Below are 144,179 nucleotides of genomic sequence, written 5' to 3' on the forward strand. Positions count from 1 at the left end.
TCTCCCCCTTCGGCAATAAATACCACTCCACCACCAATGGTAAAAGGATTCCAACTTCACGTATTAATACTCTCTAGTATTTAAATTATATACATTTTCTTAGTTACCTATACTGATTCTAATGCTGGAGAGTGGTTACGAGAATACCCCCTATTCTCCTTCTCATAACGAGCTCACGGTGTATTGTTTTGCAGGTTGCTCCGCTCAAATGAACCGGATTGTATTTCACCCCCATGGGAAAGACGAACTTTAACCTAAGGGCCATTTATCTGGGCCGAGGATTGGACTAGTGTTTCTTCAGTTGACTTAACGAGTTTCTTAAATAAGTTATTTAATTTCTTAAACATATTATCTATCTTTGATTAAAGTTATTACAAGGTTTATTTGTAGAAAGGTCAAACGCGACAGGATCTGCATATATTGAAAGTTTAAAACGGGCTAGACGTATTAGAGTACATAAAGAAGCATAGATACATAACACGCGACGTGGCATCTAAGATCTTGTTTAATTAATAATTAGAGTATCAAGAAATGAATAAAAAATAATAATTTATAAAGATTTAATTAATTAACCTGGATTAGTTTGACTTAAATCATTTATGCCATGCGTAATGGATGTTCTATTGATGACTAAAGTTCCTACATTATTTTCGGGGCATTAAAGGATTTATAAGGGCATGTGCATTATTACAATAAACCTAATATGTGTATTGAAGTGTAATAACTGAGAGAGAATTAAGGGGCATTATCCATTATGTATATTCTTTTTAGAGAAAATTATGCTTTGTCTCTATGCTTTATGGCCAGCAGACGTTTGCAGGTCCAAGTTTGAATTTTCGCGTATTGCTTCCTTGTCGTTTATGGGCGGGCTCACTTTGACCCTAGTTGTCAATACCATTCAAAAAAGTACTGAAATGACCAGTTACCCTCTAAGCCTTTAATTCAATTTAAAAATATCTTCCAAAATATTGGAGAGACTGCAATTCAAACCCGAGACCTCCGGTTTAACAATCCATAACACCTACCATGTGAACTAAATTGATGTTTGGTATAGCTATATAATATGAAATATATATTCCACTTTCATCACTTCATCCTCCCCAATTTCATTTAGGGTTTCTTGAGGCTCAAATCCAAACCATTGTCATCATCTTCAACTAATCCCAGACCCCCACCCTCACATTGTTTTTCCATCCCAAACACCCTCGCCGCAGGCGACAACCTCCGGCCTCATCAATTCAATAACACGGTTTATTTCTAATTAATAGCACGACGACAACCCTTACTCATCAACTCCAAACCATCGTCGTCGTCGTCATCTTCAGTTCATAATAATAATAAAACTCTAAATCAAAGTAAAAGATCTCTTCACCATTATCATCCTCGTCTTTTCGGCGCCACCACCGGCTTATAAACTCTAACCCACAATAGTCTTTCCGGCGCCACCTGAGGTTTCTCCCATCGCCGTCGGAAGCACGGAATTGAAATTTTGTTACTAACCGTACGTTGGCGCCATCGTGGGAGCACGACCCGAGCACCTCACATCGTCACTGTTGTGACATTCGTCAACTTTCCGTGTTTGAAACCCGATCCATATTATATTTCGAATCGTTATTCAACCAATAAATCGATACATGTTATGTTATATTATGTGGTTTCATGTTTATTCATGGTAAACCCATTCAATTATGTGTTATAATCAGTTTATTCGAGTATATTCACTATTTTTGAGTTTTTAACAAGTCTAGGGACTGAAACTGCAAAATTTCAAACTTCCTGACACTTAAACACGGGGCCGTGCTTCCCTTCCACGCCCCCGTAGTCACCTTTCTTGAATAAGAAAAAAATGATGACCTGACACCTCAAAACACAGGGTCGTGCTTCTCTTAACACACCCACGTGTCCAGCTGTCACTATAAGACAAAAATGATGACCTGACATCTCAAAACACGGGGCTGTGCTTCCCTTAAGACACCCCCGTGTCCAGCTGCCATTAATAAGATAAAAATGATGACCTGGCACCTCAAAACACGAGGCCGTGCTTCCTTTAATACGCCCCCATGTCCAGCTATCATTAATAAGACAAAATCTGGTCCCGACACTGAAACACAGGGTCGTGCTTCTCTTAACACGCCCCCATGTCTAGCTGTCATAGATAAGACAAAAATTTGGTCCTGACACTGAAGCACGGGCTGTGTTTCATGAAACACAGGGATGTGTCTGACCACAAGCTCAACCTATAAATAGAGGAACTTGTTTTATTTCTTAGACGCAAATTCCACTAAAACACACACACTTCACTTATAATCAAGTATTTTGAAGTTGATTAGAAGGCTTGGAAGGTCTCTACTCAATTAGGAAGAAGAATTATCATCTTTGTGGTTAGATTATCCTAATTCCATCTTGTTCTTCACCTTCTTCTTCATCTAAGATTCATAACTAATTAGGGATTTCTAAAATTGATAATCAAATTGATACTTTGCTATTCAATATTAATCAATAACCAAATTTTGTTGGGTCTTTAAGATGCATATAACTATCTATCATCTAAACATACTTTAATTTCTTATTTTAATATATAAGTAGTTATGAATATAATGAACTTCATAGAATTTTCATTATTAACCATAAAAAAATTGTATACATAGTTTTGTTATTTTGGATTGGTTCTTTAAAATGTCACAATAATTGTATATTCATATTCTTAAGAATATGGTAAACATAAGTAATTATCTTCATAAAAGAAATAAACATGCTTTTAACAAAGTCTTAGAAATCTCTTAGCATTTTATTAATTATCACATATTTAAAGTATAGTTATGAATTGTTGAAAATAACTATTTTTGGATAAAAACATAGTTTAATACTTTTATACATACATGCATACATACACACACATATATATATGCGTATCTTATTCATATTTTTATATAAGCATCTTATGACATAATTTATTTTATATTTTATCATATTTGTCTCATTTATACCTTTAACCATAAAACGAAGCCCCTAAAACGCTCATGAACTTAGAAACTAAAATTTGTCTGTTTTTGTTCGAATATTCATACTTGTGTTATTCAATACATTAGGATAAACTATTGCGGTTTTTCCGTGTCACTCATCCAACTCGCTTTTAGTCTTTATCGTTTTCGCACCCATATCCATGTGAGTAATCATACTCCTTTTTACTTTTAAACATTTTGGGGTGTATTATGTACCGTATTAAACATTCATGGTTTTGTTATTCGTTCAATCATGCAATTCAATCTATGTTATGTGTTTATTCATGCTATGTGTGGTGATGCGTTGTGTTGTGTTGTGTTGTGTGGGTATTCAATCAATCAAGTGTGAATCATTAGCTTAACCAAGCCATCGGTAACGATGATAGATCTATCTGGGTGACGTCCGTCTGAATTTGACCGGTTTTGGAATTCGGACGATCAGAATCGACATAGCATGACCTTCAGGTTATGGACACAAGTCAAAAAGGTTTGATCACACAAGTTATTCAATCAAATGTGTTATTCAATCATACGTGCTTAGATATACATTTAACGTGTGGAATTGCGATTTCAATATATGGTTGCTCACTAACTATTCATATAGTTGACGTCTTATTTTATACATGATGCAGGTTTACAAGTTTGATGTTTGCATTGAAGTTCAAAATTTAGTACCGCTATGGGCCTAGGCCAATAAAATAATAAACAGTGTTATCGTTATGCTATGTTATTGCATCAAACACTACTTGTAATGTGTGACATGTTTTAATGTGATAAATAAATATTATAACTTTAATTAGTGGCATGTGCTATGAACCATCACCGTTCACGCCCTGACGTATATTCCACTGTCGGTTGAGGCATGACAATGGTCTCCTCCACCAACCATTATTTTCCGACGAGCTCAACACGATTGTAAGTATCCTTACTTTTTTCCGGCAAGCTCAACATAAACCATTTTGCCACTAACTGTATTAAGATGATGATTATTGTATTGTTATTATTATCATTTATTTATTTATTGTTGTTGTTGTTGTTGTTGTTGTTGTTAAGAGAAGATTAACAAAATGCCCTTGCTGTCTATCTGTCAACAGGCGGTCAACGAACGGCTGGGTGCAGACTGAGCCCGCCCATAAACGACAGGAAGCAATACGTGAAAATTCGGACTTGGCCTACAAACATCTCCCCCCCAATAAAGCACAATGAGGCAAACAGTCATTTTCTCTAATTTTTATTAAAAGAAGGTGATGATGATTTGTTAGAAAATGCTCTTTTAGAGTCATTGACCATTACTCATAACCTTAGAAGCGAGTTGGGTGAGGGCTATGTGTTAGTAATCCTTAGCTCAAGTGGTTAAGATGAGTAACCCAAATACTTCAATTTAAAAAATGTGATGTCTGAGTTCAAGTCTCGTTTTTTATTGAAAAAAACATATGGGTTTTAGCAATGGCGGAGTCAGGATTTTTTTCTATGGGTTCGGAATTTTTTTATGCTTAATTTTTTTCTGGTGTCAAAGTTTTCGGGCCCAAATGGATCGGGTCGGATTGATTCGATCATTCGGTTAGATAAATAAAATGCAATATCACTATCATAACAAAAATATATTATTAGCATTCAATAAAATACAAAGTCGTTAAATAAAAAGATATTGCATATTATAATTGTTTCTTATATGTTTTCATGTTTTGAAAAATATCTTCAATCGCGACTTAGAAAAAGAACTCATTCTCAATATAACAAATACAAGTATCATTCATATAATCGTCATCCAAATGATTACGCAAATCCGACTTCATATGCTTCATTGAAGAAAAACATTTCTCAACCGATAGACCAACGGGTATTGGTTGTTGGCGATGGTTGAAACCTTGAAACGAACGGCGAAGGCGATGAATCAATGGTCATCTGGTCGATAGAAAGAAGTTGATCGGTTGCTGAGTCGATAACCGGTGTTTTTATTTGCCTATTTATTATTTTTTATTTAGGTATTATGCTTAATTATATCAATTGGGTTGGGCTTATTGATCAATTCTATGAGTCTTTTGGGCTTTTTATTAATCTATATATGGGGTAATAGGGTATTACTGGCCCATATATAATGTGTGTTAATAATTTTTATTGTTTTTTAAAAGATTTTTATATTTTACAAAAAGAATATCTGTTACTAAAAAAATATAATTGAACTTTTTATAATTAATGTGTTCGAATATAGTTTTTTAAAACGATACTAGGTTCGCTCACTGAAAAAGAATGGGTTCGCTCGTTAATTCAAACTATAGGTTATATATAAAACCGAAAAAGAACCGGGTTCCGCCTGATAGTGTGGCTCCGCCACTGGGTTTTAGGTTGGACGAGAGGGTTTTCTTACATATGGTGGGTTTCCTTCTAAAGACAGTCTCCATTACTCTGAAAATAAAGGAGACAGTGACTCGTCAATAATTAAGTTAGCCTTAGAGCATGTTTGGGATTGAGTTTGAAAAATGCTTATTAGTTTAATGGCTTTTTGAAAAAGCTATTTTAAAAAGCCAAAATTTGAATCTTTTGAAAAACTGTTTTTTAACTTTTTTAAAAAAAGTTTTGTGATTGTCAAACATATTTTAATTTATTGACGGTTTAAAAACACAAATTAAACAATAATCATTTTTCAAAGTTAATTTCAAACATTCTCATAAAAAAGGAAAAAAAAAAGGTTAAGAGGGCATGTGAACAAGTAACAATAAGGCTGAGGGGTGTGGGGGGCGCGAGAGGGGGCGTGAGTGGGGGCGCCATCCAATAATATTGTGACGTGTGGCAGAGAGAGAAACTTGATAAGATGGGTATTGGTAGTGGTGATAGCGCCCCGGGGCATGGTGTGGAGGGGCGCGAGAGGGGGCGCGAGCGGTTTATTTTTTTATTTTTTTATAAATGTATTAAAAAAACGTATTATTAAAAAAACAAGTAATTATTTAAACAAACACACATTAATTAAAAAAACACATTAATATATAAAAAAAATTAAAGTACTAAAAAATTAAAAAAACACATTAATTAAAAAAAATTAAAAAAACACATTAACATTATTCTTATTCTTCGGCTTCGTCTTCTTCGATCAACCTCTTCCGGATACGTTCCTTTTGTTTTTCCATCAGCATTTGGTCGACCGGATTTAGGTGGCTGAAGTCTCTTGCAAGGAAGTCCAAATCTCTCATTCTTTTTTTTTCCTTTTTGTCAACAGAGACCACCTCCAGGGTTTTGTTGAATTTATTGAGGGATTCAACAAGATCGTTGATGTTTACGGCTTCCCCCTCAGCCGGTTTTTTCCCCCTGGCGTCCCTTCCCAATGGCCGCCTCCTCGGCGGTGAAGACGTTTCCTCCCCCGCAACGTTTAGGTCGAATCCAACCCGGCAATCCGACCCGTCCGTTGTGCTGTACGCTCCAGACGAACTAGTTTTAGTCCGTTTCGGCCCTACTTCCGCATCAAGGTCCGGCGCCACCAGCTCAACCCACTTGGCACACCTTCTCAACCTCTCCCACAACTTTACACCGTCCCACGTCTTCACCGCCCCATACCTCCGCAGGCACTCCTGCTTCCACTCTTCGACAGTGAAATTATAGACCGCCAAATCGTCACTGCCACTTGGTCTCATACGACCGGCGTTCCTGTTGAACAGATTAGTAAACAAGCCGACAAATTTTCTAATTTCGGTCCACCGACCCGAAATCATATCGGGATTCCGCTCTGTACTCCCAACGAGCGAATAGAACGTCTCCCTAACCTTTGTCCAAAAGACCTTGCTCTTTTGGTAGTCGGCTGCAAAATTATGTAAATAAATTTGTAAGCCATTTAACTTTTTTATTTAACTTTTTATTTACAATCATTTTTAAAAACGTTAAAACAATTACCGCAACGCCGATCCTCAGAAATGGCTATCCAAGCCCGACACAGGGCTTCCTTCTCATCCGATGACCACGGAGTGATTTTCCGTTTCGCCCTTCCGGTCGAAGCCGAACCCGACCCGTCCGTTGCAAGTTGTTTTTTCCGGTGGACGCGTCTTCTTTGTCCCGCAGCTTCACCTTCTGGTTCCGGTTCTTGTGTCTCCGGAACTACAAAGTTAGGAGACGGTTGCATGTTGGATGGTTGAAAGCCGGATGATTGTTGCGACCCCGAATAAAACATCGGTTGTTCCGGTGCCGACCATAAATCGTCGTAAGGGTAATCTGAATCTAGGTTTGGGTACCAATTTCCAGACATGTTTTTAAAAAAAGGTTTCGAAGATAGGGTGATTTTGGGTTTTGGGTGTGGTGTGTGATATTCGTTTTGGTTGTAGTATGTGAGAATGGTTGTGTTTGATATGTATTGTGATATATGTATTGTGATATATATAGATGATTTTGTTAAAAAAAAAAAAATATTTTTATTCATTATTAAAGCCTTCCAACGGCTCTTTCCCATTTCCCACAGCCACTCACGCGCGCGAGCCTCCTGGCGCCTGCCTCGTTTTCCGCTCTCGCGCCCCTCTCGCGCCCCTCTCGCGCCCCGGTGGTGTGGCTCTCGCGCCCCGGGGCGCTATCGAAGTCCCTCACGCGCCCTGACTAGCGCTCCGCACCCCTCAGCCTAATCATCGAATTTAGTTTGAAAGCAAAACAGCTTCCGGGATTCAATACTAGGATGACCCATGTGGTCCCACCGTCATCACGGTTTTCTACCATTATTCCTTTCCTACGTGGAACCTGGCTTCTCTGCCACCTCATTACTCACCTTCCACGTCAACCCCATTAATTGATTATCATCACGTGTCCTAGACGGACCTCATTACATCCCAACTACACAAGCAAATCATTGGCACGAATTCTCCGTTACTTAACGGAACAAACTTTTGCCTATTTTTTAACGGCGTTGCAGACATATCAAGAAACGTGTAATTTGCAAACTTTTATAAAGCATTAATCACTTAACTACTGATTTCCGGTATTTTAATTATTATATTTTATCCAAGAAAAACACCAAGGATATACGAATATACATTCTTTTAATAGGTTATGGGTTGTAGGGGTGTTCTTCGAGTTCGTTTTTTGGGTTTTGGGTTTTCTGAGTTTCAAAGTTTTAAATCTTGACCCGAAACACAACCTAAATCTCTCATCTGGGCCGTCTCGTGAGTAAGCTAAATAAGGCAATGGCTTTAGGCTTCCACTTTTGGAGGGAATCCATTTTAAATCAGAGTTATGTATTATGAAATTTTGATAGTAGAGTTATTTTAGAATTAGTAACTCACTTATGGGCCACAAGCTGAAGAGGACGTTGAGCCGGCCCTGTCTCTCACAGGTTTTTCGGGTTCGGGTAATTCAGGTTGGATTAATCGGGTTTCGGATATCCTAGAAAACAAAAAAATTATATATATACGAAAACAAAAAAATTTAAAAACCACAATGCTAAAATTAAAGCAACAAATTCTCCTTTACTTATAACACAAATAATCAAATAACAAACCAAAATAAGTTGTTAAAACAATTCAAAGAAAAGTAAAACTAATTAGAACCATAATCGTATTCAATCGGACGTGATTTGGTTGTTCGATTTCGGTTGCTATTAGTATTTAACGGAAAACATAAATTAATAATAAACAATCGATCCATAATAGTTAGAATGACAACAGTCGATTAAACCCGAAACTTATAAATCAGAAAACTCGAGAACCAACCCGAATTACTTCTGTAGGGGTATGGTACTAAACCCGGCTTACGACCTTAATTTATTATGTTTGGCTTATTTTATTATATGGACTAATACAATATTATTGGGGTGAGGGGGTTTTGTGGAGGTAACCCTAACTGGGCTAGGCCCATTAGGGTACCATGATGGTGGCCATGAGGCTCCCTATATAAGGAGGTCTCCACCTCCTTATGAAGGGTGGTTGTTGTTCTCAATAAGAGCCACCACCATAACCATTTTTGTGTCTGTAAACAAGAGATCCTTGAGATTTCTTAGCAGTCACCTCCACACCCCCAAAAGCCATTGCAGATCTCAAGCTACTGGAGAAGAAGATTAAGTTGTGGTTCGTTTATCTCGAACACCGAGGAACATCGTCTTGGATCAGGTCAGATTCATTTCATGTTTCTTCATTGGCGCCATCCGTGGGACGGCAACGAACCACGTCTTGATTTTCGTTTCGGTTCTCAGATCTATCCGTGGGACCACATCGAAAACGAGCCGCATCTTCGACTCTCCTTTTTTGACTTCTAAATCTGCTTTTTGGAAGAACGAGAGGGTGAAATAAATCTGAAAACCTTTTCAGATCTGATAATTTTTCAGAAAAAGCTACCAGATTCGGACAATAACGCTCCGGATCTGTGACGGTTTTAATTAGATCTGACCGTGACGACCAGATCTACTTTATTTCGGTGGCCAAAAATTCTCACGGTGCAAGATTTGCATTTTTTCCGGCAATACAGCCAAGATCCGGCGCAGAAATCTTCATATACGAGTTCATAATGCAAAAAATGAGCTTTTAGATCTGCTACCTTACAAAAAAAAAGAGGATGGTGCTGGCCAGCTTCAATTGTCTTATCATCCAGGGATGTCCTGTACAAATCACATCAGAACAGTGCTGGCCAGATAGACTCCGCCTCCTTCTATTCAGCTCCGTCGGGGCTGTCTCCGCCATCAAGGCGCCATACATGTGCGCCGCCGCGGATCTGCACCGCGCGGCCATCCATGAGCCCTGGCCTGAATCAACACCGCGCGTCATTGCGGACCATATAAGCGCTCTGGCTTTCCAACACCACCACTGTGACGTCCATTCCGCGCCCATAAGCAACAATGCGCCATCATGCATGCGCACAGTCGAACACCCCGATACAATATATGAGCGCCACCGCAGATCGTCGCCGCGTCACCATGCATGCGCGTCACCACGGAAGAACAACGCAACACGCATGTCTGCTACCGCGACACAACACTCCGCCACCATGCATGCGCCACCGCGGCACAATACATCGCCACCACGTATGCGCCACCGCGGTTCAATACATCGCCGCTATGCATGCGCACAGCCGCGGATCAACATTCCACCACCTGTGGAAGATCCCGCGCACATGGAACGCAGCACAACTCAGAAAATGTCTCATGTAAAAGTTGTCAAGTTCGTAATCAAGGCTTTTTAAGCCATTATGAATAATGATACGCTCTATTTTTCTTAACATGCGTTCTATTACCTTTTGCATACATGTTTCACACTTCCCTTTATTAATTTTGAGCAATATGACAACATTGTATTGACATCAAACTAAAAATAAAACGAAGTAAAACATACATGCGCGAGCTTCAAGCTCAGACGCGTTAACGAGTTTTAACTCTAAAACGTTAGGGCCTTAGACCAATAATATGAGCCTCAGCTCAAATTACTCATAGCATCCATCCTACATATTGAATGCGCGCTTAACTCCCGCCATGCATGCGCGCTCAACTCCCGCCATGCATGCGCTCAACTCCCCGCCATAGCGGGTTGCATGCGCGCTCCCGGCGATTACTCCCCGCCACAGCGGGTTGCATGCGCGCTCCCGGCGATTACTCTCCGCCACAGCGGGTTGCATTCGCGCTCCCGGCGATTACTCTCCGCCACAGCGGGTTGCATGCGCGCTCCCGGCGATTACTCTCTGCCAAAGTTCCCGCAAGGCACAATCAAAGCCTCAAGGGTCAACTTCTGCTTCCGCAAGCAAAGTTCCCGCAAGGCACAATCAAAGCCTCAAGGGTCAACTTCTGCTTCCGCAAGCAAAGTTCCCGCGTGGCGTTATCAAAGCCTTAAGGGTCAACTTTAGCTTCCGCAATCAACTTCTGCTTCCGCAAGCAAAGTTCCCGCAAGGCACAATCAAAGCCTCAAGGGTCAACTTCTGCTTCTGCAAGCAAAGTTCCCGCGTGGCGTTATCAAAGCCTTAAGGGTCAACTTTAGCTTCCGCAATCAACTTCTGCTTCCGCAAGCAATGTTCCCGCGAAACAAAGGCACAATCAAAGCCTCAAGGGTCAACTTTAGCTTCCGCAATCAACATCAACCTCCACGCCGTTCGCGAAACAAACAAGCCGCATGCGTGCTCCGGCGATTCAACTCCGCCATAGCATGCCGCACGCGCTAAATAATAATTGGCGGATCACATTTTGAACTCCCGCGGATCAATGAATAACTAGCGGGCAACTTAAATGTTGGAAGGGACCAACCTCACATACCGCGGGTCACTAACGCGCAACCGCGGATCAAATCTGACCTCCGTGGGTCATGGCGAGAAACTCCAGCAGCTTAAGTACAACCTCTGCGGGTCACAAGAGCTTCCGCGGGTCAAGCCGGCTTTTGCGGATCACATGTACGCTCTGAGCAAAGAAATAGCCGGTCAGGTACGGCTCCCGCAGGCCAAGTTAAAGCTCCGACACGATCACCGCGGCTAACATACGCGCCAAACTTAAAGGTTGGGAATCCTCATAAACCCATAAGGCCACGCGCCAAATTTAAAGGTTGGGAATCCTCATAAACCTATACGGCCATCGGCCGCGCGCCAAACTTAAAGGTTGCGAATCCTCATAAACCCATACGGCTTCGCGCCGAATACAAGACCGAACGCGGCTCCGCTCCGCTCAATACGCCATCATGATTAAACCTCTTATAACCCGAAGCAAAGTATACATATGCAAAAAGGTACATTTGGGAAGCACCGGGTCCAAAAAACCGTACAAGCACTCCTAATAAGTCCAGAACTCCAACTAACCGCTTGCACGCCCAGGAGCAGCACTGAACTAGGGGGACTAGTGGAGGTAGGATCCTAAATACCCGGTGGGTCCAGTTACCAATTTTCTTATCATCCAAGAATTTCATTGAAAAACCTATCACCGGAAAAAACAAAAACATGGCGGGCAATTAGAGTCCACGCCGCCTCCTGCTCCGGCAAGCAAGCCGCAAGTTGTGATGATCACCGTGGCACAACTCTCCGCCACCGCGCATGCGCTCGCCGTGGTTCAATACAATGCTAACATTCATGCGCACCACGACAAGTGAACCTCGCCACCGGTTAATGTCATTGCGCCACCACGCGTACACGCCACCGCGGATAACCATCTGGCCGCCATGGTGCATGCCACCATGCATGAGTTCCACCGCTATGAAGCAGCAGCGCGCCATCACGCATGCGCGCTGGCGCCGAGCACCGCACCACCGCGATCCAACCTCGCCACCGTGCATGCGCATCGCTAAACAACACACCGCCATCATACTTGCGGATCAACACTACGCAATCACGTCACAAAAGAACACCGCCACATGCGTGGGCGCCGTCGCGGAACAACACCGCGTCATTATGGATGGGCGCCTCCAAAAATTTGGTTTCTTGCATCCGCATCACTGTTCAAGCGGGAAGACATGAAGGCCGCCATCACGAAGACCACCATGCTTGTTATTTGTATTCCGTTCACGGCGTGTCAACCGCTTTCTCATGCGCGCAGGCGGACAAAAACAGGCACGGCGGATTAACACCCGCCACCGCGGATCAACATTCTGCCACCGCAGTCGCAGATCAACCCTTCCGCCACTCTACATGCGCACCGCCATGATGCTTGCGCGCAGTCGCGTATCACATTCCAAACGGCTACGCGCCACACTTAAAGGTTGGGAATCCTTATAAACCCATATGGCCACGCGCCAAACATAAAGGTCGGGAGCCTAATAATATCCCACATGGCCACACGCCAAACATAAAGGTCGGGAGCCTAATAATATCCCAAACGGCCACGCGCCAACGTAGGTTGGGCACACCTCATAATTTGCCCGAGGATGGGAACCTTGTAATACATCCACTTTTAGTTGATATGTTTTTGCAGATTCGGCTACGAGTCGCAAAAGCACCTATGACATTATTATTATTATCTGGCCGTTTGTGCCTCCATTATTATTTTGAAGACAAGCCGGGATAGTCATCCTGCGTAGAAGAGGCCCTTGTGGGCCAGTCATTATTATCATATTATAGCTCATAAGCCGCAACTCGCGCATGCTTCATTTTTTTTATATATAGCTCGTAAGTCGCCTCGCGCGCAAGCTTCATTATTTTTATAGCTCTTAAGTCGCCTCGCGCGCAAGCTTCATTATTTTTATAGCTCGTAAGCTTCCTCGCGCGCAAGTTGCATTACATTATTATCGAGATGCGCACTCTATCTTTTATCAGGCCCCGCACCACTATTGTTATGATGCGTGCTATATCTTATTCATGCCAGTGCACCATTATTATCATAAGGATCATAACATGTCACCATCATGGAGAAAACCTCACAAAACTCAAAGACAATAAAGACAAGGCCGAAGAAAGGGGAAAAAACCACCTCATATCTTAACACACCTTATGAAGTCCAGCGCTCCACCTAAACGCTTGCACGCCTAGGAGCAACACTGGACTTGGGGGGCTTGTAGGGGTATGGTACTAAACCCGGCTTACGACCTTAATTTATTATGTTTGGCTTATTTTATTATATGGACTAATACAATATTATTGGGCTGAGGGGGTTTTGTGGAGGTAACCCTAATTGGGCTAGGCCCATTAGGGTACCATGATGGTGGCCATGAGGCTCCCTATATAAGGAGGTCTCCACCTCCTTATGAAGGGTGGTTGTTGTTCTCAATAAGAGCCACCACCATAACCATTTTTGTGTCTGTAAACAAGAGATCCTCGAGATTTCTTAGCAGTCACCTTCACACCCCCAAAAGCCATTGCAGATCTCAAGCTACCGGAGAAGAAGATGAAGTTGTGGTTCGTTTATCTCGAACACCGAGGAACATCGTCTTGGATCAGGTCAGATTCATTTCATGTTTCTTCAACTTCGGTTCGGGTTCGGGTCATTTGGGTCGGGTTAGGTTAGGTTCGGGTACGGGTTTTTTCAGATTGGATTTCGGGAAAAAGTGACAGCCCCTAATGGGCTGAGTGTATATAAATTTCTTATAATTGATATTATGTTATATAAAATGATTATTGATTAGTGATGGTAATTCATACTAACAATTCAACCGCCGACGCTCATGAATTTTAAACAATATCCCCATTGACCGAGAACAATCTCATGATAACGGATGAGTCGCTCGTCTGCCCCAATAACGTGACATTTACTTGGATGGTATTTTTATTTTTTTTACAACTGGATTCCCATGTTATGACTTATTAGCTGGTAGCAATAACTATTGAGCCTTAAACTTCATTTTCATTGTCAAGCTAAATCCCACTCTATCAGACAAGTAATATCATCTAGCAATGAAGACGTGGCATAGTAATTAACACTTACAAATTGACCGTTGACACTCATAAATTTCAAACTATAACCCATTGACCGTTGACACTTACAAACTTCATTTTCATTGTCAAGCTAAATCCCACTCTATCAGACAAGTAATATCATCTAGTAATGAAGACGTGGCATAGTAATTAACACTTACAATGGTTGGTTTATTTATTTTTTTGACAAATTGGATTTCAAATTAAGACTCATTGGCCAATAGTAATACATATAATTTGACTACTAGCACATAAACTTCATTTTCAATGTCAAGCGCAATCCCGTTCTAAGAAGTAAGTAACTTTGTATAAAAGACGTGACATCTACTTGGAAACAACATAAGCCAACTAGAAGAACTAGCAAAGCACTGGTATATTCTATTTCAAGTTTTTTTTTTCTCTTCGTCTAGCTCCATGCTAGATAACTTCATCTGTAACACTAAAGAACAAAGACTTAAAATAAATATACCAATGTTAAGGTCGAGGTAGGATTAAACAGAAAATGTGTTTTTTGTAAAAATGGTAGGAACCAGTTAAAAAATGCCACATGGAAATTAATAAATAAATAAGAAAGAGCATTATAGTACTTTTCCAAAAAAAAACTGCTTTGTCATATATATATATATATATATATATATATATATATTGTCTCATATATTCATGGAATCATGGAGAAGTCCACGGTTACAAATAAATCAGAATATCACATGCGTTAATCATAAAGTTGTGTATGTTTAATTCTTCATCTTGAAAACTAATTGCGTGTTGCTAATGTTTACCGCATGTAGTGGTAAAACATATTTGTGTTGGTTTTTCAATGTTCTATTAATAATGTGCTATTTAAATAACAACATAATATATGGCAGCTAAGAGTAAGATTTGATCTTCATGGTTTACAATTATCAATAACAACACACTAACAACACGAACAATAATATGCGTACAATAACAACACAAGAACAACTTCACAGAAAGTATGAGTGTTGTTTTAGTTATATATATTCTTGTTGCAAAGATTTAATCAAGATACTTAGAAAATTGAATGTTGAGAAGATTTAACCAGTTTTAGGAAAGATTTAATATTAATTTGGAATTTAATCCTCATTGGCTTTTAGAAACCGTCAGATTGAGGGGTGCGACTTTTTTGGAATTTAAATGGGGATCCTTTAATAAGCCCAAAAAATGGACCGAATTGCCCTTAATTATCATTAAGAAATCAATCAGTTTTAAAATTAATAGCAAAGTAGATCCTGACCATCAATATTGATTATGTATGGTCAGGATCTATTCTCATAATTCTTACACAAAACTTGTTTTCTACCAAATCCAACCCCTATTAAGTTCTACCAAGAAGAAACAGCATTACAACATAATACAACATATTGTTGGTTTACTAATTGTCATAGTTGGATTACGAGGAAACAATTAATAAAATTGTGTGCAACCGTACTAGGTCGTACCTTTCAGTAGATATTGAGGCCTAACTTTTAAGAACCTAATAAGCTTTTACATAATCATTAATATATATATATATATATATATATACATTAAACTTCAAATACTAGGATTCCAATGACATCTTTTTGAATAATGTTTGAAACCATCTCAATACCCGTGTATGTTTCTTTTAGATGAGTTTAACCATGACCCTAAAAATACCATCAATAAAAAAGCCCACAATTATAAAAAGACCTCATTAAATCAGGTTTTGAACTTGAAACTAGATCCTATATATTAGAAGCGTTAGCTATTTCAATGACATCTTCCATGAATGAATCTAATTAATATTTAGTGTTTTTTTGTTGTTTTTCCTTCTATACATATTAATGTTTTCTTTATTTGTGTCTTATACACTTTGCAAATGCCTAGGTTTCCGAGACGTTTATGATGGAAACACCAATGTTAGATTGACATCTAATGAAGAGTTAAGTTATGGTTGCTTTGATGAAAATTGTAGTGCAAAAATCCATTTTGGATTTAATACGTGTCAATTTCAGGCTTATAAATTTAAAAAGGTTTTATATCGGTGAATTTACTACATTATAATAATTTATTAAAATCATATATATATTTGACCTAATAAGTTAATTGTGTTATTGGATCCTAATTCCCATTTTGCACATAATGGCACATATGCCATCGATTTCAACTAGTCTACGTGTTTGATTACTTTTACAGTTATACTCTTTCAATAGTGGAACTTTTATGTATACAACGGTTCATCCATTACTTTTTGGACCATTTCATGATCTGTGCGTGTTATCCTTGTGTAGGAACTAGAGTAATTTTCTTTTTTATACGTTCTAATTTTATCATATGTCCCTGAAGGGACGGTTCACCCATTAGTTACCACAAATAACAACTCTTACCAATTTTTCACAAGTATTGTGTCAATTACTAAATTACTTATTCGAGTATGCACATATCAAATATAAGATGCATTTCTTCAAATTGCAAAGGAATGTGACTTAACAACTTAGAATCATTTTCAAAATCTTTAGAATGAAATAAGGCATTTATAAAATCTTGTTTTGATATGGATATGTTTTATAACTTTTTACGTACTTACCTTTTCCAATCTAAGTAAATGCACCTCTAAGTCATAATTCTCCATTTCCTTCATGAATATACAAAGAAATCGCATGTCTCAAAAATCAAGATTTCGTACCATGTTGAATACACTAATCCATATGTAAAATCTTGATTTTTTTTTCAAATCGGATTTGGTGATTTGTATCCAGCACACCACTGACAATGGGATTTAGTTCACCAAATATCCAAATCAATCTTTAATTGTCTGGATGCCGATTGGGGATGACTGATACTCACCGTTCCATATCTGGTTAACCTGAAACTAATTTCTTGGTGACAATCTAATTTTGTAGACATCAAAAGGGCAATACACCATCTCTCGGTCTAGTGCTGAAACAGAGTTTAGAGGCGTAGCGAAGTCGTGGTTGTGGCAAGTTAGTTACAAAGTTTGCTTATGGAGTTACATGTCCTTGATTGTAAAGCCACACTTGTCTATTGTAACAGCGTATCAACCGCTTACCTACCTGAGAGTCCTGTGCAGCAACAACAAACAAAGCATGTCAAAATTGATATATGCTTTGTTTGCGAAAAGGTCCAAATCTGATACATTCAGGTTCTGCATGTACCAACAACGCTTCAATATGCTGATATCCTCGCAAAGGAGCTTTCTCGATGGTTGTTCGAAGACTTACGATCCAATTTGAGTGTATTTTGTACTCTCGCTTGAACTGAGGGGCCTATTAGAATATATATTAGGCGCATATTCAGTTTGTATTTATATATACTGTAGTCCCTATATATTTATGGATGGATCGGTCTAATGAGAAATCGGTATTCTTAACCATACACACCTTTTCTTGTATCGTTTCTTCACATTCATGAACAATATCTTGCCATATTATCAAATTAAATATTTATTTAGAAGACCCACTTGGAGCAAAATAACAAGAATGAGGTGCACATCATTATGGACCACTTAAAAAAACACTTTCATTTGATGATAGCAATCCTTTTGAGAGTTTTATCTTCACAAATTTCTGCTCCTCTCTACTTTGTTACTCATTTCTCTCTTAAGAACACAAAACATTAAACTTCTATTTTCTTTTCTGTTTTAACATCATCCATAGTTCCATACATCCCCTCTTTTTATCTCATGTAGTAAGATTGGCATTATGACCTATTTGAACCCTCAATTTGCATTCTTTTCATATGTACACAACATCGCATATTTCTTCTCAACCTAACATTATTTAAATAAGATTCAACTTGAAATTTCACATAACATTAGTTACATGCAAAATTTTAAATAATTTACTTTATTTATAAATCCTATATAAGTTTCAATAGCTACAGTTCGTAATTTAGGTTGCTACAATAACCTTAAAGGAAAAACTATACTAAAATGCATCAAACATACATGCTTTTCAATTACCTTACGATATATCAAACTTTCAAAGTTTACATATTGATGTATCCAAACTTGTTAAAACATGTTATCATGTAATTATACTTTTGGTTGTAAGCATTTTATATTCATTTTGTTGTTTTTGTTGATGCTGTTGTTAAAAGCACCCATATCTCCTTTGAATTGTTGTCTCCCACCACTTCGGTGATCACCATTGACCAGTCAGACCATCATCGTTGTCTACTCATCACTCACCCAAACTCATGCTTCCACTCTCTTATTTAAGCATCACTGGCGATGTATGTTAACCTAATTGGGCATAACACAAATTTCAAAATCTATATTGAGTCAGAAACAAATCTAAAAGTTTAAATCGAAGTGGTGTTGGGAAAATTGCACACAAAAACAAATACTTTTAGAAATCAGAGGGTCGTGAGAGCACTTTCAGATCAAAACAATTTGTTGTTTCCAAATGTTTTGACTGGATAAAATTCAGGTCGAGAGCAAGAATCGAGTATGGATTATTGAGAGAGCTTTATGAACGTGATAATCGTATGATCAATTAACGATATTAGGGTTAGGGTCTGTAACCGCTATAATAGTTATTAACAGTTTTAAGCATTTGGATTTCAAATACAATAAAACAAGCTCCTCATTTGTGACATTGAAATACATACAAAAATTAAAAAAAATTCAAATACAATAAAACACGCCCCTTGGACCTCGTTATCAGGAGTGCTGCCCCCAGACCCTTGCCGCCCCCTTGGAACCCCCGCCCCTAAGCACAAATATGATAATAAATTATAATAAGATCAAATACGTGTACACCTCGCATCCGACTTGTTTAGATCATATTACAAATAACTTGATGAACAAGTTAATCCCCAATAACACTAAAATCACTAATAAGTGGATACTAATCGAAAATCAAGCCTATAACCTAGATACAATTAATGTATGTATATGGATATAATAAACTTAAGGATAAAAAGACTAACCCATCCATGTTCCTATAGCCGATACGTATTCAAGGAGCGTGCCTAGTTCTCGATTAAACTCACGAAAATCACATACTCTCTAAAAAAGCTCAATTAGACGTATTATAGTAATAATATCCATAAAAAAGGAACACGATATTTGTTTCCACTTACCAAAGAGGGAGTCGACAAGAGAAGAATCGACAAAAGATAGAAATGTCGGCCAGTCGAGAGAGAGAGAGAGAGAGAGAGAGAGAGCGCAAATGGTTGAGCATGGTGACGGTGATAGCAAGACTGAGTATAAATAAGAGTCATGAAAGCGAGGACGGTCTATCTAGAATTGGAAACAAATTAGGGAATTATGGCATATGAATTTCGGATCTTCAACACATTTAATAATTTGTATATAAAAACTAAAGGGGTCATGTTTGGGTTAAGGGTGAGAAATTTAGGGTTACCCTAATTTATAAAGTCAAGGATTTCTCATTCAAACCCGGGTTGGATAACAAATTCCTAACCCGGGTCCTTAAGCGCCTCTAAGTTATGTTTAGTTCCGAGGAAAATTCATCCTCCCGAAGGTCCACTGGTGATAAAACCCAGACGATCTCATGATCGGATTGGAGATCATAAAATCCTAGTCTTTCTTCATTGAGCTACCCATGTTCCCACAAAGTGTTGTAAGTGGGGATTAAACTTGGGCCTCTATTGACAAACTCATGCCTTTTGGCACTACGACATAATGAAAAGAAATATTACAATATTAATAAAAGAAAATGTTAAAACTTATATGTCAAGCTTACATTTATTCTATTTCCTAATCTCTCATCTTATTCATTCTAGCTATTCATGTGTCATGGGTCAAAACTATTTTGTCAAGTGGGTTATAACATAGTGTGGATTTTATACATTCTCTCATCTCATTCATTCTAGCTATCCATGGGTATGGGTCAAAACTATTTTGCCAAGTGGGTTATAGCATAATGTGGATTTTATACATTATTGAATTAAGTGTGATTTTCATATCTTGAGGTTTAACCAACTACGCAACTTTAGTACATTTTTTTTTAATTTCTTGCAAATCAACATCTGACGTTTCCGTTAAAATTATGTTACTTAAGTACTTTTCGTTAACCCGTTTGTTTTTTTCATTAAATCTATATTTTAATTTATAAGTATTTTGATAATCACAATTGAAATAATGGATCTTATTTTATCATTTGACAAACCCCGTATAATACACGGGTTCAAAAGCCAGTGACAACATATAATAGATGTTGATTCTAAAACCATTCTCCTAAATAAAATATAATTTAGTTAAACAAATTAATACGTAAACCTAAAAAACCAAAGCTAAAAGATTTCACCTCTTTAGCATAAGCATGAGCTTTTATGTTTTTCCTTTTTAACAACCAAAAAGCTAAAAGATACATATGCCCATAGGAAACAGAAACACCAGCACACAGGCAAACACCTCTCCTCCATTGAGTAAATAAAACAAAAACTAAAAAGAGAGAGGTAATCTTGTTAACTTATCATCCTAATTTGATTAATATGAATGATTAACGTACATTAATGACTGGTGAGAAGTTGGCCGAGAGGATAAGGCCTCTCTCATGACCTCACCTCACCATCTTTCTCTCTCTGCATCCGGTTTTCCTTCCCGTGCATAATCTGTATATAAATTTACCCATTTTCGACACTCAAACACCCATCCGATGTCTGTTGCTTTCCAGCACAATAATCATCATAATACTAATACTAATCGGATCCAGTTGCCACACAGGATGTGGGTCTCTAACTTGCCGGACACCAGCAGGTTCACCGGCGGTTACCCTTGGACCACCACTCTTCCCGCCGTCGAAGAAGAGGATGACACCACTTCTTCCTCCATCGGTAACAACAGTGACTCCGGTGATAACGACACCGAGGTTCAGAGCAAAGATAACAATAATAATATTAATGGAATGCTTAACGGATTAAGTGATCTGGAGCAAGTTCTGCCTATCAAGTATATATATATATATATATATATATATAACTGTTAATTATTTAATTAATTATTTAACATCTTTATAATTTATAATTGAACCTTATTGTTTATTTGCCTTCTGTTTTGATTAAAAAAAATGAAAAATGAGGTTGCTAGTGAAAAAAAAAATTGAATTAGAGTTTATTTAGGTGTTTTAATTGCAATACTTAATTTTCAGAAGGGGTATATCAACGTTTTATGCTGGAAAATCGAAGTCGTATGGAAGCCTGGATGAAGCGGTGTCGATTGAGTCGATTCAAGACATTGTTAAGCCGGAAGACGCTTACAGCCGAAAGCGCAAGAACATGATTGCTCATCATGCTTTGATGGGATTCGAAAACGGAGTGTCGAAAAGGCTTGCTAGAAACAACCAAAGCGCGTCAATGGCGGGTCGCGTGCTTCCACCTTTGCCTCGAAGCAGTCGAAATGTACATGCTAATGAGTTGTCGGATTCGTCTGGCGGGATGTGTGTGAGCTTGAGGTCGTTTTCTCTCTCGGATTTGCAGCGTGCTTCTAGTTTTAATGGGGTGATTGACAATGGAAGCAAGATGGATGGGAATTAGGACAAGTTAATTGTGGTTCGGTTATATTAAGATAGGATATGGGACTAAAACATAGGTGTTTATGGTGTTAGATTTTGTTTATGTTTTATGAGATATCATAAGAGGGTGTCAACCGGTTGTAGTTCTTCTACCTTGTATCCGGTTGCCTATAAAAGTGTTATATATAAGATGAGGCCTTTTTTATTCTTTTTTCAGATCATGTCTATGAATACAGTATCTTTCCAAGCAATCTATATGATAATACATGTATCTAAGGCGCAATATGAGATCTTAATGTATATGCAAGGTGTTACTCTATTTACAACCAAGTAAGCTTTATATATAACCCAAAGTGTATCGATTTTACATTTAAGTCTTCTATCTAATATCTTCTATCTAATATATCGTTTATAATTCGTTCTGCCTGTTGGTTATCCGGTCTAGTTTGTTCGCCAAGGGTAACACACGACACCAAAATGTGTATCAACAATAACTGATGAATTACAATGATTCAAGCTTAATTTCTATACATTTTGACAGTAAATTTTAAGATTTAACCGAAGATGCTCACTTAATTAAAGAAATCAACAGCTGTAGAGAAGAAAAGCAAGAACAGTTATAGAAAATATCAGAAATCACATGTCAATTTGCATATAAAAAATCAGTGAAGATTTACCAATTACGGCCACTTGGCCAGCCATTCATTGACTAAAGTTGCACCAATGTGTTCTTAAGCTGCACCCTGAATCCATATAGATTTAGTGCATCATAGGAGTTTTGATAGACGATAAAAAGCGATAAACGTCTGTCTGCGTTTGAGTTAACTAACCTTGAAAAATTAATGCTGGACCGCTGGGAGTACTAAAAACGGACAGCAGAAGGTGTTTCTTTCTCATCATTCTAATTTAGAGATCGGTTTGCACCCAGGATACTTCCACAAATTGTTTAAACCTATAGCCACCACTGCATGCTCGGGTAAAGGTTGAAGATCAGCTGTTTGTAACCACAGCCAATTTGTGTGCAATCCCATACATTAATATGAGAGCATCAGATGCATATTCGCTTTGGATGCAGCCATATGTAGTAAAAAAGATGGATGTAATGTGATAAAAAGCGATGCTCAGAAGGAAAAGACGAAGAAAATCGCAATCTAAATCTTCTGATCATTGAAAGAGGGGGGGGGGGGGGGGTAATGAAGTTCGTTAAAACGAAACGAACAATAAAGGACATCGGGTTCTATTTATAGTATCCTGCCATTTAATGCGGATGCCGACGGCTTCTCCTGCTCCACCGATATGAAAAACTGAATCAACCACCGGCTGACGCGTGTAGCCACCGTACTCAATGGGACCCTAAAGCAACCGTCATCTGACACGTGCATCCACGGTGCTCGATGAGACACTAAAGCCACTAAAAGTCGCAGACTCGCATGAATGCCACATGTTGTCACACCATGGGTACGGTACCGACAATCAATTATCTATAATACCAAAATCGTAATGCCACAACCAAAACTAAAAATGAACAAATCAACCACAATACAAAATCCATTCTTAATCAACTAATGAATACCAAAATATACAAAGTCAGATGGTGGCACGTTTGATGGTGGCTGTTACTAGTTATTGATTGGAATAAGAAGATAAGATAACTAGGGTTTGATTAGAATTGTTATCTTAAGTACTTAATATTTTGGTTATCAATGGTTTTGAATAGCTTGAAGCTTTGAGGATATCACAATAAAAACACGGTTAGGGTTACGAGTTTTGGAAATCCCAATAAAAACCCCCTACATATTCCAAACGGGTACCGAGTACCCGTAATACCCGTACCTGAAAGTACCCGTACCTAAAATCTATATATCTGGGTACCCGTACCGAATAGACGGGTACGGGTATTGATACGAGTACTGAACGGGTACGGGTATTCAGGAAAAGAAATCTCATCCCTACTGCCAGGGTGGAATCCCAAAGGATATTTTGAAGAAAAAAAAAAGATACTAACACACAACAAAAAATATTAGAGTCCACCGTCTTATTAGGCAAACTTGATACAATGCTAGACTTGGGGAGTTGAAGGGATATGGTCCCAAGTGCTATGAATCTATGACACACGAATCGGCCCAGCACAAAAATCTGGATCTAGACTTGAACCACCATGCACTTGTCCACACGACATGGTGAGTAGGTCACATGATTAGTTAATGACCATTTACTGTAAACTTGACGATTATTGCCACGCTTTGATAATTACTTCTCATAATCTAAAATCACATAATGACCACTTGCTCCACGATCGTGGACGATCACCCTGTGGTGGCCTAGATCACACTATAACTACCCGGCAATCATGAGAGGATGGAGTTATGCTTCCTTACACTTGTTGAAACTGAAAGATCAATGAAAAACAATGGGTCCTATTTGTAGTATCCTGGCATATAATGCAAACGTGAAAGGTTTCTCATGCTTCGCGAACGTGAAAAACTATACTCCATGGGACACAAAAGCAACAAATGTGATATTCGTTGTTTTTCAAACCCGACAACTCGACCTATTTTAAAATTTGATATTTTTTGGATTTTCATTTATTAATAAAATGATGAATTATTGAGTATGTATGTTCATTATGATGTTTATGCTTATAATGATGTTTTATTATTTATGATGTTACAAAATTAATCTTAAGTTCCATTTTATTTATTTTGAACCAAGACTCTTTTGTTTCTTGCTATAACCTTCCTTCATCAACAAATTGGTCAAATGCTATTAAATTTCCTTCATCTAAGCCCCAAATGGCCTTATGATTAGCTTTGCAATGAACTCTCTCTAGTCTTGTTATTAACGATTCTCTCTTACTAGTGTAATTTTGCTAAAGTCTTAGTTTGACTTTTAAAATCGACTGTTCAAGAACTCTTTCTTTTTTGTTCGTGTATCAATCCTCGGGTAATTATTATTTTCTGTTTTGTTAACACATTTTGATCGTAATCATGATGTCAAAACAATTGACATTCATGGTGACGTATCATTCTTCGTTAATCGGCTCGTTTAAGTTCGGTTTATAAAAGCATGTTTAAAAATCACTTTTGCAAACTGATAAACAAGACAACTTTTCTACCATGCCATTTAATTTTTTTATTCAAAACATGTTAGACACAAACCCGACTCAAAACCGAGTTCGTGTCCGACCAAAAACGAACCGTTCATTAAACTTGTTTTCTTAAATAATAATCGGTTTGGAAATTAACCGAACTCATTAAAATTAGCAAATAAATATTATAACCTATATTTTTTCCTACAACTAAAATAAATTGACTAAAATCAAGTAACTAGCCTTTTCTTTTAACTTATAAAAACAAAATAAAAATATACATTTTAAACAAACTTTTCGTCTAAAGAATTATTAACCGAACATGTCGGCCACATTTTTTCTTATTATTCCTCAACCTCATTTTTGATCCTAGCTATTTATTTACGTAGGGTTGCTAGTTGAACCGAACTTTGTCGGTTCACTCGCTTAAAGCCATCCTCGCTTATTTACCCATTTCTCGTTTACTTAACATGTGAGTTTCTCACAGCCCCCCCCCCCCTACACACACACACTTTTTTTTACTCTTTTAAATATTTTGGGTCTAACATATATATCCTAGCAAAAACTAATTATTTTTAGCCTCATTGCCTCAAAATTTGCATCATGGACTTGTGTGTTATTACTTGCTTGAATCAACTATGGCTAATTGGTTGCTTTTTGTTATTATTTGTTGTTACCTCATAACTGTGGTAGACTCAATAAGTATGATCATACGTTCTCCATCGATATTTTTATATATTTCATTACTTGCTTGTTTAATATGCAAGTTCTTGGAATCGTAATATTTTGCCTCATACTATATTATATCAACTTGTGAGAAATTCACCAATTATTTTTAGTTGACATTTATTATTTTATATATGTGCTACATGTATGAATGTTTGATGAGATTATCAAAACCAAAGACATTAAATTGCCTTTAGGTCACTTTAACAAAATGATGTAATAGTTAGTTTGTTTTGTTATGATGTCATTTCTGTTTCGAACTTCTGTACTTGAGATTTAATATGATAATGATAATAATGCCACTTTAAAAGTTGTCACATGTGCTTTGAGCAATCTATACGTTAGACCCCGACGTAAATTCTGTCGTCGGTCAAGATGTGACAGATTGGTATCAGAGCCGTGGCTATTATGATATATGGTTAGACGTAACGACCTAGCATAACTATAGTTTAATTTTATTTATGGTCCCAAAATGCATGCTTTATGTGTGATGCCCTACTTGTTCAAGCACATATTATTTTATATTATTATTGTTATATTTTGCCTAATGTACAAAAACATCACACATAAGTCCAAGGCTTATGCTTAAAACTGTATTTTGTTTTTATTTCAAAAATTTTCACACCTCATATTCGATTTTTGATTTTCCCCTCCTTAAAGATGATTTTATGTGGCGGGTATGTAGTAACTGAAAGGGGGACATACTTGTTTTCTAAACCCTTTTCACCAAGGTTTTTCAAAACTTAAGGATAAGCAATGCGCATAAATCCCAATCAGCTACCTGGTTGCTTACCTAGAGGGTTTACAAAGGGTGTGAAACATATTAGGCCAAAACATATTCCACTAAACGGCATACGAACCACCACTTTAAGCCATCAGCGTGACCATCTTCCATTTGTGAATGGAAAATGTATGCACACCCGCTTGCTTACAAGTCATGGTGATTCATCGAACGCATGACTCCGAACATCAATGTTTTCAATGTGTTTTAACTGGAAATCCGACAAGTCATGGTTGTGACATTCGTCAATTTCGAGTCTTGTTTGTATTCGTTTTTGTATTTGTTTATTATGTAAACCGACCCGATTTGTAAACCGAAGCTTATGTTATAATCAAAATGATGGATTTATGTTACAATATTGTTTCACACTTGTTGGGTCTTGAAAACATCCTATTTTTATTTTTATTTATTTATTTATTTATTAATTTTTTGTTTTGTGTTTTTGTCTTGATCCATTTTGCATGAAAACTCTTGTGTCTCACACCCATATTTGACCACCAACATTACCCTATATATACATCACCTTTCCTCTTCATTTTCCCTTGCTACAACTCCAAAAAAAAAAAAACTCTCTTAAATATCAAAGATTCAAGGTTATCTTCTTAAGTGTTCTTGAAGGATTTTGGTCTTTCATCTTAATTAGTTTATGTAGCCTTATTAATACTTGTTTATGGTTGTGCAACATATATATAATATACACCCCTTGTTTACCTTTGGTAGTTACTTCTCCGATTCCGGTCGGTGAGGTTTCGGACCCCATAAGGCAAGGCTTCATGGAGGACTTCGTGTCCTTGATATATATACATCTATATAACTTGTTCATACATATTAATCTTGCTTATTTTAGTTTGTTGGTCATGTTTACAAGTTCCATGGTTATGGGTTTTTAAGAGTCTATGCTTCGGTTTAACCGTAAATAGCTCTAAACCGTAAACCGAACTTTGTTACTAGTTTTGTTTGTTTAAACATACTTAGTGTTAGATCTAAGTTTCTAAAATCATTTTTACAAATTTTATGGTTATGGGTTTGTAGAATCTTACCTCGGTCTTAACCCGAAACACGATCCGAACCGAAAACCGAACTTTTGTTTAAAGACTTTATTGTTAACTTTTGGTATTTTTTTTATTTGTACATTAATATACAAGTTATTTAGTGTTTGGACATGTGAAAACCATCTATGAACTTGTTGTAAGATGGAAACCGAACCAAACCGATTCTTGCTCGCTTAAGACACACAAGTGTGTTTTTTTTAGCCATCAAGACTTGTATATTTCTTTAAAAATAGTTACAAATTGATTTTTAAATATTTTCTTAAGTACTTGGAAATGTTGGATCCAACTTGATCTCATAACAAAGTTTGGACCGACAAAACCGAACACTCGCTTAACGTGCGTTGTTAGTTCTAAAACAATGGAACTACATACTTGGTTAAGTCTTATTAAATTTTATTGAGTTATCTCATAACATTCGATATTTTGGAAAGTTGACTTTGGGTTTGACCAATTATCAAGACCCGAACCGACAACCCGAACACTCGATAAAAAAAACCCCCGTTTTAGTATCTTTATTCCAAAGGGATTTGCATTCTTGCATTTTACCCACCTTATTACTTAACATAGGTTGAGTAAATATTAAGGTTAGATACTTTAACCCGGTTTCGAGCAAACTTACATTTTTAAAGGGTTATTATTATAAATTCTTAAATAGTTACATTTTAAACCTTGAACTTTAATTATTTACATTTCTCAACATTTATTTTGTTTAAAGACCTTCAAGACAACCTTTCTAAATTCAAGACTTCTTTTCTTTTTAGGCATTGTGCGTTAAACTCGTCGTTCCAACAAATCTCCAAATTATCATCTTTCAAGTTTACTACTTGAAGGTGAGTACTTCATACCCCATTTTCCATCTTTTATTTTGGGGGTGACATTTCATACTTATTCAACAAAATGCTTTATATTTGAATCTTAAACCACAAACGTAATTGTATATTTTACCTAAATAATTGCTCGATTTGGTGTTCTATGCTTATATGCCTATGTGTTTATCGCTTTTGGTTGGTGGAACTATAAAATCCTAGACTATTTGGCATCCTCTTATAGCAAGGTGTCGTTAACGTAATGCAATTAACGATAACTATAAAATCCTAGACTATTTGGCATCCCCTTATAGATAGGTGTCGCTAATGTGTTTAGCGATATCTATTTATCCAAATTACCACTTTTATTTATCGTTTCGTATGCAAGTTTTGTGGCTATCTTTATTATATACTAATATGATTAAACTTATGAATTGCTCACCAACCTTTGTGTTGACAAACTTTATTTTATGAAATGTTGTAGGTTTGCATCTTGGTTGATTTATGATTGTGAAGAAAACGACATCAAAGACCTTAGGATATTAGTAAAAATGAACAATATCAATTTGCCATATTTTGTGATATCTTGTTTATGGTTATTTTATGGATAATTGTTATGTGACATTTTCGATGTTGTGAAATGAAATGAGTTTATTAAATACTGTCACTTTAATTAGTGTCATGTGCTTATGGACAATCGTTACACCTCGGTATGTTCCGCCGCCTTTGGTCGGGGTGTGACAATGGTGATACACGAATACTCAGTTTCCTGGTCAATTTCATTATTTGTTTTGGATTTATGTTAGGATATGAAAAACCATGGTGATTCATGGATACTTCAATGAACTTAATGTTATATATTCGTGGCGATTCATGAATATTCGATTTCAACCCCAATTCTCATGTTGCTTTTTTATTTTATGGAAATTGAAATTCATGGTGCGTCTTGAATATTCGATTTCAACATCAATTTTATGCTGTATTTTTTGTTATTGAAATCGAAGCTCATGGTGGTACGTGAATATTCGATATCAATCTTAATTTTTATGTTTTATTTTCTTTTATTGAAATTGAAATTAATGGTGATATGTGAGTATTCGATTTCAACCTCAGTTTTTATGTTGTATTTAGTTTTATTGAAATCGAAATTCATGGTGATAGTGAATATTCGATTTCAACATTAATTTTTATGTTGTATTTTGATTTATTGAAATCAAAATTCACAGTGATAAGTGAATATTCGATTTCAACATCAATTTTTATGTTGTATTTTCTTTTATTGAATCGGTATTCATGGTTGAATATTCGATTTCAACCTTAATTTTTATTTGCTTTTTGTTTTAAATCGAAATTCATGGTGATACGTGAATATTCGATTTCAACATCAAATTTTATGTTGTATTTTGCTTTATTGATATACGAAAACTCAAGTTATTTTATCAATTTACCTCGTGCTAATTTACAAATTTATCTCATGTTCTTTTACCTCGTGTTATTTTATCCATTTACGTCATATTATTTTACAAATTTACCTCATGTTGTTTTACCTCATGCAATTTTATAAATTTACCTCAACAATTTATCCTGTGTTATTTTATACATTTACCCTATGTCGTTTTGCCTTATGGTACTTGATTAATTTACCCCATGCTATTTTATACATTTACCCCATGATGTTTTACCTTATTGTCGTTCAGTCTTGTAGCAAGTACCTCTTGCGATGAGTTTCTAAATAATATCACATGTTGAACACAATGTGAAAATAATTTGATGCACGCTTGAAATTACTTACTTGTACTTGTAATGTTTCAAAAGAGCTTAAAAATTTTAGTAGAATGATGAAAGTTAATGTGGTTTGTGGAAAAACAATCCAGCTAGCAAGGGACTATTTCCCTTTGTTAAAACAAATTTAGAGAAAAGTATATAGAGGTGATCACTCTCATAACAAACATTCAGTATTAGTTGCTTTTAATTCTAAAGTTCGTAACAATAGAAGAAAGTCTAGAAGAATCCAAATCTAAAATGTACTAAATGTAAGAAAGTTGTAATGATGATGGAGGAAGTCACGATGTTTCTTTACCTTTCACTTTTGAACATATTTCTAAATTCTAAGCTTTTGTTTTCAGTTAGAGATAGTCCTACACTCCTATCAGAGAACCAGCGTTGTCCAATATGAGAAGTAATGTTGTGATATGATATTTAATGTGTCTAACTAGACATGTAAATTTTATTGAAAAGTCATACAGATGTGAGTTTAAAACCTTGTTTTCACCAAGAGAGACCACACACAATAACCATGTGTACTTATACGAATGTAATATAGGATAACTCTGAATACTAAATCGTTGACAATAAGTAGCAAATTATGAAGTTTTGAAAGTAATTAAATTGAGCTAAGAAGACAACCAAACATAAGGATAAATTAACAACTCCGAACAATATCAATTAGAGAAAGATTGCACATAGGTGTCCAATCCACTTAAATTAACAATGACAGCTTGCATGATCTTGAAACTCGACTAGACTCTTATTAAGGGCATTTAATCCTATGATTCTTCGAAAAGCAAGAACGATAGACACGCAAAAACACCCAATGAAACACAAGCGATGAACTTATATTGAAATGCTACAGTTGAACAGAACTCCAGTCAAGATTATGTAATCCCATAATTTTGGAAGGCTAGCATTATAGACACTTGCTAGCAATTCTTAAATCATATAAAGCAAATACTAGAATGACAATCCTTCTGCTTAAAAACACCAAACCATGAGAATTTGAATCACACAAAATACGCTAGTGAACCTTAATTGAAATAAACAATGATATGGGAAATTCCTAGTATAAAAAATGTATTTCTCAAACTTACATAGAAAATACATATATTACTTATATGCTATAGCTCAAATCAATTTCACAATTCTAAGGATGTGTTCTGGCTCGCAAACATGGATGCTAATGTTGGCAATTTCGAATGATCTTCCTTGAAGTGCAAGACAAGTAACTTGGCGAGCAAGGCACAAGTTATTTATAGAATATATATGGATCCTAATACTTCCTAATACATATCGGTTTAGGTTGTTAGGTTTATTTAATTGTTTATTAAATTACCTATTGTTTAGGAATCCTAGTTAGACTCAAACGTGTCTAGGTTTGGTCTATATAAACTCTGTAGGATTTCATTATTGTAATTGAGTTTTGAGTGAGTTTCTCAATAAAGGTGTTTGGGTGATTAGCCAAATACGTGTTCCGTTCCTCGTTACCAGGTACCAATCCTCTTTAATTGGTATCAGAGCATAAGAAGAGGGCCTGTGTTCATCGGACCTGCAATCTTTGAACTGTGTCGAATCCATTTATCAATCCATCTACTGTCATCTCAATCCAGCTGTGTCCAAGGGCTGGAGCAGCAACCTGTGTTCAGAAATTGGAGGAGCCTACAATTAAAGGGGTACCTGTGTAACCGATTGGAACCTGTGAACCAGAGGATTATCTAATCGGAGCGAAGGAGACCTGCAACTTGTAGCCTCACGAACAAGGAAGCTACCGATCAAGAAACCGAAACTGCCGACTAAGCCGCCACCTGAAGAACCTGCGCCGACGTGAGTGTTAGTCACGGACGCCGCCATTGTTCTACGCCGTGTCACAGCTTGTCATCGGATTCTACTAATTGAAGAAGAAAGTTTCTGTTTTTGCTTGGAGGAAGAGACGAAACAAAGTGGGTTTGTTTTTTCTTGGACTTGCTGTTCTCAAAAGGCTCACGTGGAGTTACAGTTATTCACACTTTTGAATTATTTTGGGTTTAACTTCAAATCTTGATCAAGAAACCGTGATCAATAATCGGTTAAATCGAACTCAGTTTCTTAGCAAAGAACAGTGTGTGACATTCGTCATTTTTCAAATCCGAAATCCGCACCATTTTAAAATTTCAATAAAATCCAGATCCGTTTTTATTAATAAAGTGTGATTTGTTTATTTTATGTATGATGTTAAAATTCATTATTACAATCCAATTAATTACAAGTTTCATTTCATAGCTTTATATCTTATATCTTTATACATTTTATATCTTTATTTCTCTTAATCTATCATAAGTTCCATATTACAAACTTTAATCATGTTTCTTTTTTTTGTTATTTATTCAAGCAATGCATTCAATCCAATTCATGGCCCAATTTATTAGTTTTATGTTTTGATTAACATTTTTATGATCACATTAATCTCCTTTAATCAAAATTCTTATGTTACAAGTCTAAATTTATGGTTATTATTCAACATTTTTAAGACATTTTAACACAATTAAATTTTTTGACCAATTAATCAAATTGAAACACCCTTGACTCTTTTTTTTCCTATAAATTAAGCTCATTTCTCTTCCTTCACTTTGTCACATCCACAATTACTAAATTTCCTTCTTCTTGAGCTCTCTTTGGTGTTTTGCATAACTTTAACTTATAAAGTCAAACCGATCAAGTTCAAGACTTTTTCTTATTATCTTTTATGTCCTTTCCTCGGGTATGTTTTTGTTATTTTATGCATGTTTCCATCATTTAGAAACTTAATGCTATGTTAAACTTAACTTAACATTAGTATTAGTTCATAAAAAAAACAAACTTGATTCGTTTACGTATTTATTTGGTTCGGTTTAATTATTTTATATATCCAACATCTAAAAACTAATTCTTTTCATCACATCAACTAAAAATAATATATGTTTAACAAGTTGGAAAATAATGTGACTAACCATTATTATGACCCAAATTTGTATAAATAATTTAAAATGAACTAACTTATATATTTTCGCCAAAAAGTCTAAAAATGGACAATTATAAAGGTAACATGTATGTTTTTCTTTCAAAGGCTTAAACACTAAACCGACAACCGAATTTATCTAAGTCTTATGTTTAGTTTTATTACCTTGAATCCTATTTTGAACCTAGAAATATTTTCTAGGGCCGCTCGTCGAACTGAACTCATCCGGTTCAGCTCGCTTAAACGCATAGTTCGCTTTTACTCGCTTAACTTAACAAGTGAGTTTTTCATAACCCATTTTTAACGCTTTTAATATTTTTGGGGTGTAGCATGTCACAAGTTTTATTTCGTTAGTTATGCGCTTGTTTACAAACCGATTCACATTTATCGTACATGTTGATATTATTCTTGCATATTGTTTGTGATTATACGTGAATTATGTGCAACGTGTTTACTGTTTTTATAGTGGAAGTTACACAAACGCAAACGCATACACATAGTGGGAGGGTCCGACGGGACGTACCTGCGCCGCCTAACGTTACGACTTCGGCTGTTTATGTAAGGTGGTTCTCATTTCCCCGACTTCTACGGCTTCGGCTAAATGAATGGGAGGATGACACTATTTGATTTCATTTACGTTATGTTTGAATATTTATTGCATGACAATCGCTGAATCGCGCATTTTATATATATTTATATACGCAAAAACTTATGAAAACTCACCAAGATGTGTTATTGACAGAATATATTATTTTAAACGTGCTGCAGGTTGATACGATGAAGTGCCAGAACAAGAAAACTAGTTATACCTTAGGATTATTTCAATGAATAATATTTGTTTCTTTTTTTGTAATGTTGTTTGTCTCATTATCAAACTATTTGTGTACATGCGAAATTATGGAATAAAATAAATATATTGTCACTATTAATAGTGTTACGAGCTTATGAGTGATCTGTACGTTGCACCCGGGCGTATTCCGCTTAAAGCCGGGGTGTTACACAGTGGGCTGGAATTTGAGTTATCCACTCCGGTGACCTACAAACGAACCCAGCGAAGGTCAACTATGAGTGATCAAGAACCAAAAGAAACGAGTACGAACTCGACATCGTTTCAATGCCCGATGTTAACATCCACGAATTACACAATATGGGCAATGCGTATGAAGGTAATTGAAGAGGTATGCACCCGCCTTAACATCGAGCGGGGCGGGTCAACCCACAAGATATAGACAATAGGCTTGAAATCAGGATGTCATGAAGACACAAAGCCAAAACCTATGCGCGTGGCGCATATCACATATGCTCACGCATATCACATATGCTCACGCATCACATATGCTCACGCGTATCACATATGCTCACGCATCATATATGCTCACGCATATCACATCTGCGCGTGGCGCATCTGCGTGTGGCGCATATCACATATGCTCACGCATCATATATGCTCACGCATATCACATCTGCGCGTGGCGCATCTGCGCGTGGCGCATATCACATATGCTCACGCATATTACATATGCTTGCGCATATCGCATCTGCGCATGAAACATCTGCGCGTGAGAATAAAGAGAAGACCTCGCGCATCCCCAGGATAGGCGCATATCATACATGCACATAATCAACCACGTCCTTATCCAAATCAGGATAAGGACAACCATGATTGTGCTCATCAGACAACCTTCCAGAAGGTATCCTTTTAAGGAATAAAGAATATGCTGATGTTGACAGCTGCCAATGAAGGGTGGACAACTCAGCAAAACCCATGTGCTACCACGTGATTGCACATGGGTCAGGTGAAATACCTTGGTCAGAGAATAATCAATAAAAAAGCACCAGGTGTCCTAAGGACACGTGGCGCGAAGCAATAGGAGGAGGCCAAAAAGGCCCTAATTGGGTCTGAGCCCAATCATTGGAAACCCTAACACTATAAATACCACACCACCTCCACAAGGGGAGGTAAGCAAGAAAATACATTCTAAATCCTTACTCACTTTCAGATTATTATTATCTTCTCCTACAATATCTTATTCTCACACCGGAGGGTTACCCCAAAGAGGACCCCTCTGTCCCTTTCTGAGGGGTAAGTTCACGGTGCTGCTCGTTTTGTAGGTGGAAGAATTCATACTCCGGAAAACCATCGGTGATATAGCACACTCATACCCGAGGAAAGTTGATCGTCTACTAGTAAGTCGATCCACGTTTCTTCATTGGCGCCATCACCTGTTACAACGGTAACAAAACCACTATCTCATCAGTTCTCTCTGAAAATCTTCACCATGGTTTCCGGTGTTCGAAACAGCGATCAAGTTCTGGAGGATAATGAGCTTGAGGATGTTAATGAGGGGCATCGGTTTCTGAGGGCGCCGCGTGATACTGCGCGCACCACCAGTAACCATCCCTTCATCACAACACCTCATAGCCAGACTGAAACTCCTCCAGACGATCTCACGTTCCAAAATCTGACTGGTGCAAAACAAAAAGGACCAATGGGTCCGGAAGTTGAAACCAATGACCCTAAAGAATGGCTCATAAACGAACAACGGCGTTTAATGGACAAATACAATGAGCTGGTCAAACACAAAAAGTTAGCCGACTTAACACAAAGGCTCGCATTTGATAAACAAACCATTCAGGGAACAACAAAAAGGGCGCGCGCGCCGGAAGATGGTCACTCTGTTCACACCGAACACGCTGATTTTATTGATGAGGAAGAAGTGCACAGCATGAGGAAGACGCGAGATACTCATGCAGGAGGTTCACAGCTTCGCGCGCACATGAACATAGCGCCTGGAGCCAAAGTTGATATGGATCTATACACACCGTACAACCCACAAGCGAAAGGGCAAGTGTACGTAAGCACACCATATAGGCCAGCCATCTTGGTGAAGCATTCAAAATTCACTGAGCGCATTGCGAAGGCTCCCATTCAACACAAAACCAAGATGCCATGTGGTCTAGGCAAGTACGATGGTACAACAGATCCAGATGATTTCTTACAAGGTTTTTACAACACTGGAAGCCTAGAAAGCTGGACGATGCCAACATGGTGTCACATGTTTGCTCGCTGCCTCACGGGCGCAGCGCGTGTCTGGTTCGAAAGCTTGCCGACAGGACAAATCGATGGGTTCGAAGAGCTATTGGAGAAGTTCCAGGCTCACTTTGTACAGCAGCGCAGACACACGCGCGACCCCGATGACATCATGCACTGCGTGCGCAGGAATGATGAAACCATTGAAGACTACATAACTCGTTTCAATCAGGAATCTCTCGCAATTGGAGGTATCACTGAACAACTCTTGCGCGTAGCCTTTATACAAGGTGCGCGCAGTGATCAACTCCGCAGAGCTCTCGTGAGCAGAGATGGCATGCCAACCACTTGGGCTAAGCTTATGGAAGCATCGCGAGTCTTCGCGCGAAATGAAAAACAAATTGCCCAAGACAGAGCAAGAGATAAAGGGCATCAAACAGAAGCACCACGCAACAATGAAAGGAGGCGCAAAAAAAACTCCGTATGGTCCAGGTTGCAACAAACCAGTTATTCTCCCGCAGAAAAGCAAGCACAACAAAGTTCACCCCAGCCCCAAAAAGACATTCGTAATCGCGGAGAAGGTGACAAGAGGGAAGGCGGCAGAGAGCCTAACAGACCTCTGCCAAGAATATGGACTCCCTCACCAAAACGCCTTCGCAAGTGTTAAGCACAGAGAATGTCCAGTTTAAAAGCCCCAAGCCATTACTCCATAAGGGACCACCAAACAGTGGCAAGTATTGTGAGTTTAACAAGTCCACGGGGCACAACACCGATGCATGCCACCATTTGAAGGATGCGATTGAAAGAGATGTGAAATCAGGCAAGTTGGCTCACCTGGTGAAAAACCCAAGACCAGAGAATGAACAACCAGATGGAGCCTCAGGGTGTAAAAAATTCAAAAGAATCTGTGTAGCCGAAGGAGGAAAGCAAGGGCAAAGATCGAGGAAGAGAAGCGCGCAAGTCCAAGGGGATTGGCGCGAGCAACAAGTAATCTTCCCAAGAATCAGAGGAGGCCCGTCTATCAGCAGTCCTCTAGTCATCGGCAGTGAATCAGGCATCATGTATGAGCAATGCTTCAGGAAGTTGGATCCAGCAGACCAAGCAAGGCTCGAAATTGTGAATGCACCAATCTCGGGTGTCTCAAACGAAATCATTCACCCCCTAGGTCAGATACAATTCTAACTAACTATGGGGGATGAGAAACACAAGCGAGCTGAAATTGTCAACTTCTTGGTCTTGCCCACCACTTCATGCCATAATATGATCTTGGGTAGAGGAACGATTGCCCAATTCAACGCCATACCGTCACCAGCGCACGGCGCGTTGGGGTTCCCAACACCAACAGGAGTAACATTTGTATACCGAGATCATTTGTGCGCAGTAACAAGTATACCGCGAGAAGGGAGAATGAAGATTCCAATGGCAAACAACGCGCCAGAGGAATGGATTCTCAACCCAAAATTCCCAGAATAAACAATCACAATTGGAGCTACGATATCAGATGACACAAGGGTGAGAATGAAAAGATTGCTCACAACGTATATATCGGTCTTCGCGTGGCAACATTCTGATATGACTGGGGTTCCGCGAGACCTGGCGCAGCATTCTCTCAACACATTCAAGTCTGTAGAGCCAATTGCTCAAAAGAAAAGAGTCATGGGGGATGAGAAGGCTAAGGCCATGAATGAGCAAGTAGAAGATCTACTGCGCGCAAATATCATCCGCCCAATACGATACCAAACATGGGTATCCAATCCTGTGATGGTAAAGAAGAGCAATGGGTCATGGAGAATGTGCATTGATTTCAAGGACCTCAACAAAGCGTGTCCAAAATATTGTTACCCTCTCCCAAACATTGACGCGAAGGTGGACTCTGTAGCGCCATTTAAGCTCAAATGTTTCCTGGATGCCTATAAGAACTATCACCAAATTCAAATGGCACCACAAGATGAGGACAAGACAGCATTCAGAACTGACAAGGGTGTTTTCTGTTACACAAAAATGCCCTTTGGTTTGAAGAATGCAGGAGCCATTTACCAAAGACTCATGGATGCGGTTTTCAACGAGCAAATTGGAAGAAACTTAGAAGTCTACGTGGATGATTTGGTGATTAAAAGCAGGGAGGAAAAACAAATGCTCAAAGACATCGAAGAAACCCTTTGGCGCCTAAAGGAAGTAAACATGAAGCTCAACCCGAGCAAATGCACATTCGGCGTAGAAGAAGGGAAATTTCTCGGTGTAATGGTCACCAAGGATGGTTTCAAGGTGAACCCAGAGAAGGTGGAGGCTATCCTTGACATGCCCTCACCATCCACCATGAAGGAAGTTCAAAAGTTGAATGGCAGATTGGTATCAATTAACAGGTTCCTAGCAAACCATGCAAGCAAATCTACCCCATTCGTTAACACATTGAGAAATTGCTTAAAGAAAAGCCAATTCAAGTGGACGCCTGAGGCCGAGCAAGCTTTCAGTGAGATAAAAGAATGTCTGATATGCTCACGAGCAAGTGGCGCATATCACATGAAGCTCAACCCGAGCAAGTGGCGCATATCACATATGCTCACGCATATTACATATGCTTGCGCATATCGCATCTGCGCATGAAACATCTGCGCGTGAGAATAAAGAGAAGACCTCGCGCATCCCTAGGATAGGCGCATATCATACATGCACATCATCAACGTCCTTATCCAAATCAGGATAAGGACAACCATGATTGTGCTCATCAGACAACCTTCCAGAAGGTATCCTTTTAAGGAATAAAGAATATGCTGATGTTGATAACTGCCAATGAAGGGTGGACAACTCAGCAAAACCCATGTGCTACCACGTGATTGCACATGGGTCAGGTGATATACCTTGGTCAGAGAATAATCAATGAAAAAGCACCAGGTGTCCTAAGGACACGTGGCGCGAAGCAATAGGAGGAGGCCAAAAAGGCCCTAATTGGGTCTGAGCCCAATCATTGGAAACCCTAACACTATAAATACCACACCACCTCCACAAGGGGAGGTAAGCAAGAAAATACATTCTAAATCCTTACTCACTTTCAGATTATTATTATCTTCTCATACAATATCTTATTCTCACACCGGAGGGTTACCCCAAAGAGGACCCCTCTGTCCCTTTCTGAGGGGTAAGTTCACGGTGCTGCTCGTTTTGTAGGTGGAAGAATTCATACTCCGGAAAACCATCGGTGATATAGCACACTCATACCCGAGGAAAGTTGATCGTCTACTAGTAAGTCGATCCACGTTTCTTCAGTAATGTTTAAAATTCATGGAGTATGGGATGCAGTCGAAAAGGGTACCACCGATTCGAAGTTAGACAATATTGCAACCGCGGTTTTGTTTCAATCAATACCCGAAGATCAAATCTTACAAATCGGTGATTTGAATACGGCTAAGGAGATGTAGGAAGCAATCAAGTCCCGAAATCTCGGAGCCGATTGGGTAAGGGAAGCGAGACTTCAAAAGTCGATTGAAGATTTCGATGTTATGAGAATGAAAGACTCGGACACAATTGACAACTATGCCGCCAAGCTAACGGGAATAAAGACAAAAGCAGCCTCGCTTGGTGAACCGATTGAAGAAAAACGCCTGTCAAGAAGTTTTTTACTAGTTTGCTAAGACAGTTCATCCACATTATTGCTTCACTCGAACAAGTAAGATCTCAAAACTGTTGGTTTTGAAGATGTTGTGGGTCGGTTGAAGACGTATGAAGAAATAACCCGAGACGAGGATGAACCCGACAATCAAAGTAAGTTGATGTTTCATAATTCCGAGCCCTATACTAATCGAAACAATGGTGAATCTAGCAGGGGTCGAGGTCGAGGATCCAATGCATCCCGGGGATGCGAGCGTGGTCGCGAAACCGGAAGACGAGAGCCATTAAAAGCCCGGGTTGATCAGAATCATGGCGATCAAAACAAAAGGGGAAAACGAGACCTTTCAAAAATTAAATGTTACCGGTGTGAGGAGTTCGGGCACTTTGTTTCTAAGTGCCCGGAACAGTTCAAAAAAGAAGCAAATATGGAGACAACAAACGAGGATGAACTGGAAGTAGACGGTACGTTTTTTATGATGAATTGCATACAAGAGACCGTCTACCTCAATGAAGGAAAAGTTTTGCCAAACAAACTCAAAGTCGATTCAAGTGATAAAGACGTTTGGTACCTCGACAATGCCACGAGTAATCGCATGACCGGAAACCGAGATTATTTTTCTGAACTCAATGATCGCATAACCGGAAGAGTCAAGTGTGGAGATGGATAATGTGTCGTGATTAAAGGAAAATGATCCATTCTATTCGAAGGCAAGACCGGTGAACAAAAACTCCTAACCGACATCTACCATATCCCAGGCTTGCAAAATAATATTATTAGTCTCGGGCAAGCAACCGAATCCGGGTGTGATGTTCGGACGAAGGATGATTATTTAACGATGCATGACAACACCCTCCATTGTTAATGAAAGTAACGAGAAACAAGAGCCGACTTTACAAGATAAAATTGAAAGTAGGAAGTCCAGTTTGCCTACAATCAAAAGTAAACGAAGATGTGGTCGAGGGGTGAAACCGAGTTTTTACGGAGATGACCCGAAGCATCTTGAAGGCAATGAAAGTTCTGAATTATTTATGGGGCGAGGCGGTTCGATACGAGACGTATTTGTTCAACCGCTCTCCTACACGAACTTTGGTAGGAAAAACCCCATACGAGATGTTCAAGAAAATGAAACCGAACCTCGAACATCTTCGCGTATTTGGGTGTGTTGCTTATGCTAAAATTGAAGCTAACCACTTTGGAAAAATTAGATGATCGATTGAGGCATCTCGTTCACCTTGGAACCGAGCCGGGTAGCAAGGCGTACAGGTTATACGACCCACAAAACCGAAAAATTATCGTGAGTTGAGGCGTTAATTTTAATGAAAAAATGGGGTCTAACGGGAACGAGGATAAAACAACTGATATGGTGAGTGATGAAGAACTGGGTATGTTCGTTGTCATGTGGGGCAGTATAGTTGATACTGGAACTGGGCCGATCAGCTCAACCCAGCCGAATCAGGATCTGAAATTTCTAACAGCAGCGGTAGTGACCAATCAGCAGCAGACAGCGACCATTATGGCCTAAACAACAGCAACATCGACGCTTTTGTCGCAAAAAGCAATAACAGCAGCAATGGATCAGTCGCTAAAAGTAACCGCAGCAACGAAACTGTCGCTAACAGCAGCAGCACCGTCACAAACAGCAGGAATGTAGCCATGAACGATGCTATGCAATCCCGGTTAGACGGTTCAGTTGCCCTTCGGTCGTACACGTAAAATTTGGTGATTACGAGTTAAAGTCCAATGAAGAACTCGAAGAACCACTATCGAATGATGAGTCGGGTAGTTTTAATGAAGCGAAACTGAAACCCAAGTGGATGAAAGCGATGCGGGTTGAGATCGTTTCAATCGAGAAAAATGAAACGTGGAATTTAAAGATGTTACCAAAAGGCGTTAAACCAATCGATTTAAAGTTGGTATTTAAAGTGAAAAGGAATGCCAACGAATCGATGAATAAACACAAGGCGTGGCTTGTGGTGAAAGGATACGTGCAGCATTCCGGGATTGACTATGACAAAGAGTGCGCCCCGGTAGCACGAGTCGAGAAGATATTGTTTTCAGTTGCTCTCGTGCGGATTAATTTTAAGGAGACACGACTTGTGAGATTTGCTAAAGATGGAGGACCCACCAAGTACGATTCTGAAATTGGGGGGGGGGGTGAATGTTGGCAATTTCGAATGATCTTCCTTGAAGTGCAAGACAAGTAACTTGGTGAGTAAGGCACAAGTTATTTATAGAATATATATGGATCATAATACTTCCTAATACATGTCGGTTTAGGTTGTTAGGTTTATTTAATTGTTTAGTAAATTACCTATTGTTTAGGAATCCTAGTTAGACTCAAACGTGTCTAGGTTTGGTCTATATAAACCGTGTAGGGTTTCATTATTGTAATTGAGTTTTGAGTGAGTTTCTCAATAAAGGTGTTTGGATGATTAGCCAAATACGTGTTCCGTTCATCATTACCGGGTACCAATCCTCTTTAGCTAAGGCCGGCCACATCGACGTCTTGGGCGCGACACACTGCCACGCAAGGGTGCAAAAGGGGGTGAAGGGGTGGAATAGTGAAGACATTAGCACGAAAAGCTATGCAATTTATTTTATTGATAATTGATATATAAAAGTTCATTTATCTTAATTTTATTCACCACTACATTTCACCCCACCACACCACATGTTTTTAAGTATAAAATAAGCCTCCTAATTTAGAATCAATTTCAAATGAGTGTACTTACCTTGATCCATACTTGGCTGCTTACTAACTGAGTCGGGAAGGCTCATAATAACATTAACAACCGAATCGATTTCAAACGAATGACAAGCATTTTAAATAACCCTATCAATAACCGATTTATTCCTTGAAAAACTATTATTTTACATTAAATTACTGACATGTATTTGCTTTATTTTAACTCAACGTAAAAAGTTAAAAGATCACATTTTTTAACATCTATTTACACTATTTGACCGGTATACGTATGTTGCTACTTTCTTTTTATATATATTTCCTTATGATGTGTGATAGTTTGTCAGGTACATTTGAGTAGTGGGACACTTGGCTGCTTGGTATTGGATCTTTGAAAACCATCGGATTTTTTCAACTTTTTTCAAACCTATCGGCGCCGATAGATTTCGCTGGACTATTTATGGAATGTGAAATTTTCATGGATTATTTTGATAATCTCTCTCCTCTTTTGGACTATTTTCAGAATTTTCCCTAAATTTCAAGCATTAACCATTACTTTACTCACATCTTCCTCACTCCTTTTGTTCATTTGAAACAACTGAGAATATGATTACAGTGAGGAACCAACACAACTCTCGGTTTCCATTCACATCAACTCAATGGCAAGAGCTAGAACATCAAGCACTTGTTTACAAGTACATGATTTCCGGCATGCCCATACCCCCTCATCTCCTCTTCTCCATCAAAACAAGCTTAATGGATTCTTCCTCCAAACTCATCCAATTCCTCATCAATCATGTAAACCACCGTAGGGTGTGCATGGTTCAGTTTGAGTCAGTTTTGAGCTTAATTAAAATCAAGCCAAAACTAAAACTTTGGTCTTTTTATTTTGAAAATCTTTTGGTTTCGGTTTTTCTGTTTGAGCTTAAAAAAATTGGACTGCAAAAACAAAATTGTTAAAATAATGGATTTTGGCTTAAACCTATTTGTTAATTAATAAACAATAGGGAATTATATATTTGAGCTAAAATATTTGAGTCACGTATTTATTAAATTATTATAAATGACTTTAATTAAAAATCTATAAATTCGGGTTGCATGCAAAACCAAACTCAAACCATAAGTTTGTTTTACAAAAACATAAAACTAAACCGTTTGCCTTTGTTTCATTCGGTTTTTTTCTCGATTTGACATTTTCGGTTTTGGAATGGTTTTTTCGGTTTCATGCACACCTCTAAGTCAGTGTGTGTTTCATGCAGTTGGATGGGACGATTTCCATATGGGATATGGGAGGAAGATAGATCCAGAGCCAGGAAGATGCAGAAGAACAGATGGAAAGAAATGGAGATGCTCAAAAGAAGCTTTTGGTGATTCAAAGTACTGTGAAAGGCACATGCATAGAGGCAGAAATCGTTCAAGAAAGCCTGTGGAAGCAGCAGCAGCAACCAAACATCGGTTTTCCATGGAATCTAGATCAGTACCCTCAGAGAAAGATCTCATCAGGTAATTGTTGGAGTTGATGGTTTACATGCATTAATAATTATTGTTTGTCATGATTTGTACACATGCACCCACATGCTAATGTCCAGTGGCATGTAATGTGAATGATGATTCTTTCTCTGAATCTCAACAGATATGAGATTATGCTTTTGACATCTTGTGCTTTTCCATGGTAACTAGTTGCTTATCATTTCAAGCTACAAAAGTTAAACTTGGTAGAGTTGTTATGATGCTTCTGGACCATCTTTTAGTGTCTTTTCTTCTCTAGTTGTGTTTCTTTGAATAATCTAGTTGAGGGTATTTTAGCCTTATAGAAATTTATGATTTTATCTAGAGAGAATTGCGGTTTGTGTCTATGTGATTTGGAGGCGGGAGCATGTTGCGTCCCTCCCAAGAAATTTAGATGTTCATGATTTTATCTATAAGTTGTACGAAGAGTCTAAAAAATTGTGCAAAGTGTCTAAAAATAAATTTAGAAAAAAAATTATAAAAAGTAAACGTCTAAAAATCTTTTAAAGCGTCTAAAAATTAGAATTAAAAAAAAGGAAAAGAAGCATCTAGAAATCGTACGAAGCGTCTACAAAAAGTGGAGCTAGAGTCTGAGCCGCCTAAGCCGTCTAAACTGTAGGAAGCGCCTGGGGCTCAAACTTTTTCTTTGATCCTAGGCGTTTCAGATCCATGTTTAGGCGTTTCAAAAAACGTATTGTTTTTAAACGTTTCCCTTTAATAAACATATTTAGACGCTTCCTTTGAAAAGTGTCACGTTCCACGAAATAAGTGGTCCATTGGTGAATCCATCTGTCAAATAAAGTGTCTAAACTACATAGGTTTCCTCTTAAAAGTGTCATGTGTCAAGTTTTAAAGTTCTCAATTTTTATGAAGTGTCTAAACTGCATAAGGTTCCTATGTTGGTAATTAATTGTGGGACCATGTTATTTTGGTCATGTAGTTGTGTTGTATCTTCCAAGTATATTTATCAACTCAAACTTTAGTTTCCCTAAGGCTACTTGTTGTGGGGCGATAAAAGGGGCAGCAAAGGTGATGTGGCCTGGCCTTAATATCGCGCACACCGCGCCGGTGGATTAAGGCTCGAGCATTAGTTAACATGGTAGTGAAGCTTTAACAAGGAAATGGTGGGGCCAAAGTGCTAACGATGTTAAGAAGATGTGTTAGTTAAAGCCCCATTATATACGTGGCATTAACATGGTGTTTTAACTAACAAATTTAATAAGCTCCATAACAAGTAGCCTTAAATGCGAAACATCATTGGGCCATCCCAAGCCTTACCCGTGGATCGGGAAGAGCAGACTAGGACGTTTTGGGCGGACGCCCGGATGGTTCTTTTTTCAACTTGATGTGCACTTGGTTTTTATTGGTTGTAGCATGTGTACTAACAATTTGTACATCACATTTTATTAAATTGTTTTATATTTAGTGATTAAGTGAATATATAAAAATATGTATCCGCACCCTTTTAGGAACTTTAATATGTTCCTTGAAATTGGATTGATCTTTAGACATTCGTTGTAACAAAAAAAAAAAAAAAACCTTTCGATGTTACCATAAACACCATTTTTGTCTCAAAGTGGTAGCAGTGGTACTATCTCTGCTTCGGTTGGTGATTCGTGGGTCTTGGAACCATTGGCTGCCAACAACTTGTCTTCCTCATTGGCTGATTATCAAAATGATCACCCGTATCTGCAGCTGCATAACTCGCCAATAACACAAAAGCAAGATCATGATCATGGACGTTATGATCAGAAAATTGACGGAAAAGAAGCCCACAAAGTAATGTACTGTTTCTTTAATGAATCACCACACGGTGACAATGATGATCATAACAAAGATAAAGATTCTTCCACAACTCAACTCTCAATCTCCATTCCCAGTTCCCGTCACGACTTCTCCTTGACCCGTAATGGTAATTTCGCCCACTAGAACGTGGCTCGTGTGGCATTTATCTTTACTTTCTTTCATCTATAATAAGGCTACAGAATTTCGTTATCGCTTGTTTTCTTATTGTTGCAGATGAATGAGGTTCTCATTCATTGGTATTCAAAACAAGTAACTCGGCTTGGTTTTGACTTTTGTTGACTGTTGACGTGTTCATCCTGCTATGCTACTACTGGTGTGTTGTTACTAGGCTTGTAATATTATGTGTTTGTTCTATATAACAGTATGTTTTCATGAAATTTCCCACATCTTTGTATTCACTCTTATGTAATTAAATGACTTTGAATGTTAATGTAATCCTGTCACATTTTTCCTTCATTCGTCCAACCGCGATCATATTATTCAAACAAATAGCAAACATAATTTACAAGTAGTTTGTTACTGAGATCAGCTATGCCCAGCCCATAGAGTTCACAAATTCCTCGCAAAAGCCCATACAAAGCAAGTCAATAATGTACACGTCTAATGTAAATCACATTTTTCTTAAATTATCTAACCTAGCTTGTAGATCACTGTCTATCCCGCCATCATCAGGTGCAGATGCTTCAGCCTGCGCCACCTTATTCTTTGCAGCAGGCGCGGAAACAGCCCCCGATGGAGCGTTTAACAGCTGCAAGTTCAAATTATTACTTAAATATGCGTTTCGTTAACAATATGAATAAATTAGATAGGGTAATGTGAAAGTAAATGGTTACCTCTTGATTGATGTCAATTCCAATCTCGTCAAGAACCTGATTCACCAACTCTTCGGTTTCATCTTCTTCTTCATCTCCTTCCAAAGCATCATCAATGGCATCGCCCATCACCTCACTTACCATCTCCATTTTCTCATTCTGCCTCTCGAATTCTTGCATTATTTTCTGCAACGACGGCAAGTTCATCTGTCTGTTCATCTGCCCCATAGCCTTTGTCACACCTTTCATCGCCTCACCCATCGCTTGTGTTGATTTCAACGTCTAAAATTCATGTTTGATTCCAGAATAATCACAACTCAAAGCCAAGATAAAAGTCAAAGGAACGGTAATATATACCTGGATTCGAAGTGAAACACCCTGCAGTTGAGATTTAAGCTTGTAAAACTTCTCGATCTGGTGTCGTGTTCTAATAAGATCTTTCGCCATCACCTTCACAGCTCCCTGGAACATCAAAATTAAATCTTTAAGTTTACTAAAAAACATAAACAAACAAACATAAACATTCGGGTCGTTTACAGCCCGAGCCATTATTTATAACAATTACCATTTGGCCTTGTTTGGCACTTTTCTTAATCTCCGCAATCAACTTCTTCTCCTGAGTCTGCAAACCTTGCCTCTCTCTTTCTATATCTCTAATAGACTTATCAAGCATTCTCTTATTCTCCCGCAGCAGCTCTGCGATCGCGATAACAACCATAAACTTATTATTCCCAATCCACAGATCAAACCAAACCAGGTTAATTTATTATTTAAATATCTAATTTTCAACTCATTGACTTTGTACTCAATAAAACACAAACAGATTCACTAAACTTATATAATCCTTATATGATCATCAACACCCAGAAACCAAATCACTATAATAAATACCCAGATCAAGCTACGAGTGATCGATCTTGCAATTGAAACAAAACAGTTGAAATCGAGGATTAAGAATTCGTACCTGCGGGTGTCTTTTTCTTCCCGAACAAGAAACTCATTGTGATCACAAATCGAAAGGTTCAGTAAACCTTAAATCTTGTGTGTTTGTAACTAGGATTTTGGATCGATGGCTTTGTAATTTGTTCAAGTGGAATGAATCGGCGTTTGATGATAATCCAAATCTGGTGACGTCAGCAAACTTTATGTTAATTGGGCTTTCTTGGGTTTTGAGTTTAGACCATTGGGCTTGTATTTATCGGATCCAATTTATCTTTAACCTTTTTAGTAGGCATGGGTAGGTGCACAAAATCCCGTGTACAGACCGGGTTTCGGTTTCTCACAAAAAATCATTTCTGAAACCGGAACCTACCTGGTCAGAACCCAACCCGACTTGGCCCAAAGCCCGATAAAATCCCGAAAAACTCGGTCGAAATACCGACCATACCTGGCACCAGTTGCTACCCGGCCCGGTTCTTAACTTTTATTGACCATACCCAAAATCGGTTTCTACCTAGTTCCGGTTCCTAAAAATACCCGGTTTGTGCATGTCTAGGCATGCCAAACTGGATGGGTTGGGCACATTTGGGTCATGGGTCGGAGATGCGTTCAGTTTAATTAGATTTATGATTGAAATGAGTTCCAATAAAAATGAATTATACATATATATAAACTAGCATTGTTACCCGCGCGTTGCGGCGGGATTTATCATGTGGCTGGAAATATCTAATCGATCATGTTTATTTATTTAGCTATTACATTTAAATATTGTTTACAGGACAATGTAATAATAAACATCTGATAAAAAAAGTTACATTTGAAATTTGGACAACAATTGTTCCATTATTTATATACACGTTATAGTAATTGTTAAAGTAGTCTGTTGCTTGGATATGAGGCCTGGTGCCTTGCTTCATGAGATTATGGATTTTAGCTTCTTTTGTCTGGTTTTGTCCCTACCTTGCAAAAAAAAAAATTGACCTTGTCAGTTTTTATCAATAGCATTATTATAAATATGTATGTATTTTTTTGGGTTTAGAGCAACTGTTGTATTTACCTGATGGTTGTATTGAATCTCTTTTGTTTGTGGGCTTTTGTGCATGTGCTAGTGATTGGGTTTTTGATGATGATTCTTTGGCTGAAGCTGTCAACATAAAATAATTTGCTTTAGTCATTGTAATGTTGTTGTAAGTTAATAGTTTAGTTACCTTCAGGTGGAGCATCGACTTCCGATGAAGTGATGGTAAAAATGTGATTTGACACAAACTGTGATTTGTTTGGATTAGGTTGACCATTGAACTTGAGCTTGAAGATTTTTGTATGGCCTTTTGTTGCTTCTAGTTCTTCTGGAATTGTCAGCGGGTCATTGTATCCTTTTGTTGTTACAAAGTTAGTGCATTGGGTTTGTACCAACGCAGAAACTGCTTCATCAAATAATGTAACGGTTACAGTAGTTGTGGCGTCAGCTATGGTTGCGTTAACGCAGAACCTGTCATGTTCTATATACATGAACTCATGGTTTTTGAATATACATTCACATTTTGTGTGTGTGTGTGTGTGTGTGTGTGCGGCGTGTACAGTATGAATGTTGTTAGGACTTACAGGAATTTTGTTTGTGTTTCATTTGGGTGGTTTATGCATGTCCACTCGTTGCCTTTTTCTGAAAGTCTACTATTACATGCAAGAAAACCTTTATAAAACCATATTTTTTGTTTGGTGAAGCTTTTGATTGAGGCAATGCATGTGAAGTATGGGTCCTGCAGGTTAAATAGTTATTATAGACCCCTAATTTTAGTATTAAAACCCTTGTATAATATTTCATCTTGCAACAAAAAGAAAATAATATAAGTGATGACTTACACTATTTTCAATTGGGTCATATGATAGCAATTCTGCTAAGGTTATTGCGTTACGCAGATGTATGGTGTTTCTGTTGTAGTTTGCAGTGAACCTGAAATGATAGTTATTGTTAGTTGGAGGTTAAAATTTATTAATTGTTTCAAATATTTGTAGGATATAGATTTTACATTGAAGTTAAATTTGCAGTTTCTTGGACTGGAGGGTTGATGTACACGTGCGTTGCAGCTGTTGATTGCAATTGGTATGTAGATTTGTATTTGTCAGCTCTCATTGACGTGATAGCGATGATTGTCGGGAAAGGTGCATCTTGAAGTGATTTTTTGTCAATAGTGTTAGCAATCTCTTCCCACAATGCAATCTCAACACTTCTTTCACTGTAGGAACAAAGTTAACATTAGTCAGCAATATTTTTTTTCTTAAATGTGTGTGTCTATGTATATATATATATATATTGTTATTTACAAACCTCATGTCTTTGAGTAGAAATTTCAGCAATCTCTTGTCTGACTTTGTTTTTTTATCTTGTGTAATGATGTCTAGTCGGCCAATGAAATCTGAAGTTGTTAAATTATAGAAAGTGTCAATATAGAATATATATATACACACACATAAATTAGTGTGATGATTTATTTGTTAGATTTGTTAGTAGTACCTAATAGATGGGTAGTATCAAATCTGCGTTCATCTAGTTTATCATACGGTATAAAGTTAAAGTAGTTTATCGGGAAATCTGCTTCGTCGATTTGTTCAAACTTTGTGTCGTGTCCAAGCTGGATGATGGCTGGGTGTGGTACAATGTTTGATGTGTTGCTTGGTTTGGTTGTCACATATTGGGTGATACGGTAGCATGAGTGGAGTTTCAGTTTGGCTTCATAGAGATCTTTATCGTGTGCATCGCCAACTGCAGTGATTGCATCACCCTAAATAAAGAATTTTGCAAAACATTAAAATTGGAAAATAATAAATGCAACAATTTGGCAATAATACACGATCAAAAAATAAAGAAATGTAATTAAACAATTTATTACTACTTTTTATTTGTAATTTACTAAATAGAAATAAAAATTTTAAAAGAAATCTATTATTACATTAATTTAATATATGTAAATTTATCTTTTACTTACTTTCTTTTCAACAAACAAAAAGTTGCATTGTTTCGGAAGCCAATGAAATTCCATTTTCTTATCACCCTAACATCTAGTGCTTCTGCATTATCATTCGGTTTGATAGTAGAGATGCTTCTAGACGCCATAATTCATTAACCTGAAGTCATCACAAAAAAATAGTTAACATTTTTTTATATATTTAAATAGACTTTCTCAATTTAAGATAAATAAATAGTAATTATTTTTATTATACCTTGTTTGACTAAATATTATTAAGGAATGCTGAAAATGCAATATTATGAGTTATCGTAGGAGGGTTATCTTCATGCGGAAGTATGAGTACTTTTAGGGAGTCAATAAAAGTTGCTCTAGAAAGGGCGACATAGAGTTGTCCGTGACTAAAGACTGGTTCAGGTAAGTATACACCTATTTTGTTTAGCGATTGACATTGACTTTTGTTTATAGTCATTGCGTAACACACCTTTATCGGGAATTGTCTTCTTTTAAATGCGAAAGGCAGTTCTTTTTGTTTGTGGATAAACGTTATGCGTGGTATGTATACACGATGACCTGTAACAACGCTAGTTATTATTCTAGCCTCTATAACCTTCGTGAAAAGTTTGGTTATTATAAGTCTAGTTCCATTACAAAGACCATCTGCTTGTTTTATATTCCTTAGCAAGATTATTGGCGTGTTGACTTTCAAAGTCAACGCATGAGGTGGTAACCCATTGAAGTTTAAACCATTTAAGTATTCAATTGGGTAAAGAAGTTCAGTATCGGCTGGAGAATTTTCGTCACGAAGAACTGAGTTAAAGCTTGGATAGGTTGTTGCAGGGTGCTCTGACATGTTTAGAATAATGTTGTTGATCTCATCGGCAGTTTTATTTTTTGGGCAAACAATTACTTTATCAGAGAATTTATCTGTAGAAGGATTTTTTAGAGTATTGTCGTCATAAATGTAGGTAATTAGGGTAGATAAATTTTGGGTTTCAGGTGGTAGTAGAAATTGTGAAGGAATTGTAATTTGTTTTGTGTCAGATTCAATATTTGGTATGGGATTGCCTAGTTTTCCATCACCTAAATCTAGTAACCATTTTGAAAACCATGCAATGTCTTGTAATTGTTTTTGGGTTAAATTTGGGCGTTTCAATCGCATATTTTCGGTTAATTTAATTAATTTAAAATGACTCCAAAGATATGAGCGAGGAAGAGAGGAGTTAATGATTTCGTTTTTTGAAGCTTTTGGTTTTACCGGGAGTGTTTGTCTAAAATCACCACCTAGTATGATAGACTTGCCACCGAATGGAATAAAGGGATTTGCAAGTAGATCTCTTAAGAGTTTTGTCAAGCGCTTCGAAGCAACGACGGTCACTCATAGGAGCCTCGTCCCAAATTATAATGGCAGCTTCTATAAGTAGTTGACCTAGTTGTGTATTCTTTTTGACATCACATATTGATTCATTAGTTATATCCAAAGGAATTTTAAACCTGGAGTGTGCAGTTCTTCCGGCTGGTAAAAGTAAAAAAGCAATTCCAGGTAAGTAACAAAGTGTAACAATTGAATCGATCGTGTAATTGATAGCTATAAAACATGTTCATGGTAAGTTGACGACAAACGACCACCCATAAGTAACAAAGTGTAACAATTGAATCAATCGTGTAATTGATAGCTATAAAACATGTTCATGGTAAGTTGACGACAACATGTGCCATCATTAATCAAACGAAGTTTAGGATGCCAGCCTTCTTCACCGTACACAGATAACAACAAATATTGCAACGCCATATACAAAGAGTGTAGCTTGCTTATACGTTTAGGCATGTCACCTTTCATATGAATTACTATGTCAAATTTGGAAGAATTTGGCTGATCTTCGAAAACTATACCACTAATAACACCAGGAGCAGGATTGTCATAATTCCTTTCACCAAATGAACTATGTAGGTTGATCACAAAATCTGGAACATTTGAGGAAAGACAAATATCTCTAGCAGTACGGAAGACCTTAACCAACTCGTTGTTTTCGTCAAGAATATTTATGAGTGATTTCACAACGTCAACATTCAAGCATGATGAAGCATTTTCACCAAACAAAGAAAGTCTGTTTGCAATTTCATGGTCTGTGTCGTACACATACATTTGAAGAAATCGAGGCGGGTTGTCTAATGGTGGACATAAAGAACCAATTCGGTGAAAAATTTGACCAGTGACCTTAAAGACATATGGTCCAGAACCAATGTTTACCGAGTTATCTGTAGTTGCTCCAAAAGATGTCATGGCAAACATTGAATTATAAACACAAATGTTATCACGAAAGGTAGAGGTTTCAAATAATTGTTTCAAAGTGGTTGGGAGATCCTTAAATTTATGTAGTCTCACCCGGCCACTTTTACAACATTGGTTGTATTTGGATTGATGTGAAGGGCAAGATGACTTTAGACGCTCAGCAAACCAAAATCGTGCATCATGGTATTCACACACCTCCACACAATCACCGTCGTCAACGTATGTAATAGAAAGGTTGTTGGGATGTCGCGACTGACTCGATGAAGAATGTACAACAGAAAAAGACGCGTCATCCCTATCCCTAACTGTTTTTTTTTTACGTGCAGGATGGCGATTAGTAGTTGGCCTCATTCGAGACCGAAAGGGCTGTTTACCTTTCATACTTAACTACAATATATTTATCCAAAAATCATTAAACCTAAAACATATAATTAACAATAATTCTACACAATATTAAACATATATAATAATAATAATAACAATAAAAATAATAATAATACAAAATATAAAAATATATTAAAATATATGTGAGTTAATAGCTTGTACACATTTATATATAGATGGCATTGGAATGTTCAAATTTTGTGTTTTAAGAGATAAAAACACATCAGTCAAAGTTTATATATATGGTATTAAAAGACAGTTTGCATTGTTATGGTTATATTTGGAGTTGAGTTGAAAAAATTTGTAAAATTAACCATATAAATTGCTATTGCCATATTGGTTTTCAACAAATTTTCGAATGATTTGAACATTGTTGAAAACTAATTCAAATTTCAAAATAATACTACTAAAGATCAATTGCAGAATCAAAGAAATGTTTCTAAACGAGAGTTTAAGGAAATAAACCTTACTTTGTGTTGGATTATTGGTTGCCCGTCCTCGTCGTCACAGTGAAATAACTGAACGCACACCAAAAGAGTGGATACGTGTTCTCTGTATCACCTGTGAACCACAATAACTAATTATTTTTCAAACCCCACTTTCATCCAATAAAATGCATTATACGTTAAGCAAATTTGAACATACAGTCTCGACCCTTTTATTTTGTATCATTTTTGTGTATAGCAATAGATAATCAACATTTACTATCATCCTCCATCACAAATTCAATATGGATTTCTACATCCAAACATAATCGCATGCTCATAATCAACTATATATGTAACAGAGGAAACATGTGTAAGAATCCAATTTAGATTTTATAAATTGGGTATCAAAATACTAAAATAATGCCCATCAATTTTAATTGTTTGTTTCGCATAAAGTCAAAACTCTATGTTTCAAATACTAAAAAGAAAATTACTAAAAATAATTCCCTAAATTTTGTTCTTTATGTAATAATGCCCATCAATTTTAATTGATCTTTTCGCATAAACTCAAAACTGTATCTTTCAAATCCTAAAATATAATCTAAAGGTTACTGATTCAATTACATATTAAGCATTATATAACTCTAATAAATTTCTAATAACTTAGGTAGATAAAATTAATTTAAAGGTTACTGATTCAATTACAGTTAAGCATTAGATTAAATAATAGTTAATGTGACATTTGATATGGATGTGCCATGATGATGTTCAACAAATTTTAGGATGATTTGAAATCTTTTATGCTTGAATGGAAATCTCTTATAAAAAAAATCGTTTGTAAATCTTATGCTTGAATGGCAGTCTCTAGTATTAATATATTACTTGATGGCAATGGAAATTTAGTATAAAAAATGATAATTTTGAACATTGTTGAAAACTAATTTCAAATTACATAACTAGTAGTAACGTTACCCACGCGTTGCGGCGGTGATAGTGTGTTACAAATATCATTTTTATATTATAATATTATCTCTATTACATTTATAATTCACGTAGACCCTTTTTTCTAACTTTCTTAAATATATTTATTTACATAAATATTGTTTTTCAGGGGGAAGTATTCCGGGCACGTTCATTTTTTTCGGCAATGCGTATTAGCATATAAACAACTCATCGAAATCAGCAAACGAATAAAATATGGACGCAACTCTCTACCATTTCAAGTCAAATCTATACGCCACCGGAATACTTCCGTCTGAAAAATATGTATGTGTCCAAAAAGACTCCCGCCAGAAAAATGACGGTTAGGAGTGAATTTTTCCGGGGCGTAGAAGGTTACATACAGGGTATGAAACGGTTGGGGGTAATGGTGTGACGGTTAGATTTACAATGCGACGGTTTGTTGTTAATGGAATATATCATGACGGTTGGTTTTAGTAGCATTATATATGTTAATAGACTGTAAATAATAAATTGTAAGAAAACTTATATTATTATTTTAATAGACTCAAAATATAATAAGTTTAATTAGTGTGGTGAGGAATGCATCAATTCTAAATGTAAGAATAGATAATATGAAACCCTACCAAACATCAATTGCAAATTTCATAGAATATTTCCACTAATTTCAAATTTAATAACTATATAAAACCCTATCAAAGATCAATTGCAAAATTCATAGAATATTTTCAGAAAACGAAAAGTGATACTAAATAATTTTCGAGAACATATAGATAGAAGATTTCTATTTTCCAGAACATATATATAGATAGAACATTGGTAATTGAAAACTAATTTTATATTTATGTAAAACTCTACCAGAGATCAATTGCAAAATCATAGGATATCTCATAAAGCATCATTGATACTAAATCATTCATCACTGTATTTGATTATCTATTTTACAGAACATTATAGACTATGGTAATTTAAAAATAAAAATTGAGATTTGCATGTGCGAGGGAAAAATATGAAGAAGTAACCGCCAGGAATATAAAAAAACAAATTAAATTGAGCGATAGGGCTTTTATAGATATGAAGTAATAGAGGGGAAAGATTGGCGCCGGTTGAAAGTGACGGTGGGATATCCATAAACCCAATTGGTATTATCATCAACTAATTTAATTACATTCTATAGATTATTAATAAATTATGTAATACATTAAATAATAAATAATTTGGTATTAATGTATATGACGGCGGAAGTGATGAGAATAGTTTCAATATATTATTATAAATATTATGGAAACATTATATTATGAAAGGTTGGACAATATTAGGATAATGTATTTTAATTCATAATATAGGCTTTTTTTTAATACCAAAGGTTGGAAAAAAATTAGGATAATGTAATTCATAACGTAGATTTTAATTCACAATATAGGCTTTTTTTAATACAAAGTGTGGAAAAAAGATTTGCAACCAATTTTAAATGTAGTAGAGATAATGATAACTTTGGTGCCGCTATGACCCTATTGGGCCAAGTGGCGGCACCAAAGTGGTCCATATTATTTTGCTTTTTTTAGTTTTTTTTTCAAATTTGATAATTAAACGGTTATACGTCTTAATTCACTGATGAAACAGTCAGGATGGACAACTTTAGATTTTTACTGACGCTCCGTTTTACTGACCTTTTGTTTACTTCTGGTATTGTAACGAACGTAATCGAAATCGACCGAATTCGCGTCGACTCACTGTCACAACGCCCGGGAACACTTAGGTTATATCAACGCCCAAGTTTTTCCGACTCATTGTTGCAGCGCCCGATAACAAATGCCATTTTTTATATATGATATTTTATATGTTCATCAACCGGACCCACAGTAATGCACAACTGCAATGTGACATAAATATATTCGACCTATCCGGCCGGTTATCCGACCTGCCCCGCGCACTAGTTGTTTCTAAAAGAAAATTAGTTTGGTTCGTTCGAAGTGAAGTCAAGTTGAATATTGATAAAATAAAAGTACACTAAGGTACCCGAATGGATTCACCTAATATATTATCTTATGGTGATTAGTGACGATAATGGAAATTGTTGCGATGATCAAACTGGACCACTGATCTCAACTTTCAATTTGGTTTTATTGGATCCAGCGGGTCACTGTATCACAAACTAGTAAGTGATTAAACTTGACCAAAATGAGAATATTCAAACAATTTTACTTATATAACCGTGGCTTGCACGATCATAAGTCCGCATATGAACTTTTGCTTTCTTATACAATATGGGAAGACGAAAAACCATTTTTAGGGCATGCGAATCTAGTAGTCAGAATTGCAAATTTGATTGAGGTATCCTTTAAAACTCACTAACTTTTCTCTTCTTTCATTCATGAATTTCCAATTCTTGTGATAACTGAATACATAAAAATGATAGACATTTATACGTAGTTTAGCATCATGTAGCATATGTGCATGTGTTGTAACTTTATCTTTTAACTTAATAAATATCTAACCGTATGTAAATCTACGTGCACATGTGTTGATAGCACATGCTTTGAAAATGGCTAAATTCCAAACTATATATAAAGTAAATTTATCTTACCACATTTTGGCTATCAGGTTTACATTAATTAAGATGCTGGCATGGTTTGGTTTGGGACTGTTTAATCCGGTTCCAAACCCAACATAACCGAAACAAATTAAATGAAAAAAAAAATAAACTAAACAACAACCGACTTTAAGGTTTTCGGGCCGGTTCAACTGGCCCAATTTGATATTTTCTGAAAACAATTAGCACAAGGTGCACAAACCAGATTTTGAGTAAGAACAGAACAACTACAAAAAAAGGTTTATAAAAAATAGAATAATATAAAATCTGGGTGGCCTTATTAACTTGATCATTTTATATTATTTTATTGCTTAAAAATAGTGTAAGTATCTTTATTCTCACATTCCTAATTTTAGTTAGCGATTGAACTATTAATTGTGGATTAGATTTCAATTCGAATTTGAGTTTAAAGATTTGCTCGTTATATTTTATATGGTAAGATCTATATTATTTTAAATATTCCATCTAAATTTAAACTGTTATAAACCAGATATACAATACATCACATAACTGTATTTGACGGTTACTTTATATTTTTACATGTATATATATGTATTTATATATAGGGTATGTTTGGCAAGGAGCTTTTAAGGGTTTCAAGCTTCAAGCTTTTAAGAAAAAGCTCATACTCAATTAAAAGCTTTGTTTGGTTGGAAGGAGCTTGAAGCTTTTAGGTTATGAGGAAAAGCTTAAAGTTTAAAGCTCCAACTAGTAGCGTTTAGAAAGAGCTACAAGCTTTTAGTATTTTAATTACTTAAATAACCTTTCAAAATAAGTATATTTAATATTATTGTTTTTTAATTATGTCCATTTTGGTCATTTTATACATTTATTAAAAGCTCCAGCTACTCTGCCAAACACCTAAATATATCTAAAAACTACAGCTTCCAGCCACCAGTCACCAGCTTCCAGCTACCAGCTAGTTTTGCCAAACATACCCATAGTGTGAATACTTGATCACCAGTAATATTCTACACAAATTCTTTTTAGATTCTTAGGTTTATTTTATAAACTAGTTTTTATAAAAAATAAAAAAATTAATTAAATCTTTATATTTAAGGGCGTTTGTATTTAGAACTTCTATATTACTTAACCAACGTAAAGAACTATATTATACTAGATTTTATCCCCTGTATTACGGGGGTTGTTGTACATTATTCGTTTTTAATATTTATATATTTATATTTGGATTTTAATTTTATTTATTGTAAGAAAGTTAATAATTAATATACTTCAGGTTTGAGATGAAATGGTTTCACAAATAAATGATATGTTAAAATCAGGTTTAAAAGCTATCTGGGTTTGGTGATACCCATTACCCGTTTATTTTCTTTATTATAAAATTGTTTCTTAATTATAAATAATATCTTTTTTTTAAATAAAATAGGATATTAATTTTTAGTATATTCCTATTTTATGGGAGTTTTATATCAAATATTTGATGAGGTTATTTTTTAATATAATTAGATGTTATAACCTGTTTAAGAACTATCTGGGTTTGGTGAGACTTTTACCCGTGAATTTGGGTCAAATGCGTGAGAAGCCTTCATTTACAAATAAAGTAATCTGATGGCTTGAGAGAATGATTGTTTTACATTTTTCGTTTTTTAATATTTATTTTTTGGATTTTAATTTTCTTTATTGTAAGAAAGTTAATAATATATTTAGGGTTTGATGATGAAAGGGTTTCATAAATAAATGATATGTTATAACCCGTTTAAAAGCTATCTGGATTTGGTGACCCATGACTCGCTATGTTTTTTACTATAAAATTGTTTATTAATTTTAAATAATATCTTTTTCTTTTTAAATTGGATATTAAATTTTAGTACATCCCTATTTTATAGGATTTTCATATCAAATAACTGGTAAGATTAATTTTTAATTTAATGAGATGTTATAACTCGTTTAAGAGCTATCTGGTTTTGGTAAGACCCATACCCATGAATTTGAGTTAAATCAATGAGAGGTCTCCATTTAAAAATCAAGAAATCTGGTGGCTTCCATATAAAGAGGGAGCGACCACATCGCGACACGTAAGATTTTTGGGTTTTCTTTTATATATATTATAGATAATTTATACATTACGTTTTGAAAATTAAAATGTTCGACTAGACAAAAAATAATCTTTTTCTAATCAAACATAGAAATAGGATCAAATACATTTTATTCTTAACATGAAAATAGTGAGAACCAATTTGCTGTTATTATTAGGTTTATTTTTATAAGTGTTTTCTATTTTTTTTGTTCGTATTTGCTAATTTTCGATTATGAGACGTTATAAGTATTTGCTTATTTATATTTTGTTGTTATTATTAGATTTTTTCTTTTGCTGATATAAGTATATGTTGGTATTTGCTTTTATTATTTTGTTCTTAATTTTGATTCTTTTGTTGTAATTTTTAGGTTTCTTTCTTTGTTATTACAAATAACTGTTTATGTAGATTGGTATTGTAGTTGATATTGTGTGTTAAGTTCTCATTTTTTTTATAAATTTCTATTACACATGAACCTTCCCCAATATAACATATTCCATTCCAATAACGAATTTATAGGTCATCGAAAAGAAATCTAAAATTTCTGTTTTTTTAGAACGACGACTTTCTTATATTTAGGCTACTGCGCTCTCCAAATTTGGAGAGCCACGATGCCCCACTCTGGCCAGACTATGTTGTCATAACCGGACCCACGCTGACTTCAGAGTTTGGCTTGGGTGTTCCCCCGGGAAACCATACCGCCGACTGCCACTTGACAGCCGTTGTGCCACCACAATAGCATAACTCTCTGACGTAACACACGGTGGGACGAAAACCCGGGTGGGCTCAGGATTCAAACTAACAACCTTTGAACAAGGCCTAGCTCAAATCCTTCATTGTCAATATCCACCCAAATATGACACAATTGGGATTCGAACTTGATTCTCCACTGGAGAACCCAAGTCCTTACCACTAGGCCACAAGTGAAATCTAAAATTTCTATTATAATTCCTGCTTTGCATTGAAAGTACAAAATCAAGATAAAATCAAATAGTAATACATTTAAAAAAAACGCAAGTTTTAAAAAGGTAACGAATTTTATTTATTTTATAAAAATCAAAAAATATTACTTTCACTAATTAATCCTATTACGAATTGGCCCCCAAGGCTCAAATCCCTATATATAAGATCACCCTAAATATATAATTCTACATTAATTAATATACATACGTCTCTCGTCTTAAAACAACTCAATTTTCTTCATTTGTTTACCTTGTTTTTCTCGTATGGAGCACTGCAAGCTTCCTAATGAGATGCTCATGGAGATTATGTCTCGGGCAACGTTAAAAACCCTCGACACCATGCGTTGTACAAGTAAAGATTTGAATACGCTTGCGAACGAATCGCTTGTTGATTCAAACACGGAAAGAAACAACATGGTGTCGCTAAATCCGCAAAGAGGTGGTTTGTATGTCAAAGAATTCGCACCATGTCCTAAATCAAAGAATTCGCACCCATTTGATAACTGGCGTATCGTAGCATATAATTGTATTTAAAAATTTAATCGCGTATAATTATACGTTCTGGATACTCGCGTACGTAATGTACGATAGTGTATTGACGTACGTTAACCGCCCCCTATATAATAATAACTCAAGGTAAACAACTATAATATATAATTTATATTATTCTTTTATTTTTTCTTTGTTCGACTAACAAAATAATCTTTTTTTAATAACACATATTGCATTCCAATAACGTATTTCTATCCAGGTCATCCAAAAGAAATTTGAATTTCTGTTATAATTCTAGGTTTGCTTTGAAAGTACAAAATCAAGATAGAATCTAATCTTAATTTTAATAAAACACAAGTTTTAAAAAGGAAACAGAATTTTATTATTTTATAAAAATCAAAAAATATACTTATACTAGTCGTATTACACCTTGGCCCCCAAGCTTCAATTCCCATATATATAGATGACCGTAAAGAATTTGCACCTGCATCTCCTGAATCGAAGTCTGGATCTTGGTTTTCTACAAGATGATACTCGAATTCTTGCGACATCGGAGCAAGGAATAATGGTGTTCATGAAACCCGATCCAATGAATCGTAGGAGATATGCATACTATGTTTGTAAACCTGCTACAAATCAGATTTTGGCGTTGCCGCGTCCCAAAGGAAATCATACAGTGAAGAAGGTGGCAATTGTGGTGATGGGTTCACAGCCATTACATTACAAGATTATCAGATTTTCTCACCGCAAGTAAGTCGATCGATCTTTCTCCTAATTAATTCCATCTTTATAAATGTAGGGTTTAATGCATGCATGGCTTATAGAACTTTATGCATTAAGTTTTAAAGCTTTTTTTCAATTTTGTTGCAGTTGTTTGAGACGGTGGGGGAAGTTCTACAGCGGGTATGCTTGTGATATATTCGACTCGTTGACGTGGAAATGGCGATCACTAAAGCGTGTTCAGCTGGATTACCGTGTGTTCTTGACTAACTCGCAACCCATCACAAAGAGTGGTTCAATATACATGTTATTAACGAATAATGACGTGCTAAAGTTCGATGCATATACAGAAAAGTGGAAAGTCTTTTCGTCTCCAATTCCATATGATGAGTCTGAGTTTTCGAGTCCACCAATGGAGCTAGTGAAGTGTGGTGTAAGATTGGGGCTAGCTTGTAAGCCAATAAGAGCTAATGGTGTTTGGGAGATCTGGGTTCACATGTTGGATGGACGGTGGGAGAAAGAAGATGCTGCTGTTGAAACTAAGAGTAAATTTGAGTCGCTAAAGGCCTTATATGGTTCAGATACAAGCGTTATGGTGGATGGCCACACGCTCGTGTTTAAGAAGTTTAAAGAGCATGGCAATAACATGATCAGTAAGGTGGTGTTAAATGAGGAACCTCAACGAATCTTCTCCTTTCGGTCAGATTTCGAGCCACTTGATTTGGTGCGTCCAGACGGCCGGGGAATCAATCATAGACTTTAAGTAGATGTCGATGGATCTTATTATTGTTTGTTTTATTAGACCCGAATACTGATACATAGATATTTCGTTTTGCTATAACAAATTTATGAATTAATTAAGCTGAAAATTTAGTAACAATATGCCAACCAACTTGATTAATTTCCACTTGAATACACAATCTTTGTCCTCCAGAATAATATATATGAAAAAACATATATGGCTCCTACATTTACTTAATGCAGTGTCAAAAATATAAAGAACTCTTAATACTTACCAGCCAATTAGACCAACAGCAACATTCAACATTCTGTTGAACATATTCGACTTCCATCGGGTGCATATTTTTCTCACCATCACAAGTATTGTTTGTGGATCCTTGTGCGGTTCTCTTCCCACCATAATCTCGCGTGCACCTCCCCAAATTTGTCTCGGCTGCAATTCAGTATTTCTAATGTTATTCCCCAATCTTTTAAAAAAGTTAAACGGAAGCTATGTCAACAAACCTGAATCTAACACGTTTGAGTTCTCTGGGGCCACACGGGAGTGCTTTAATGGTGATGTAGACACCGGGCTCGTCTTGTTCAACCCACTCGTTCTCAATGTCACTGACATTACTGATTGATAGCTCTCCGGACCGATCAGCCTCACGTGATGAGCTGGTTCTGATAGAAGCATCCATGGATGAGGTTTCGGTTTTAGCCCCACTGATACTTGATAGTTTTGGAGTTGCAGTGAGTCCAGATGAGTCCCGGTTGGACCGACCCACCGTGTGATCAAGTGAATCTGAGGATGAGTATCCCATTCCCATCGGGCGGTATAGGTTTCTAGGTAACCTTTCTTTATTCAAAGGTGGTGTTATTGGACTGTCCCCATTGCATTCAAATTTCATAATACTAACCTGTTGAAGCAATATAAGCTTAATTATAAATATGATCATTATTAAATATTTAAACACGTCATTATGTTTTCCCACCTCGTCTTCGGATCTTGGAGGTGTTGGAAGGGGGAACGCTTGTCGGTTTAATCTTTGAACATTGTAAAGTTCCATTACTTTGTCATAGTTATCTTGCCACCATTTTTGAGCTTGCCACTTGTTAAACATCTCTCGGCTAACCAAAAATAAAAACCATAAGTCGTGACCTTTACGGTCATAATTTTGGATCCAGCTTTACTTTTTATTAGTTTGAGTAAAATATGGCTAAACATGAGTTATAATGCTTGTTAGGCACTTAAGGATAAGTGGTCTCATGACAACACTACCACAAAGGTCTAAAAGGTACCTTCAGGAGTAAGGCTAAATTAGGTGAAGAGATAGGTTCCAGCAGAGCCCATTTGGACCCGCAAGACTCACCTTGAAGAGAGACGTCTGCGCAGAAACCAACTGGATCCGCAGGACCCACCATGCTCAGAGACGTGACGTCCTTACGCGCAGTACGCAAGCTGTTCCCGCAGGAAATGCCTCCCAATGGTGAAGTACTCTGCCTGTTCCCGCAGCTGCGGATACAAGCCATCAGGGAAGGCCACCCGCGCAGCAAGGCTACACGCACAAGGCACTTAGCTCTCAATAATTCAGTTGTCACCTGAAGGAATGAGCAAAGCCGGGAACAATCCCGCACAAAGGCTGGAGGGGGGATACTCCCGCCCAAATAAGCCAGTCCGTACGATACGGGAAGATCTTTTGTACTGTACCTGACGAGGTATGGGCAAAAGATCTGACCAAAGATACGACAGCTTATTGACAACAGTATGGCGAGCAGCATGCTCTTGTACTGTATGTCACTATTAGCCGCTGCCTACTCACCAACTCCTGTCATACCACGTGCATAGCCGGCAGTTGGTGGAAAAGGAATAGTACACAGCAGGCCTGGTCACTATCAGCCGCTGCCTACCCACCAACTACCAGCAGGGCACGTGCGTAGGCCACAGTTGGTAGAACAGGAATACTATTCAGCCGGCCACACCTCCTTGGAAACCTACCTTCGGCTATAAATACCCCAAATGGTATGATCATCTTATCTTATCACATTATCATCATATACTATCTCGTATTACATATTATACCTGATATCTGCTCTAGCAATCTCTTAATATACATTTATATTCAAGAGCAATCTAGTCTGATTCTCACGCCGGAGGGTGGTCACAAGGAGGAACCCCCCCTTCTCAGTGACGAGCTCACGGTGTCTGTTTTGCAGGTTATCAGAAGAACCATCTTTGCCGGGTCTAACCCCTCGTGGGAAACATCTATTCAACCCCCAGGTTACCCGTAATCTGCCGGGGGGTCCGATTAGTGTTTCTTCATTGGCGCCATCCGTGCATAAAAGCTAGAACTTCATTTCTTTTCAGTTTTTTCAAACTTCTGGAAAGATGGTTAAAGAAACTCCGGTAACCACAACCCCAGCTACTGGGGGGAATACCGGCTACACAGTCTTTACAAACACTACCCCGGTTAACCAAGCCGGGGCAAGTGAAGTAAATTTTACGAACACTACCCCAGTTACCCAAGCTGGGGCAAGTGCAGTAAATAATCGCTCACTGAGATTCACCGATACCCAGTTAGAGAAACGAACAAGGCTACCCCGCCAAACACTCGATGAAGTTAAGGCATGGGCGAAGGCACGTCAGAAGGAATTCCAAGCTGAGTTGGACGAACGCTTGCGTTCCGTCCAACAGGCTGACGAATTCGAAGAATACTTGGACGATGATTCGGAGGAATCCGATAGAGACGCAAACCCTCGTCATAAGGCGAAAGGGAAGCGTAAAGAAACGGATTCCCAACCGAGAAGGCGTTTTGGGGAAGCCTTCAAACCAAAAAACTCAGGTGGAAGCCCACGTGACTTCTCCAAAACATTTAGACCAACTGTTGCAAATGCGGGAACGTCCAAATTTGCAAGGGACATTGCGGAAGCAATTGCCCCAAAAAGTGCCAAACAAATGTCCAACATAGGCACTTACGATGGTATATCCGATCCAGACGATCATTTGAACAGGTTCATAGCGGGGGCAACCGTCAGTATTTGGACGGAACCTACGTGGTGTTACATGTTCCAAATGACGCTTGTTGGGGCAGCTAGAGCGTGGTTCGATCGTCTACCGGTCAACCACATCTACGACTGGGCAGACTTCCAACAGAAGTTTAGCCAACACTTCAGCCAACAAAGAAAGTATACCGAAGAGCAATGGACAATCCTCAAATGCATTCGAGAGGAAGATGAATCTTTGCTAGACTTCATCACTCGCTTCAACTCAAAGAAGCTAAGTCTGGGTAATATCAGCGAAGATATTGTTCGCGCTGCTTTCATCCAGGGCGCGAACGACCCAGAGCTCATCCGCACCTTAACGGGTAAAGATGGCATGCCATCCACATGGGATGCCATCATGAAAGCAGCAAAACGCTTTGCGGAAACGGAGAAGCAACTGGGTAGAGATCTCCCCCAGACCACAAACCTCTACACCCAGAAAACAAGGGAAAACAACGTCCTTACCGCCCGACTAAACAAAAAGCGGAAGCTAGGCATTTGGCAGTCAAGGGTAAACTTTGACACCTCATCCGGCTTGCAACATCGGTTAGGCGGAAGGGATAACATACAGTCAAACCAGAACTCCAGATGGACGCCACTCACCAAAGCGTCACCGAGATATTCGCCACTGAGGAGCTCCTATGGCCAAAGCCTCCAATAATCCGACATCGTCACAATGCTGATCGGAGCAAATACTGTGACTTTCACAGGACAAAAGGCCACAACACTGAAGAATGCATAGACGTAAAGGACATGGTCGAAGCATTTGTCAGAGATGGGACGCTCGCGCACCTCGTGGCGCAATGAACGCTGAGCAGGCTGATGCGTGTAGAACCCCAGCTGGGGAAAACACGAATAAAATAGCAGCTTCAATGTGGATACTACATGCTGCGTAAACAACGAGATCCCGAACCAGGTGCATATCGGCTCGATGGCACTCCCATCCCAACAACATGGAAGGGAGCTCAATTACACAGTTTGCATGTAGATCAATTCCAAATTTGTAAAGAAAAGGCTCAGAGCCACTTCTAATGGAAATGATTCTCCTTATAACATCGACGCTGATGATTTTACATTTATACTTTATGAACTTTCCACACGGATATGCCGGTTTTCACCGCATAATTACGTGGAAAGTCGTTGCGTGGGGAAGGCGGCAAAACCAGCATAAACCCAAAAAATGGCAAACCTTCACGCATGTCAGTTAAAGGTAAAGTTCAGTCATCCCACTAAATGAAAGTGCCGGTCTATCCGCATGAATCATGATAGAGGAAACTGAACACTAACCTATTAACAACCGCGCGTCGAACGGTTAATTTATTCAACACGGATATGCCGGTTTTCACCGCATAATTACGTGGAAAGTCGTTGCGTGGGGAAGGCGGCAAAACCCGCATAAACCCAAAAAACGGCAAACCTTCACGCAGGTCAGTTAAAGGTAAAGTTCAGTCATCCCACTAAATGAAAGTGCCGGTCTATCCGCATGAATCATGATAGAGGAAACTGAACACTAACCTATTAACAACCGCGCGTCAAACGGTTAATTTATTCAACACTGATGCCGGTTTTCACCGCATAATTACGTGGAAAGTCGTTGCGTGGGGAAGGCGGCAAAACCCGCATAAACCCAAAAAACGGCAAACCTTCACGCAGGTCAGTCATAGGTAAACTTTGGTCAACTAAATGAAAGTGCCGGTCCTAACCGCACAAATCATGAGAGGAAACCGAACCTATTGACAACCGCGCGTCGAACGGATAACTTATTCAAAACAGAGAATTTCTAACAAAAGGATGAGGAAAACCTACACGCAGGTTAGATGTAGGTAAAGTTTAGCCATCCTACTAAGTGCAAGTGACGGTCCTACCCGCACAATCACGAAAGAGGAAGCAAAACTTCAACCTATTATCTGCCACGTTCAAAGGTTAACTTATCCTAAACACTTAGAAAATTTCTAAAAAGATGAGGAAAACCTCTACGCAGGTCAGATATAGGTAAAGTTTAGCCATCCTACTAAGTGCAAGTGACGGTCCTACCCGCACAATCACGAAAGAGGAAGCAAAACTTCAACCTATTATCTACCACGTTCAAAGGTTAACTTATTCTAAACACTTGGGAAATTGCTAATTTAAACTAAAGTATGCAAGTCATACAACGTTTATAAAGCAAGGAATCCAGTGAAAATAGCGGTCTTACACGCACAAAGATTTATATTTCATAATATTCATTACAAGAATGGCCGGGTAACTACCCGCCTACAAGAATATAAATCTATACAAGCTAAACCTATCCTAGCAGTGGGAAGGGATCTTCAGGATCAAGCTTCAGGGCCACTTCCACTTGGACCAGCACCATCAGTAGAGCGTGGCGGTTCAAGGAAAGCTTTAAGGATAGCTAGCCCATCATCAGCAGCAGCAACTTCGTTCACCTTCTCCACCACCGGATGCGGGAAGGCGGCATACTGATTCACTGCTTGGTCGTATACAGCTTCAGTATCCACATCAAATAAAGGGAAGTTGGAAGGCGGGATGCCTTTCTCAACGAACCCTAGACCAAGCAGGAAGCCGGCCTTTCCCCATCCTCATGAGAAGCGTTGAGGGCTGCGCTCATAGCATCGTCATAAGACGTATCCGCGAAGACCCGATGCACAACCTACAAGAAAAAATACAAGTATCAAAACCTTTTCTATTTACAAAGAAAAGCGTGAAGACATGAAGCTAAACATACCTGAGACAACGCTTCTCGAAGAAGCCATTCCTTGGCAACCAGAGCCTCCTAGAGGGCAGCTTGAGCTTCGTTACGGGCGCGTTCGGCTTCACTTTTGTTGAGGTTGGCAAGCAACACTTCTTTAGCCGCAGCCTCTTCGACGCCCTTTAGCTTCCGCTCAGTGTGGTCAAGCACCCCCCTCTGGTCCAAGATCTCTTGGAGCTTTTTGGCGTCTTCCATCGCCAAGGCATCATGACCCTTCTGGAGAGCCTCTAATTTGGCTTTAAGCTCCTCATTCTCCACGCGCAGAGGCTCAGCAACAGCTTCAGCCTTGGTGGCCCTCTCGGTTGCGTTCCGTGCAGTTTCCTTAGCCAGCCGAAGCTGTTCATTAACAGGTTGGGCAGCCTTGGAACGGGCCTCGAGCCGGGCCTGAACTTCAACCTCGAGGGCCTTGAAGGCCTTCTCCTTTTCCGCAGCCACTGCGGTAAGCCTTAAGTTCTCCTCCCGGACAGCCCGCGCCTGAGCTACTTCTTGGATGCGAGCTGCTTTTAACTTGTCGTTTTCACGACAAAGCAGCTCGACGCGCGGCTGCATCCGGGCCAGGAGAACCCGAAGCTCATTGGTTAGCCTACCCTCCTGGTAGCTAGCCATGGCTTCCCCCAACGCACCACTGGGAGCTGCGTGACGAGCCCAGTCCACTCACTCCACAGGCGTGCGAAGGGTTGTTCCTCGGCGGATGTTCCATCGTGGAACATACACTTCATTGGAATCCGACACTGCAAAAAACAAAAAGCAGTTAGGAAAAGATGATATAAAAAAAAGAGGCCAAAAGAACCCTACGCACCTGTAGGGTCATTAACAGGCCGATAGCCGCCAAACCCATCACCTGATCCCAAGGGAAATCCGTCCAAGAGGTTAGATAGATGGGAAGGAGGCAGAGGTTGGCGGGAAGCCCCATGCATACCTGAAGGATCGGCCGTCGTTGCCGATGACGGAGGAGGCATGGTAAAAGCCGCCGCGGTCGCCGCTGCGGAATCCGCAGCAAAAGTAACCGCCGGCTCAGTGAAAGATGTGGTAAAAATGGCACTGACGGCCGGCGGTGATGTCATCACAGCTGGAACAGCTGGCTCAACGGAGTGAGCAACTGAACCAGCGGAAGCAAGCGCAGCCGCCTGGGTCGTCGCCTCAAGTAGGCTGACCAAGCCTACCGTCATGGGCGGAGAGGTACTCCTCCCCGCTCCACCCTGGAATGCGTCAACATCCACGCATGCACAAAAAAGATAAGTATTAATGATGGAATGATATGAAGTTAAAAATAAAGTTTGTACTTACGGGTTTTCTTGAGCCTGAAAGTGCGAACAGGCGGGGATGAACCCGATGGAGCCGGCCTCTTCACGCCGCTCACCGTCGTCATCTGGGGCTCCCCGGAGGTGACAGTCGCAGCCTCCGGAGCAGTGGTCCTATCACCACCCGGGTTCCCCGCCACCTCCTCGCTCTCGGTCTCTGAATCAGACCGAGGCACCGGATCGGCAGTGGAGGCCTTCGCCTTTCCCTTCCCGCCGGCAGCCTTCTTCTTCCACACCAAAGGAGGACCATCTGCGGATTCCTCATCAGAACATAAGATTAGAGGAATTCCAGCAGAGGTTTCAGCATTGAGGGGTCGAGGGTTGAATAACGCCTTACCTGGCCACCTGGCGCTCAGGATCTCGTGGCCTGACGGGTAGACCTCCACGAACCGATCCGCCGTCTGTTCAAGGATGGGCAACTCGTTCTCATCTAGAGCGCGAGTACCCATCCGAGCGGGACTGTCAGCCTCCCGCGGATACAGGAGCGACTGCAAGTCGTTCCCCTCTGAAATAAACAGGAAAGAAGTTAGAAGAGATTCTAAATCAACAAAAAGAAACAGAGCATACCGTAAGGAACAGAGTTCAAACCGTATTCAAGGACGATCGGGATCTTTCGCGCATCCGCATCCTTCCACACCCGGCTCATCCCGAGCATCACCATCCCGGACTCCGCAAACCGGTAAACCGGAGATTGGACTCGAGATATCTTCGAGAACCATTCCGCCTCCTGGTAGTTGGAGGCGTGAAGGCTGGGAAGTGCTTGCCCATTCTTGAATTTCATGGCAAGGGGGATGGCGCGAGCGGAGATGTAGAAGAACTCCCGCTTCCACGAACGAAGACTGCGCTCTGTTGCGCAAATCTTCAAACCCTTGATCCGGGTTATCAGCGTATATCACCCCTGGATGCACCTCCAAGAGTAGAAGGTCATCAGGCGGTCAACGAAGGGCTCAATGCCCAGAATCCGGCACACCCACTCGAAGTGGCGAATCTTCGCGATCGCCATCGGGTGCACCTCGGTCAGGGGCACACCGTGCCTCTCCAAGACACGGTACACAAACTTTGTCAAAGGGAACCTAAGATTCCCATAGACAAAGAATGCAGCATAAACCCCGATCTTGCCTCTGGGGGCATCATACACCGTCTGATGGGGTTCCGGAAACTCAGGCTCGAGAGACTCGAGCATGAACTTCCTGACGATGTACTGATATAGATCGACAGGCAGAGCACACTGGCACTCGCCAGCAGTACTCTTGTCATCGGCGTACACCCCAGCCTCCTGGGCTGCAGCCTCAAGATCGTGAAACGACATCTTGCAGATATGAAAGAAGAAAACGATTTCAAGAGAATGCTCGACTGGAAAGGTGAGTATTCGCCGGAAATCGTTTTGAAGATGAAGAGAAAAGTGAAAGTGTGGATTACAAATGACCCTCTCCCCCTTTATATACTAATCGCAATTAATGCGATGAATTTAATGCGGAAGAGAGAGAAATCGAAGGTGCAATGAAACTATGACACGTGGCAAAAAGCAAGCTGGCAACAGCTGTTGAAAGGACGCGTACCATTAATTTCGCGGCCACGCGCCCGAAAAATCGCGCCCACGCGCCTGAAAAAGCGTCTGGAATGACCATGTACTGTCACGTCACCATAACTTCCTGCACGTCCTGACACAGTCAGAAGAAACCGTCGCACGACGTTTCAGAGGTTTGGACTGTTCTTATCCTTTCACCAACTCTTCGAATTTCAAAAATTCAAAAAGATTCAAAAGTAAGCGGGAAAATACCCCTTACCTTGGCAACCAAGTAACTGTAAGACAGGTGCGGGTACAGTGTTAAGGCAAAACCCTTCACATACTTAGCACCTGCAGGGAATTGAAGCCAAGAATACCTCGGCAACCAAGTAACTATAAGACGGGTGCGGGTACAGTGTTAAGGCAAAACTCTTCACATACCTAGCACCCGCAGGGAATTGTCGCCAGGAATACCTTGGCAACCAAGTAACTATAAGACGGGTGCGGGTACAGTGTTAAGGCAAAACCCTTCACATACTTAGCACCCGCAGGGAATGGACGCCAGGAATACCTTGGAAGTAAAGTAACCGTAAGACGAGTGCGGGTACAGTGTCAAGGAAAAACCCTTCACATACCTAACGCTCCGCATGGAATTGAAACCAAGAAGGATCTTCTGGGCAATGCTTGCGGAAACGGAAATAACATCCCCGCATAGCGGGAACGTCGAGAACTATATTGTTTGAAGCTCCAGGATGGAATTGGTGGTTTTAACATAATTGATCACTATGTTCAAAACTACCAAAACCTCATGGAGAATCCACACAAGTGGGACTCAACGCTCCTGACTTGCGAGGAGGTTACAGACCTACCCGCATCATACCCAAAGATCAAGCAGGAAAGTCGGGAATTTCTGCAAGTGACAAAGACTTCCGCGGGAAGAATCCCCATGGAAAACCTTAAAACTAAACCCTTTTCAAAACCCTTTGCTTAAGTCCAAAAGTTCACCTCACTTTATTAAACATTCATGAGAAGAACATTGGACTGGGGGGACTTGAAGAGGTAGGTCCCAGCAAAGCCCAGTTGGACCCGCAAGACTCACCTTGAAGAGAGACGTCTGCGCAGAAACCAACTGGATCCGCAGGACCCACCATGCTCAGAGACGTGACGTCCTTACGCGCAGTACGCAAGCTGTTCCCGCAGGAAATGCCTCCCAATGGTGAAGTACTCTGCCTGTTCCCGCAGCTGCGGATACAAGCCATCAGGGAAGGCCACCCGCGCAGCAAGGCTACACGCACAAGGCACTTAGCTCTCAATAATTCAGTTGTCACCTGAAGGAATGAGCAAAGCCGGGAACAATCCCGCACAAAGGCGGGAGGGGGAATACTCCCGCCCAAATAAGCCAGTCCGTACGATACGGGAAGATCTTTTGTACTGTACCTGACGAGGTATGGGCAAAAGATCTGACCAAAGATACGACAGCTCATTGACAACAGTATGGCGAGCAGCATGCTCTTGTACTGTATGTCACTATTAGCCGCTGCCTACTCACCAACTCCTGTCATACCACGTGCATAGCCGGCAGTTGGTGGAAAAGGAATAGTACACAGCAGGCCTGGTCACTATCAGCCGCTGCCTACCCACCAACTACCAGCATGGCACGTGCGTAGGCCACAGTTGGTAGAACAGGAATACTATTCAGCCGGCCACACCTCCTTGGAAACCTACCTTCGGCTATAAATACCCCAAATGGTATGATCATCTTATCTTATCACATTATCATCATATACTATCTCGTATTACATATTATACCTGATATCTGCTCTAGCAATCTCTTAATATACATTTATATTCAAGAGCAATCTAGTCTGATTCTCACGCCAGAGGGTGGTCACAAGGAGGAACCCTCCCTTTTCAGTGACGAGCTCACGGTGTCTGTTTTGCAGGTTATCAGAAGAACCATCTTTGCCGGGTCTAACCCCTCGTGGGAAACATCTATTCAACCCCCAGGTTACCCGTAATCTGCCCGGGGTCCGATTAGTGTTTCTTCATTAGGCCTTAGGTCACCATCTCTTATGGTTGTATTAAATCCAATGCATATATAATAGACTTGTAGTTTAGGCTGTATTATATGTAGATCATGTTAATCATGTATTCCACTTAAATAAAGAAAACAAAAACCTAACCACTATTGTTGACTAAAAGGGACATTGCTCCATTATTACTATCTTGTGCCAAAATATGAGCATAAATAATACTTTCTAAACATCAACTAAATTAATATAGATAGATTAGTGGGAAAATGATACTAATAAAGCAACCTATGCACAATCAAGTGAGCGTGTTTGAAAACGCAAGAAATCCATCATTTCAAAATAAAATCAAAATTGTTGGTCAAAGTTTCACAAGGGTAATTCAAAGATAAAGCACAAGTGAAAAACAAAACACTATTTTGAAACCATGCATCAGATCAATTAAAACATAAATCAACTTAACTTCGGGCCCACAAACATGACATCTAAACTATTAGTATATGACAATTCAATGATCACTAGCTGTGTTATGAATTAGGTACTATGTTCTTTTATCATTAGCTATGTTATGAATAAGGTACTATATTCTTTTATCATAGTGGGACTGAAACAAGAGACATGTTATGTTTCTTGAATCTTCAAGTTCAAATATGATCACTATTCCAACTTAAAAATGGCAAGACATGTTTCTCATTGTTGTCATCTTATGATCTTAACCATCACAAGATGACAAACCATATAGGTGGGACAAAGTGAAAAAAAAAGTTGAGAGCAGACAGTTATCCGACAAAGCAGCAGCATTTTGGTGAAAAAGCATACCAATAATACAAAATTTTGAACAGGGGCCCACTAATGAGTAATAAGTTACATTTTTTGGACTTTTTTACATAATAAATTGGAGTGCTATTTTCTAGTGGGGCCTTCTTCATAATGATGTTTGCAGTACAAGTGGGACAGCTTTAAGGATATATTGCCCCACGCACACCGATTGATTTCACAAATAAAGATCAAGTTAATATATGCAAATTCTTTTCTTGAATTTTTGAAGAGGCTATATTATTATTATTCATTGAAATATTAATTAAGTTCTATAAATTAATATAGGCTTTGGTTATCCACACACCCTTTAACTTATACACACTCTCTTTCAAGTGGGTTCCATACGATCGTATAGCCCCTATACGATCGTATGTAGGATGTATGGATAACCAAAGGGTGTACGAATAACATATCCCTTAATATATTTGTAGCTTTTATATATTACAATGCTGATTAGACAAGGGTTTATTTCATAAATAATGAGCACTATAGGCTTGTGAAATGAATATTTTTATATGATTTTGATAATCAATTATGGCTATGGGTACCCACCCATATTATAGTTTGTATGGCCAGCAGGAGTTTTCAAAGTCTTTCTTTGAATAGGAGAGGAAATCTCTTATAATTGCAAATGACTTTATATGCATGCTGTGACCAATTTCAAAGAAAATAATAATGATAATGATGATTGTGTCACCTACCAAAGGAATCATCACTTGTGCATGTCAAATAACAAGTCTAGAAGAAGAAGAATACAAAATTAGCAACTGGCAATAAAAATTAGAATTTAAGGCTCATGAATCTCAAGTCTTTTTCAGAACAAATAGTAACAAAACTAGGTCACACCAAAATAATAATAATAATAATAATAATAATAATAATAATAATAATAATAATAATAATAATAATGCATTTTATTTTCTTTTAATACTTTCACAAAATATTATTTTAGGACTCAAAAAAGATTACATAGTTATGTTGCTTTCTCAAGTTCTACATCAAAAGACATAGGGATCTAGAAAAGAAAAGAGAATGATAATTTATTATTTTTTTCCGTGTTCTTGAGTTCAAAAAAGAAGGCTGGTTGGATTTATACAGTATGGGGTTGAAATTTGAAAAGCTATGTAAGGAAAATTAAAATTTTATAACTATATATGATGATTTAAGGTTAATAAACACAGAATTTTTTTGTCATTATGAAAAGCTATTAGCCTTTCCTGAAAGTTTATAAAGAAGACCTTTCAAACTCGATTTCTTTTTCCTCTTAAGAACTTAAAAACACAACACTTGTACCCATAGCCTATTGGTCTAGATGTATGATGTTCTCCCTCAAAAAACTGAGGTGTTGGCTTCAAATCCTTGGAAACGCAAGGTTGTGGGATTTTCGGTGAAAAAAAATGTTGTTCAAAACTAATAACAAATGATATTACCCATTTATTGATAATATATTCTCTTAAGAGAAAGTCTACCAAGTAAATGAACCAAAGTAGGCGAAACAACATAAGTTTATTAATCTCATTAAATATTATTTCGGTAGGAACTCAAATGGTCTTGTGAGGCAACATGAATCAAGCAACCATCTAGCCTTGTGACTCTATAGTTACGTCTCATAATGAAGAAATATGTCTATAGACAAACTTGAGAATGAACCTCAATATAATCATATTTATTTTTGTTACATAAACAATAAAGAGCATTCAATCAGTCATGTTCACATGGTAGGTCATGCATGTTTACATTTTCTGAAAGTAAAACAATTATAAAATGTTAACCTTATTGAGATGTTAATTTAAATAAGACTTTTGGTAAAATTGGTGATGTTCAAACTTAGATGCGCTAGTCGGGCGTGGGGTGAAGAGTGGCAATTAATTGAGGATTAATCAAAATTAATCAGGATTAACTCTAATCAAGTTATATTATTCTTTGTGATTTCTGAATAAGTTATGTATAAAATAGTGTGAATAGAATCTAATAGGAGTGTACTAGAGGCAATTTAGTGATTCACATAAATTAAAAAAAAAAGTTCTAGGACACCTTTCTATACGGGCAGGTTATGGGCTATCATATAGTCCTATACGGGACATACAGGAGGTGTTTGGTGTCTCTAAAAAACCAAAAAAAAAATATTAAAACAAAGAGTAAGATAACAAATTATTACCTGAACCGGATTCGTTTTAAATCATTACCGCCACGTGGCAAAGACACAAAAGTAATTAGCACACCAGGTTCCACCTGTGCAACCCACTCTTTGGGTTCATTCTCCTCTTCCAGCACAATCGGGTCGGGTCTCCGGCCACTGGCGGAAGCCGACAACGACACGTCACCTCCCATGGATATCCCCTTCAGCCTGGCCTCCATTTCCTTCCCCCAAACCCTGCCGGAGCTTGAGTTTTTGCTCCCGTTCCGTTTGTACGGCCACCGGAACCTCTCCGACACGGAGGTTGATAAGTCCGATTCCGGTTCGTTGCTCTTCTGTAACTGCTGTTGTGGCGTCATCATTGCTGCTCCCGTGCATGGATTGCAGCTGCGGCATGCTGATCCGGAGGCTTTTAACGTCATATCCTTTATCTGTGATCGATACAAATTCAATTCATAGCAAATTAATGTTATATGTATGAAACGGCGGTCCACATAACACTCTGGACGGTCGTTTTAACTTTTAACAGGCCAATATCCGGACAGGCTGTTTTGAACATAAACGGTTAAACTTTAAAAATTATTAGTTAGAACGATGGTTTTATAGTATTTGGGCAGCCGTTTTTATCATACAGAGTTAAGCTTTGAAAATTAATGGTAACAGGATGTCCAGATATCATACAAATAATTTTCAAAAGTTTGATCATTTATGTTTAGAACAGCCCGTCCATATATTGAATCACAGTGTGGTGAATATCCGGAGACTTTAGAATTATTGATTAGAACAGTTGTTTGGCCATATATCCAGAGGGCCATTTAAAACGGTACATGTCAGACAGTGTGTATAGAAAGCTGAGAAAATTCATACACACGAATACAAAGCGAATTAAGATTACCTACCTGAGAAGTAAGAGTTTTGATGGCTTGTTTATTGGCAGTAGCACACTTTGATTCATCGGCTTCATCGCGCTGCTTGGGACGAGCAATGCATGTTAGCATTTTGAAGGAAGAATTTGATGAATTGATGTGAATTGGATTGATCAAGAGACAAGAAAGGAAAGGTTTGGAGGTTTGATAGAGAAGATAAATGTTTATTATTATTAATAATAAGTTGTAGTGTTGGTGCTCAGGGACTGTTATTGCCCCCCTTAATTCCGCAATCTCAAAGATTCCTTGTCTGCCTATTTTGTATTTTATTTTATTTTTAATATTAAAATTACATATGTATCGCACATTTATTCTTTATTCATCCAATATAAAATCAATTTTATATATAAAACATAAACACTTGTGTATATTACTTTAACCATAACATAAAATTCTATGTAATTGCTTTTCTCTTGTTGTTTTGCAAGTACATTATATGATTCTTACAGTTTTTCATCTAAACTTGTTTTGTGTGAGAACATGTCATTAAATCTGCGAGCCTGTCAATATCTTGTTAAATAATGATGTCAGATAAATTATATGCAATAGGCATGTGACGAGAGTTGAGATATGGAAAAAGAAACCGGTTTGGGCACACCAAATTGGTTTCTGACCCGATTTAAAAACCGACTCAAACCTATGGCTTGTAGACTGGTTCGCATCTTCGAGACTTAAATCTGGTTTGAACCAACCGGGTACGTAACCGATTTCCAAACGGTTTCAACCTAGAATCATATGTCCGAATTGGGACGTACCTACATATGGAATTCAACATGTAGAATGTTTAAAAAGTCATACAACAAAAAGACAGTTTAATTGTGTTTCAAAGTATTCTTGCGAGCCATTTAGACCGTTTGATTACTCCATTTCCTTTATCAAGTTGGGCTATTAGCGAGAAAATTAATAATCAATATGCTTATTGTTTTTAAAACTGCAACTGCTTTACCGGAAGTTTATTATCACATGAGTACTTTTATACTTAACCAAATACATGTAATGTGTTCAAAATTAAACGAGTCTTTAGTTAGAGGCAAAGCCTTTTCTTATATGATACCACCGATAAAAGAAAAACTTGTAACACATTTTAAAGAAATGTCCTTATTACTTGTGCCACCGCATTGAACCCGTGCCTAAATGTACCAGCGGTTAAAACTTTAATTGAAAAAATAACATTCGGTTTGGATTTACTCGAACAAGGCCCATTTTTTACTCAAAACTTTTAACTATGAACTTAAACCAACATTTATCAATGCATGTCTAAGGCCATCACCAACACAAGGTGTTTTTGTGGGTGTTTTTAAATGCCTACATGGCACTTGGCCCCATTAAAGCACCATATTTCTCCTTCTTTCTATCTTCTCTTTCATCCATCTCTCTCAAAAAACATTCTTTATCTATTTATCACCAAAATCTTCCTACACCATCTATCCTCCACATCACACCATCACTCCTTCACATTATCTTTTTTCTCAAAAACACTTCAAAAATTTTCTATTGTTGATGCTCTAACCATGCATCTAATAAACCCTGCCTTGGTTAAATACGATTTTAAACATCATGGAGATGTTTGTTTAAGCCATTTAACTTATTCAAGCTTCAAAAATCTTATTTTGATGATCATAACAAGGTTTGTAAGCTTCTTCACAAGATCAAAGCTTATGTTTACGTAAACTAACATAAAATGATAACATTGACATGATTATCTTACCTTGAAGCAACTAGTGACTAATTTATGGCTTTGCTATGGCTTCTAACACCCGAGAATGATTCAACGGAACCTCCTTATACTTGAATGAGGCTAGAACATGAGAACAAGGCTCAACCTTTGATTTACAGAGTGAGTGTGATTGGAGAGGATTAAGGGATAATGGATGCATGAAATGGACGTCCATATATAACACCCTTCTTATAGGCCAGATCGATTTGGATAACCACTTGTGGTTGTGACATGTTGAAACCTATTCCCACGAGGGGGTAAAGTTCCTAACAAGATAGAGAGAATGATGATCAAATGTTATATTTGTAAGTATTAGTGGATATGTAATGTGTTTACATGATTCCTTCCTCCTCTTATATAGAGGGGAGGTATTACAAGTGGCTTTCCCTCTAAGATTACAAGAGGCTTTCACTCCAAGATTACAAAAGGCTTTCCCTCCAAGATTACAAGTGTCTTTCCCTCCAAGTCCATTCCCTCCAAGTCCCTTTCTAGAATGTCTTCCTTGTCGGGCCTTAAGTATTAGGCTCTTATTGTCTTGTTGAGTCAGAGCCTACTTATGAGGCACGCCTCATGGGTAGGCTCTTCAAGTCCCCCAGTTTATTGCCCTTGTTATTTATAATAAGGGTAATAGACTCAATGGCTATTGTCTCTTGTGTCTTTCTTGACTTTCTTATTTTTGAGCTTTTGGTACCTGGCCCGTTGTGTATTCCTTTTCTCCCTTCGGCCTTGGGCCTTCTTTCTTGCTTAATGGATTTTAGCCTACCTCCGGAGCCCAATTCCAAGGTAGGCTCTTCAAGTCCCCAGTCCATGGTGCTCGTTATTTATGACGAGTACAATGGACTCACAACAAGTCTCTATTCTTCCTCCGTCGTGACCTCTTGTGTTATCCTCCTTATTCTCCGATTGACCTTCATATGGTCAGGAGGTATCTTGATACAAAAATAATATCCATAGAACTATTATATGCTGGTTCTTGACCTACGAGCTTTCCCCTTGGCCATTGTTCTCTTTGACTTAGGCCCTATCCATTCTAGCAACATGTGTTATTCTAATCCTTTCTTTTGGGTTGATATCACCACTTGTTTAGATTGATTGGACAGGCCCTTAAACCTTCTGAAACCTTTGATTTCATTTAGTTATTTTGGGAGGTCTTTTGGTTATTCTCTTTTGGGCTTCCTTTCTTTAGCCACCCTTACTCTGAGAACCTATTTCTCTTATCGCTCGAAGGACCCGTTTCAAGGGTCTGGAACCTATTTCTCTTATCGCTCGAAGGACCCGTTTCAAGGGTACTCTCTTCAAGTCTCCCCAATCCATTGTGCTCATTATTTATGATGAGTGTAATGGACTTATATATCAGTTCTCCGCCATACTTTTATCCCGACACTTTCTTTATCCTTCGGAAGTGTCTGCTTATGTTGTTTCCTCTGTCGACCCGGTTTTCGTGTTATCTTAAACGGCTCAACATTTCTCTATATATTTCCTAAAGACATTTGCCCATCTTCGCACTTTCTTCATAAGGTTAGCGCCAGCACCCTTTATCGACATCACCCTTACTTTAACGGTTATTAAAGTGGGAATACTATTGTTGGGTTCCTTTCTAGGGTAGCTTCATCAAGTCTCCCCTCGTCTGTGGTGATGAACCAACTCGAACTTTTCATTGAATTAAATTATTCAATCCCCTTTTTATCTTTTCAGCCCATCGTCAGACCCATACCTAAACTGGCGACAGTTCTGAAAAAGCTTCTCACGCTCCCCTAAAGATGTGATGACACCTTTCGAATCGCCAGCCTTTCTCATAACTGCTTGTTCCCCCTTTTCTTACTTTCAAAGTTGGATTTCCTATCTCCTTCTTATCTGGTTGGTAGGATGTTTGGTTAGAGTAACTAGAACTCCCCAAGTATTTTGGTTTCTTCTAGGCTTTCCTGGCTTGGACTTCATCATGGGACGGAGACCTATTTTCACAGCAGGCTTTATAAGTCCCCCTAGTCCTTATTTTGATATGGACAAGAGACTAATGTAGTCTTAGTTCATCTATCACATACGGGATAGGTTCATCCCTTTTAAACCCACTCATTGGACCAGTTTCGGGCGAGATCCTCTTTTGATATTTTGGTTGAGGTAGATGATACTTAGTTGACATGATCTGATCCAATTCTCTTGATAATTTAAATCTACCTCGATAGAAACACGCGGTCCTTCTTCTATTTTGACTTATCAAATTTGGACCCAGTATAGTCAAGATGGGGAAGTCATGGATGAGACAAAGATTACGCATCTCTAAACTCATCCCCATACCATGGGCCCGATCCAGGAATTACCCCTTCAAGTCCCCAGTTCCTTATGCTAATTATTTATGATTAGGATAAGGGACTTTTAAGCCCAAGTTTCTTTGCAATAACCAAGACAATGTTAAGCTTTCTTTCTACGTAATCTCTTCCTTCTTGTTGAATAACCCTGCCAAAGTTGTTAGTAATCGATTAACAGACTCTAATAATGATCATGCTATTCTTGCTTTACTAGTATTGGACATAGAAACTAAAGCGTAGACAATTTCCAATGTGATGATGAAAATGTATCAAACCACTGCATAGGGCTATTTTCCTCTGGGGAATTTATAATTACCGAGCCTTGTGCATAGGGCTATTTTCCACAAGGGAAATTACAAGTATTGAGCCTCATAGATGGGGTTATTTTTGTATATGGATCCAAGCCCCTCAGCCGGGCCTTCTTTTCACACTCGTGAAGGAGAATTTATGTCATTTTCCCATTAGGAAGGATTATATGTATTATGCCTCTTAAAGAGGTCTTTATCCCATTTTTGGGTAAATATAAGTATTGTGCCTCTTATAGAGGGCTTTGTCCCACATGAGGGAATTATAAGAAATGATCGACCAATTATATTTGTTAGTCAAAAATATAAAAGCATATTTTTAATACGTGTTAGAAATCTTACACATGAAGGATGATGAAAGGGGCTAATGGAGGGAACTAATGGGAAGGGTCCATTCCCTTTTGATAAAAGTTAAAATGGATATGAAGGTTTCTTCCTCTTGAAAAATTCTTGGGTGTTGTTACAGGAGGCTTTTTCTCTTCCATAGAGACTTTGTCACTCTTTAGAATGGGACTCTTTTAAAAGGACAACTCTTGAAGCATGAGGTGTGCTGCAGAAGACTTTCATTCTTCTTGAAGGAACCTTCCAATACTTCCTTTATTGGAAAGGGACCATTTTTCTTGGAAGTCTCTTTAAGATGGTGGTTTCTTTATGAGATACGTCTTCATGCATAAAAGATTATGAATGGGGTCCCCCCTTTCCTTAGTAAAGAGACTTTAATGACGAAAACCTACGACACAATGGTGCAATGTCTAATTAGTCCCCCAGCTCCATGTTGGTGTATGGAGGGGGTGTTTTCTGAGTGGGATTGGCCTTTCACGTGTGTCATCCCCTAGATGAGGATTTCTCTTCTTTCTAGAAAACTCTTGTAGCATGGGATGTTGTGATGTAGGAAGGATATTGTGACAATCCTCGATTTCGGGTCAAATTGTATTTATTTTGTATTTGTTTTTATGTTGTAAACCGACCCGATTTATATCCCGAACATTTCAAATATATAAAATATTGGATTTTATGTTACTAAAATATTCCCGCTTGTCTAATTTGAAAAACCCCTTTTACGGATTCGAAAACGGACTTAAAACGCTCAAGATACATCAAAAACGAACTTCCGGACGCGAACTGACGTGCTGACCAGCAGCAGACCAGCAGCAGACCAGCAGCCCATTTTTTTATTTTTTATTTTTTTGTTGTTTGTGACTTGTCTTGACCCCTCTTGCATGCAAACCTTGATATCACACCCCATGCTTGACCCTTTCAACCCACTCTATATATACACCCCTATCCCCTTCATTAATTCTTGCTTATTCATCTCTTTCTCTTCCAATTCTCAAGCATTCAAAGGTGTTCTTCATATTTTTTTTGGCAGTTTGACTTTCCAAAGTCAAACTGACCATAGTCTTACATTATAATCAACTTGTTAACACTTATTTATACTTGAAGATTGTTATACAACATATATATAATAGCACCCTTTGTACCTTCGGTGGGCATTTCTCCGGTCTCGGTCGGTTAAGTGTCCGGCCCATAAGACAAAGCTACATAGAGGACTCGTAGTAGTCCTTGATTATATATATTTTCCGCATCTAACTATCAAACTAGTTATACTTGTTTAACTTCTGCTCATCTTAGTTTTATTTTACATTTTGAGTTCCATGGTTATGGGTTTGTAGAGACTAGTCTCGGTTATTCCGTAAATAGCTCCAAACCGGAAGCCGAACTCTTGTTTACTAGTTTGTTTAAATAGTTGTATAAACATGTTTTATGTAAGATTTGAGTTTCTAAAATCATTTTAATTAGTTCCATGGTTATGGGTTTGTAGAATCTAACCTCGGTTTTATCCCGAAACAAGATCCGAACCGGAAACCGAACTTTCGTTTAAAGACTTTGTTGTTGACTTTTTGTATGTAAAACTTTGGTATTATTATTTATAAATTATTTTACAAGTTCTATGATGTTTGGACATGTGGTAACCATTCTTGGCCTTATTCCAAGATAAAAAACCGAACCAAACCGAACTAAACCAAGTTTACTCACTTAAGAAACACAAGTGTGTTTTTAACCATTAAAGCTTATATATTTCTTTAAAAATACTTTATAAACTGATTTTAATTATTTTCACAAAGTACTCGGAATGTTGAATCCAACTTGATCCTATAACAAAGTTTGGACCGACTAAACCGAACACTCGATTAACGGACGTTGTTAGTTCTAAAACAATAGAACTACATACTTGGTTAAGTCTCTTTAAGATTTATTGAGTTATCTCATACATTTATTATTTTGGGAAAGTTGATTTTGGGTTTGGTAAAGTCACCAAGACCCGAACCGACCACCCGAACACTCGTTAAGACCCGTTTTAGTATCTATATTATAAAGGGACTTGTTTTCTTGCATTTTTACCCACCTTATTACTTAACATAGGTTGAGTAAAATTAAGGGCTAGATACTTTAACCCGGTTTCGAGCAAACTTACATTTTTAAAGGACTATTATTATAATTTCTTAAATATTTACATTTTAAACCTTAAACTTTAAATTGTTTATATTTCTTAACATTTATTTTCATTTAAAGACTTCCAAGACAACTTTTCTAATACAAGACTTCTTCTCCTTTAGGCTTCGTTCGTTAAACTCATCGTTCCGGTTAATCTCCAAATCATCAAATCTTTCAAGTTTATTACTTGAATGTGAGTACTTTCATCCCCCGTTTTCACTCTTTTATATTTTGGGGGTGACATTACAAACTTATTCAAATCCAAATGATTTATACTTGAGTCTTAAACCACAAACTTTATTGTATACTTCACTTAAATAAATGATCGATTTGGTGATTATATGCTTAAGTGCTAATGTGTTTACAGCTTTTGGATGGTTGATTCATAAATCCGAGTATATCTGGCATCCCCTTATAGAAAGGTGTCGTTAATGTATTCTTATTAACGATTTCATACAAAATCCGAGTATATTTGGCATCCCCTTAAAGAAAGGTGTCGTTGATGTATTCTTATTAACGATTTCATTTATCTAAATTGTTGCTATTATTTATTTTTTTGTATACAAGTTATGGAATTTCATATTATATATCTATTGTTCAAAAACTATGAAATTGCTCACCAACCTTTGTGTTGACAAAATCTATTTATGCAATGTTACAGGTTTGACTTTAGGTTGACTCGAGGACTTGAAAAAAAAAACGTTATCGAGACTATTAGGATATTAGCAAAACGAACAATATATTATTTACTATGATTTGAATTCGGTTATTGTATGAACAAGTTATGTGACTCTTTGTGTTTTTATGAATTTAAATGAGTTGATTAAATATTGTCACTTAATAGTGTCGTGTGCGATGAACAATCGGTTGCGCCCCGACGTTTCCGTCATGGTCGGGGTGTGACAGATATTCGGAAAGAAGTACCTTTGAACATTCCATCCCCTGGAAGGGGATTCTTCTCCTTCAGGTAAAATTCTTGTAATGCAAAAAGTTGTTATAGAAGTCTCTCCTTCCTCACGGAAGGAACTTTTCAAATACTTCCTTCATTGTAAAAAGATTATTCTTCTTGAAAGAGAAAATCTGGAGGAGGTTGTCTTCCTTTGCAGATAACTCTTGCCCCAATGATATATATATATATTTGTGGAAGGAGGTTTTAAACACCTTATCCCTTGGAAAGGGAATCTCCTTCTTTGGAAAAGATTCTTTGGAGGAGGTTGTCTTCCTTTGCAGATAACTCTTGCCCCAATGATATATATATATATATATATATATATATATATATTTGTGGAAGGAGGTTTTAAACACCTCATCCCTTGGAAAGGGAATCTCCTTCTTTGGAAAAGATTCTTGTATATGGAAAGGAGCTTTAGTACGAAAGGGGCTTCAGTACGGATTGTCTGGGAGGAAATGTATAGTAAGGGACCTTGTTTTGAAGGTATTATTTTGTAAGAGGCTTTGTTCCAAAGGTATTTTTCAGTAAGGGGCTTCGTTCTAGGGAGATTTTTTAGTGAACGACCTCATTCTAAATGAATTATTTTTTAAGGGGGTTTACTCCAAAGAGATGGTTTAGTAGGGGAGGGAGGGGCATTCAGGAGAGATTGTTCAGTAATGCAAAAAGTTTAGTAGGGGGCTTCATGCTGAAGGAATTGTTTAGTAGGGGGCTTCATGCTGAAGGAATTGTTTAGTAGGGGGCTTCATTCTGAAGAAATTGTTAAGTAGGGAGCTTCATTCTGAAGGAATTGTTAAATAGGGAATTTCATTCGGAAGGAATTGTTAAGTAGGGACTTCATTCTGAAGGAATTGTTAAGTAGGGGGCTTCATTTTGAAGGAATTGTTTATCAGGGGGTTTCATTCTGAAGGAATTATTTAGTAAGGGACTTCACTATCCAAGGATTCGTTAATAAGGGACTTGTTATTGGCTTGACCCGGAAGGACTCCTTGAGAGATGTGTCACCTTAAATACTTTCTTTATAACATATAGTACAAAAAACAGCATTTAAATAATACAGAACACATGCATGTATGGTCACATCATCTTTTTTTTTAAAGAAGGGTGCATGTGGACATGTATGGTAACATCACCTTTTTTAAAAGCAAACTTCACATCATCTTTTCATATGACCATGTCTTCTTTTTTTGTAACAAATCAATATTAAATCCATACTTTTACCAAGATTCTTTTAAAACCATTTTTTATACATATAATAGATTGTGGCTCTAGAATAAGAGTAGGGTAATGCACGATTTGACCATTCTCTCTTATTCTATTTCATTTACTTTTTAGTTTTATATTTATTTTATTTTCAATAGAAACTCATACTTTGATGTGTTTTCTGAAACTTCAAACCTCAATGGTGATGTAAAACAATTCCTATAACCTATATGGTGTGCTAAAGTAGTGCAAACATGATGAAGAGAACAAACCGATTATTTTCATTAAGAATAAAGGTATCGTCGAGATCTCTGATGTCAACCGTAATATATCGGCAAGATTTTGTTGTTCTGCTGGACGGGATCCCACTAGAAGACTTGCTGTCATGAAATAAATGGGCTAGATTGTGAACGAAAGGGGGCTCCAAACTGAGTTGAAGTGGCGCACCTGGGGAGAATGAGCTCAAAACCCAGCCTCTTCGCTTCCCTATTTTTACTAAACTTATGTTGATCTAAATGTTATGTAGACACTTGAAGTTTTCTTCACACTCTTGCTCTTCAATGTTTGCTCTTAAAGCGTCTCTGTGAGTTCGTATGAACTCCGAGGCTATCTTGGGCCTTTCGGCCGTAATTTCTTCAACCTCCAAATCATCTTCATTTACAAACAAACTGGTCCAGCGGTGTTCTTTATATCTTCCCGGTATGGATGCGCTCTTATGAGCACTTTGGACTTAGTAACGCTGCTGGTTCCGATGGAACCGGGGGTGGTGGTTGCGGTGACATGTTGCCGGAGTGGTTGAAATTAGTAGAAGAAAATGAGTATGCGTCTTGTTGGCTGAAAGCAATCGTCATGTCCGATTTTTCAAGACTCGCCGGAGAATATTTCAAGATCCTTACCTTCACGGAATATTCCGAAGAGTCGGGAAAAAGATTCCGGCGACGGGAATAACGACGATATGGAGAGCTAGGTTGCTGTTTTTTTTACCGAAACAATGGATGGACAAACCAATACATTTTGCCGGTGAGATAACAGTGGTGGCAGCGGATTTGATCGACATTCTTCTAGAGGTTTAAATGAGATCCGTGATCAAGAGGTCCCACGGATGGCGCCAATGTTGAAATCTATTCCCACGAGGGGGTAAAGTTCCTAACAAGATAGAGAGAATGGTGATCAAATGTTATATTTGTAAGTATTAGTGGATATGTAATGTGTTTACATGATTCCTTCCTCCTCTTATATAGAGGGGAGGTATTACAAGTGGCTTTCCCTCTAAGATTACAAGAGGCTTTCCCTTCAAGATTACAAAAGGCTTTCCCTCCAAGATTACAAGTGTCTTTCCCTCCAAGTCCATTTCCCTCCAAGTCCCTTTCTAGAATGTCTTCCTTGTCGGGCCTTAAGTATTAGGCTCTTATTGTCTTGTTGAGTCAGAGCCTACTTATGAGGCCCGCCTCATGGGTAGGCTCTTCATGACACGTTATAGTCGTGTTGTCAAAAATGGTGTTGCTAACTCACCCCTTTGACGGGTCATCACAAATTGTATGCGGATTAGACAGTCCGTCTAATGTACAATGTTTACATGCATATATAGACCCTAATTCAACCGTCACAAATGGTTGGACTATCCGTCTAACCAGTATAATTTGCTTATTTCATTTTAGCTCTTAGACTTTAACTTTGGCATACATATTCTTTAGTTTCTCAACTTTTAGAGGTGTTATTTTTTTACATGAAAATTTTCAGGATGTTACATCAAATGTTTGATGTATCTAGAGAAATATGGTACAACATCAAACATTCAATAGTCGATGAGAAATGCAGCATCTTCTGGAAGTTCAAGTAGTAGTCTTGCTATGTTTATCTTGTATAGTGCTTCAATGAATGAAAATACTAAGTGATAACGGGGTAACACTTCAAGTAGCAAAGTTAGGAGGTATGGTGGGACGGACTTTTATCGGGTATGAGTGCGAAAGATTTTGGACAATTTGATATGTTTGCATGGTGGAAAGGTAAGGATTATCAATTTCCTATCCTATCCACAATGGCTCAAGATCTACTAACCATCTAAGCTTCTAAGGTTGCTTAAGAATATGTTTTTTGTGTTAGTGACAAAGTTATATCGCTACAAATAACAGGACTCACTCCTCCCGTGATAGAGATGTCCATTTGCTTAAAGAAAACACATACAACATATATTTTCACTCAAAGGCGAAATGGAATATGAATGTAAGTTATCCGAGGACGAGATAGACGGTGAGTTAATGACACCAATGACCGAAGATGAAGCGCATTAAATGAGTACCTACACAACGGGTGAAGATTAAATACATCACGATAATAACGAGAACCCTAGCCAACTAATAGAAAATTAAATTGTGACTTGTTAATTTTTTTTTCCCAATTTATTACAATTTATAATGTTATTTAAGTAAACAAAAAGTGAATTTGAGATATTTTTGTTTATTTTGTGTTTTTTATAATAAAAAAATTTAAACAATGCTGGTTTGGAAATACTAATTTAGACCCGACCAGGTTTTGGTTTGAATAGAACATGATTATATGGACTCTATGCCTGTTTAAAACCCGAATCGGTTCGGACCAAACATATTTTAACCCATCATTGACCAACCTGGACCAATGTGGGTCCATTTCAAGAGCTTCTATTAGAAGTGGAAATAAGTTTGGAACATACGAACTCTACTAGAAGGGAACTATTTATGTATAATTTTAAGAAAATAAAAAATAAAAAAAACTATTATACAATAACTAAACCCCGATAAGTTGTTTGGAACCTGAAATAAGTGGGACTATTATAAAAATCATTACATTTACAATAAATATGAATACTGGTAGGTTGTAAACATAGCTATAAGTTTTAATAAAACACCGTATATATATAACTGGTGATGGTGGTTAGAGATCTCAAATGTTTGTCGATATAAAAAGGAAACCAAAAAACAAACACCTAAAATGATAAATGCAGATATTTAAAGTCAACAGTCAAATGTACGGATATTATAAATTTGGTTAACAAGAATAAACCACAACCAAAATAAATTGAGGGTTAATATCCATGCAAAACATTACCCATTTTGAAATCCTTCCTAATCAAAATTTCAGTTTACCATTCCCATTCAATCTCTCTGTGTTTTTGTATGTGTTTATCATTTAATTCATAGATCACATATATATCATCCTCCTCGGTTCCATTTTGATGATCAAACAAGAGAAGATTATGTTATATGTATGCATTATAGATTTGTGAGCGTGTTATGATGAGATGTCGACCACTGAAGATGCAGACGCGGAAGAAGCAAGTTCATATAGCGAACGAAGGTTTTCAAAGGTGAAGCAGAGGCTAAAAGATCGATCAAGGGTATGAGTTTGTTTATCGTTAGGCGTTTTGTGGTCTATTGATTTATAATACACATTTTTGTTTTTGTTTTTGGGATAGAAAGTGGTACAAACAAAAGAAAAAACTAAGGAGATATTGTCCAAACAAGCTTTGTTGATCGCCAAACGTGCCGAAGAACATGAAAGCTTCATCACCAAGGTAGGTAACTATGTGAAAATACGCATATACATGCATATAACCGGCTATGTATAGAACATTTGGTTGGTCGGAGGGTTAGCAGGCCCTGCTAGTTCCGTCCATGATTATGATAAGGTTTTAAGGTTCTCATATGAATCGTGATTTTTATCCTATTACTATTAATATGCTAGAAAGATATATTATTTTAAGATTACTATTGTTTGAATACAACCTTTTTTTTTTCTGGATATTGTAGGTAACTCATTTTCTGGGTGTCTTCTCATACGGGGCATTTTGTTTTATCTTGGGTGCAAGTGAGTATATGATTTCTTGAATATATTTCCACTTGGCTTCTAGTTATACCTAGCTAATGTTAATTATCTTTCGTATGGATTGCCGATATCAATCAATCAGGGCCACAAGATGTTCGATACATATATATTTTGTTCTATATCACCTTCGTGCCACTTCGATGGATTTACTATCGATACAAGAAATGGCATTACTACCTTTTGGTATGCCCGTCTCCGTCACTCATTTTTGTTTTGAGTAAATTGCAAAGATCGTCCTTGTGCTTTGACAAAAATGCGTCTTCTGTTATTGTATCAGAAATTATGTGTATCGTCCTCACTTATTCAACGATATCCGTAACAAAAGTCATGATAACTTCCTAAACAGTATGGACGATATCCATAATTTATGAAACCTAGGGACGAAATGTGAAATTTCAACAAACCACATGGACAATCTTTGTAATTTACTCTTTTGTTTTTTCACTAATATATCATGCATATATGATATAAATAGATATTAGTCTGATCAATCCAAGAATGGTGAAAAGTGAGTAAACATTATGTTTTTGTTATGTCATGTAGGATTTCTGCTACTATGCCAATACCATCTTCTTGATCATGCTTTTGTTTTATCCCAGAAATCAAAAGCTTTTCATGGTTACCTTCTCATTTGCAGAGGCAAGTACATTTAGATTTTCCCATATACATATGTAGGCCACTTTATATAAGCAAACCAAATTTTAGGTAGAGAACCGCAAGAACCATGATTAATAAATAGTAAGCTGCATTTACAGGGACCACTAGCATGGGCGTTGATTGTTTGGCGATGTAGCTTGGTTTTTAGTTCTGTTGACAAAATTGTAAGCGTCCTGATACATCTTTTACCAGGTGAGTTAGGCGGATAAAAGCTGGCTCTTTCAATGATTCATCTCTCATACTTATGAATCATGATAAAATTTTAAGGGTTCATTCTTCTTGATGATGTTATGAAAAACAAAGATTCTAAGTTCTAACCTTATGAGGATGCTTCCTTTTGTTGTTATTTTTGGGTTATCTGCAGGCGTTGTCTTCTTTACGATTTGCTGGTGGGACCCAGCTTTCTTTGAAGCCATGGATCCAGAGGGAAGCCCAAGCGGATTATCATGGCGCCACACAGAAAAGAAATCATTTCTATGCACATGGTTGTTCACCGTTCCATTGATCGCTTATGTTCTTTGGCAAGTTCTATATTTCCTCATAGTAGATGTCCTTCGTCGACAACGCCTGTTAAAGGATCCTGAAGTCATGACCTCTTACAGGTTATCACACTTCTCTACTTAAGATTAGTTTTCATTTTCTTTATTGTATCTGATAAAACCATAATATATGTAGGGGACTATCAAAAAAGGCACAAAAGGCAAACAACATATGGTGGCGCTTAAGCGGGTATCTTGGAGATAATAACCGTTTGTTGATGTATATTCTGCTACAAGCTGTTTTCACAGTAGCAACAATGGCACTCACAGTACCAATATTCTTGTCATATGAACTACACCTTTTTTTCCAAATACTTAAAGTTTCTGCAGCCGTATGGAACGGAGGCCAGTTTTTGGTGGAAGTCATGCCGCGTCAAGTGGTTCTCAAGGAAAAGAGAAAACTAGAGGTGGCTCAGCCGCAACAAAATCAACACCAAGATTAAGGGAAAAAAAAGTTTTCTTTTTTCTTCAGCCTTTTGGATTGGTTCATAGTTTTCTTTCTTCCTATCTATTATGTTCTAAAGAGGATAGAACAGATAGAACATGTAAAGTTTTTCTAGGACTCGTGAACAGAACGAGAGTCCGTTTTAACTTCACATTATGCAAGTACTATTTTGATATGTATATAAACATATAAATTATTCTTGTTTGCTGGTATATTTGAGAAAATTTATAAGTCATTTCACTTGTATGCGGTTGATCGATCATGCTTAAAGTCTATACAATCTGCCGCCCGTAAACTTTTATGTAACTACAACTTACAATTTGAAGGTTTTGATAAGAAGAGTTTTATCTACAAAGTGTCAAATGTGCACCTAGAATATAAGAATTGCTGCTATGATCAATAACACAAGAGAAAATCCCATTGCCTGCAATCAAGATCACATTGTGTCAAGTATATAGCTTATTACACTCGCAGATGATACAAAAGGTGGACTTACAGCAATTGCAGAAGCAGCAAGACCCGCACGTTCCCTAGGGTCTCTTTGGTAATAGTTTCCAAAATAGAGAAATGTAGCATAGTACCACATCAATGGAAATGCAAACCCTACTAAAAACCTTTAAAAAACAAACAATGTTCATGAACATGCTCAATAAATGAAAGAAAAAATTTTAATACGTACGAAAACCATCCTACTCCACAGCCGAAGCAAGGAAGAGGTTTATCATAAATCCCTTGTTGAAACTCATCTGGTTCCGTTATAAGGGTATATCTGTCTTTCTCATAATCTTCATTGTTGGTGGTGTATCCTGCATTATCTGCACATGCTAGTTTCAGTCAATTAATATTTTCACTTTAGTGGTTTTGTATAGTAAAAGTTGTTTACTTACCTTTGAAATTTGAGAACGGTTTCACAAATTCAAAGACATGTCTTGAAACCTTTCCTTCTTCCATAGAAGCATCTGTATAACCGATAGTTCCCAATTATAATATCTTATAATACCATAAGTTTAGACAGATTTCCAGTAAAGTTAAGATTGATTACCCTTATCCATTTGCACTGATTCAAAACCGAGGTGGTCTTGAGTCACCTGCTGGCTGCTACCACTTCTTCGACCTGTTTTTTATGATCAACAAACAAACTGAACCAATATTTAATCCAATAATATAAACTTTAAACCCTACCTTGTGATGACTGTAAATAGATTGAACCAGAAATCTGAGAATGGAAGGAAGAAAACTTACGCTTCCATTGTCAGATTGCCCATTTTCTTAACTAAATATAATAACATTATCCTATTCAGATTGCCGTCTCAGGCCGGCCGTCTTTTTTTTTTTTTTTTTCGTTAACTTCTTTTTTCTGATGTGTAGAAAGACAACAGTCTCAATAAGCTTATTTGAGTCAAAACAAGTTGGCTACAAAATATATGTTTAAACAAAATTTAGAAAACTATAAACGTATTCATACGCTTAAAACTGAAGGTCGTTCATTCTATAATAAAACACAATTCATTAAATACAGATGTTTATTAATTAAGCTTATACCATTAGTGTTGTACATTGTATTTATAATCACTCGTAGCAGGTGCAAATCTTTGCTCCAAAAGGGTTACGATATTCAAACTCTTGGGCCGCCTCCTTGTCGCCCAACCCTGGGAGGCGTGACAAGAGCAGTCCAAACTCTTTGGTGATCTCTTTTACCTTATAGTGTGAGGCAAACAGTACAAACTAAAACACAACTTTAGATTTTCTTCTCAATTTTAGCACGAATTGCTAAACATGAACTAAACGACTTTAGCAACCATGTCAAACACTCAGATTTTAGCTCCAAAAGAAACCAATACGAGAATGTTTCTTATTCCAGAATCACTTATATAGTTCAAGTGAAAAGGAATAAAGAATGCAACAAAAGTATGCAAGACAAAAAGAAAACCATTTTGAGCTTCATATGATCTAAAGCCCATGAATAATGTGAGAAGCTAACTTTATTCCCCTCTTGCAATCACAGAAACACAGAATTTGAAAGTAATCATGCTCTAGTTCTAGTCTAAATAACATTTGTCTATTTTGGGAGGGGTCAATTGCCATGGCTCCTGCGTAGGCGGTGAGAGAGAGCCAGGCCCGGGAATCTATTGTAACTTTTCTGTACATTTTCATTAATACTGTCGTTCTTCCTTTTTATCCCTATTATCTTCTCTAAATCCAATCTATAGCATATCAAACCTTATCAGAATTCATGTCCAGAAGAAGATGTGAATAAAATTGAAAGCACAAAGCCAATAAGTAAAGGCTTTATTGTTACATGCCTTCGGTTTGAATTCTTCAAACTGCAGCCGAAATGGAGATTAATAAGAGAGAATAAACATGAAGAAAAAGATGATATTAAGAATGAACTGATTTTATTGAGAACATAATTTGTATGTACAAGGGGTATTGTCCCCTGATCTTTAAATGCTACAACCAAAAATCGGGTTTCCTATAATATAGTGGCCAGAACAAACTAAGTTATGCGTAGGTAGAAAACAAAAAGATTTTTACAAACCCTAATTCCCTATATTAAATACCACCAAAATCCATGCCATACAAAACCTTCAACACGTGTATCTTTCATCTGTAGCCGAATAACAGGCTGGCTGGCATTCTTTCTTGAGACCAGCGGTTATGTTTCTATCTTTCATTTGTAAGTCATGTATACTCAACATGTCTTCTGTACAACATCACATAATCAACTTTATTAGACCATCATGTTCAAATCTGATAGATCATCCATTGGAATCTCAAGTCCCATAAAATCATCATCTTGTAATATATCATCATCAATGTTCAACCATGAACCTATATCTTCGCCTTGATCACCGAGAACATCCATTTCAGGTATTTGCAGGTGTGAAAAGTCAAGTGGCTCCTCGGTCTCCAAATATTTATATGCATCTTCCCCTTTGACCGTATTATTATTATTGCTATTATTTTTCACATTTGGGACTGAAGAAAATGTTCTGTTTTGATCTGAAAATTTTCCAATCGGTCCATTGAGTGATGCGGATAACTGAGTTGTTTTCTGCTTTAACTTTGTTTTGTTCTTTCTTTCACCCTTAATGTTACCGGATGCAGGCCGCCCGACTTTCGGGCCTCCGTTTTTGGATAAACCGTTCACTTTACCCTCTCTGTCCCGCTCACTTCTCTTTCCTTTTGCACTATTTAAAATTGTGGCTCCAAAGCCTGAAGAAGTGCCAGCAACGACATCATCAAGATATAATTCTCTCTTTTTGACCCTGCCTGACCATATATTTTCATCTTTGCCATTAGTTTGCTCAGAGAAGTGGAATGCATCAGACGGATATATCTCTTGGCTGCTTAACGAAGGGCATAGCTGAGCACCTGCTTTATTTGTGAAAAACAGAACCATAATTATAGACGAACAAAACAATATGCGTTAAATTTCTGGATGATATGTAGTACCTGGCACCCGCTCTATGGATTTCCCGTTTATTTTACCCAATTCGTTATTGGTTGCGATATCTAATTGCGTGTCATTTAAGTCTGATGATCCAGAACGGAACATTTCCTTAAATATTGGTTCATTGAAGCAACTTTTGCCCGTTGATTCAAATTCGTGGCATCGATCCAGTGTTCTTCTAGCAAAACCCAAAGCAGCTTGCTTGGCTACTTTGCTACCGACGCTTTTAGGTGCATGAGGACCCCAACAACTCTGGTAAACATTTATTGACGATAAAAAATACATCAAAATCATGATTCCGGTAGTTTATACTTTATAGGAATGCTTGTGCAAAAACTGATTGAAAAGATGACAAAAGAAAAAAAAATTAATAACCATTACCATGTACTTTTGATAAGCCACTGCAGTGAGCTTGTCAATACAAAGTTGTTCGAATTCCCTACAAACACACAATTGGTCATATTAGAAAGGCAGTAATAAAAATCACTTGGTTCGATTTAAGAAAAAGAAAAAGAATCCCTACTTCTCTTGCAGATCTCTTGCTTCATTAGTGGACTCCAAAAGGCTATCAAGCAGGTATTTCTTCCTGGAAACCTGTTAACCAATTAGATCATGAGATAAGGCTGTTTTTTATATATGATACTCAAAATTTTCAATAAAACATGAAAGAATCTACAGAACGGAAACAAAGAAAACAGTACAATCCTTGATTGCAAAATTGTGAATTATGTATTAAAACTCTAATCAAACAAACAATTAAAAAAGTAGGTAAAAGTTCCAAATTTTGAGGTGTAAGATATTGCTACCTGTTTATGAAGTTTTTCTTCAAGTCGACAAATTTCTCCACTGATGCCTTCACTCCCATTGTTTGGTAAATCAGGCTGGACAAAAAGAAGTGTTTGCATGTTAACTAACTTTATTAACTTATCAATCTTATAGCAGTGATTGAAACAAAATGTTCATTGAAGTAAGAATTAAGTAAACATAAAGTGAGCAAAAGATAGAACCTACCACAAGTTCTGGAAAGAGTCCAATACTCTGGATCTCTATAAGAAGTCTTTCGTTTAATGACATGTTAGCATACTGATGACCCGAGAAGGTGATGCCAGATGTCATTGCTGGATCTGAAAGTGGACCATTATACAAATGATCAAAACCAATAGCCTTTGTCGAATCTGACATGGACATAATATGATCTGGCGCACTGTGGATGGACTCTTTACTAGATCTCAGTGTATAACTTTTCTTGTGACCACTAAAATTACCACGCCCACCAAGTTCATAGCTCTGCAATGACCTTTGATTGAAGGCATTTGATTCAACATCTGTGTCAAACTCAAATGCAGATCCATAAGCATTAAAGCTGTGGCCATTATTCCCACTAAGTGAAAGCTCATCGTTTCCTTCTTCTGAAATTAGGGCAGCAAGTAGTCTCTGACAAAGGGGGATTTCCCCAGGGCCCGTGGTTTCTGATGCAAAACGTCCGGGACTTGGTTCAATACTTCTGATTTCTGCACCATTAATTAGTGCGCCGGTACTTTTAATGTCTTGATAAATTATCTTTTTTGTGTTAATATTGGACTGAGTGCTACCCTGTATCTGAATAGAATAAAAAAAATTAAGTTCACAATTTACAACATATATCTTATACAACCCTAGAAAGAACCATCACCTGTTGCTTTAAATAAGACATGTCCAAATCAGATACGAAACCAAAAAGTGGCTCCATATGCCTCCAAAATGGACTCGACAAAACATGATCTGCAATCTCCAAATCCAAAAATTAGAATTATCAAATAATATTGTTCATCAAATATATTAACAGATGGTGATATAGAACAGTACTAGGATTAATAACCGCTTTAGCTGCAGCCACAAGCTCTTCATGTCCATCATCAGAACCAACTAACAGATATAAGAAAAAACAAAGTTCAGAAATCTGTGAACAATATAAAAAATCTCCACGTAAAAATCATCATTTCATATACCGGGAAAGTCTGCTACAGCATTGAACGTGATATTCTTTTGACGAGTATAAGCTTTGCGGTCAGAAAGTTTCCTAGTGGGAGGCCTACCTGATTTGCTGTTGAATATCAAGACCAGACACATAAACAACATATAAGAGTACAGGTACTAAAAAATAATCTTTTTTGTCACGGAAAAAAGAATCTAGAACCTTTCAGACTTATCAAAACCCTGTCTGGCAGTCCTGAGCTGTTTCATGGTCCCCACATGGCGAATCTTCTCTACTGGCGGCATAACACCACGTGACGAACCAAAACCCCGTCCGGTTCTGTTTTGTCTACGAATTCCATCACCAACTTCTTCACCATTCACCATCTTATTCTTTCTTACTGGAGGAACTAAATTTGAGAACTTTTGAACATTTTGTTCACCTTTCTCTTCTACTTCATAATACTTCTTCCCTTTATCTCTAGATCTAAATTCAGCAGCCCCAGACTCCTCACTTTCAGACGGTGTAGATGATGCAAAATGATCTCCTTTTGATTTGAATAGCTGAGGAGAATTAGCAGGAATTCGTTTAGAAAACCCGGGCCCAATTTCACTACCAGTAACATCACTGGCATTATCCAAAGCAGTGGCTTCCTCACTATTAGATATAATAGGGACAAGATTTGTTCTCCTTGCTGTACGAGATATCTTTTGGGGTCTACGGTCAGCCCACTGTGCTACTGGTGGAGATGAAGACCGTGTTGCTGGTGTGCGTTTACGGTTATTGGACCCAAACTGACCAGGGTTCTTGTTTGTACCAGGAACCATTTCCCAATCACGGGAAGCAGTGGCCCGCTGAGCAGCTGGTGATGATTTAGGAACAACATTTGACCCTGATCTTGGACCTCGAGCTGGCCCGTGCAGTTTTGTGCTAGAGGTAGGACTACCAGAGATAAACTCTTCTCGGAAACTGGACCTGGTAACAAATCAAATAATAATCAAGTATAATACAAAAGACAAAAGAAAACATGTCAATATGTTGTCATACTTGTTAACTGATCTGATATTTGTTCTTTCCTTTTCAGAACTTGTACTTCTATCTCTTTTATCATAAAGAGATGTATCATGTTCAGGCCTTGGAATGGAAGACCGTATGCCTACACTTGCCTGCTGAGCTGGACTGTCAGCTTTTACACCCCCAATTATTCCATTAGCAGCTCCAGGCCTACATCAAAATTGACGGCCATAAGCACGAAGACTTAACACAATTGATGTAGGACTTTTAGGTATGAGAATTGATACCTCATATGAGAATCATTTAATCGTGACATGGAATCAGAAAGATTCCTTCCATGGATTCCATTGATAGCTTTTGTTGACTTTGAGCTTGGACTATGTGCAGTATTGGCTTTTATTGCAGTACGTTTCTTCTTCATTTTTGCTTTTTCCCAACCATTGGCTACAATGTGCAATGAACGATCCTCGCCCTGAAGACTATAACTGCTTGGAAGTCTTAAAATTTCATTATCCCTATCTACGTTCCCCGATGATCTAGCAGGAGTGTTTGGGCGTACCTCCGCCTATATTAGTAAACATTCCAAATGAGATTCGCATCAAAACAAAATAAAAATGGCAAACTATCAACATTATACAAACTTACGAACCTTTTGATCAACCATTGAAGTTCTGGTTCGTTTGTTAGGAATGATATTTTTACCCCTTTCTTCGACCTTCTGCTGCTCAAAGTCAAATGCATTTGTGAGGGAATGACTTTGGGTGCCCATCTTACCGACACCTGCCATCATTGGTGCACGATTCAAGAGTAAACCACTAGACCGATCACCAGGTAAAGCATCTGGTCTTGTTCTCTTCCTTGAAGGAATGCTTGGAAAACACTTGTTAATCACCGACAAAGTCTCACTGAAAACCTTCACTCGTTCCCTATTTACATAATAAAAATTATTACAAAATATATAAATCTCTGATCCTATAAAGATAGATTACAATACTATACCTGGCTTTAATGGTGGATTCCCGCAAAATAGCCTTTAACCGTTTAAGATCTTCAGGTGATGAATTAGGCAGTTTGCCCTTAAACGAACCAGATGGTGACTCATCTGGCGAACCAAGTACAGCACTTGCAAGTCGTTTAAAATCCCCATGTTGATTAAACTTATGTTCAGTGGCCATTGTCTTCGGGTCAAACCGCAAGCATTGAAAAAAATTGGTTACATCTACTTGTGAGACAGATGAAGTGCTTCTTGACATGCTAGGAAGAGATGATAATATTGGATTTTCCATGTTTTCACGAAAACTAGATGATCTGTCCAGTGAAGCAGCTGAGTAGGACCCTCGCTGTGCTGTATTGTACAATGGCCTGTCCGGACTAACAGATGACATGTCAAATTTACCAGACGACGCCATTGCGTCAGTTTATTAACAGTCTCTGTGTTGCAAGATTTGTAAACGCAGATGTGCATGACAATACTGTCGTGTCACTGCACATGGAAGTGACACCCGACTTTCCCAATGACAAAAGAAGAATAAAACCTAACAATTCAAGAATTGGTACACGCCTCAGAGTCGCATCGATAATTCAAATCAAATAGAAAATGCATTAAATGAAATTGCTTTAAAGTAACTCACTTTACAATCAGGTTCTTGCAAGTCGCATAGAATGCACAAAAGTTTCTAAAACATTCTGAAAATCTTTAAATACTGAATAGCCTGAATATACTCATCAGTATGTCAAATGTATGCTCATTTAAAAACATGGTTTCATAATCAAGTGCATAGCATTCATAAAACTGACTGTATATCAAACGCACAGCACAAATACCTACAGCATTTTAATCAATGGTAAAAAAAAAGAATCAGGTAACCTTAGATGATACATACACATTTCTCTCCAAGTTAACTTGCAGATTAAATAAAAGGCTGATCATTATCAAACTTAATTAATGGCAATCCAAAAACATAATAACTTGATACTTCCTGTAACTATCAGTATGTCAGGCATATGCTCATTCAAACATAGATTCACAATCGCGCGCATAATAGTTATAAAACTGACTGTATATCAAATGCACTGCACAAATACCTACACTAGCAGGTGATCTTAGATAATACCTACGCATTTCTCTCCAAGTTAACTTCCAGATTAAACGACAGGCTGAGCACAATCGAACTTAATTAATGCCAATCCAAACTTTATATCAATAGTTTGATACTTCCTGTAACTATCATCTTAACTGTGTGAACTGATGAATACATTTCCGGTAAATACTCCTCAAACTAACTAATAATAACATAATTGAATGCAAACAAAAAGAAGCTAGTCAGTACAACACAAACTAGTGATCTCAAATATAAACACATGCACAGCAATTCGACAGTTGTGTAAACCTAATCAGCAATAATTGAAACCCTAGAGACGCAATAAATCAGCTTAAGCGATCAATTAAGCAGAATCTTAACATAACACAATCTAATTCTGTAAAACCAAATTTAATTAAACAAAAACAGATCGAATTCGCAAAAACCTTCAGCTGTAACTCCAAATCGCGTGTAAAATTGGTGAACTGGGGAGCTGATCGAGTATTGAGAAACAAACGGTTAGGTTAAATTTGCAAATTTACCTTCTGTAATAATAATAATAATGATGATAATTAATAATAAGATGTGTTGGGGGGTAATAATAACATTGAAGGTTCATCCGAAGCCATGGCAGCGCCTCCTCCCACAGTGTTATGATCGGAGATGCGTTGGTTAAGCGGCAAATTACTGTTTTGCCCATGGTTTATTACGAGTGATGGGTTGCAACATGGGTTTAAAGGATGGATGTTATTGGAATAACAAAGATTCAAGTCGGCTTCAACAGCTCAACGCAAGCCTCCTGTCTTTTTTTTTCTTTCTTTTTTCTTTTCTTTTTTAAGTCTTCAAATATTATTACACTATATTTAAGTTTTTGTTTTTTATTTGTTTTGCTATTTTATATTTTGTAGTGATTTGTTTTATTTTTTTTAGCGTAGTTTTGATTAGATTTAATACGTAATATTAGTTTGTTATGTTTATTATATGTTTTAACATTTTGGCTCTTTCAATTGAGATGTGTAGTTTTTTAGACTTTTAACGAACGAAAACGAACATGTTGACTTTTTTGAACGAACAAACGTGAACTCAGATATTTGTTTTATTAAAAAGGGGTTGTTGATGTAGATAACGATGGTGGTTGATGCATGAGAGAGGAGGTTGACGATGGTGGTGGTAATCGAAAATTAACTGGTGATGGAGATGATACAACGGTGATGGAGAATATGTAGATGAAGGAAATTAAATCAGGGTTTGATGATGAAAATGTTTCACGAATAAATGAGATGCTATAACTTGTTTAAGGGTTATCCTGGTTTGGTGAGACCCATTACTGGCGAACATTATTGTTTGATTATGAAATGGTTTCACAAATAAATAAGATGCTATAACTCATTTAAGGACCATTCGGGTTTGATGAGACCCATGTCCACGAATTCGGATAAAACGCATGAGAAACCTCAAATCACAACTCAAACAATTTGGCAGTTTGAGATGAGTGAGGAACAACCAGAGAGTGGCACATAGGATTTTTTTGATAGATAGATAGATAATTGCAATATAATGGAAAATATTATTATATACTCAGAAAAATATTTTAACATCTTTCGGTTAATAGACATACATGTAGCTTATACATTTTTTTTAACAGCAAAGGCCCAAACATCCATGATAACACTTTTACCTGAAGAACAAGCGTGATAATCCGTTCCACCAAAGCGAGGAGAAAACCCACAACTTGAAAACTCCATGGCATAACTCGAAACAAAATGCTCCAGACGAGACTCGAATTCATGACCTTTTTATAAGAAAAGTAATGAGGTTAACTAGTTGTTCTTTGGTTTTGTGGCTTATACACATATCCAGCAATTACAATAGTACCAGCACGCAAAATATGAGACTATTGAGTTCAAGTGGATAACTAGAGTCATAAACACTAGGTACCGTGAGTCAAACTAATAACTAGCTTTTTAGCGTATTTATACTATAATACATGAGAAAATATAGTAAATTAAGACATTTGATTTTAAGAGTTTTATAAATATTAATTCTGTAATGTATAAAGTATATGTGTAAAAATGAGTAAATTTGTATTTAAACACAATTTACTCAATTTACAAGGTAGTCCCTTCATCTTTAACTATATTATTTTTTAAGTTCAATTTTAAACCAACTTTTCATCCACGATTTTTAAACAACCATAACATTTTTAAACTTTAGTTTTGTAAAAAAGTTATACCATCAAAACGAGCGTTGTATTCTCTTTAATCTGAGTATAATCTTGTTATAATTTTTTCAGTTTAAAAAATTGATATGTTACGTACGGTGTTCAATGTTGGGTTAGAAGGTTTTAAGTTAAACATGTGAACATTTTTTTCGTCCAAAACCAAAATCGAACCATTAAAAATTGAAACCGAAACATTACAAACAATTCCGGTTTGGCTTCAACCCAAACTCGTTTCTGCACCTTTATTTCTAATTGGAAGAAAAAGATAATGAATGCGATACAAAATTTTTGAAAGAATACAATCATTTATGAAAAATAGTTTTTTTTTTGTGTGTTAATAAGAGCCCTTACCAATTAAGAGGTAGCATCTGAATCGATAAGTATATTTTCAAAACTTCCCAATTAAAAGATCCATAAAACATTAAAATATGTGTTTTAATGTAAACGAACCGGACATTCGATGAACTCTCTGTGAACTGTTTGGCGGGAAATTCTTTTATGTTCGCTTATTTAATAAACGAACGGACATGAACATATGTTTCGTTTGTTCATTTATGTTCGTTTATTTATGCCCGTTTATATATGTCCATTTACATATTAATAGAAAATAATTAAAAATTATCTTGAAAAGTCATTTAGTTAACAATTTTATATTCGTTCATTTGAGTGTGTTCATTTACATTTGTTCATATATGTTTGTTTATCTTTGTTCAGTCACGCTTGTAAAATGCTCGTTTATAACTTGAACAAACAAACATAAACGAACACGAACATATTCATTTTTAAATAAACAAACACAAACACAAACACAAACACAAACACAAACACAAACACAAACACAAACACAAAATATGCGTACGATTAAGTGTTGGTGTTAGTTCAATTTGTTTAGATGTCTAGTTTCAAGTGAACCAAACACAATGTATGGTATAAGGGCAAAATGGTCAGAGAAGAAGAAAATAGGAAAAGTAGGGCAAGTGAGTCGGATGTAGATTCATTATTATACGTACATACATACATACATACATCAGGACGCCACTTTGTTATCGTCTGTCTGGTTAAAACAAACAAACAAACAAACTAACAAACAAACTCACACTTCTCTTCTTCTTCTTCTTCTTCCTCAACTCCGCGGCGTCGAGGAGTTTGGGAAAACAAACAAACAAAACCCTAATCAAACACCTCCTCTTCTTCAATCGCTTTCTTCAGGTATCACAGCACTTGATTCTATTTCTCAATTCTCTTTTCTCTTCTTTTATTATGCTTTTGCATTCACCAGTTCACTTTTCACCTTCCTATATGCTATTATGTTATGAGAATGCATGCATACTGAACACTCTAAGCCTGCTTCTGCTTTAGATCGGAAAATACATTCATGATTTTAGGGGCAAATTAAGGGTTTTGACTGCCTTAGGGATGCTTTCGACTTGTGCATTTGTTGGAATTATAACGGCTGCAAATGCTATTCATTTATTCATATTTTGTGTATCTTTACATTTACATGTTTTGGGATAGGAGTTAAAGTTTTAAAGGAGTTTAAATCATCTGAAAGAAACAGTATTTGAATCGCCACAAGGTTTTAATTTTTTACTTGAATTCAGCTTTTGTCGTGCATGTATACATGTGTATGCGTATGCATTTTTTAATTTTCTATATCATATGAATAGTTTTCAGTAAGTCTAAACGCAAAGGATTCTGTGTACCAAAATCAACAATATTTACTGATAAGCCGATAATGAATGTCGTTGCTTTAAGTTGAAATTGAATCATGTCCAAGAAAAAAGTATGTTCAATCACTTAAAGTAATTGTTGTCGTTATTTGTAGTCATGGCGGGCGTAGCATCAGAAGGATCGCAATTTGACACTCGACATTTTGACTCTAAAATGAATGATTTGTAAGATCCCAATATTTGATCTTCTTTTAATATTAGTAATTGCTTATTATTCATGAGAATCATTTTGTTCATGCTTAGATTGTAGTGATTATGTATTTCCTTCTTTCACCAATGTTGCAGGCTTTCTGCTGATGGGCAGGATTTCTTCACATCTTATGATGAGGTTTATGATAGCTTTGATGCTATGGGTCTACAAGAGAATCTTCTGAGAGGAATATACGCATATGGTAAGTCTAATAAATACTAAATATTAAAAGTTAATCATGGTGTATTGTTTCAACTTACAGTTTGGTTTTGATGCAGGTTTCGAGAAACCGTCAGCGATTCAGCAAAGGGGAATTGTACCATTCACCAATGGGCTTGATGTAATTCAACAAGCACAATCCGGGACTGGAAAAACCGCCACTTTTTGCTCAGGCATTCTCCAACAACTTGATTACAATGTAGTCGAGTGCCAGGCTTTGGTTTTAGCACCAACTCGTGAACTTGCACAACAAATTGAGAAAGTCATGCGGGCCCTTGGTGACTATCTTGGTGTTAAGGTCCATGCTTGTGTTGGCGGGACCAGTGTTCGTGAGGACCAACGCATCCTCTCAGCCGGGGTCCACGCTGTTGTCGGTACACCTGGGCGTGTTTTTGACATGTTGCGCCGACAGTCCCTTCGTTCTGATTACATCAAAATGTTTGTTCTTGATGAGGCTGATGAAATGCTTTCAAGAGGTTTTAAAGATCAGGTATATAATTAATTTACTTTTACTTCAAATTGGAGATTTTAGTATTGTTATTATTATTAACTATTATTGTTTTTTTTGTTTCAGATCTATGATATCTTTCAGTTGTTGCCATCTAAGGTTCAAGTTGGAGTGTTTTCTGCAACTATGCCACCAGAAGCTTTGGAAATTACTAGAAAGTTCATGAACAAACCGGTTAGGATTCTCGTGAAGCGTGATGAACTCACGTTAGAAGGTATCAAACAATTCTATGTTAACGTGGAGAAAGAAGACTGGAAGCTTGAAACACTTTGTGACCTTTACGAGACACTAGCAATCACACAAAGTGTTATCTTTGTCAACACACGAAGGAAGGTTGACTGGTTGACCGACAAGATGAGAAGCCGGGACCACACGGTTTCAGCCACACACGGTGATATGGACCAGAACACACGCGACATCATCATGCGTGAGTTTAGGTCTGGCTCTTCTCGTGTTCTCATCACCACTGATTTGCTGGCACGGGGTATTGATGTTCAACAAGTGTCACTTGTGATAAACTATGATCTTCCAACCCAACCGGAAAACTACCTTCACCGTATTGGGCGTAGTGGACGGTTTGGAAGAAAAGGTGTGGCTATCAACTTTGTGACAAATGATGATGAGAAGATGCTTGGTGACATCCAGAAATTCTACAATGTTGTCGTCGAGGAGTTGCCATCCAATGTTGCTGATCTGATCTAGGTTATTATTGTCTTCAATTTAATGATTGTTTTTTGTTTTAAGTTATTGAGAGTGGTAGTAGGATTTGAAACCATGTTTGTACCCTTGAGCTTTAATTTCCTGGGACCGTATGGATTAGTTTATTTTCAGTTTAATCTTTCAGCATCTTTGCAATTTTGATCCAATTTTTAATGTGTTTACTATAAGTGCCATCTTATTTTGCAGACTAAAATTCATTTATTTTTGTAGCATTCTATATTTCTGTTGTTTAAAAACAGTTCCTTTCAGAATATTTTTCTATAAAGCGTCACTTTTTATATAAAGTATTATAACAAGCCATTCATTTTTGTAAGCTTTTGTTAACAGTTACCAAGTATTGGCCGTATAGAATATGATGAATATCTACTTATTCTTAATATCATATTCTTTTTTTCTTGAACTTGAGGGTGACAGATGTTCCTCAACAAGTCAACAGCCGCCACTATTTACCAAAATTGTTTACCAACCATTTTTTATTTAACTTTTAACTGCTGGGGATTGAAGTATTGACATCCTATTTGACACCCTAACAACTATCATCCCACCAAAGTGGAAATGGCCTTAAAAAGCGTTCTAGTTACCATTGAAAACAAATCTCCAAGATCAGAGTTAGCATGTATTCAAACCCCAACAAATACTAAACCCAATGTACAGCTACAATGAAAATCCTAATTACTGCTAGAAATACAAGTTCTAACCTAACATAAAGTTAAACTAAAGCTAAACCAACAATGGGATGTCGTAAAATGTAGCTTGCGTTCGACAACTAGCATAGAGGTCTCTTTTTATAAGTTCAGACGATTGTGACACGCAAATACAAATTGTATCAAATTTGAGTTCTAAAAGTAGAACTTTGACCTTTCAAATTAATTGTTAAGAAAACTAAGACTCATTGTGACGTGTGCAGGAATGGCTCAGAAAGTGGATCCATGGATAAAGGCTGTGGTTTGACTATCCTAACATTTACATCATACATATATTTGTAGAAAATGATCAAGAATATTTATTCTGAATTAGTTCAAGCCTCAGTAATGGAGATTAAGTATTTCATTCTTTTGATCTTATTTGTTCTATCTCATAGCCTGCAGCCTGTTTCATCACAAGATGAAGGAAACAGTTCACACCCCATTTGTCCCGCCTCTTTTTCGTGTTCAAACCTTGGCTATCTGAGCTTCCCATTCTACACTTCCAGTAATTCAGCATGTGGATTGTGTGAGGTTGATTGTAGCCAGCCAGTTGCAAAGATTCGGCTGAAACAAGACTACCCGTCGTATGATCTTGTGCAGGTCATGTCGGGCAGTAGTGATTTATTTCTTGTTCAAGACAACTATTATGCAAACCAAATAAATAGCAATAGTTGCGATTCATTGGTGTACATATTTCCTCCTAATTCATCCTCTATTTCTTATAGCATCTCACCCGCTTTTCCTGTGTTAAGATGTTCAAAGAGTCCAAGACTCCATGAACAAGTCGACGGGTATTTTAGACCAGCAGGTGACTATTATGTGTTTGATAGTTGTGATGATTATGACTATTATTACACATATTCAAATAGCTATATTTCATCCAACACTGATCTACCGCCCCCCTGCTCGGTAATTATTTTGCCAGTAAAGTCTCTGTCCACGTTCCCAAAAGAAACAAATTTCACCGAACTGTTTAAACTGTTGACTTCTGAGCTTGAGCTTGTAGTGCAAGTATCTGACAGGTGTCAGGAATGTCACAGGAGTGGAAGCCGGTGTTCGACTAAATCAAGCGATAACCAAGAGTTTTGGTGTGAAAACAATAGTGGCAACACGAAGAAAGGTAATTAAAAACTCTTATTTGTTCCTGGTATATGCCAAATATATATAAGACTCGTCCTCTTCTCAACGACCCTACTTTGTTGAGTGAGATATTACTGAATACGTGTCTATTTAGCTGACGATAATTTCATTTGCAGAAAAGCCAAGAAACATCGTGATAAAATCTGCACTAGGTAAAGTCGCCTTCATGGCTATGTTAATCTAGAATTCTTGTGGACAAGTTCCCTGATTTCAATAATTGTCGCTTGCAGCAACCTTGGCCGCAGGTTCTGTAATTGTACTGATCTTAATAGCTATTTGCTCTAGAATCAATATCTTCTCAAGGCATGATGCTGAAAACTATTCCAACATAGAAGCCATCATCAAGAATCATGAATCTCTAGCTCCAAAACGCTACTCTTACTCAAACGTGAAAAAATGACCAACTCCTTCAAATTAAAAATAGGCGAAGGAGGCTATGGTTCGGTATACCGAGGAAAGTTACAAAATGGCAACGAAGTCGCAGTCAAAGTTTTAAACGAGTTAAAAGGTAGCGGACAAGATCTGGTCAATGAGCTTGCAAGCATTAGCAAGACTTGTCATGTTAACATAGTAAGTCTACTAGGCTTCTGTTTTGAGGGTCGTCACAGAGCTTTGATCTATGAGTATATGCCTAACGGATCACTCGAGAAATTTATTCATGATCCAAGTTCAGCAACAAGTACCCAACTAGAATGGAAGAAGCTGTACGATATTACAGTTGGCATTGCTAGAGGACTAGAGTACTTGCATTGCGGCTGTAATACTAGAATTTTGCATTTTGACATTAAGCCGCATAATATTCTGTTAGACAAAGATTTGTGTCCTAAAATATCCGATTTTGGGCTCGCGAAGCTATGCACAGAAAAAAGAAGTGTTGTGTCTATGTCGGGTATGTGAGGGACACCTGGTTATATTGCACCAGAAGTATTTTCTAGGAACTTCGGAGTTGTGTCACACAAATCAGACGTGTACAGCTACGGGATGATGGTGTTAGAAATGGTGGGCGGGCGGAGAAATGTGGTGGTTGAAGATGATGGGACTAGTAACATGTACTTTTTTGATTTCGTGTATAGACAAGTTATGGCTAGCAAAGATCTTGGACTAAGTGGCGTTTTAGACGCGCGCGATAAAGAAGTAGCGAAGAAGATGGTGTTGGTAAGCTTATGGTGCATGCAAAGTGATCCTGCAAGCAGACCATCAATGAGTAAGGTGTTGGATATGTTAGAAGGGGATTTGAAGTCTATACAAATTCCTCCTAAACCGTTCTTATATTCCACTCCAAGGTCACTTGATTCCCATCAATGATATGCATACAGTTTTATGGTTTCAATTTTGTTTAGGAAAAGTAAATGTAACCAGTTTTTTGTTTGTAAATGTAATGGAAGATTTCATTATTTTGTGGAAACTATGAAGCCGTGCAAAGCAGCGAGCAAATTTGAATAGTTAAACTTTAAAACTTATTGCAATCGCATAAAAAATTTAAAGCTGTAAACTTATTGTAGCTGCATAAGGCTATGGTGAACAGTCAAAAGGGGTAGATCTTGCAGTTTTCTATTTCATTACGAGTTCAAAACGCTGTCAATTGCTAACACGACACATGTTTTAACAGGTTTTATGTCTTAAATAGATCGACCTGTTTACATTCGTGTCCTAACATGTTAAAGACTTGTTAACCTGTTAGTAACCTGCTTAGATTTTTAATTTAAAAAAATTAATATACATTCCTAACATCCTAAACATAAAGTCATACTTACATACATCGTTTCACTCTTACCCGTCAGAACCCGATATTATTTTTTTATTTTAGTGGATCTTATTATTTGCTTCTATGGTTTTTTCTTTCAAGTATGTTGCGAAATTGTGGTTTTTAGTTTCAAATATATTATGGATTATGTATTATTTAAGACGGTTATGCTCGTTTTGAAAATTTTTATTTCATTACACATGTATTATTCATTGTGTCTTTAAACAAGTCCCTTAACAGGCTTAACAAGTTCACCTGTTACTAAACAGGTTCGTGTTTGGAAAAAAAAACGGCACGATTGGTGTTCGTGTTTAGTACCACATATCATCGTGTTTTATTGTACCATGTCTGACATGTTTTGACAGTCCTACTCAAAACTTAAGTAGAATGGGATATATGAATTTGACATTTTGTTTAACAACAAAGTTACTTTACATGACTTAAAAAAATGAGATATAGACGGGTTAAACTAGTATGGCCATATTTCACTAATCACTAGTAACTTTATGTCTTCACTCATTATATACATTTATTATTACAAGTGGATGCTCGAGTTAGAGGTGCAAATCTTGATCGGTTAATTGAACAGAAGCCAGAAACCGAAATGAAAGGTGAAACCGGTACAGTAGAAACCGGTTGGCAACCGATTGAAAATGATGGTTAGGAACCGGTTTGATTTTCGAGAGAGGGACCGATTTGTAGTTTAATGCCGTTATTGTTAATAAGGTTATTTTCCATAGGGTGAGGTTAATTTCAATAGATTATTCTCAGCTAACCGATTAATAACTGAACCGAACTAGTGACATAGGCTAGAGACTTTCTGTTAAAAAAACTGGCTAGGAACTGTAACCGGTTATTGACAACAACCGGTTTTGACCGTTTAATCAATAACTAGTTACGGTTAATAACCTATATTTCCAAAACCGGTTTACCGATATTTGCATTTCTTAACTCTAGTCATTCTTCAATTGCCATTTCGAATGGAATAGAAAAAACAAAAATAGGCCTTTTGGGACTTCAAGCACAAATCTATGGCACAATGGATCCAACTGTAGCCTAAAATTTTCCCAAAATCGCTTGTCTTCTCACCAATTCGTTCGTCTATGGCAGAACCACAAATGGCTCCGAAGTCGAGTTCATGAATGACTAGAGTTAAGAGAGGAGTGTACTAAAAACACTTGATAGATGAATGTACAAAATAGTTGTTCATCCTTAATAGTACTATGCATGTTATATTTCATTCCATGTCAATCTTGATTTCACATATTGTCAAATATTTAAAGGGTAGATGTGACTCTGCGAATGTATTTATTTTGTCGAATGATTAAAAATTATATTTGATTTGTTGTTTGTGCTCCACACTTTAATCGAATGTCTTCTAAAACTGAGGTAAACAACATGACATAAAGATGATGTTACTTTTTCTTTTACACCCAGAGATATGAAAAAGGTTCTCTTACACACCAATCAAGTACCCAAGCTATCTCAAGTCTATTGCAATATACATAACTATTGTTTAAAATATGTAGAAGAGCGTATGGAGGCAAGAATTAATTTAGAGTTATCTAGCATTAGGGGTGCAAACTCGCGAGCTACTCGAGATCGGCTCGTTAAAAAGCTCGATCGAGCCGAGCTTAATCGAGCTCGAGCTCCTAAAAGTAAGCTCGTTTAATAATCGAGCCCGAGCCCGAGCTTCACTTATCGAGCTCGAGCCGGCTCGCAAGCCTAAACGAGCCTGTCATTTATATAGTTTTTAAAAATATATATTTAATAATTATTAATTAATATATATAATATTATGAAAAAATAAATAAAAAGAACTAAATAATATATATTTTTTATACATGAAATTGTAATGGAAAAATATATATATAAATAATTATAATTATATAAAAAATAATTGATAAATAGTAAACGAGCCGAGCTCGAGCTTGAGAATCCACTCACAAGCCGAACTCGAGATTTGAAAATAAAGCTCGAAACGAGCCGAGCTCGAGCTCGAGCTCTGTGTAAGTTAAATGAGCCGAGCTCGAGCCTAGTCGAGCTTGGGCTCGGCTCGGCTCGTTTGCACCCCTATCTAGCATGGATCTGGTGGTGGCACATTTAAACATACCATAAGAAAATAGTTAATAATAATAATAATAAAAAAACATATTTTAAGTGCTTAGGCGTGCCCTTATGGATATTTATCTCGATGTTAATATCTTTTGAAGTGAACTCATCAAGTTAAAGATGTGGTTATTGTGTGTTCTAGCTAGCTAAGCTTTAAACGTATACCAAAAACAATTAAACATAAAGAAACAAGAATAAAAGTCCAATACTAAAGCCCTATCGTTCTCCACTCTAAATGAAATTGAGGTTTCGAAAACATGAATCAATTTTTAAAAACCCCGAAATTTTTTATCGGACTCCATGATATTGAAGCATCTCAACCTAGTACATCACTTAAAAAAAATTCTGGATCCGTCGTTAGTTAATATCTCTCCCTGTGTTTCGGGGTTTCCCATGTATAATGCTGATAAACTAAGTTTGACCACATGTACAGTCAACGGTACTTTGGTACTAAATCATACCGAGATCAGGTGTTCATTTCAGTTGTTTTATAGAATTAAAATGCTAATAAGGTTTTCATGTAAAGTGTTTAATTGTAGATTTTGTTTGTACGAGTTAATATGCTTGGCATCACCTCATTCATAAAAAGTCTTCGATAGCATAACATACTCGATTTATTTTTTACTAGCAAAACGAACTTTCATTAATCAAAACCAGGCACAACAATCATATCAGCAAGGCGCTGAAAAGTGTCATCAACCCGTGTTATCTCCACTACTGAATGACGGGCCATAGTTTTTCTCCTAAACACAACAAAGATGACAATGACCTATGGGAATAATAGTACATGTCATTCATATTCATATGTTGGCTATCCATAACCATCCAGCCTTAAAGCGGAACCGATGGGAGCAAATGAATTGCATTTGATTTATAAACTTGCTTGTCTTTCACATCTTCTACGTGTCGAATAGTCGAATCAATTCCCATTAAGTTATGCATAGAACATTTGCATGTGCAAGAGTTATTGGTACGTACATTTGAGATGCTTCACTTCACATCGTTCCATTATACATGCATACAACATATAATACAACTTCGTAGTTCGTACAAGGAGGTATTATAAATGGAAGTGTATCGGTTACAACTTGGAAGCCAAAAAGACTATACTTTTTCCTCAGTTCCCTTGTCTTAACGGACACCAACTTCTCTACGGCCGAACCAAAATGGCTCCCAAGTGGAAATCGAAACCGGCAGCCGCATCAGCCATCTCTGTTAAAGTTGCATATCAAGGTAAACGCATCTTTTCTAATTTGGAGATTTATTGAAATTGTTCATAGTGTAACTAAAGAGTGTTATTCGGCAGTTTTGTCAGTTGCTCCTGGTAACGAAGATGCAATTCGGTGTAAGACTGTATCGGAGATTAAGGCTGATAGCATCGATCATGCGGTTTCAACTATTCTTAACTTGTGGAACAAGTATCCTTTCGATCTTGGCATTTCTATGATGAAGTTTTGTTTTGTAGTTTTACTACTACTCACAGTTTTCAGTAAGCTAGATGTATCATTTCGGAATTTTCAAACCCGTATTCATTTACGTTTAACCCAAACCGGGAATAATTTGAATCTTTATTATTAATCCAAAATCAAATATTTATAAGTAATAAAATTCTAATGTTCACTTTTAACCGTCATAGTTTGTATCAAGTTCATTTCTTATTTATTTCATATAACATTCAATAATTGATCAAAACATGAACTACATGTAACACCCCGACCAAAGGCGGATTATACATCGGGGCGCCACATATTGTTTCATTACTCGTGACACTATTGGGTGTCAATATTTAATAAATATATTCATTCACGCACGCGCAACGTAAACACAAGATAACATAAATCAACATAAATTAATATATTATAAGACAAAATATTCGAACAATAATAACTTGTCTTGTTACATTTTAATCTAGGTCCAAAAGTAAAAACGTCCTACGTGTCCACAAGCTCCAAAAGTAGCTACAGCAAACCTGAACATGTGTTAAAATAAAACGTCAAACACTTGCGTGTTGGTGAGAAATCAAGTTTAATACAATACATAGATAACAATAAATCTGCGCGCAACATGTGTATGTCTGGTTTTCAACAAGGGTGTAATCCGATCGGGACCAACTCTAAGATTCATAGACTGCCAGTGCTCACAATTGAGCTCACAAACAAGAAAGACTGTGCAAGTGTAAACAAAAGAGAAAATCATAAACGATTGTTCTCCCGTGTTCATCTAATGGTACCATGAGAACTGCGGAATAGACCGACAAGACGGTTAATGATCCACACATACAAATAAACAGCCAAGTCTACGTCCTCAACACATGGGATACTGCGCGACTAAAGTTCATAAACAAGTTTAAGACTCTAAGTTTGTATGAACACATGAACATCCCAAAACATTAAAAATAAAAAGGGATTAGGTACGAGATTACTCACTTGATAAACGATGCGGTGAAAGATAAAGCAAGAACCAACTTTAAACAAGCACAAGTTAACGTATAATTAAAGATTATTGTTTTAATGATTGGTTTTAAGTCTAGATTTAGCATAATTAATAAGTAACTTAAACAAATTATTATATATTATATATATTACCGGAAAAGCAGGGCAGAACAGGGAGGAAGACGGAGGCAGAGAGGGAGGCGGCAGAGAGAGCAAGGAGGAGGTTAAATTAAGTGTTTGTGTGTGTAGTGTTAAGAAAATAGCATTATTATTTATAGGGAAACCCTAGGGAACACAATCCCTAGAAAAGGGGAAAAGATCTCCAAAAAGTAAAAGATTCCAAAAGCAAAAGATATCAAAAGATATGGCAGCTGCAGGGGACAAAGGAAAAGCTGACAGGTAACAGTAAAAGCATGGGCGGGTCAGATAAAGGTACTGGTCAAGCATGGAAAAAGCAGATCTCAAAAGATAATGTCAGTCACTTTTTCTGTCAACCAATGGGGTTGGTGCGCATGCTGCGCCAAAAGTAACTTTTCAGACATAAGATAGGTCAGGTCAACAACACAGAAGATAAGACATCACAAAAGCAAACGGCTAGATTAAACAGAAGAAAACTCAAAGGGTTTAGCGCGGGAAAGCTCGAGCGCACGCGCGAGGGCGAAGGCAGACAGAGGACAGTCCACAGCGCGCCGCGGGAAGAACTACCATTCTTAGCGCGCTGCGAGAAGAACTACAATTCTTAGCGCGTCGCGGGAAGAACTTCCGTTCTTAGCGCGCTGCGAGAAGAACTACAATTCTTAGCGCGCTGCGAGAACAGTTCGCCTCGCGTATCGCAGGAACAACTGGTCTTCGCGCAGGCTTCCTTGTAAGGAGTCTGGCGCGTGGGGCTGCGCAGACAACCTTAGGCGTGAAGAAACAAAGGACACAAAAATAAGAGAAGGGGTCAAGGCTTAAGGGCGGGACGGCGACAAGAGAGAAAAGAAGGCGGAAAGAGAGAAGAAGAGGGACGGGACGGCGGAAAGGAAAAGAGAGAAAGAGGCGGGAAGGAAAATATATTATTATTAAAAATAAAGTATAAGTATAAATAAATATTAAATCATAAAAGAAAGAGATCGGATCGGGGAAACGGGTACCTGGGTCGGGTCGGATCGGGTCAGATGTCACACTACAGGGACTAAACTTGTAAATTTTGAAACCTTCCCCTCCGGTGGCCGGAGCGCCGCGCGACGGCAGCCTGACCCATGGCCGCGCGGCGCGGTGGAAACACTGTGCAGATCTTGTTAACCGATTTCATTCCTAGTTCGTTTTTGGTATAAAAATCATATATTTTAAGCAATTGTGAGTGAATTAAGATCCAAGAAAAGGTGTTCTAACTAAAATATCAACCTATATTCGTTTCCTACAGACCAAGATCAAATCTTTACTAATATTTCGATGATTCTTTCCCTTAAACCATATTTACTTGCTTAAACGAGTGACATGTCCAAATATAGTTCGTTTTTGCTATTTTTATATAAACAAGTCCCATTCATCTGCCACAAAACATTACACGAACCCTAAAGAACATACTCCAGCCGTCCTACCTTCTGCCCAGCTCGAATCCTCTCGGTTTTTGGTGTTTTGTTGAAGAACCGTTCATAAAACGGTTGATTTTGCAAGTCTAAGGACCGTTGACTCGATATATCTCTTTGTTCGTTCACTTTCCGGGTTCTGATCATTGATCTCGTTCGACACGTAGTCGACGACTCGCTTAATCTTTAGTTTGTTTATCTTAGTTATTAATCACTCGCCTTAAATCTAAGGTGAGTTTGATCATTCCCCTTTTTATACACTGTTTTCAAACGTTTTTGGGACATATGCGTACTTACTCATATTTTCTATTCTATATATACACACAAAATCGCAAGCATAATCATTGTGTGAATATCATTTGAATGTTATTTGCTAATTGCTACATGTTTAATTGTTTACTTGACAACATTTGGAGATTCTCATTAGTATGATCATACGACCGTCTTAGTAACCGGAGCCCGATTCGCTTGGCAAAGGTAAACCGACAATTTTAGTCCTTGTAATCAATGCCCGATTCGCTTGGCAACGATTCATTGGCACACTAGCGCGATTTGGTTATATACATGTTTTGTTATGATTTGATTGATTATTATCACATGGTTGGTTTGCGCATTTATCACTTATCATTTATCAATTATCTATTTATATATATTATTATTTGTTGTGTCAAAATTGTTGATCATCTCACTCAACATGCGTTGTTGACAAACTCCATTTTCTACGCATATGCAGATTGCTTGAAGTTGAAGTATGAACACTTAGAAAGACCTTAGGGTTATATTGAAGACAAACTTGAATTTAAATTGTTGTATACATTTATTTGAATGGTATTGTTGTATTTGAATATTGTGTATATTTGAAATAAAATAATTAAATAGATATTGTCACATTTATATTATGATAGTATCTTTGAGCTGTGAGCAATCGGATCACGCCCCAGCATTTCCGCCTTAGGTTGGGGTGTAACACTAGAAGTTGCTTATTGCTTATCGCCGGTTCATATTTTTTACTTCTAACCTTCTTTCATATGAGTAACACACTTCTCTTGACATATTACTTACTTTTATTGCTCTCTTCATATGAACCTAATTTAGGGAGCATGATGACAATCGGCAAAGCGTATCAAGAAAGTTGGCCCTCTATTCCGTGTGATCCATACACTTGTTTCACACAATGTAAAGCTAGAAGAAGGGTGCTGACGGGCAAGTGTAACTATGAAAATACTTGCATATATGCTTTTGATCATATAGATCCAATGGATTTTCAAAAATATAAAAACTAAAAGGTTATATATGCTATCTTATTTATTTAAATGGCGACGTCTAAAAAGATGTTATTTTGGTATCCATACTAAGAATATGTTGCTACATGTTTTATTATCTGTCTTGTACTTTGTACTATTTTGTTCATGTTTAGAAATGTGAGAGGCTTAAATATAGCATTATAAAGGTTCATTTGCTTAGGTTGTTAACCGAATGAAGCCTATTCCCTTAAATTAGCCCATACACCTATGTAGTTGGCGTATAGGGTGACATTCACCTAGTTTATTTTGTTTTGTACGCATATGAGTGGTCATTCTCCGAGCATGTTCAGCGAATGAACTCATATGTTATATATATGTAATTTAGTGTTGGCGAATAAAGTATGAATGTGGTTTGATTTACCCTTTCGTGTCGTTACTCTGCCCAATTCTCTCTGTAACACTGACTCCACACAGTTAACGCATATCATTTAATCAGTTAACCTATTATCGAGGCTAGATCCTTACATGGATTCTCATATGGTATCATAGCTATTGGATGTCTGATCAAGTATAATTGGTCGAATACGAATTTAAGTATATCGGTAATTGTGTCCGCTCATGGTGATTTAGATGTTTACGATATAACAGTATTGAAGGATTAATGATGAATCAAATTGACCTATATTATGGATTGCTAGTGCAATCAATGGATTGGTATTTGAATCGGACTCGTAATCGAATCATTGAATTGAGATGTACCACGTGAGCAGAGTTTCAATATTGACTGATTTTGACTTAGTATAGTCAAAATTGAAGATGTTTGGTGTTCGGAGTGGTTTAGTGTTGTGTTGAATTAAGTTTGTGCAGTTGAATTGTTCGTTGATATGCTCTGGAATTGCATTTGAAGATTTGAAGATCAGGACGAGTTCATTCGTTAGCTTCATGAACTCATACGCTTGATTTGTTCTTGGTAGCCGCTCCTCATTCGCTTGGTCTTTTTTGGTGTGCACGTGACACTGTTCCTCTTTCTCCGACAGCATTCAACAACCTTCCAATTGCTTACACCCATTTGCCTGTGTTTGTTCACATATACTCGTCCGTTTCATCTCATCCACTGACCCATTCGCTTCTTCATAAATTCATTCAAGTAATGAGTCATTATATCTTTCACATTTTGACATACTTCACCTATAAATTTTGTGATTGTTCACTTTTAACCCTAAACTTTACTGTTTGGCAAGTTTACCCTTCAAACATTCATATATTTCACATTTCACTCATAACTTTAACCGTATTTTAAAATTTTCACTTGTATTCCAACAAAATGTCTAATTACTATGCTCTAGTCTCTCAAATCGCTACATTGCAAGTGATGCTGAATTACGACACTAAGATTAGTACACATGCCAAGGTTTCAAAACTGGCAAGGTTTGACTATTTCTTTAAATGGAGCCTAAGGTTTGAATCACATTTGGAAGTGGTTGATGCAAATTGTTTGATTCCTTTGAGAGATGGTTATAAAGCTCCATGGGTTCAAACTCTCGGTGTAAGAGGTGATGCTCCCAAGAAGCCTACTTCACAACTCACACCTAAAGAGAAAGTTGAGCATGATAGGGAAGTTAAAGCTTATTCTATCTTGATTATGGCATTACCAAAAAATATCTTTCATCAATTTCACAAGTCAACAACATCATTTGAATTGTATGACGCTTTAAAGTTGAGGTGTACCGGTAATGATAGAATGACTCAGAGCAGAATTAAAGTACTAAAATCACAGTACATGAATTTCAATCTAATGGCCAATGAGACTATGACTGAATTGATTACCAAATATTGTCATTTGCTGGTTGAGCTTGATAGGTATAAGCTGTATGAAGATAACAGTGACAGAATAGACACGTTGATATCTTCATTACCTATGTCTTATTTAAATTTCATCATGGTGATCTAAATAATTTTTTTCTCAAATAATTATTGACCACAACCAGTGTTTCAATAAATGTTTTACTTGATACATAGTTATTGGGCTTTGCGTTACGCAGTTCTTTAATATTGCGGTTGATTATTTTGGTGTTTTCACTAGTATACACACATAGATATATGGTTTCACTATTGTGAGAACTCGAACAGTCGAAATGATCCGAGCCGTCAAATCGACTGAAAAATTTCCTGGGTCCTCCACTGGGAATATTACCATTATATTTTTCCACTTATTAATACTCCTTGAAATAATTTTTGAATCTTCTGAATCTATTTAATCTTTTCATATTTGTTATCTGAAAATGTTTGACGAACGTAACATCATTAACAACATGTATTTGTTGTTGTTTAATATGATTATAATACCATTTATTGTAATTTTATGTCATCTATACTATGTATTTATTTTTATTTAATGTCAAATATACTTTTATAAGACCATGAAGTATACATTCACGCTCCTTAACTCCACATAGGCACCACATCATCTACTTTCCCTCCATTTCACTCCACCTCAACCTAAGAAAATTGTTTAACCCATATTTACCTCTCTTTATTTAATGTAAAATTGATTCTTAAATTATTTTGTGTGTATGAAGGATTTTAAAGCACGTTAACATTTTAATTCACCTTGCATTTAACGTCTCTTAACACATGAAGGAAATGGTATATCACTCGTTAACTCAGCTTTAACGCACTGAGCGTTAAGGTATATCCCTGGGCCTAATGTGATCAATTAATTTCTTTGGAGTATAAAAGTAACATTTCGCTTAATAAACCATTCACTCCATGTAACACACACTAAGCGAGGGCACCATAAGTTGGATTTACTAATCAGTCATAATTCTCAAAAGCGGAAATTTTATTAAACGGTCATAGCGGAAATAAAATTCTAAAACATTTCTCCAACATGAGTTAAATTGTCATAAAAACATAAACATTATGAATATAACTTCGAATGCCTGTTTTTATTCAGGATAGCCATCTGATGCCTTTGCTCTAGCCTTAGAGTACCTGCAATCAACCTGATATGCATACAAAAGTCATCTATGCTAGGTGAATTCTAGTTCTAAAAGCAAGACAATACTTTTAATCATACAACCTAACATATCATGCAGAACTTAATATTACTTGCCAATAAGTACGTACATAGTTCGCGGGCCATCCCTATACTTAGCACATACAAGGCTCTCCGGCCTTCCCTATATACAAGGGTTGCCGGTCGCCCTATGTTTTCATGCACAATCAATATTTTTACATACATAAACATGGAAGCAACTAATTGTTACCTAACACATAATATCATAACTTTTCATAACATTTGTTATCATAGTTGTAAAGCTTTCTTCAAGTGTTTTCATGAGTTTGAACACCGTCGCAAAATATAACAATAAAAGAAAGGGTGTGAAAACTCACATGAACTTGGTAATTTGTTTAGTCCAGATGTAACCATTTAAACACCTGTACAAGGCTCACGCTTACTAAAAGTATCAAATCTATTGATAACCATCAACTTCTCATTTTCCAATGATTTCACATTTCGACGACTTCGCATTCTCATCTCATCTTGCATTGGATTTTGCATTTTCTAACGACTTTGCATTATTAAGACATTTCATATTCTAAGACCTTTTGATTTTTGAGACATTTTACATTCTGAATGCGAAATGACTTTTTATGCGAAAACGTTACCTTTAAGAAAAGACACAAACTTATCTTTGATAAGGCATTAACTATTCATAACTCTATTTTATGCGAAAAACTTTTTGATGCATAATACTATTTAGCACTAGATGTTAACTTATGTAAAATGTTCATAAACTATGAGAAAACCATGTTTTCAGCAATCATCTTGAATTAAATCAAGTCCCATTCAATAATCGAACATGAACTAAACGAATAACTAGGGGTGTTCTTCGGGTTCGTTTTTCGGGTTTCAGGTTTTTCGGGTCGGGTTCTTCGGGTTTCAAAGTTTTAAATCTTAACCCAAATCTCTCACAGGTTTTTCGGGTTCGGGTAATTCGGGTTAGGGTTTTTTCGGGTTGGGTTAATCGGGTTTTGAGTATCCTAGAAAATGAAACAAAAAACAAAAATATTTAAAAAACTTCAATGCTAAAATTAAAACAACATATTCTTCTTTGCTCGTAACGTAAATAATCAAATAATAACTCGAACCGTAATTGACTTCAATTAGGCGTTATTTGGTTTCTCGATTACGCTTGATATTAAAATAAACGGAAAACATAAATTAACAAAAACCAATCGATCCATAATAGTTGGAAGAACAACAGTCGATTATGCTCATATTCCGATAACTTTAGTGACTAAGACTAAGCCAATTATACCTAAAAATTATTTAATTTCAAAACTAAGGTAGCGTTTGATATAAGGGAATGAGAGGTGGAATGGAATGTGTCATTCCAAAGGAATGAAAAAAACCAAGTTTGATTAGCATGTGGTAATGGAATGAACCATTCCATAGTGAATGAAATTCCTTCTAAATATAGGATTTTTATTCCTTAAGGAGTAGGTGCTTTTTTTCATTCCTTCAAGAAATGAAATCAACAACAATAATAATAATATTATATTATAATTATTATTACATTATCGGATTATTATATTATTGGTATTATTTTTATTAAATTATCATTATTTTTTATATTATAATATAACAATTATTATATTAGAGTTATTATCGCATTATCAATATTATTAAAATTTTTTGACAAGTCAACGCTTCATAACACGCATGCGTGATTCAACATTTTTATGATTATTTTTATTCGCTTTAGTGGTATCGTTAAAACGCGTAGGTCTTAAAAACGAGTTAATACGAATATTCATATTATTAATATTATTTATTACTATTACCACTGGAATAATAATAATAATAATAACAATAATAATAATAATAATAAAGGGATGATCATTCCATTCCTATATGGTAACCAAACATGGCAATAAAATGGTAATGGTCCATTTCATTCCTTTGTCCATTCTATTCCCACGTCCATTTCATTCCCTCATCCATTCCATTACGTCATACCAAACATACCCTAAAAGTTTTTTCGGGTTTTTCGGGTTAATCCGAAACTTATAAATCAAACCCGAGAACCATCCCGAATTACTTTGAAATTCCCCCAAATTCCTTGTGTTCCGGACACAACACAATTGAATTGGTTAGTGCAGAACCACATAACAAATGGCTCCCAAGTCGAAACCGAAGCCGGCAGCCGCGCCGGCGCCGGCAATCGCCATCGAAGATCTTTTCACTACTCTTAATCGTCACATACAGAGATCAGACTTCGACCAAGCCGTCAAAGTTGCAGATCAAGGTCAATTAATTAATTAATTTCCAGATTTGTTATTGAATTTGTAACTAATAAATAAATGTTATTTTACAGTTCTGTCAGTTGCTCCTGGTGACGAAGATGCAATCCGGTGTAAAATCGTATCTCAGATTAAAGCCGATAATATCGATGATGCAGTTTCAACTATCGTTGCCTTGTCCAACAAGTATCCTTTCGATTTCGGCTTCTATAAGGTAAACAATGATAATCGCTATAAAATGTCTGAATTAGTTTGATTAGTTGTGTGTAATGTTGATTTAGGAGTTGTTAATTGCTATGTGATGAGTCTCATTTGATGCATATGTAGTAGTGAGCTTCTAGGGCTTGGATTATGCTCTGTGTGATTGTGTTAGATAATATTGCATACATGTCTGTGGACGGTGTTATATGCATACTTGTAGGGATGCGCGTGATTTGGTTTGGTTATTAGCCTCAACCCAAACCGAAGTCATTGGTTAATCTATTTTATTAACGAATCAGTTTTCGGTTAAGCGGTTCGGTTTGTTCAGTTAGTTTTGTCGGTTTTTGGTTCGGTTAATACTTAATAAACAAAACTAAACTTGGTCGAAGATTTTTTATTAGTGATACGTGAAATGGAGGCATAAATACATGAAGTTAAGGTATGAATACAAGAAATGGAGGTATAATTACATAAAGTTTAGGTATATATACAAGAAATGGAGGTATAAGGTATAAAAGCTAGGAATATATGAAAATATGAAGTGTTCAGTTTGGTTAATTTCAGTTAACCGAGGGTACCAAAAAAAATCGATGCTGATTTTCGGTTAACCGGCTTTCAGATAGTTTCGGTTTCGTCGTTTTTTGGTTAGTTTTGGTTCGGTTTTGTTGGTTTCAGTTAACGGTTCAGTTATTATTCACCCCTACATTCATGTATGTCTGTGAAATTTAGCATTTATTGATGCATTTACTTTTTTCTCTATAAACAGGCCTACTGTCTATACAGACAAAATAAGTTGGATGAAGCTTTGGAGTCCTTAAAGGGCTTAGAAAAGGACACTGCAACAATGTTGTTAGAATCACAGATTCTGTTTCGACAAGGAAAGATGGATGCTTCTGTGGACATATATCAAAAGCTCCAGAAATCAAAAGTGGAGTCACTGGAGATAAATCTTGTTGCAGGTTTGGTTTCAGCCGGTAGGGCTTCTGAAGTACAAGGAGTGATGGATGCCATGAGAGTTAAAGCAACTAGCAGCTTTGAGTTGGCTTATAATACTGCATGTGCATTGCTTGAAAGGAACAAGTTTTCAGATGCTGAGCAGCTCCTGCTTTCAGCTCGAAGGTAAATTTTGTTGAAAAATGATTGTTTAAAGTTTATATATAAGAATAGTTTTTAAATGTCACATGGCAGGTGTATTACTATATACACATATACACTAAAGGGTGAATTTTATATATCTCATTCTTAAGCATAAAAAGTACATATTTACCCAACTAAACAGAATAATGTTATGCATATCCAGTCTAAATTTTAGAACTTCCACATGTTCAGATAGTCATTTTAATTATAGCTAAAACATTAGATAGAAACTGCTGTTCATTATATCCTCTTTTGCCTAAATGGGCAAATATTCCCACTTCATTCGTTCTTGTGACCTTGTCGGCTCAGGCTTTCATTTGCTGATTTTCTTTATTTACATAGAAATTAAGCGGCTATATTGTGTACTTGAAAGATCACGACTTTTAAGGTCATTATTAATCGGTCTCTCTTTACAAACATAGAGACTTCCATAGCACACAAATGTAAAATATACATCATAGATCACAAGACTAAATATAAATTTCTGACAGAATCGGTCAGGAGACATTGATGGATGAAAATTTAGCTGATGATGAGATAGAGATTGAGCTGGCACCCATTGCTGTGCAGCTAGCCTATGTACAGCAGGTAATAAACAGCCTATAAAAGTTCTAATTATCATACTTTCTGCTATTTTAACCTAAATTATCTTTTTTTTATTTCAGTTGTTGGGAAACAGGCAAGAAGCCATTGCATCTTACACAGACCTTATCAAGCGAAACCTGCCTGATGAACCATCAAATGCAGTAGCTATAAACAATCTAATAGCATTGAAAGGTCCTAAAGATATAACCGATGGCTTAAAAAAGCTTGACCGTTTAATACAAAAAAATAGTGGAGATAAAAGCTTCCAGCTTGTTCCTGGTTTAGAGTTGAAACTTTCACCAAAACAGAAGGAATCGATTTACATTAATCGGATGCTGTTGCTACTTCATTCTAATAAGATAGACCAGGTCATTATCATAAATAAATTTAATTTTTGTAGTATATTTCTTTTTGTTAAATCTTCTCAAAGTTTTGATCATTTAAATTCTACAGGCTCGCGAACTAGCTGATGTGCTGCCGCAAATGTTTCCTCACAGTGTGACACCTGTACTTCTTCAAGCTGCTGTATTTGTGAGAGAAAACAAAGCTGGAAAAGCTGAAGAATTGTTAGGGAAATATGCAGAAAAATTCCCTGAAAAATCACAAATTGCTTTACTAGCTAGGGCGCAGATTGCAGCAGCGGCAGGGCATCCTCAAGTTGCATCAGAATCTTTATTAAAAATACCTGATATTCAGCACATGCCTGCAACTGTTGCAACTCTCGTTGCTCTAAAAGAACGATCTGGTGACATTGATGGTGCTAATGCTTTGTTTGACTCTGCTATTACTTACTGGTCAAATGCGATGACCGAAGATAGTAATAATCTGAGTGTAATAATGCAAGAGGCTGCTGCTTTCAAGCTCAAACACGGGCAAAAAGAGGAAGCTTTAAAACTCTTTGAAAAGCTTGTGAAAAGCCATAATAGTATCGAGGCTTTAGTAGGACTGATACAAACTGCTGCTAATGCAGATGTTGAAAAGGCGGAAACTTATGAGAAGAAACTGAAACCGCTTCCTGGTTTGGCATCTATCGATGTTAATGCTTTGGAGAAAACTTCTGGTGCAAAGCATGTTGAAAATGGGCACCATTTGGGGAATAATAATATTGAACCTGAAACCAAAGTTAGCAAGGAGAAAGCAAAGAAGAAAAGGAAGAGAAAGCCGAAGTACCCGAAAGGGTTTGACCCGGCCAACCCGGGTCCACCACCGGACCCAGAGAGATGGTTACCTAAAAGAGAGAGGTCTAGCTATAGGCCCAAGAGGAAAGACAAACGTGCTGCTCAGATTAGAGGGTCTCAGGGTGCGGTGGCTAAAGAAGCTTCTAGTTCTAATTCTGGAAATGTGAAATCCAACCAACCGTCAAACGCGAAAGGATCTTCCAACAGTGAAGCTGCAGTGCAACCAAAGGCTTCTTCTAAGTCTTCCAAGAAGAAATCCAGAAGGTGAGGTAAGCTTTGAAATTTTGTATTGTTAAGACCAAAAAGGATTTTTAATTGAAGGGTGTGTTTAAGTTGTTGACTTTAGTCATGAATGAGTCAAATACAGGAGATTTTACTTTGTTTAATGACTTAGCTCTATTACTGTTTCATTGCAAGATTTATGAGTGTTTTAATGAAAATAAAATGCAAGCACTTGAAAGAAAGAAGCTTAAATCAGGATGGTTCGTGGTCTTGAACCATTATGCCACTTTTGGACCAGTTAAACTTATGTCCTTGAGTGAACCTTGAGTCAGTGCGAGTCTTCCTTCTTGGACTCAGAAACTTGTTTGATTGGCTTCGGCTTTGCCAAGATGATAATTTTTTTTATTTTACTTTTTTGCTGTGTGAATAATCTTGTTTTAAACTGGTTTTATGATTCTTGATTGTTGAGGCTTAATCTAGGGGTGGCCACCATCTGTTTTTGTCAAAATATCTGGGCAGAACCGCCAAATGCGGTTTTAGGAAATGAGAGACCACACTGGCTAGGCTGGGTTAGTCGCCCAGACTGATAACAGATTGTTTTTTTACTCTTTTTTTCTTTTAACGGTTCAAACCATTTTTTTTTTCCTAACTTTTGCAAGATTGTTAGTTTATGTAAAAATTAAATTGATAAAGATGATTTATGATTATAGTATATATACATAGCTGCTACATATTCAAAAATGAAAAGATGATAACAAGGTCAATTGTCCCATTCCAACTTTCAAACCAGATCATACTGTTAAAATCTTGTAAATCAAACCATGAACCAAACCGTTTGGATTTCAGAACCCCCAAACTGGCAATCTTGCTTTGGTGTGGGTGGTTCTTTCAACTTCCAATCCATTTGGTACGCCCCTACAGAGAACCTTCGGTAGGAACCTTGCTTTTAAAAACATTCAAGTTTATTGGAATTTTGTTATCTATGATTGATTCCGTTTGAAGAGTTCTTTTATTTCCGTTTGGAAACATACATTTTCTCCTAATTTCACTCTCGCACTCCCAGTTTCAGCAGCGACACCTTCTTTCTTGTTGCAAACATACATTTTCTCTTTCAATGCATCGATAGTAAGAACTCAAATCTCCCGACATGCATTTGGTGGCTTACAAGCCAGCCTTTACAGCTCCATTAATGGCTTTGCATTGTTAAACTGATCATATGGAATAAGCAATGGAAACACTTGCCATTTTTCTGAATATGCATCATATTTCAAGGGGGTTCATTATTCTTTAGTAACACGTAGATTGAACATTGAAAACCGGCTGTATACTTGTTAAGAATAAATTTCTCAGGTGACATATTAGGCATATGACCCTCAAAACTCGAAAGCAGAATCCTAATAAGCATACCATGTTAACATGACAAGTTTCGCTAATGCTTACAAGCTCATTAACCAGATCTTCCCACTCGCCTTTAAACTCATTGAAAATTTTGACTGCAACACGATTACCATTGTATAATTTCTATGTATACACCTTCACCCACTTTTACTTGAAGGTGTCGTCATCTTCTTCACATTTGATTAAGAGTAGCATTTTGGGGGTGGAGATTGGAATAGTTTTCCGCATCATGTTTGAGAAGATCTTGAATCTAGAGCAAATGGCTAGTAAGATCAATAGAATTACAGACTGTGTCGCTGCAAGCAACAATCAATGAAATCAGAGAACATGCAAACTTTAAGTCTCGATGAAGGAGGCTTACCTTTTAAATATTGCGGATTTTATCATGTTGTTTTTGGGTTTTCTCCAAAAGAAGTTATCAGCTCTGACTAATAAAAGCAAATGAATAACCACATGATAATCATACTCGGCTGTTTTTGCTTTTTAGTTTAGATAAATTACAATACATGCATACAAAGGAATGATATACTTGTGACAAATGGGAATGAAATATTTGTGATGAAGTAATAACAACTTATCGGAAGTAGTAGCAACTGACTAGTAGAACTAGCAATTGTGGCAACTGTGGGTATATGCTGGCTCATTCTTCAATTACTAGTATTATTAGTAGCAACTAATAGCCATATAAAAATGTGTAATAATTAGTTATAATCATCTTAAGAAAATATAAATTAAGTTTTCAAACAATATAGGCTGCTAAACCATTCACATTAGCAACCGCAATTTGAGGTTGGTTGCCATGTGGATCAAGTAAAAGGAAAACCCAATTATCCTCACAACGTGGTCTGCAATGCAACCCAATCAACCATTTCAACACCCGGAGGAACTCGCATTGACTTGGGCTTGGGACAACGTATCCGAGGATCCAAATGTTTTTTTTGTTATACTTCTTATTTTTATTTTTATTGTTACTAACATTACTTATTTTTAGATACTAGCCAAAATCACTTGTGATTGTCTAACCATGCAAGCATCCGAATGTGTTAAGTATGGAGCTTTGAAATGCTTTTAATGAGCTTCATTATATTAGTAATGTTTTGTTAAGTGTTAATTGAGTTAAATCGGTGTTACACCACTCGCTGAGTTATTTTGTCTCTAGAAGTGTATTATAAGTCCTGTCGCCTTTAATAAATCAATATAAACACACCCAAAAAATATAAAAAATAAAGTAATAAAAATAAAAATTACATCAGCAACAGCTTCTTAAACTCCCATACCAGATAACTTGTATTCATGTACTATGAATTGGTCCATAATAGTAAATGAGTAATGCACTTAACTTTAACATGGAAAATTAATCTTAGCAAGGGTCAAATAGGCTTATAACAGGAATCGTCCGGATGTGATATTAGTACACAAATGCTCCTCCAACTTTTGCAATTTAAGAGTAAGAAAATATCTCTTTCTAAACTAGCAGCTAACAGCCTAACACACCCTACCTATGCCTTTGTAAAGCTAAGCAGAAACGTGATGATTTGGAATACTTACCATTAACAAAATACAACTCAAATCACTAAAACTGCTAGTCCAACTATGAATATGGTAAAAGGAGTGTGTGTGTGCTTTTAAAAAATCTTTATTATTATCAACACAAAAAAAAATGCATACCCATCATATAAAACTACTCTAAATAGAAAAAAACTCACTGTAAACTTTATACTACTAGAAACAAGTCAGAGAAGGGTTGCAAGAAATAGAATTCATAAATGCTACAGATTTACACTTCTGTAAGATTTTGCGTTTAATATCAAGAGAGGCGGGGGGTAAAGACGACATTTTACCCCACCACCCCATGAAAAGATATGCTCATTTTCAAGAAGGTGGTTTCTTAGTTTCATGGGAAAAGAGTTTTACCATTTACAGAACATTTAATGACCCCTTTCTTCATCATCAAAATTTAGACTTTCCATTCCCTTGAGAGTAGTTTCATACTTCTTGTTTCTTGCATCTGAAGATCCAGGTTGTGGTGAGCTTCTCTGTCTTGTCTCCGGGATGCGGGACCGGCTTGTAGAGTCCACTTCATTACTTCGCCTCATTGATCCGCTTGCTCTCTGCACAAGTCCATCTACAATTTTACAAAAAGAAACGATAAAGTGAAGATCATGGTTATTAAACGAGTCAACTCACCATGGCATCTGTGCTGAATGTTGCTTCATTACTAACTGGACTCTTTTCCTTATTTGGTAGATTACCGGAATTTGTGAATTGTGGAGAATTTCTTCTTCCAGAAGAATCCATTGCAGATAAGTCAGTCTGTCTGCCACTTTCCTCACCTACAACAGATTAACAGCTAATAGTTAACGATATCCATTCAAAATTCTATTAAATTCCTAATTCCGAAAAAACAAAAATAGAACTTCTACCCGTCTGCCTATCACCATTTGGAATAACAGGTGGTGTCCCAGAGCTTGGCCCAGCACCCGTACCCTGTCAGTTAAAACAGTTAGTTAGGTTTTATGTTAATTCCAGTTTCCAACAAGAGTAGGTATAAAAGAAAGCATGTGTTATGATGCTTACAATGCCACGAGGAGGTGGAGCAGCAATCTGTGATTGCTGATACTTCAAAATAGTCCAATCGAAAACATAATCAAACTGAAACCCTATAACAATAAGAAAATATTATAGAAGAATTGCAAAATAATAAATATCATCTGTCAAGTGTCAAAAATTCATAAACAAGAAATTTTTATACCTTCACGGATAAAGAGGTCACGAAATATTCTCTTCAAGTAAGCATAATCAGGTTTGTCCTCAAACCGCAGTGAGCGACAATAATGAAAGTATGATGCAAATTCGGTTGGATAACCACGGCATAAAGCCTCAATTGATGTAGAAACCTTTTTCTCGCTTATTTTCTCATACTTTTGCTTCTTGTTTCCGGCTTTTAGCCCTTGCCAAGGAAGGCTGGTAGGTTGAATAACACAAACATCATTTAACTGATGAAAACACGAGTCGTTTGATAATTGGAAAGAAAGAAATTTGATGTTATTACCTTCCTCTTAAGAAATACATGAGCACATATCCAAGAGATTCTAAATCATCCCGCCTGCTTTGTTCTGAAAAAATGTACAAGTCAACATTCACAAGACTGTATAAGAGTGCATTTATTATTTTGATTGCATATGAAGTAATGCATACCAATCCCAAGATGGTATTCATGCTTGCATATCGAGCAGTCCCAGTCAAGTTTTTGTTCTCTCTGCAGAGAACCAAGAGGGAGCATGTGTTAATCCATTGAATATAAAAAATCATAAATGGGCTTTTAATAAATAACAATGGTCACCTGTATGGTATATGCTGGTGAGTTGTGGTATCCCTGTATTTCTTGACCAGACCAAAGTCAATGATGTAGACCTGAATAAGAGCATAAAAGGAAAATTACTAGGTTAGTATGTATTGTAAGTAAGGCTCCAAATACAGAAATAGTAAATTACCTGATTTGCACGTCGTCCCAATTCCATAAGAAAATTATCTGGCTTGATATCACGATGTAGAAATGATTTAGAGTGAACAAACTCGATTCGATTAATCTGAAAGAAACAACAATAACAGTCCTCATGTATGTTAAAAGCTAAAGCAATAAATGTACTTTATAATAACTGATCACTGACTAACCATTTGATCTGCAAGCATGAGAACTGTTTTAAGAGACAGCTTGCGACTGCAGAAATTGAATAAATCCTCAAGACTGGGCCCGAGCAAATCCATCACAAGAACATTATAATCTCCCTCCACACCAAACCATCTCACATTTGGAATACCAGCTACAGTAATCAAATTGCGACAATCAATTAAAATGGTTTAACAATAGATAAAGAAAATTTTAAAATATATGTGTAGAATATATTGATGCAGGTCCGTACTTCCTCCTTGTAATATCCTGTATAACTTGGACTCATACAGCAGCTGAGGATGTTTTGTCTTGACATTTTCCTGAGAATTACAAATATAACTTGATAAAAATTACATTTTACATTTAGCTCAAAAGATTCTAGACAGTAAAGTTTTAAACAAACAACAATATCCTTTACTATTCTCAAAATGGTACAGGATCATAACCAGCTGAATGTTCATAACATACAATACAATAAAATTCATTATTCTCAAATACTCGACAGTTAAGATTCAAGAACATAATTTAGCATTTGACTGCACGTGTGCTTCACTGTCTCATTGATCCAATGAGAGGCTTATTTTAGACTCTTGAGGGCTTTAATTACAGAGTTACCATTCAAAAAACGAAATTCCTAAATAATATATAGACTGGTGATAATAACTTCTTCAATTCTTAACCTATTAGTCTATTACAATGCACAGAAAGAATACATTTAACGATCATAAAATAATCTTGAAATCCCAATTCCTAGCATCACAATTGACTGAATTCTTCTCAAGAACCCTAGAAACATAAACATTCCTAATTCAGCTTCTAATAACTATCCATAAGCTTCATGTTCAATCACTCAATATAAAAGCAATGAATACTCACAAGCTTAATCGCAACTTCTTCATTCGTCTGAACATTAGTACCTGTAAACAAAACAGCCTAAAGCACATGAATTAAACAATAAAATGAAAAGACGAAAGAAGAAATGAAAACCTAGATAGATCTCTCCGAAGGATCCGCTGCCAATCTTACGACCGAAACGAAACTTATTGCCGACACGAGGCTCCATCAAGATCTAGGGTTTTGGAGGATATTCAAATTGAAATTGAAATTGAATTATTATTATTATTATTATTATTATTATTATTATTATAACAGAAAGACCAACAATTACAAGAAGAAGAAGAAGAAGAAGAAGAATTAGGAGAGAGAAAGTATCGGGTTCTTTCTTTATCTTTCTCTTTCTCTCTCTATTATTATTATTATTATTATTTATAAACTTATAAATGGAAAGGATCGTACACACGGTCTATTTTCTTGAACCGGATAGGTTCGGATCGGATTCAAAGGCCGTGTTATGTCAGAGGTCAACTCAACTGTCCATCACCTTTTCTTATTTAACATGTGATCATATTATTATAGGTGTACCAATAATTTATTATGCATTAATTACTCTAAGATTACATTTTTTTTTTTAACGACGAATTTCATTAAAATCATCGTCAAGGCGCTAGGAATCCCATCAACAAGAAATTATAAGAAAAAATTACATCAATCTTTCCAAAGCAAATTTTTAAAAGAAGATCGATTTTTGATCCAAAGGAAACCTAACGATTTTATGTCCTCCACCGTTTGTGAGACGCTCGCCGAAGTGCCTTGGAAAATGACTTCGTTCCTTGTCTTTCAAATACACCAACAAGCCGTAAGAATGATCCCGTATAACACCTTATGTTTCTTACGACCCAAGTTGCTACACTCATGAATTTTAAGCAAGTCTCTAACCGAGAAAGCAAAAATAGGGGGATGCGGCACCAGTTACTAACAAATTGCGAAACTAACGTGGCAAAGTAACATGAGGCGAGAAGATGGTCACTAGACTCGTCGTAATCCCCACATAGACAACACTCCACCGAATTCACCTGAATATTTCTTTTTGAGAGTGTCATACGAGTCGCGAGCCTATTCATTTCCGCCTTCCAAGCATGAATATTGACCTTTAACAAAACCCAACTATTCCACGTCATTATAAGCGGGACAGAGGGGTTAGACAGCTTGAATAAAAAAATGCTTCATTGCAGCCACCGAGAATATGCCTGATGAATCATTTTGTCAATACTACTTAACGTGACCATCTGGAGCATGTTTAAGCATGCCAAGAGCGCAAGATTCTCCGACTGATTCATATTCGATCGTTTCCATCTCCACTTCCGGTTTATGTTTCCATCAACCACTTTACAACAAGAATGAATTAAACAAGCTTTATCTTTTGTGTTTGTAAACAGATTTGGAAAGGTCTCTTTTAAAGGAGAATGAGATATCCAATGATAGAATCTTATTTTGTCCCCCATACCCAATACTATATGTATATCCATATTCATTTGTTTATTGATGCTTTTCATTGATTATGTACTGAAATTTGATAACCCACGAGTTTCATCAGGCATAGGGCTTGCTATAAAGTAAGACAGGTGCGAGTTTTATTTTCATTTGAAATTGACAAGTTTTAGACTTAGAGGTCTCATGCTTATGCTTATTAAACGTTGCGATATTATTTCATTAAGGGTGGTTCGGTAAATCTCATGGGGTGGCTTGGAGGAGATTTAATATAATAATAATTCGTTTATTATTATAGATAAGTTAGTCTTATCTAATAAGTTAGTCTTATCTTGATAGTTCTATTTGAGTTGGATTCAAATTGTGTATTTGAACTTGAGTAGGATTAGGAAGAGGGATAGTATATAAACCCTTGATGTCGATGTTTATTATTAAGTTTTTTAGTTTGTCTTTTCTTAATAATAAAGAGTTGGAGAGTTTGTTTGTCAATTTGGTTGAGTAGGTCTTGATCGTCATCTGTGTTCTGCTCTTAAGTTAATTGAAGATTCCTTTTTTCGTCCTTTTCTTCTTGTGTGTACAGAAGAGAACCACAAGCAAAGTTAGAGCTGCAAGTTTGGTTATAGTTTGTTTCTTTGTTGTGATTCACTTGTGAAACCCATATTGTTTAACAATGCTGACTTGAATAAAATGAAAAAGATAAAAAGAAAGAACTCTTGATGATAGGTTTTGAACCTCTTACCTTTGGTTTGATAAACTTCCTCTCTTTCATATTGCAGTCTATAATATGTGTTGTATCAAATTCTTGGTTTGATGCGCTTAACCTAGTTTCATAGTTCATATGAGCTACCGAACTATGAGCTACCATCTTGCATTCTACGATTTGTGCTACCATCTTGCATTCTTCCAGTTGGCCCTGAGTGTATCAAATGTAAATAAATCAATTTCACCGTCCAATTAAACATGTATATACATGACGATTAATATGAATGTGTGGTCATTTATCAATTACGATGATCCAAGCACGTCGGAGCTCTTTATAACAATAAGATCAGTCATTTGTTGACTTAGTTCTTGTTAGTTATTTAAGTCATTTTTGTGAATGTTTGTTGGATGCCAAATCCAATAATAATAATAATAATAAAACTATATATAACCAAAATGATCAACATTTAATCCCGTCATCCAAATATAATTTACACACAGTGCTAATCTCTTGATTTAATTCGGCTTACCATTAATGATGATCATGATGCCATAATCATTCACTTCATCTAATTGTCTAACCAGACGACGTTGTGTGGTTAGAGCCAACCCCACATGTCGTTCATAGCATTTAACTAGATTATATGATTTTATAATTGGTTCAAATTCATTGACAAAAGGAAACCATTTGTTCATTTCATCAAAGATAAATACCAAATATGGTTTTAAAACTTGAAGAACTTTATTAGGAAAATTAATAAAGTAACCAGCTTTTTAAAAAGTCGATTTGAGATTAAGCGCACAAACAAATCAATCAAAATCAGATCACGTAATCTTTCACATCATTTCTCGAATCAAAACCAAGAAATAAACCTACTTGTCGAAATTAAAATTGATATTGAACATGATACTAAACAAATTAAAATCACTTAAAACTTACAAAACAAGAAATAAGAAGGTGAATTGTTCTTCGAAAAAAACACTCTATTTGCCGTAGCAGACTTCCCATTAATTCGGAGTTCAGCCGTCGAATTGTTGAAAATTATCAACTACCCATTTGTAGTTCAGCCCAAATATATGAAGCCCATTGCCCAATTAGTAGTTCATGAACGTCTTCTTGACTTTAAGTTGGCATATGTTACCTTTTTTTACATACGAAAACATATGTTCTATTTTTCTTATTTAAATAAACTCCACCACACTAAACTCCAATGTATTTCATTGAAGCTTGTTTTCTTCGTAACCGATCAAACTCAAGAGTCTATTTTTTTTTATCAATTTGATCTCTTCATAACGCTATTTACTGTTATTGTTGGATCAAATTCATGTATAGATATGAAAATATAGATAAGACTTTGTAGAAATGTTAGTTTAGTTTCACGTGTGTAGAAACTGATCGTATGGCAGTCAGCTCGACATTCTTTACTCCGTAAAAGGTTTAATACATTTCCAAGTGTAAGTCGCTTGGGCCGGTCACCAAGATGAAACTATAATTGGAGTATGTCCATGTGCTAATTTTTACATTAGACAACTATAATGTTTAAACTCTTCAGTAAAATTCAAATTTTTATTTATTTTTTAATAATACTCTTTAGATTGGTCATGGGCCATTCACTATTGGACATGGACTTTACGTGTTGGCATTTGAAGCGGTTCACATGGCCCTCTTGTGCATGTGCCCACACCAGAATATGGTGGTCCCGGGTCTTGAGTCTTGACTCTTGACCCAAGTCTACTCAGCACTTCCATGCTATAATTTACCACCAGATTATTCCTTCCCCACTTCAATTAACAAACCAAGAATACAAAAACATATCATGATCCACATCAAGCAAATAAAAGGTTTTGTATGCTTACAGCTTCAAGCCAATGTTGCAAGGCTAGTTTTTGAGCCTTTTCATTCTTTGACAAGCCCTTTCCAACCTTAGCAGCCCGGGTCCTAGCCCGAGCCCATCTTGAAACCGCAGTTTCGTGCTTCTCGACGTCGAAAAACGAAACCGAGCTTCGATCCAAAGCTGCAAAGTCCAAAGCCTTCCACCTACAAAACATCAAATAATTTAGAAAAACAAATTAATTTAAATTATACAATCTAAAGGCAGACTATGCATATGTATAATTAGTGCTTAAACTAACCATAGTTCTTCAACAACAACCGCACAATCGGCTAAATTTCTTCGTGTTCGATAACTCTTGTATATCTTCTGAACCGTAGTAGCCGCAGCATTGAGTTCACTCACAGGCCGAGGCGAAAAGAACACGACGGGTTCAGGAAGAAGGTTAGTCGACCCCGACTGACTCGTTTCAACATTCGGGTTGTCGGGCTTGGGCTTTCTAATATCCTGGACTAAGTTCTTGAAAGAAAGGGTGGTTTCAAGCATGATCTTTAATGGTTCACTGCTATTTACACTAATTGAATTCCTTCTTTTACTTGTAGGACTAGAATCCTGTGAAGCATTTGAGGTTGTTATTATCTCGGATTCTGAATCGGATTTCTTGAAGCTTTCGGATGATCTTAATTGGGTTTCGAGGTTATGGAGATCGGTAGGTAGATCTAGGAAACCATGTCTCAAGATTACTTCCCAAGCTGATGATAATAGTGACAAGGATAAACCCATAACAAGTTCAATACCTCCTGCACAAACATAATCATAATTGCTTAAATTATAAATAAATAATTGAATCATAATTTATTGTTTTAACATAAATAAATATATACCAAAAACACTCACCTTTAATCAAGAATCTTTATAATGACTAACTATATGTGTGTTTCCTGCTTGTAGAACTGATGATGAATATGATGAAGCTCAGCCGTGCCTATTTATCTTTTTTGCTTATGTAAAAGATTGACCATTCAAAAAGTTATGGTTTGATTTTGATGATGAAGATTCAAAAATCAAAAGCTTGAAAGTTTGGAATGTTTTGTAGAAAGTAGTTGTTTATCTTTGTATGTATTTGAAGATAGATTATGGTACATACATATACATATGTGGATATATAGATAGGATATTGGTCAAAGAAATGAAGCTGGATCTCGGTTTCCATGAAAAATAATAAAACCTATCAAATTTATGTGGGGTAATGCGTTCAATATTTACTATTTACTATGGATATTATATGGATATTAGCTTTTTAAATCGGGTAAATAAATTAAAAGATTGATTAACTTGGACGTTTATGTTGAAAATCATTTACAAAACTATAAATTATAATAGTAATAATAAGTATGAACGTTAACAAGTGGATTGATGAGAACATAATATAAAAAAAAGCTGTTAGTAATTAATATTTATATATTATAATTGTAATCAATGACGTTTTGTTGCTCTAGGTTGGAATATTGTGGTTGATGTTGAAAGTTTGAGGTTCCTCGTTAATACGGAAACAATGAGTTGCATACTGGTCGCAACAATGAGGACAAAATATATTTGGCAGGTATGGTTTTTTAATTTTGACTTTGCATGTTTAACTATTTTTTAAGCTTTTTACTCTCTTACTCTATATTTAACACCAAAAAAGGACGTTTCCTCATTTCAAATCCAAAACCAGATTATTACATTTTTCTTAAATTTTTTTCAATTAACTTGAAGCATACGTAGAGTTTACATCGAAACAAAAGGCAACTAGACAACACGCTGCAACGCTACCCTTTTGAATTACAAAACTCAAACTTTTAAAAAGCTGGACTGTTAAATCGAATCGAATCAACACGAGTATATGTGTACATATGTCTATCATTATATTGAAAATACACATAAGAAAAGTTTGTTTGTATATAATATAGGTAATGTTCTTAAGCGGCATTTTTACCACATTATCATCACCATTTTAGTTGATGAAGAAACACTAAGTGACCCCGGGCAGATTATGGATAATCTGGGGGTTAAGTAATGTTTCCCACGAGGGTTAGGTCCGGCAAAGAAGGATGTTCTTCAGATGACCTGCAAAACAGACACCGTGAGCTCGTCATTGAGAAAGGGGGGTTCCTCCTTGTGACCACCCTCCGGCGTGAGAATCAGACTAGATTGCTCTGAATATAAGTATATATTGAGAGAAATAGCTAGTGAATGTAAGATACCAGATGATGATACCGTTCCAAGGTGTTGGAGTATTTATAGCCGAAGGTAGGTTTCCAAGCAGGTACAGCCAGCTGTATAATATTCCTGTTCTACCAACTATGGGCTACGCACGTGCCATGCTGGTTGGTGGGTAGGCAGCGGCTAATAGTGACAAGGCCGGCTGTGTACTGTTCCCTTTCCACCAACTGCAGGCTATGTGCGTGCCACGACAAGGGTTGGTGAGTAGGCAGCGGCTAATAGTGACAAACAGTACTAGAGCATGCTCCTCGTACTGTTGTCGGTGAGCTGTCACCCTGTGATTGGTTCATGGGCTGCTTTGGTCAGATCTTGTCTATTTTGTCCATACCTTGGCAGGTATAGTACAAAAGATCTTCCAGAAGCATACGGACTGGCTCATTTGGGCGGGAGTATTCCCGCCTTGCTCATTCCTTCAGGTGACACTGAATTATTTGAGAGTTAGTGTCTTGTGCGTGTAGCCTTGCTATTAGTGCGGGTAGCCTTCCCTGATGGCTTGTATCCGCAGCTGCGGGGACAGGCGGGGTACTTCACCATTGGGAGGCTTTCCCTGCGGGAACAGCTGGCGTACTGCGCGTAAGGTCTTCATCTCTGAGCATGGTGGGTCCTGCGGAACCAGTTGGTCCTTGCACAGACGTCCCTCTTCAAGGTGAGTCTTGCGGGTCCAACTGGGCTCTGCTGGGACCTACCTCTTCAAGTCCCCCCAGTCCAATGTTCTTCTCATGAATTGTTAATAAGTGAGGTGAACTTTGGACTTAAGCAAGGGGTTTTGAAAAGGATTTAGTTTTAAGGTTGTCCGTGGGGATTCTTCCCGCGGTTTCCTTAATGTCACGTGCAGAAATTCCCGACTTTTCTGCTTGATCTTTGGGTATGATGCGGGTAGGTGTGTAACCTCCTCGCAAGTCAGGAACGTTGAGTTTCACTTGTGTAGATTCTCCACGAGGTTTCGGTAGTTTTAAACATAGTGATCAATTATGTTAAAGAACCAATTCCATCCTGGAGCTTCAAACAATCTAGTTCTCAACGTTCCCGCTATGCGGGGATGTTATTTCCCTTTCCGCAAGCATGGCCCAGAAGATCCTTCTTGGTTTCAATTCCCTGCGAGTGCTAAGTATGTGAAGGGTTTCGCCTTGACACTGTACCCGCACTCGTCTTATAGTTATCTTACTTCCAAGGTATTCTTGGCGTCCATTCCCTGCGGGTGCTAAGTATGTGAAGGGTTTTGCCTTGACACTGTACTCGCACCTGTCTTATAGTTACTTGGTTGCCAAGGTAAGGGGTATAGTCCCGCTTACTTTTGAATCTTTTTGAATCTTTTTGAAATTCGAAGAGTTGGTGAAAGGATAAGAACAGTCCAAACTGTTGAAACGTCGTCCGACGGTTTCTTCTGACAGTGTCAGGACGTGCAGGAAGTTATGGCGACGTGACAGTATATGGTCATTCCAGACGCTTTTTCAGGCGCGTGGGCGCGATTTTTCGGGCGCGTGGGTGCGGATTTTACGGCGCGCGTCCCGTCAACAGCTGTTGCTAGCTTGCTTTTTCCACGTGTCATAGTTTCATTGCACCGGCTCTTTTCTCTCTCCTCCGCATTAAATTCATCGCATTCATTGCGATGAGTATATAAAGGGGGAGAGGGTTCACGGTAATCCACACTTTCACTTCTTTCTTCTTCTTCTAAGCGATTTCCGGCGAATACTCTAACTTTCTGTCGAGCATTATCCTGAAATCGTTCTTTACCTCCAAAACATGTCGTCTACTCATGATCCAGAAGCTACCGTCGAGGAGTCTGACTTGTATGTCGAGAACCCGACGTCTACGTCCGATAAGGACGATAAGAGCACTGCTGGCGAATGCCAGTGTGCTCTTCCCATCGAGCTTTACCGGTACATCGTCCGGAAGTTCATGCTCGAGCCGTTCGAGCCTGAGTTTCCGGAGCCACACCAGACGGTATACGATGCCCCCAAGGGCAAAATAGGGGTATATGCCGCCTTCTTCGTCTATGGGAATCTTAGGTTCCCGTTGACGAAGTTTGTATACCGTGTTCTGGATAGACACGGTGTGCACCTGACCGAGGTACACCCAATGGCGATCGCCAAGATCCGCCATTTTGAGTGGGTGTGCCTCATTCTTGGCGTGGATCCCCTCGTCGACCGCCTGATTACCTTCTACTCCTGGAGGTGCATCCAAGGCTGGTATACCCTGGTCACCCGGATCAAGGGTTTGAAGATCTGCGCTACCGAGCGCAGTCTTCGGTCTTGGAAGCGGGAGTTCTTTTACATCTCTGCCCATGTCGTCCCTATAGCGATGACATTTAAGAACGGGAGAGCTCTCCCCAGCCTTCACGCCTCCAACTACCAGGAGGCGGAATGGTTCTCCAAGATTTCCCGGATCCAGACTCCGGTTTACCGCTTTCCGGAGTCCGGGATGGTGATGCTCAGTATGAGCAGGGTGTGGAAGGATGCTGGGGCGGATGCGCCACAGATTCTCATCGTACTTGAATACGGTTTGAACTTTATCCCTTACGGTATGCTCCATCTTCTTTGTTGATTTAAGGTTTTTTCTAACTGTTTTTCTTTTTATTTCAGAGGGAAATGACTTGCAGTCCCTCCTGCATCCGCGGGAAGCTGACGGTCCCGCTCGGTTGGGTACTCGTGCTCTTGACGAGAACGAGTTGCCCATCCTTGCGCAGACTGCGGATTGGTTTGTGGAGGCCTACCCGCCAGGCCACGAAATACTGAGCGCCACGCGGCCAGGTAAAAGACTATTTAACCCTCGCCCTCTGAATGCTGAAACCTCTGTTGGAATTCCTCTAATCTTGTCATCTTCTGATGAGGAATCCGCAGATGGTCCTTTTCTTGCGCGGAAGAAGAAGGCTGCTGGCGGGAAGGGCAAGGCGAAGGTAGCCTCCACTGCCGACCAGGTGAACCGGTCTGAGTCGGAGACCGAGAGTGAAGAGGCGGCGGGGAACCCGGGTGGTGTTGAGACCACTGCTCTGGAGGTTGAAACGGCTGTCACCTCCGAGCAGCCCAGGACAACGACGGTGACCGGTACGAAGAGGCCGGCTCCATCGGGTTTGTCCCCGCCCGTTCGCACCTTCAAGCTCAAAAGGACCCGTAAGTATACTTCCTTTATCTTAACTGCATAACTTTCCGCCATTATACTTATACATCTTCTTTGTGCAGGCGTGGATGCTACCGCATTCCAGGGTGGAGCGGGGAGGAGTACCTCCGGACCCATGACGGTAGGTTTGGTCAACCTACCTGAGGCGATGACCCAGGCGACTGCGCCTGCTTCATTTGTTGGTTCAGTTGCTCACCCGGTTGAGCCAACTGTTCCAACTGTGACGACGTCCCCGCCGGCTGTCAGTGCCATATTCACTGATTCCTTCACTGAGCCGGCGGTGAGTGTTTCTGTGGATTCTTCCACAGCCGCGGCCGCGGTTGTGAGTTCACCTCCGGTGAGTTCACCTCCGTTGGTTTCTACCACGGCGGCCTCCGCTATGCCTCCTCCGGCGCCGGCGACTACGGCCGGTCCTTCAGGTATGTCCGGTGTTGGGGCGTCAAGCCAATCTCTGCCTCCTTCCCATCTGCCTGACCTCTTGGATGGATATCCGTTAGGTTCGGGTGATGGGTTTGGCGGCTACAGGCCTGTCGTCGACCCTACAGGTGCTTAGGGTTATTTTGGCCTTTTATTATTTTATTTTATATTTTTTTATCATCTTTTCCTAACTGCTTTTTGCTTTTGCAGTGTCGGATTCCAATGAGGTGTATGTTCCACGATGGAACATCCGCCGAGGAACAACCCTTCGGACGCCTGTGGAATGCGTCGAGTGGGCGCGCCACGCCGCCCCAAGTGGGGCGCTGGGGGAAGCAATGTCAAGCTACCAGGAGGGTAGATTGACAAATGAGCTCCGCATTCTCGTAGCCCGGATGCAGTCGCGCGTCGAGCTGCTTTGTCGTGAAAACGACAAGTTAAAGGCAGCTCGTATCCAAGAAGTAGCTCAGGCGCAGGCTGTCCGGGAGGAGAACAGGAGGCTCTCCGCCGTTGCTGCGGAGAAGGAGAAGGCCTTCAAGGCCCTTGAGGTTGAAGTTCAGGCTCGTCTCGAGGCCCGTTCCAAGGCCGCCCAAGCTGTTAATGAACAGCTTCGGTTGGCTAAGGAAACTGCACGGAACGCAACCGAGAGGGCCACCAAGGCTGAAGCTGCTGCTGAGCCTCTACGCATCGAGAATGAGGAACTTAAAGCCAAATTAGAGAGGCTCCAGCAGGCTCATGATGCCTTGGCCATGGAAGATGCCAAGAAGCTCCAAGAGATCTTGGACCAGAGGGGGGTGCTTGACCACACTGAGCGTAAGCTAAAGGGCGTCGAAGAGGCTGCAGCCAAAGATGTGTTGCTTGCCAACCTTACGAAGAACGAAGCCGAACGCGCCCGTAATGAAGCTCAAGCTGCCCTCCAGGAGGCTCTGGTTACCAAGGAATGGTTTCTCCGAGAAGCGTTGTCTCAGGTATGCGCAGTTTCACAATTTCTTTACGCTTTTCCTTAGAAGAGTTTTTGATATACGTCTGTTTTTTAGGTTGTGCATCGGGTGTTCACGAACACATCATATGACGATGCGATGAGCGCAGCCCTCAACGCTTCTCATGAGGATGGGGAAAAGGCTGGCTTCCTGCTTGGTCTAGGGTTTGTTGAACAAGGCATTCCGCCTTCCAACTTCCCTCTTTACAATATGGATACTGAAGCTGCGTATGACCAAGCAGTGAATCAGTATGCCGCCTTCCCGCATCCGGTGGTGGAGAAGGTAAACGAGATTGCTGTTGCTGATGATGGGCTAGCTATCCTCAAAGCTTTCCTTGAACCGCCACACTCTACTGATGGTGCGGGTCCAAGTGGGAGTGGTCCTGAAGCTTGATACTTTAGATCCCTTTCCACCATTAGAGTAGATTTTTATGTTTGTAGACTTCTAATCTTGTATGCGGGTATGTACCCAGCAATTCTTGTAATGTTTGAATGTTGATGGAATAAAGATTATTTGTTAATGTCTTGCCTTGTTTATTTCACGCATATTTTGTTTTAACTTAGCAATTTCTTGAGTACTTAGATAAGTTAACTTTTCAACGTGGCAGATAATAAGTTAAAGTTTTGCTTCCTCTTTCGTGATTGTGCGGATAAGACCGTCACTTTCACTTAGTAGGATGGCTAAACTTTACCTATATCTAACCTGCGTGGAAGTTTTCCTCATCTTTTCCTTTGAAATTTTCTAAGTGTTTTGAATAAGTTAACCTGTCGACGCGCGGTTGCCAATAGGTTAATGTTCAGTTTCCTCTATCATGATTGTGCGGGTAGGACCGTCACTTTCATTTATTGGGATGACCAAACTTCACCTATAGCTGACCCGCGTGAAGGTTTTCCTTAGAAATTTTTACCGTTTTATGTGTTTATGCGGGTTTTGCCGCCTTCCACACGCAACGACTTACTTCTTCCCATATTTATGCGGTGAATACCGGCATATCAGTGTGGGAAGTTCATAAGTATAAAGGTAAGGCTATCAACACAATGTGAAAGGAGAATCATTTCCATTAGAAGTGGCTCTAGGCCTTTTCTTTACAAGTTTGGAATTGATCTACATGTAACATTTGCGTAATTGAGCTCCGTTCCATGTTCTTGGGATAGGAGTGCCATCGAGCCTTTCGAGCCGGTATGCGTCTTTTCCCAAAACTTCTTTGATAATGTACGGTCCTTCCCAGACCGGTGCCAGTTTTCCTGGGCGCTCTTGGTTTGAAGCCTCGTTGTTACGCAATATGTAGTCTCCTACATTGAAGTTGCAGAGTTTTACCCGCGTGTTGTAGTACTTTTGCATTTGTCGCTTGTAGTTTTCTTCACGCGCAGTCTCTGCGTTCCTCGATTAGCATAAGGTCTAACCGTCTTTCCGCATCATTGTCTTCTGGATGAATCAAGACCCTTGGTGAGGGCAAACCAATTTCGACTGGGACCATGGCTTCAGTGCCATAAGTGAGGCTGAACGGGGTTTCTCCCGTACTGGCCTTTTTCAGCGTTCTGTTTGCCCAAAGGACGTGTGGAACTTCGTCTACCCAGCCGGATCTGTGTTCCAGGAGTCTTTTCTTTACGCCTTCGACGATGCTTTTATTTGCTCTTTCCACCTCACCGTTACCTTGCGGGTGTGCCACTGAGGTAAAGGTGTGGGTGATTTGAAGTTCTTCTAGCCACTTTTGTAGCTTCTTGTCAGCAAAGTTGGTGCCGCTATCTCTCACCAAAGTCTGTGGAAGTCCAAAACGACAAATAATAAATTCCCAAATAAATTTTTTAATATGTTTTGCGGTTGTTTGGGCTAAGGGTTTTGCTTCTATCCACTTGGTGAAGTAGTCGATGGCTACCACTAGGAACTGAACGTTTCCTGCTGCTGTAGGAAATGGGCCTGTCACATCGATGGCCCACTTCTGAAATGGCCATGAAGAGGTGACTGGAACAAGTTCATTCTTCGGGCGATGCGTGTTGGGTGCGTAGAGCTGGCAAGACCTACACTTTCTGATGTATGCCAGCGCATCCGTATGCATCCCCGGCCAAAAGTATCCCGCGTTGTTTAGCTTAGCTACAACAGCGCGTGGACCTGCGTGTACTCCACAGATGCCTTCGTGTACTTCTCTTAGGAGGTAGTCAGCATCTTGGTTGTCCACGCATCTTAAGAGTGGGCCAAGAAAGTTACGTCTGTAAAGGATGTCATCGATGAGTTGATAGTTTAATGCTTTACAACGTATTTTTCTTGCCTGTGTTTTTGACTTTGGTAGTATACCCGCTGCAAGGTAATTTATTATCGGTGTCATCCACGTTTCTGTGCCGGTTTGGATGACACAAATTTCCTTGTGCGGGACTGATGGTGCTTCAAGGAGTTCAATGAGGATGTCCTTTCCCAAATGGGTGAAGGCTAATGATGCAAGCTTGCTTAACGCATCTGCAGATTTGTTTTCGCTACGCTTGACGTGTATGACTTTACAGTCATTAAAATCGCGCATAAGGGTTTTTGCTTGTGCGAGGTACAGGGCCATTGTGTCGTTCACGGCCGTGTACGTTTCGTTTATTTGGTTGGCTACTAACATGGAATCCACGTGGGCTTCCAAGTTTTTCACTCCCATTTTACGCGCAATTCTCAGCCCGGCCAAGAATGCTTCATACTCGGCTTCGTTATTCGTACTTGGAAAATCCAGTCGAATAGCGTAAGTGTATTCTTGGCCTGTTGGGTTGGTTAGTTTCAACCCTGCGCCTGAACCCTCGTTGCTGGCTGCTCCATCAGTGTAGAGTCGCCAGACATCATTGATGTCCTGTGCTGGGGGTGGGGGTTGAGCCTCCTCCTGGCACTCTTTCTCCCGCGAAGCGGGGACTTCTGCAATAAAGTCGGCCAGGACCTGGCCTTTTATAGCTGGTCTTGGCTTGTAC

At 37.7% G+C, this 144,179-nt stretch overlaps 9 protein-coding genes and 2 pseudogenes across 10 annotated transcripts; 5 read left to right on the forward strand and 6 right to left on the reverse strand.

Annotated features, from left to right (window-relative positions):
• The first annotated feature begins 20,902 nt into the window (after nt 1-20,902).
• Nucleotides 20,903-21,779, forward strand: LOC143549842 (protein OXIDATIVE STRESS 3 LIKE 2-like). The gene is made up of 2 exons (XM_077040632.1): nt 20,903-21,195; nt 21,395-21,779. The coding sequence occupies exons 1-2, from the start codon at nt 20,903-20,905 to the stop codon at nt 21,777-21,779; spliced, it is 678 nt and encodes a 225-aa protein (XP_076896747.1).
• Nucleotides 21,780-46,077: 24,298 nt separating this feature from the next.
• LOC143549848 (vacuolar protein sorting-associated protein 2 homolog 1-like) lies at nt 46,078-47,546 on the reverse strand. The gene is made up of 5 exons (XM_077040638.1): nt 47,370-47,546; nt 46,971-47,101; nt 46,763-46,867; nt 46,427-46,687; nt 46,078-46,341 (listed from the first exon to the last, which is right to left on the reverse strand). Exons 1-5 carry the CDS (start codon nt 47,404-47,406, stop codon nt 46,204-46,206), a joined length of 672 nt encoding a protein of 223 aa, XP_076896753.1. The 5' UTR covers nt 47,407-47,546; the 3' UTR covers nt 46,078-46,203.
• Nucleotides 47,547-62,106: 14,560 nt separating this feature from the next.
• LOC143549849 (protein Brevis radix-like 4) lies at nt 62,107-76,534 on the reverse strand. The gene is made up of 4 exons (XM_077040639.1): nt 76,380-76,534; nt 75,502-75,911; nt 62,421-63,026; nt 62,107-62,349 (listed from the first exon to the last, which is right to left on the reverse strand). Exons 1-4 carry the CDS (start codon nt 76,476-76,478, stop codon nt 62,271-62,273), a joined length of 1,194 nt encoding a protein of 397 aa, XP_076896754.1. The 5' UTR covers nt 76,479-76,534; the 3' UTR covers nt 62,107-62,270.
• A 13,229-nt stretch (nt 76,535-89,763) lies between these two features.
• LOC143549850 (glycerophosphocholine acyltransferase 1-like) lies at nt 89,764-90,887 on the forward strand. Its single transcript, XM_077040640.1, has 2 exons — nt 89,764-90,502; nt 90,576-90,887. The coding sequence occupies exons 1-2, from the start codon at nt 90,222-90,224 to the stop codon at nt 90,880-90,882; spliced, it is 588 nt and encodes a 195-aa protein (XP_076896755.1). The 5' UTR covers nt 89,764-90,221; the 3' UTR covers nt 90,883-90,887.
• Nucleotides 90,350-91,985, reverse strand: LOC143549851 (uncharacterized). Its single transcript, XM_077040641.1, has 6 exons — nt 91,927-91,985; nt 91,772-91,843; nt 91,564-91,699; nt 91,381-91,498; nt 91,255-91,308; nt 90,350-90,467 (listed from the first exon to the last, which is right to left on the reverse strand). The coding sequence occupies exons 1-5, from the start codon at nt 91,934-91,936 to the stop codon at nt 91,255-91,257; spliced, it is 390 nt and encodes a 129-aa protein (XP_076896756.1). The 5' UTR covers nt 91,937-91,985; the 3' UTR covers nt 90,350-90,467.
• A 1,239-nt stretch (nt 91,986-93,224) lies between these two features.
• On the reverse strand, nt 93,225-97,121 carry LOC143549876 (uncharacterized). Its single transcript, XM_077040659.1, has 10 exons — nt 96,515-97,121; nt 96,327-96,421; nt 96,184-96,243; nt 96,011-96,099; nt 95,350-95,937; nt 95,145-95,219; nt 94,862-94,932; nt 94,720-94,777; nt 94,341-94,590; nt 93,225-94,259 (listed from the first exon to the last, which is right to left on the reverse strand). Exons 1-10 carry the CDS (start codon nt 97,117-97,119, stop codon nt 93,616-93,618), a joined length of 2,535 nt encoding a protein of 844 aa, XP_076896774.1. The 5' UTR covers nt 97,120-97,121; the 3' UTR covers nt 93,225-93,615.
• A 6,308-nt stretch (nt 97,122-103,429) lies between these two features.
• On the forward strand, nt 103,430-105,121 carry LOC143549877 (eukaryotic initiation factor 4A-8-like). The gene is made up of 4 exons (XM_077040660.1): nt 103,430-103,503; nt 103,624-103,730; nt 103,807-104,237; nt 104,322-105,121. The coding sequence occupies exons 1-4, from the start codon at nt 103,436-103,438 to the stop codon at nt 104,955-104,957; spliced, it is 1,242 nt and encodes a 413-aa protein (XP_076896775.1). The 5' UTR covers nt 103,430-103,435; the 3' UTR covers nt 104,958-105,121.
• An 885-nt stretch (nt 105,122-106,006) lies between these two features.
• On the forward strand, nt 106,007-108,106 carry LOC143549857 (rust resistance kinase Lr10-like; annotated as a pseudogene).
• Nucleotides 108,107-121,086: 12,980 nt separating this feature from the next.
• Nucleotides 121,087-124,696, forward strand: LOC143549878 (uncharacterized). The gene is made up of 6 exons (XM_077040661.1): nt 121,087-121,219; nt 121,289-121,428; nt 122,182-122,534; nt 123,044-123,140; nt 123,218-123,505; nt 123,591-124,696. The coding sequence occupies exons 1-6, from the start codon at nt 121,087-121,089 to the stop codon at nt 124,581-124,583; spliced, it is 2,004 nt and encodes a 667-aa protein (XP_076896776.1). The 3' UTR covers nt 124,584-124,696.
• A 2,983-nt stretch (nt 124,697-127,679) lies between these two features.
• On the reverse strand, nt 127,680-130,739 carry LOC143549852 (casein kinase 1-like protein 1). The gene is made up of 13 exons (XM_077040643.1): nt 130,596-130,739; nt 130,485-130,525; nt 129,859-129,928; nt 129,611-129,759; nt 129,430-129,525; nt 129,279-129,349; nt 129,135-129,194; nt 128,988-129,053; nt 128,688-128,899; nt 128,513-128,595; nt 128,359-128,422; nt 128,123-128,268; nt 127,680-128,046 (listed from the first exon to the last, which is right to left on the reverse strand). Exons 1-13 carry the CDS (start codon nt 130,669-130,671, stop codon nt 127,864-127,866), a joined length of 1,317 nt encoding a protein of 438 aa, XP_076896758.1. The 5' UTR covers nt 130,672-130,739; the 3' UTR covers nt 127,680-127,863.
• Nucleotides 130,740-134,252: 3,513 nt separating this feature from the next.
• Nucleotides 134,253-135,299, reverse strand: LOC143549858 (IQ domain-containing protein IQM4 pseudogene; annotated as a pseudogene). The gene is made up of 3 exons (XR_013138213.1): nt 134,772-135,299; nt 134,496-134,676; nt 134,253-134,420 (listed from the first exon to the last, which is right to left on the reverse strand). The product of XR_013138213.1 is annotated as an IQ domain-containing protein IQM4 pseudogene (transcript).
• Between the last annotated feature and the right edge of the window lie 8,880 nt (nt 135,300-144,179).

The sequence above is a fragment of the Bidens hawaiensis genome, unplaced genomic scaffold (genome assembly GCF_021521415.1).
Source record: "Bidens hawaiensis isolate Kalapana, Puna unplaced genomic scaffold, B.hawaiensis_p1.1 tig00015852_1, whole genome shotgun sequence".
NCBI lineage: Eukaryota > Viridiplantae > Streptophyta > Magnoliopsida > Asterales > Asteraceae > Bidens > Bidens hawaiensis.

Excerpts from the sequence above, each read along its gene's own strand:
- LOC143549849 (XM_077040639.1), bottom strand. The coding sequence starts at position 76,478 with ATGCTAACATGCATTGCTCGTCCCAAGCAGCGCGATGAAGCCGATGAA. Across the intron at positions 75,912-76,379 it reads TCAAAACTCTTACTTCTCAG|ATAAAGGATATGACGTTAAA; the intron begins GTAGGTAATCTT and ends TATCGATCACAG. Across the intron at positions 63,027-75,501 it reads TTAAAACGAATCCGGTTCAG|CCGAGAGATGTTTAACAAGT; the intron begins GTAATAATTTGT and ends ATTTTTGGTTAG.
- LOC143549852 (XM_077040643.1), bottom strand. The coding sequence starts at position 130,671 with ATGGAGCCTCGTGTCGGCAATAAGTTTCGTTTCGGTCGTAAGATTGGC. Across the intron at positions 129,195-129,278 it reads CACCAGCATATACCATACAG|AGAGAACAAAAACTTGACTG; the intron begins GTGACCATTGTT and ends GGTTCTCTGCAG. Across the intron at positions 129,054-129,134 it reads ATGAATACCATCTTGGGATT|AGAACAAAGCAGGCGGGATG; the intron begins GGTATGCATTAC and ends GTACATTTTTTC.
- LOC143549851 (XM_077040641.1), bottom strand. Across the intron at positions 91,700-91,771 it reads ACCGTTCTCAAATTTCAAAG|ATAATGCAGGATACACCACC; the intron begins GTAAGTAAACAA and ends TAGCATGTGCAG. Across the intron at positions 91,499-91,563 it reads TGTGGAGTAGGATGGTTTTC|GTTTTTAGTAGGGTTTGCAT; the intron begins GTACGTATTAAA and ends TGTTTTTTAAAG.
- LOC143549842 (XM_077040632.1), top strand. The coding sequence starts at position 20,903 with ATGTCTGTTGCTTTCCAGCACAATAATCATCATAATACTAATACTAAT. Across the intron at positions 21,196-21,394 it reads GAGCAAGTTCTGCCTATCAA|AAGGGGTATATCAACGTTTT; the intron begins GTATATATATAT and ends CTTAATTTTCAG.
- LOC143549876 (XM_077040659.1), bottom strand. The coding sequence starts at position 97,119 with ATGGTTCCTGGTACAAACAAGAACCCTGGTCAGTTTGGGTCCAATAAC. Across the intron at positions 96,100-96,183 it reads TAAAGCGGTTATTAATCCTA|ATCATGTTTTGTCGAGTCCA; the intron begins GTACTGTTCTAT and ends TGGAGATTGCAG. Across the intron at positions 94,591-94,719 it reads TGGCTTATCAAAAGTACATG|AGTTGTTGGGGTCCTCATGC; the intron begins GTAATGGTTATT and ends AATGTTTACCAG.
- LOC143549848 (XM_077040638.1), bottom strand. The coding sequence starts at position 47,406 with ATGAGTTTCTTGTTCGGGAAGAAAAAGACACCCGCAG. Across the intron at positions 47,102-47,369 it reads GAAGAAAAAGACACCCGCAG|AGCTGCTGCGGGAGAATAAG; the intron begins GTACGAATTCTT and ends TCGCGATCGCAG. Across the intron at positions 46,688-46,762 it reads GTGTTTCACTTCGAATCCAG|ACGTTGAAATCAACACAAGC; the intron begins GTATATATTACC and ends CATGAATTTTAG.
- LOC143549877 (XM_077040660.1), top strand. The coding sequence starts at position 103,436 with ATGGCGGGCGTAGCATCAGAAGGATCGCAATTTGACACTCGACATTTT. Across the intron at positions 103,731-103,806 it reads GAGAGGAATATACGCATATG|GTTTCGAGAAACCGTCAGCG; the intron begins GTAAGTCTAATA and ends GTTTTGATGCAG. Across the intron at positions 104,238-104,321 it reads CAAGAGGTTTTAAAGATCAG|ATCTATGATATCTTTCAGTT; the intron begins GTATATAATTAA and ends TTTTTGTTTCAG.
- LOC143549850 (XM_077040640.1), top strand. The coding sequence starts at position 90,222 with ATGAGGATGCTTCCTTTTGTTGTTATTTTTGGGTTATCTGCAGGCGTT. Across the intron at positions 90,503-90,575 it reads GAAGTCATGACCTCTTACAG|GGGACTATCAAAAAAGGCAC; the intron begins GTTATCACACTT and ends TAATATATGTAG.
- LOC143549878 (XM_077040661.1), top strand. The coding sequence starts at position 121,087 with ATGGCTCCCAAGTCGAAACCGAAGCCGGCAGCCGCGCCGGCGCCGGCA. Across the intron at positions 121,429-122,181 it reads TCGATTTCGGCTTCTATAAG|GCCTACTGTCTATACAGACA; the intron begins GTAAACAATGAT and ends CTCTATAAACAG. Across the intron at positions 122,535-123,043 it reads CTCCTGCTTTCAGCTCGAAG|AATCGGTCAGGAGACATTGA; the intron begins GTAAATTTTGTT and ends AATTTCTGACAG.